Source organism: Sceloporus occidentalis, unplaced genomic scaffold (genome assembly GCF_023333645.1).
Source record: "Sceloporus occidentalis isolate IW3139 unplaced genomic scaffold, rSceOcc1.0.p SCAF_1, whole genome shotgun sequence".
NCBI lineage: Eukaryota > Metazoa > Chordata > Lepidosauria > Squamata > Phrynosomatidae > Sceloporus > Sceloporus occidentalis.
Genome location: NW_028316981.1, coordinates 169,620,474 through 169,764,652, shown reverse-complemented (window position 1 = coordinate 169,764,652; position 144,179 = coordinate 169,620,474). Strand labels below are relative to the sequence as shown.

Here is a 144,179-nt window from a genome sequence, read left to right as displayed (position 1 = left end):
ACATGTGAGCTCTTATAACACTGTGCATTAGGGCAAGGCTAGCCTTATTTCTAACGTGGGATAGTGATGTGTGGGTGTTAAGAATCCTCCAGAACAACTGCTACCAGCACTAATGCAGGCTGAGCAATCAGGTTTGTCAAGTATTACTGCTCTCACAGCTTTCTCCATGTTACAGACATACTGAACAGACATACTTCCAACACAGGCAGTAGAATTTAGCTGCCTGCTACTGCAAAAACACAAAGCTACCCCAGATTTTGTTCTGAAGCTGTGGTTGGAGTGAGGGAGCATATTTTGAAGAGACAGGCCTGAATCTTCTGCTTTGGTCAGGCCCCACCTGGAATACTGTGTCCAGTTCTGGGCACCACAATTCAAAAAGGATGTTGAGAAACTGGAGCGTGTCCAAAGGAGGGTGACTAAAATTGTGAAGGGTCTGGAAACCATGCCCTATGAGGAACAACTTAGGGAGCTGGGGATATTTAGCCTGGAGAAGAGAAAGCTAAATGGTGATATGATAGCCTTGTTTAAATATTTGAAGGGATGTCATATTGAGGAGGGAGCAAGCTTGTTTTCTGCTGCTCCAGAGAACAGGACCCAGAACAATGGATGCAAGCTACACGAAAGAGATTCCACCTCAACATTAGGAGGAACTTCCTGACAGTAAGGGCTGTTCAACAGTGGAACAAACTCCCTCAGAAAGTGGTAGAGTCTCCTTCCTTAGAGGTCTTTAAACAGAGGCTGGATGACGATCTGTCGGGGATTCTTTGATTTAATTTCCTGCATGGCAGGGGGGGTTGGCCTGGATGGCCCTTGTGGTCTTTTCTAACTCCTTGATTCTATGTTACGGCAAGCACCATTTTGGAAAATGTATTTCCCTCCTATGTATGAAAGGACAATGAGGCCAGCATACTTATGGTTTTTAATAAGTAACTCCCTCCCCCTCAGTTAAACTGCCCAATTAATTCTTGGTACATCTTTAACAGATCAAACTATATCTGTTTCTCAAAAATGTAACCCCCCCCCCCCAGATGTTACCATATTGTGTGGGATCATTGTTATGCTCAGCTTGGGAATTCTGCAGCAACAGTTAGCTGACCATTGTTGAAAACAAAATTCTGGCTTAGAAAAAACTTTGATCCAATACCATTATGCATAAAGAACCTGTCTTATTCTATAGTGGTGTGAGCAACATGTAATCCCAAAGTGCATTTTCACAGCCCTCCCAAAACTACACCATTGAAATTTGGCAACAAATCACTGTATGTCATTGAAGCTGGCAGAATACGTCCTCATTCTCATAAGTCTTCCTGGTTTGACACAGAATTTCAGTGGCAGGCCAGTATTAGAGAAGGTGTGGCCAAGAGCAGTGCAGTGTGAAATTAGCTTCTTCTGGCCCACTGAAGTTTCCCAACCTTCAGTGTTGCAGTTGTGGATTTCCTGAATCAGCAGAGTTCAATTAGATGAACTTTGAGGTCCCTTCCAAATCTATCGTTCCTGTAAGCAGACGCTATGTTATAAACTCAGTTGTACTATGAGGGGATAATGTGCCTTATGCTCTTCACTAAAAACTCCTTGTATCTCTAGCTTTTCTAGTTTCAGTGTATACTTAGAACATTTTATCCTGCCTTTCCAAGTATTCAAAGTGATTAACAAATCCAGCACTAAAAGGAGACATTCTTCCTTTCCTCTTCTATGCAAATCAGAGGGTGGGCAACTTGTGGTCTTCCAAATATTGCTGGAACTACAATCCTATCACCCCTCACCACTGGTTATGCTGGTAAAACCTGATAGGATGTGAAGTTTAATATTTGGAGGGTGACAAATCCCTATTCCTGCTGTACCTGGAATCAGATATTCTAGAGGGAATTCTGGTGAATGTCTGTTTTTTCTGATTCCATGTTTCCAAGGTGTTCCCCCTTCCCTCTATTTGTATAGAATTGCATAGAAGAGGAAAAGAAGAAAGTGTCCCTTTGGTCTTGGATTTGTTAACCATTTTGAAAACAGATGCCAATCGTTATTGTAAAAAGTTAAAATATAAGTCATAAAATCCTGACACCTGACATTCCAGTAGAGTAACATACTGATGTTTGCATCTTAGAATCAAAATATTACAGCAATGACATACTTGCCAAGATCATACATCTCCAGAATTAATGCTGAGTCAGGAGAGAAGTGTTACATGTATATTTTTATTGTAAAAGAGCAGGAGGTTCAACAACATAGAATTTGGCTGACAAGGTGATATAGTTCAATACTGACAGTGGATGATCAATTAAACAACCTTCCTGTTCATTTTTTTAAAAAGAGGGCTGTGTCCTTTCAACCCATTACCTGCCACCATCTATCCAGGATGAAGTGGTAGAAAGCAGCCCCCTACTTCCCAAGTTCTGCTATTAGAGGTCAAGATGTCTCAAAAAGTCAGTCAGCTCCAAGTTGCAGAAAAGAAAAATATGCTTGCCACAGACTGAATCAAACTGATGTGGGCTGTCTTTATTCTGCATCCCCATTCTTGTGCCAAAAAGACATACAGGGCTCAGCAGGGTTCTCTTTGCAGAGTCCTTGACTATATACAGTTCCAGTGCTATGATGTGTATGGATAGCTGGATAGAGCCAGAGCATCACTCCCCAACACATCCCATCAGAGCTCAGGAGAAGGGCTCTCAGTCTGACCTGATGGACTGGGCAACCGGAGCTCTGTGTTGTTACGGACCACAGTGAAGAGGCTTACAACTGCCAAGAGGGCCATTACCATCATGACGGAGCAGATGGTGAACATGTTCCTGGTGCCTGTCTTGTAGTCACTGTCATGGAGAATGAGCAGGCCCAGGCAGGCCAGCAGGTTCAGTGGAACACGGAACCAGTGCATGACGCCTGCCTGGTCCTTCTCAGGGATCACCTTCTGCCGAAGGAAACCCATCGAAGGGAAGTAGAGCCCACAGGAGAGTTCAATGAGCAGGAAGGCCAAGAAGGATTCAGAAGGGTTCTCTTGCCCAGGGTTGGTAGAGAAAGTCAACATAAAGAGGGAGAAGAAAACCATCAGGACTGAAAGGGAAAGGATGTGCATGGGCTGGAGGTGATACCTCTTGGAGGTTGCAACACGATAGAGTGATGAACCCACCATGCTAGCTGCCATGAAACTGGAGAAGACAATGCCCAGAGGTGGGTTGTAGGGATCCAGGACAGGAGTCCAGAGGAAGATGAAGATGTAGATGACACTTTCAAACAAGGCCTGGATGGTACCCAGGAGTAGAACACGGCGGTCAGAGAGGAGGCACTTCAAGCCATCTGTACAAGTCCTCGACAGGGCCCTCTTCTTGCCATAATTTTCATCCCAGTTCTTCATAGCCAGAACACCAGCCAGCATGAGGAAGGGAATGGAGACCATGAAGGGGGCCACAGGGCCCAAGCCTAGCCATTCGGCAAAGACATTGGCTACCACTCCAGCTCCAATAGCGATGATGCTGTTCCAGAAAGCTGCCTTGGAAAAGGTGGCTGGGATCCACTCGGCTGGGAAGTCATGGTGCTCCACATGCTCATGCATGTACCATGCCTCAAAGGCAGAGAACAAAAGGGCAGTGGAGAGGCCACCTAATATCCTTCCTACAATGAGCACAAAATAATCCCAGGAGAGTTTAGTGAGGCAACAGATGGAGTAGGTCAAAGAGAAGAGGATGCAAGATTTCTTACGACCCAAGCGATCCACCAAGGAAGTGGAGACTAGCCCAAACAGCACACTTGAGGCAAAGCCACAGACATAGATGATGGCAATCTGGGCTTCCAAGAAGTGATAGTGCTGGTAGAGTTTGTAAAGATATGGCCCTTGTAACCAATCAGCTGCAAGAGCCAAGAAGTAGACCTGGTAATAGTCTAGCTGGAACCGCAAGAAGGCTGGGTTGGAGCAAGACCTGCCAGTGAGCTTGGAGCGGCAGGCAGAAAACTCTAAGCTGATGCATATCACCAGGAGGAAAGCAAAAGCGACATAGGCAGCAATCAGCATGGTGCTTCAAATCATCATGCGCATCTCCTGAGATCAACTCCCAACGTACCTGAAAGAGATGAGTATGTGAGACATAGAGTAGACTTTCCCAAATGTCATGCACTCCCCCCCAAGGTTTTCCCCTGGCCACTTAATGGCTTGTGCATGCTTGCTTTTGTTACCCTCATATAGACACCCCAATTCTGAAAATAAGAACCTATCCACATTCAATAATTGTTTATTACAGGCTTTCTGCCTGATTACCTGCAAAAATAAAGAACCACATCTAGAAAGGAAATATTTTAAAAATTGGGAATGAGCAGAATCACTCTTCTTTAACAGCATGGTGTTCTACATATTTATGCTGCATTTGTAGTGAGTTGTTTTATTATACTTTTTATTTTATTTTAATTGTTCTTAGCCACCCTAAATAGTATGTATATATCAGAACAGCTACATGCAGAAATAAATATTTATGTTTATAATAAGCAGTTGTGAAAGCTATCATTTACCTGCAACTGCTAAGCAGAACCTCTTATACAAAACAATAAAGCTCTGAGCACCAAGTGCTGAAGGCATAACTTAATGAGAGAGTACACACTTAGCATGCAGAAGGTCCCACATTCAATCTGGTGTCCCTAAACAAAGGTGGAAAGTGCTTGAAACCCTAAAGGGTTGCAACCAGAGTTGATAGTATTGGCCTAAATGGATAAAAGTTCTAACTCTGTATAACAGCTTCTATTCTATATTCTCTTCTTTTCTAAAGCTCTGTTTATGAGCTTCTCATAGGGACCTGGCTGGTTGTGCTTAGAAAGAGAAGGCTGGAGTGGATAACCTTTGGCAGTCCTTATTTTTACAAGTGATTAACAGTATGTATGGACATATAATACCAGTTTTAAAAAGCCACTCAACTACTACCACCAGCTAGTTAACATACATGGGTTCATTTAAAAGGATATTTTACCTTCAGTGTCATCTTGAAAGGTTTTTAAGTGTGATAGTCCTCTTCCTTTGCTCCACAGAGCAAAACATTGGGTAACTGCTTTCATTGCATTGCTTACTATCATCTGGTATTCTCCTGTAGCCATTTACAGTACATTTACTTTCCATCTTAACCTTCCTGGAGCAGACTAGTGTTCATGATGATAAAGGAAAGTTTTCTGAAATGTTTTTACAGATTGCTGTAGAATAAGCAGACTGTAAAAACATTTAAGATAATAATAATAATAATAATAATAATAATAATAATAATAATAATGCCCACCCAATCACAGGTTACAGCAATAAAAATATAGAGAATAAAATAAAATAAAATAAAATAAGAGTGATGTGAGTTACAGAAATTCACAGTTAGGCCTAATGGAATTGGGCCTGTCTGTTTCACTCCCTCCCAGGTCTGATGATGACAGTTGGGACGGAGGGAGGGCTCTTCTTCTTGAGGCAAGAATATAATTTTTATTAATTTTAATTTATTTCTTCTCATTAATTTAAAGGCCTTTCCTTCATCAGGAAAACTAAGGCCTGTTACAGACTGCCAAAATAAAGCTGCTTCAGGTCTCTTTGGAGGTATGCTGTTTAAATGATGCATGCATCCTAAGAATCCGGAAGCTGCACCAAAGCTGCACTCCAGTGCTTAGGAATGGAGTGTGGCTTTGGCGCGACCTCCGGACTCTTAAGACCCATGCATCATTTAAATAGCATACCTCCAAAGAGACCCAAAGCAGCTTTATTTTGGCAGTCTGTAACAGGCCTAAGATTTTTCAGGCCATCCAACTTCATTCATACAACACACTCTAATGTCAGATAGAAAAACATTCACTCCCTTCTCCCCAATCAGTGTTTCTATCAGTACAACCACAGTAAGGCCTAATGAAATGTGCTGTACTTCTTGAAATACAACATCTGTCTTTTGGAGGCTGCAAGGTGACGTTTCAGGAGAATCAAATGTATAGGAATCTTTTCAATTGTGCGGATGTTAAACTGCTGTGTAAAATTGACCACTGTGACAATTTAGCCCAGGCTATGTTGTTTTTGTTGCATGCCTTCAAGTAATTTCTGACTTATGATGGCCCTAAGGTGAACTTATCATGGAGTTTTCTTGGCAAGATTTGTTCGGAGGTTTGTCACTGCTTTCCCCTAAGGTTGAGAGTGTAAAACTTGCCTAAGGTTACCCAGTGGGTTTCCTTTGCTGGGTAGGGATTTGAACCGTGGTGTCCCAGAATCTTAGTCCAAAACTCACATCTCTACACCACCCTGGCTCTCTTGGAAATCTGAGAGAAAATCTGGAAAGAAGCAGAAAAGAAAAGTCAAGGTTATTGTGGAGAAATGTTGTGTGATCTAGAGGTTACTAGAGGATGTTAGGTTTAAATGCTTCTTATGCTGCCTTATCACATGAGCAGTGAAAAACAAGATCTACAAGTTGAACTAGCCCCGCTTCTTCCACCACCAGCTTGGGGGGAATCAATAGCAATATTTTTCTGGACAGCAATCTCTCTTTAGGACACTTTCTGAGCCTACAGTTAGCATGTCTCAAAACCCAGGAAGAAGAAGCCATTAACAAAAATTCACACAGTCAACGTGATATTGCACTAATCCTGAATTACATTTCCACACAACCCTCTTTACAACCTGAACGCTCAGTGTTTGGCTCTTACATGCACCTGAGTCAGACCCCTTACCTAGTCAACAAACCAGCTTAATAATATACAAGTTTTTATAAGGAAAACCAGCAAGGGCTGTTTAAACTCAGAGTTAAGAACAGGATTGGAAATATTATTCCCACATACAATCCTGTTGTTCAACACCATTCACATTTCAAAGTCATAATCAGTTATCACTGACATCCAAAAATGATATCTTTACAGATCCAATACCTATTATATCCAGGTTTTAAAGTTACATTAAACTGTTTATCGGCTTCATGAACTCTCTAGCCCACTGTACATTAGGAGATAAGTGCTGAAACATATGTTAGTGTCAAATCTGTTGGCTTTGAACAGATCGTATTTTTGCTTCACTTCAATTTTAAAACAGGAACAGTCACCTAATTTATATGAATTTTAAGAAGGTGGAGGAGACAAAGGCATTTTCCTATTGTGACCAGCTGGTTACTCCCATATAGACTCATTAAAACAGTTGCTGCATAGTAAACCAACATGTAAGTAAATCCCACTGAGTCGCTCTACTTTGGTTATGACTAACAATATCCAGGAACCCAGTATGTCCTTTCCACCTCTGTGCCCCATTTCTCAAAGACTCTGTCCCCTCAGCTCCCTCACCCTTGCCCTAAAAACTCATTTGGCTGCGCCCGGTTTCTACCAAGCTAGAACCTGAAATACCCTAAAAGGCACCAGATCCCATCTGATCTTTGAAGCTGAGCAGCATCAGCCTTGGTTAGAACTTGGATGAGAAACCACCAGTGAATACCAAGCACTGTAGGCTACACCTCAGAGGAAGGAAGTGGCAATAGCACCCCTGAGGATTTCTTGCGTAAGAAAACCCTGTTAAATTCATGAGGTTGCCACTCTCTCTCACACACTGCTAAATTGACTTTGACTTAAATACCCTAAAGGCACAATGGATATTAGAAGTTAAGCAGGATCAGCCCTGGTTAGAATTTGGGATGGGAGACTACCAAGTAATAGCATGATCCTGTAGACACCCTTCACTTGGGAGTAAACTTTCTTGAGAACTAAATAGCCCAAAGGTACTAGATCCTGTCTGATCACAGAAGCTAAGCAGAGTCAACCCTGGTTAGTACTTGGATGGGAGACCGCCAACAATGTTATTTATGCAATCTATATGAAAGTGTGATTTGTAATTAACGTAATTTTTACTGTCTTGTACTGTGACATGTGTCACATAACTGTTGTATTGTAAACCGCTTTGATCTACAGGAAAGGCGGTATATAAATAAAGTTTTTTTATTATTATTATTTATTATTATTATTAACAAATAACAGGCGCTGCACGCTGTATTTCAGAGGCAGGAACTGGTAGAACCACTTGAGTATTCCTTGCCTGAGAAAACCCTACGAAATTCAAGGAGGTGCCTTAAGGGGACTTGAAGGCACATTCCCTCACACACATCTAAGCCAGCCTAAATGCCCTAAAACAGCCCAGATCCTGTCTAAACCTGAAAGCTAAACAATGTCAGCCCTGCTTAGTATGTAAAGAGACCTTGTCGCACCTTTGAGACTAACTGAAAGACAGGAGTTGGCAGCATGATCCTCCCTAGACTTAAGTCTACTTCCTCAACCAAATGCATCTGAGAAAGTAGACTTGAGTCTACTAAAGCTCAGGATGCCAACTTCTTTCTTTCAGTGAGTCTCAAAGGTGCTACAAGATCTCTCTACATTATTATTATATCCAAATGCACCTGAGGAAGTAGACTGAGGTCTACAAAAGCTCATGCTGCCAACTAAGTATAGTATAGAATGTACTTGCTATAATAGTAGTAATACCAAATGCATCTGAGTAAGCAGACTGACGTCTTTCTTTCAGTGGGTCTCAAAGGTGCTACAAGACCTCTCTCCATGCCGACTCTATATCTCTGAATCCGACCAGCCCTGGTTAGTTCTTGGATGTAGGCCACATCTCAGAGGAAGGAACTGGGGCAAAAGCCACCTCTGGGGAGTCCTTGCCACATAAGAAAACCCTGTGGAATCATGAGGCCTGGGTGTCTGCTGCACTAGTCTCTGGAGAGACCAGGGTTGGGTTCCTTGCTCAGCCATGGGAACCCACTGGGAGACCTTGGGCAATAAGTCACACTCTCTCAGCCTCAGAGGAAGGCAAAGGCAAAACCCTCTCTGAAGAAACGTGCCAAGAAACCCCCATGATAGGCTTGCCTTAGGGTCAGCCTAAGTCAGGAAGGCACGCAACAAGAAGGCATAAGTCAACAAGGGAAGACACACAGACACAACCCTGAGTGTGCTTTCGCAAGAGCTCCCTAAACCCAGGCACAGCCCTCCCTGGCCGCCGCCGCCGCCGCCGCCGCCGCCGCCGCCTCCCTCCCGCTTCTGCAGCCCATCCTCTCCTCTCCTCTCGGGACCAACCTTCTCAGGACCACTCTCTCTGCCCTCCTCCCACTCACGCTCCACATCCAGCACTGCCGCCTCGCTTCCGGTTCCGCCTGGCTAGGTTTCCCAGCCTGAGAGAGGAACGCCACCATGCCGCCCGTCACGTGACGCCGAGGTTCCCTCCTTCTGCCGCCGTCACGTGACGCACGCCGGGGCTCTGACAGACACAAGCGCTCACTATGACCGCTCTGGCTGCCTGCCTCCTTCCCGTTGCATTCTGGGTTTCGTAGTTCAGCGAGGCCTGAGGCCTCTCTGGCTGAGCATTCTAAACGCATCTCCTTTAAAACTGCAAATCCCAAAATGCAACAAGAGGAGGCAGCCAAAGCAATAAAATAAAATGTATTTAAAACATAGCAATCTATTTTAATATTAATATTAAAACTATTGCCCTTGAGATCCAGTATGTCTCCCAACTCGACTCCTCCTACTTGTCTTCCTACACACAGCATCAAAATGCTTGAGGTTAATAGATTAAGAAGACATGAATGGAGTGGGGAAGACACTAGAGGGGAATGCTGTGCATGTGTCAAAGAGGCCACTTCAGTTCTGGTACTGAAAAATACATGGACTAAATGTGTGCCCAGAGGCACCTTCTGCGGCATTATGTCTGCCTGCTTGACTATATACCCCCAATATTTTGCAGGTGAAAGCCGGGAAACAAGCTGTGACCAAGCCACATCAGAGTGTGGTCAAGATGGCAAACCTTTTTAGCGAGGGAACAACACAAACTAGGAGAAGCTGCAGCAGTTTGCTTTTCTCTCAGCCTGTTGGGAATGGCAAGGTTTTGCCCCCTCCTTTCAGTCAATGGAGTGTGAACTACTTGCGCCCTTTGAATTCACTTTGCACCAATTGAAGCAAGCGAAGGACAAGGAAGGAAAGTGGGAGAAGGAGAGAGACACTGAGACATGGACAGCAGAGGATTAATCGGGGCTGTCCCTGTCAAATCAGGGCATTTGGGGGGTATGTTGGAGTCACTATTTTCCACCCGTTTTCAGCTGATGGTTCTCAGTGTTCAAAACACAGCTTAGACCCCACAGGCCTGCAATCTCTAGTACACTTCTGGCGGTATGGTCAAGTAGGCAGGCATAACACATGGAAGAGATTATCCTTCAGTTCCACATGCCCTCCAACCAGTGGTGTCATTAGGGGAGTGCAGGGAGTTCAGACCGCACCAGGTGACACTCTCAAATAGGGTGACACCACTGCTCCTCAAACGTCTGCCTTTGGGCAGAAATCAGCTGTTGCATTCACCTGTGTCCCTTTAAAATGCTGAAGAGATAGTGTGACTGGGGTGAGACTCTGGGAGGAGAAAGGAGAGAAAGAACAACTTTCTTTAAAAACATCACATTTTACCAAATGTTCACTTCAACCACATGGGAGTATGTATACGTAAATGCATTTAGGCTGTGCATATGATACTGTAATTTGAAGTTATAATTTTTATATACATACCCAACTCCTTTCCAGGCAAGCATTATCTGAAGATGCCAGCCACAGATGCTGGGGAAACGTCAGGAAGAAACTCTTCTAGAACATGGCCACAGAGCCCAAAAAACCCACCAAAAAACCCTATGGATACCAGCTATGAAAGCCTTCGACTCCACATTATAATTTTAATTTTGCTAGTTGTTTATGTAAGATCTACTGTATTACCATTACATTCAGTATTATACAGGAATTCCAATTAATTAGTAACATTAGTACACAAATCATTACTAAAAATTCTGTATGGTGTTGTATGAGAGGAGGTCAGTGGTGGTGGGGTGACACTATGAGTTACTACACTGCAGGATCTCAAACTTAGTGTGCCTACACTGCCTCCAGCTGTCCTGATTTGTCAGGGACAGTCCAGATTAAGCCTTTGTTACTCTGCTTTCCAGCTGCTTTTAAAATAACCCAGTTCCTCTCTCATCCTACTTTCCCCTTTTTGTCCTTTGCTTATTTCAGTTGCTGCAAACTCAGCTCCAAGTGCAAAAGCAGTTTGCACTCAACTAACTCAGCAGGGGGAGAGAAGAGGAGGTGAAGGAATTTTGCACTTTTCATTACATTCAGGCAAAAGCAAACTGTTACATTTTCTCCTAGCTTGTCTGTTCTTCCTCAGTAGTAAGTTTTCCCCATCTTGACCATACACTGATGTTGCTTGGCCACATGTGCCCCAGTTTTCATCTGTAAAATGTTATGGGGTATGTAACTTTGCCCCAAGATGACTGGAAGATTTACAACATAGCCATTTAGTGTTAGAAAAATTATTTTAAATATGCAGATGCTTCCATACTTTTATGTACATTTGATATTCCTGTCACTTGGAGTTCGGTTGAAGGTCAATGTGTTTTGATCCTAGGTGCCGTTCTACCAAAGACCTGAAAGATCAGCATGCACCATCTATATTCAGTACTCTGAAGGTAGCACTGCTTTTTCTACAGTTGAATGTGAGTCATACAGGCACTAACATTGATTAAGCATCCTTTTTGGACATACGCTTACATATGAATATCTATGTCTAAACCATGAGTATGTCATCTGTTCATCCTCTTCAACCCCCCCTCCCTGCTCCAAACCTGTATATGTAATTAAAATTAAATCCCCTTCACCACCACCACTTCCTCCTCACTGCCTATAAGCCACTTAAGGCTTTGAGAATTAATACCAGCACTTTGAATTGAGCCCAGGAAACAAATTGAAAACTGGTGCAGGTTATGAAACATTGTCTTAATTTTGCACATAGCACTGGCAGGTCACAGTTTCCAGTCTCACTGTCCTGTTCTGGATTGGCCGAAGTTTCTAGATATTTTTCAAAGGTAGCAGTAAAAACTAAAATACATCGCAAGAATCCAAAGCATAAGTTGGTATAGTTTTGTGTTTTCTTTATCTTTTCATTGTGTGACATTATTCTAATATAGTTCAATAGAAATATGCAATGGAATAATAGAATATCTTCAATAGTACAAGACTTTTGTATGAAGTCTTTATATGCTCTGATGTCACATTACCTGGTTGTACAATGTACCTGACAAATATGCTAATACAGAGTATTTTAATTGTGAAGTTTTGAATTTATACAAGGAATTTGTACAACCCCTTTTTCAATCTCAATCTCAACCTTCTTTATCTATTTTTATCTGTTTGCTGCAGCCTCTGGATATTTTCCCAGTACAATTCAAAAAAGTTGAAGTAGTCTACTAAAGACTGTTAGTAGAAGCCAACCAAATCTAGTTTGCGTATTTTGGGAAGCAAGAGGTGCCTGATGAAAGCTCTTCAGGCATTTATTCATGTAGGTCTGTGTGACGTTCAGCCTATCCCTCTGCTGCCACCACCTGTGCGGACTTCCATTTATCCCAACCATTACCACCAACTGTGAGGGCTTTTCCTTTGCCACCAATGTGAGGATCTTCTCCTGTCCCACTCCTCCGGCCAGTGCTAAAAACTGTGGGGACTTTCTAGAGTCCCTTGTTGTTCCTCTATGAAATTTTGTTTATTTTCTATTCCTATTGGACACCACTACTCTTTATTAACTGCTGCCAACACAACGTTGTGCCTGTACTCATGCTTTTGAACACGTAGCATTCCTGATGGCAAAGGTAGAGCCTTCTTAGTGGCTGCCTTGAGTTCCTATATTGGGAGAAAGGCGGGATATAAGTAAATATAAAAATAATAATAATAATACATATTGGCGGGTTGGCAATCCACGGCTTTGACCACTTGTGGATTGGCATGGCCCGTATTATTCACTTGCAGCAATGTTTGCGTGGATGCATCAGTATGTCTGTGCACACATTGCCATCATTGAATAATATGAGGCACTATCTTTGAAGGCCCCCAGAACCGAAGCCCTGTAGATGGGAAGGGTCCATTGTATAATACAAAAATAATAATTTATTGAACAGAATTTGAAAATTACATCACAGTTTACTTATTTAGAAGATCTAAATCATCTCTTTCACTCTCTCTCACACTCATGTCCTAACTAACTCTGAACTTGACTCTAACTCTCCTAACTACTCAGACTCCTAAACTCTATTTTCCTAACTCCAAAACTTCTTATTCCTGACCAACAGTCAAACACCAGCCTTTTCAAAATCTCCTCAGACATTCCACCAACTACCATTCACTCCCCACATTTCATTATCTCACATTAGATCTTCCCTCCAGATCCTTGCTTTCTAACATCTAATACATAGTGCAAGCATACATGCATACTTATTACTTTAATATGTACTAAGTGAACATTTCCTCCTGAAAAGTCCAGAATGGAACAGTCTGTTGCACAGTTTGCATATCTGTAAGAATATCTGGTTGCATAATTCTTTTTGGTGTTTCCCCATAAAATCTGAAGACAGGGCCTGTGAAATATCATATTCAAGGGTGCCCCTCTGTCTCCTGTATATAGTCTGACTTGTAGTACTTACTACAGTTCCTCATTTATTGGTCCCTTTTGTCTTGTTAATATTTAAAAAAATAACCAGTGTTATTTTGGAGCCTCTGAATGGCAACATAATGTGTTCAGTAGAGACTGTGAGGTGAATGATGTTTTTTGCAGTACAAAAGGTATGGAGTCTATGAAACAATCCAGTCCAGAGTTATAGCCACCTGGCAAAAGACATGCAGAATTATACCAATGCATTATTTGGATGTGTACTAGGAAAATGATAGTTTTGTGTTGATGCACTAATATCATTGTAAGTATGCTGTGAATTATGGTTGTTGTTATGTGCCTTCAAGTCATTTCCAACTTATGGCTTTTATAGGGCTGAGAAAGACTTGGCCAAGGTCAACCTGCATGTTTCCATGGCTAAGTATGGATTTGAACCCTGATTTCCAGAGTCCTAGCCCTAGTCCTCAAATCACACAGCACTACTGAAAAAGCCTACAGATCACTACAGATCACTAACTCCTAACCCTTGCCCTAGTATAACAAATTTTGTATAATAGATGCCAGGCCATGTTTGGGATAATTTCTATTATTTGGAGAATTTGTGGAAGCCATGACTTATTTAATAAATACATAAATATCACCCTTATTGTTTGTTGTTTTGTGTTAATTTAGTGTACAACTTTATGAGATTGAGCTATGACTTAAGATGCATCTCCACTGTAAAAATAATCCAATTTGACACCACTTTAACTGCCCAGTGCCATGGAATTCTGGTAACTGTACTTTGTTGTGGCACCAGAACACTCTGATAAAGAAGGCTAAACGTCCCACAAAATTACAAGTCCCAGAATTCCATAGCATTGAGCCCTGGCAGTTAAAGTGGCTCATTTATTGGTCCCTTTTGTCTTGTAATCAAAAGGCACACCAGTATTAATTTTTTTAAAAAAAGCATACCATAAAGTTAAAGAATGAAGATAGGAAGAAAATAACTTCATTTGAGATGAGGGTCTGGAGAAGAGTGCCAAGGATTCCATGGACAGCTAAATGGGTCCTAGAGCAGATCAAGCCAGAAATCTCCCTGGAAGCCAATATGACAAAACTTAGGCTGGCGGACTCTGGATACATCATGAGAAGACATGAATCACTGGAAAAAAATACAAAACAATAATGCTAGGAAAGGTGGAGGGAAGCAGAAAGAGAGGAAGGTTGCATGCTAGGTGGATGGAGTCTATGAAAGAGATCACAAGTATGAGTTTGCACGAGTTGAGCAGAGCAGTGGGAGACAGAGGGTCTTGAAGATGTCTCATCAGCAGGGCCACCATGGGTTCAGACTGACGTGAAGGCAGTTACAACAAGAACAACAAAGTTAAAGTGGAGTCACACTGGATTATTTCTGCAGTGCAAATGCAGGCCTAGTGTAATTTCCAGTCACGCAGCAGGCTGTGGGCCTGGAGTTACAGGCCTGCAAAGCAAAAAAGGCAAGGGGGGGCTATCTAAGCAGAAGAGGAGAGTAGCATGGGAGCAAGGGCCTAATTGCTAAACCAGCTGGGCTGTTAATAATAAATAATAAATAAAATAATAATAAAACTTTTATTTATATCCCACTTTTCTGTGACAAGACAATCAAAGCGGATCTCAGGAGATCCTAAACCGGCTGCAACAAGGCAACAACGTACACTACATTTCTGGTAGCTCTTGTGGCCTTAGGACTGGTGTGTGGCTTTGGTGTGGCTTCTGGACTCTTAGGACACACGCATCATTTAAACAACGTATTTCCAAAGAGACCCGAAGCAGCTTTATTTTGGCCTGTCTGTATAGGGCCTTGGTCATCTTGGATTCCAGAAAGATTTCTGGTTTAATCTGTTCTAGCATCCATTTGTTTGACTTCTTGGCTGTCCATGGTATCCTCAGCAATCTTCTCCAGCACCGCATCTCAAATGAATTGATTTTCTTCCTATCCACTTTCTTAACTGACCAGGTCTTGCATCCATACATGGTAATAGGAAATACAATGGCTTTTACAATTCTAACTTTTGTGCTCAGTTGTATATCTTTACATTTTAGGATCTTTTCTAGTTCTTTCATATCTCCCCCCCCCCCCCCTCAAATTCTTAGTTTTCCTATGATTTCTTGACTGTAGTCCCTGCTCCGATCAATGTTTGATCCCGGGTACGTGAACTCTTTTACTTTTTACTACCAAAGTTGGCAGTATTGTACTAGACTAAGCAGTGGTCTGGTTCAGTTTAAAACAGCTTCTTGTGTTCCTGTATTTCTAATTAGTGACACAATCAGAACAGAGAGATCAGAGAGCAGTATGTTCTGAGTACTCTAGCATTCAATAAAGATAAAAGTATTACTATTTCTGCTGGGACTTAGCATAAGACAACATTATAATTATAATGTGCAACATTATAATCAGTGACTATGCCAAAATGCTTTCTCTTTGGCAATTTTGTAACAGAAGCGAGGCAGTACTCACTAGTCATTACCAGAGCAGGAAAAGGGTGGATTGAATTGAGACTATTTAAAGTTCAACTTCTGCTTTTGTTCACTAGGTGGCAGAAAATACACAATCAAGTTAGCTAGGTCAACTTCTTTAGTGTTTTGTTAATATGAGGTGAAAAGTGTACTGGGACAGAGGCTATGTAACTGTCTTGGCCTTGGCTGTACAATTGGACTTATGAACTGGTATTGATCTGAAGCATGTGTAACACACATCTGACTTTTACCTTTCTGAATCAATATGGGAATTTATTCTGGTTTACTTCATTTAGTTCCCCTCTTTCTATTCTTTTTTCTTGACTGCAGTAAAATTCATCTATTAAAGATTTTGACAATTATTTTGCCTGGCAAATGTGTTTCTAATTGCTTAGCTGCCTAACATATGAAGGAAAAACAAAATGGCAACCCCAATTCTTAGCTGCGGCTCTGGGATCTCCCTTTCTGAGTTGGGGTATTTTCTCCCTTTTTTAGTGCATATATGTAGGATTGCAACCTTTCTCTTCCTATCAATAATATATGCCATCAACATGCCACCAGACAAGCAGAAATTCAACAGGGGATGCCCTTATGTTTTTCCACAGAGAAGCAATGATTATTGCAATACCTAAAGACACATCTATGGACAGTTTTATCATCAAGAAAAAACTGGCAAAGTGGCTCTGTGTGTGTTTGCGTGTGTGTACGTGTGCACCCTCCTTTGGGACATGGCATGAATAAAATAAATAAGAGATATTGTTTTTCTCCATTTTGCTTCTGGATAAACCAAGGTGTCAACCCAAAGCATAGTTCTACCCAAATGAAGAGGAAGATCTTCTGCCTGACTTTATGACACATGCAGGGAAAAGCTTAAACAAGCCATCAAAAACATTAACATGAAACAGCAAATGAAAAAAATATATATGAAGAAGAATTCTTTGAAACCTTAAGGTCTGCTTGTTAAATTCTGATCCTAATGGGGCATTAGAGGTAATCCTTATGGATTTCCTTTAACAAGATGTTGGTCCCTCCTCCTCCTGATCTCCCTTTTATGACCTAATCTAATGCTTCCTCTTCCAGTTTACAGAGATTATCTCATGCTTGGGTGTACATCTAATGCTGCCGCCCCGATCTCGTGCCCTGCAGATGTAGTGGACTACAACTCCCATCCTTCTCACTGCAGATGACGTGACTTGTAGTCAGAGATGTCTGAAGGACAATGGCTTGGGGATGTCTGATCTATAACACATATTACCTCCCAGTCCAGGAGTCTGTATATTTTTTTACATTCCATACATCCCGTACTTTGGGGCTTGGTATTAAAGAAATGCACTCTCAAACAGGCAACAAGGAGGAGGCTTTGGCAGGAGCCCAGGCACAACGTGTACTGGGTCTTTGGAAGCCACTTGGAGCCAGCAAAGGAAGGAAGGGGTTAGGTAAGGTTGCTCAGTTCCACAACCACTGCAGCAGCCTCCAGCATTCATGCCTGACCCAGTTTTACACTGTGTGGCCCAGATATATTTAGAATCCTCCTGTAGAGTGTGACATGACAGGCATGCTCAAGGCTTGGATCCTGCAGTATCCGCAGTGGAGGGTGGAGGCAGGGAGTGGGATGCCCCCACCTTCTTTACATCAAGTTCACTGGTAAAGGAGAGATGCTGTACAGACACGGTATGAGAGCAGGCTTGCGTTCTACCACTGCTCAAAAAGAAAAGTCAGGGTACATGCAGCAGTTGTGGAAAAATGAGTCCAAAGGGAGTGGAGGGGAGACAAGAAGGACCATTTGCTCCACGTGCAAATTCTCCTGGGTTCATCTCTGCTAGGGTGCATCTACACTGTATAAATAATGCAGTTTGATGCCACTTTAACTTTTAGGGGGCTAAACCTGCCAGAATTCCACAGGGCATGGCACATGTTTTGAATGCCAGAACCTGTGCATCAAGAGGTAATGCTCAAGACATTAATACCTGTATTCATTAATACCTGTGTTCATTGGCACATCTTGGGCACAGAGCAGATTAAGAAAAGCACATTGGTAGGGAGATGCCAATATCCTGAATGGTTATGACTGGTTATTCATCCCTCCCTCTCTTCGTACATCTATGAAGGCAACTTGTAGCTTTTCAGAGGTTTCTGAACTGCAGCTCCCATCAGCCCAAGCCAGTATAGTCAGTTGCAAGAGGTGTTAGGAGCTGCAGTAAAAAAAACATCTGGGAGGACTACACATTCCTCAACCTGAGCATATGTATAGATGTTCTGTATGTTCCCATCAATCCTTGCCATTGCTTAGGCTGGCTGGGGCTGATGAGAGTTGCAGTCCAGCAGCATTTGAACTCCACAGGTTAGCAGTCTCTGACATATTAGATTTATATATATATATGTATCCTTCCTCTTCTGCAATTCTTAAGCCATCTGATCCTATTAAATGTGGCCCTTTGTTGTATTCCCTACCCTGCATACTCAGCCCTCAAGGAAAGAAATGGTGAACAATAAACTGGTTTATTGTGTTATGTGCTGGGGCTACCTTTGAAGAGCTATCAAAAACTTAATCTGATTTTAAAGAACACACTGCCCAAATGTTAACAGGTAGCTCCTTGTCTTGGCATAGTTTGTAGCTGTTTTTTCAAATGTCATTTTGACTACTAGTTTGTTTTATGGAGAAGTTCAAATTGTTCATCTCAACCTGTAACTCTCTTCATGGGCTGGAACCAGGGTATATGAAAGAGCATCTTACCCATATAAACTACAGTAGTTCAGACTGTTTCTTAAGAGAATCCTCTAAAGTCCTACTGTGCCTTCAAAGGGCAGTTGGGTATCTTTTCTGAAGTGACCCAATTTGTGTAATGGAGATTCCTTCTTAGAGACATTTGGTTAGTCCTCACCCTTCTTATTTTTAAAGAACCAAGCTAAAATTATTTTTGTGTTCCTCATCATTCATGGATCTTGTTTCTTTAAATATTACATAATGCTTTGGTTGTTTGATTTGTACTTTGTTATTAATTGTTATATTCTGATTTTGTTAGCCAGGAATAGGGAGCCTGCATCTTCCAGTTGAGGTTAGACTCCATCTCCCGTTAGTCTCAGACAGTATGGTCAATGATCAATGATAATGGGAGTTGTAATCCAGCAACATCTGAAGGACTACAGGTTTCCCACTTTTGTTGAAAATCGTCTTGAAATTTTGTTAGATGAAAGAGTGTGTGTGTGTGTGTGTGTGTGTGTGTGTGAGAGAGAGAGAGAGAGAGAGAGAGAGAGAGAGAGAGAATTTTTCTAATTATGAGCATCATCTGTCACCTAACCAGGCTCAAAATGCATGGGTTGGAAACTCATGGGATGCTGCTTTTCCCTTAGTGCAGGGCATTCCAGATGTAGCGCCTGTCATCCTAAATCACTGAGACTAAGGATGATGGGGTATGGAATCCAGCCTTAATGATATAGTGGTCAAGAGTGTCAGAATGAAATGTTTGTTCCTTGAATTTCTAACACTGGAGTAAAAAATACAGTCTTAGGCATCCAAAATGAAACAGGCAGGTATAGTCACCAAAGAAATGTGAACACAGAGAATATAAGAATTATAGATATGAATGATTTTCAGCGTCTTGCTCTTTGCAGTGACAAAAATATGGGGACTGGATTAAAATTTCATGAGTGATATAGAATTCTTATTTGGAAAGGCAATGCCCTACACTCCCATCTGAATACCAGTTGTTGGGGTATATTGGGGTATATTTGGAGGAAGGTGCTCATTTACTCATTCTTTGTGTACACAATGATGGACCAGTTTGATGGGCTGTTGCTTTGATCAGCCAGGACTCATGTTTTTGTGAAAGTGGATCCCAAACAATTATTTGTCAACAGCAAAACAACAAACATTGTCCAACCATCTGGCTCAAGATGAAGTTGAGAAAGGATGTGAGAAATTTTAGAGATGTTTTATTTTATTTTATGCTAAATGGGTGCTGTTCATTGCTCTGCTTAAGTATCTGGTGGAGAGAGCCAAAGTGGTGGAGTGGTTTGAGCTTTTGAACTATGCCTCTAGAGAACAGGGTTCAAATCCTTGCTTAGCCATGAAACCCACTGGGTGACCCTGGGCAAGTCACACTCTCTCAGCCTCAGAGGATGGCAATGGTTTCTGAAGAAACTTGCCAAGAAAACCCCGTGAAAGATTTGCCTTAGGGTTGCCATAAGTCAGAAACAACTCAAAGGCACACAACAACAACAACAAGTCCTTGGGATGCAACAGGCCATGAATGAATCAATGAATATCTAACTGCAACCATCTTTCTCTGTCTTGCTCAATTCTTGTCTTTATTATTTGTTACAAATATATCCTTCCTTTCATCCACTGACCTTAAAGTGATATGCATAGTTTTCTTCCTCCCTTCTTTATCCTCACAACATCCCTCGGGGTAGCGCAAGCTGAAATGGAGGGACTTGCCCACAATAAGTGGTTTTGTTTTTGCTAAGGAGTTTATCAGACTCAAGTTTTGGACCCTGCAATTGCGCTAAGGAAGTGTAAAGAACGTTGCGAAATGACTGTTTCGCGCGATGTTTTACCACATTGCTTGCCTTTCCGTCATTCCCCCGTAACGTTATGTTAGCGCTACAATTGCGCAAAAGTTATGCGAAAGTTGCGATTTCCGTGATGCGAAATCACACATTGCGGAACTATTTACTACACCCGTGCCTTCCTTTTGTCTTTCACATTTCGCAACAACATATTTGTGCATGCGCCTTGGAGGTTTTGGTGGCATTCTGACCTTTTTGCTTCCGGGGGGGGGGGGGGGAGATGGGAAAGGGGCCCCTTTCATTTACAGCCTCCTAGGTGTCCATGCAGGACTGAGGAATGGGGCTGGGATGGATGACCCCCAGGGGCCCCTATCAATTGCAGCCTCCTAGGAGTCCATACAGGACAGAGGAATGGGGCTGGGATGGATGACCCCTAGGGGACCCTATCATTTGCAGCCTCCTAGGTGTCAATGCAGGACAGAGGAATGGGGCTGGGATGGATGACCACCAGGGGACCCTTTCATTTACAGCCTCCTAGGTGTCCATGCAGGACTGAGGAATGGGGATGGAATGGATGATCCCCAGGGGTACCTTTCATTTACAGCCTACTAGGTGTGCATGCAGGACAGAGGAATGGGGCAGCCTCCTTGGTGTCCATGCTGGAAAGAGGAATGGGGCTGGAATTGATGACCCCTGGGGGTTCCTTACATTGCAAGCCTCCTAGGTGTTCATGCAAGACAGAGCCACCCCCCCTCCCCGGGGGTTGTCCTGAAAGGAAGGCCACCGGAAGGGAATGGGGTCAAAAAGCAGCCCAGCATCATGGGAACTTTGCAATCAGTAACTTTACCGTTGTGTCGTGCTGCTGCCTACCACACCAAACCATTTCACAACACATTTCGCAAGATAACGGGAGACCATGGCCTGGCTTCCACTTTTGCCCGCAATGCCCCAAAAGGGGAGGAATGACGCTTAAACTACGGGAGTGTTGCGCAATGGGCTCCCATAGAAATGAATGGCGTCTGGAAGAACATCGCACTATCACGTTATTGCGCAACGTTGATGACGCTAACATTGCGCAATAGGCAGGAAAAATCGCCAAAAACTTGTGTCTGATAAACTCCTAAGTAGAGACCATTGTGGATCTTCCAAGTCCCAGTCCAACACATTTAACTGCTGCACCACACTACCTCCCTGTTCAGAGATGCGGAACCTCTCTCCATTTGGAAAGAAAAAGTAGCAAGCAAGGCTCATTGATCTCTGGTCTACAGAAGGGAAAGAAAAGGTAATGAGTTTGTTCTTCTTGGCTGAGAGAAATGGATTTGAATCAAACACATAAGATTTAAAAAGAGTTAGAAACACATGAATAGAGTAGAAATCGTGTTAGACTATATAAACGTATACTATAATTAAATTACATATATAGATAATATGAAACTACATATATACATGTATATTATTATAATCAATATATCTATTCTAATAGGATTGAGTAAAGCTCAGCTGAGGCCCTTTAACTGAAAGGGAATTTTATAAAAATATATATAAGTTAGTAAAAGAAAGAGTTTTTAGATAAGCTTTTTATAACACTGTTATTTATTAAATATTAAATATATTATTTTATAAGAATAAAGGGGGGTTATATTGTTGATAATAAATAAGATACACTTATAAAATATGCTGGACTTAGTTATTTTAAATAGTATTTTTGTCTCTGTTAAGATTATCAAAATGGCTAAGTGTTCTATTTAATAAATAAATAAACAAACAAATAAATAAATAAGACTGCACCTGGAAGTCAAGGACAACTTTGCAAAGAAGGAGGCAAAACAGTTTTTGGAGCCAACTGATAAGAGAGCTCCATCCTCATTAAATGCCAAGAACACTATTTTTTTGGTGGGGTTACTAAAAGTCAAGAGATATCCCCTTTTGAGCATGCGTAATGGGGGGTGATGAATATTAGAACACACCTATGAATCTGTAATGGCTAATTTAAATGGTCATGAGACGTATGATGAGATATGTTATGGGTGGAGTTTTTACATACTTAAAAAGGTGGTCTTAAAATTGATCACATGTCTAGATCTGGCCAATAAAAAATGAGATAGAAATATTGTAACAGAAAATGTGTTATAAATACTGTGTGAAACCTCAGACGGTGTGCCTCTTGCCTGAGACACCCCTTCTTGCAAGATTGTAACTAATAAATTGGAAAATGCTGCTTCACTTGTTTTGTCCTGATTCATTTGATTTGGTACTTTGGTACAGTACTTAGAAAAATCTGTATCTCACATTGGCCTCCAATTGCTCTGGCTTGTGTTAAGCAGCCCAGGCCACCTTGTCCGCGTGCTGCTGCTGCTCAAGACGGCTTTAGGAGCGGGTGCTCTTGGCCTTAGAGAGCTATAAATACAGTTAAGGTGTCTGTGTCCCGTGGGCCTGCCGGCCCATGCCTGTCCTAGAATCCTCCCTGAGCAGGGAAGGCTCTCAGGAGGAGCCATGGGGCTTTCTAGCCCAGTGCTTTTCTTTTGCCCCAGCAGCAGAGATACTGTAACTTGCTCTCAGCCCTCCTGCAACTTCCTTTTCTCCTGGAGGGTTTCCCTCTCCACACCTTGCCTTGCTCATGTGTAGTATTGGCTGCTGCCCTCCACCCTGCCCCATGTGCTGCCCTGGCTGCTTTCGGCCCCCATGCCCTGCTTGCTACCCGCCCCCTTGTTGCCCTGTCTGCTGCCGCCCTTCCTGCTGCTTCTGCCCTTCCACCTGTTGCCGCTCGAGCTGTTGTTCTGGTGGCTGCCGGACCCCTACCCCATGTTGCCACCCTCGTCCTTCTTGGGGTGGCTTCAATTGCTGCCCTCCTCCACCTCCTCCCCCTTGCCCAGGCTGCCGCCCTCCATCCCGCCACTGCGCCCCTTCTTGTTCAGCTTGCCGAAGGCCAGGGGTTCGGCTCAACACCAAGTGAGGTGGTGTGACACCCCCAGATGCCTCTTTCCTTCAAATGTCGAAAGCCTTGGCGTGGTGGGACTGGCACAACTCAGCTGCTACGATGCCCAAGCAGCTACAGTAAGTAACCCTCCTTACCACGATGGAATCTGTCAGTACCCAGTGTGGCTTCTTTACCTCCCAGCATGCTTTCCTAGCTTCGCTAATAAAGTAAAAGTGGGAAGTGAATCAAAGAGCATTGTGTTTGGATGCTGGAAGGGTGTGAGGGTGGTCCAGATTAGGTAAGGAAGGTGTTGAATCTGGTGATGTCCCATTGGACGCTTCTTCTTCCTTGATCTCCCTTGTTCTAATCCCCTCAAATAATAATCCCTTGAGTGAGATCTCTCAGAAATTCCTGGTGGAGATTAGATGGTGCAGAAGAAGACCAAAAGTCTACCAAAGGCAAACCCTCTCTGAACAAATCTTGCCAATAAAACCCTGTGACAGGTTTGCCTTAGGTTCCCGATAAGTCAGAAATGACTCGAACATTACAACAACAATGAACTGGGAGCTCTATTCAACCTCCTGAGCCTTTCTCAAAAACTCCTTCATTACAGTCATCCCTCCACATTTGCGGATTTGATTATTCACGGATTTTATTAATAGGCTCTCTCTAGGAATATCTAGCTCCTCCAGCACAACTTTTATGGCCGACTTTAACCAAAAGTTGTACTGAAGGACCTAGAGATTCCTAAAGAGGTGTTCTCTCAGGTAAAGAAAATAGTGTTTTTTAAATTGGCAGTTTTACCACTTTCATGGGGATCCAATGCACCAACCCCAGTGAATGTGGAGGGACCACTGTATATGCCTCCTCATCTTTCTCCCACAAGGCACAAACAAAAATGTCCTTGTACCCTTCTTCTCTCTGATTGAGAAGAACATCCTCTTGATTTTTTCCTGTGCCTTCTGCAGGAGATTGAAGTCTTAAGGTTTACATCAAAAGGAACTGCCTACCAAAGCGTCTATCATAGTTTACACTGGGGAGAATGGAATTAGGAACATAGCTGTGGTTCCTGTGGGACTGAGTAGAGGAGGAGATCCAGCATTGCTAGTTGTCAACCCCTGCAATTTTAAAAAAGATCCTTGACCAGGAGAGAAGCCGCATTTACGGCCATTTGGTGGGAACTCTACTTCAGCAGAGAATTTTGGAGCACAGGCTTGTGAGCTTTCTGATAGCAGTGCCCCCTGTCTTAGAAAGAAAGAGTATTTACTAAATCAGTTACAGAGGACTGTAAGTGGGGAGAGTGGAGTGATATGTTTAAACATAATAGCTGCTTTTAGGTAAACTGTTTTTATCATTAACTTTTTATTTCTGGACACGGGAGCTTCAGGAATAGTCTGGTATGTACATGAGAGCACCGGAAATGAGATTTGCTCAAATGAAAGGAAGTTTCCACAGACTCACGTGGCAAAGACCAAAATTGAATTGTGTTGGAAGCATGCCTTTGGTCAAGGGCAGACAGTTGTAGAAGAGCAGAGAAAGGTACTCATACATTGCCTAAGCTACTGGATAACCGAAAGAGAACGGGGCGGAAAGCTCACTAAGAACTGGGGTGTGAAATTTGTGGGCTTCCGGCTGTTGCTGCATTGCAATTCCCATTAGCCTAGCCTACATATGTAGCTGTAGGGCATTATGGGAGTTGCAGTCCAACAACATCTGCAGCCTATATTACCTATCTCTAGCTCAGAAAATTACTTTGTAAATAGCAGACTTATTATCGTTTTCCCACTATCATTGCATTATATTTTTAAGACATTCATATTATTGGATTTACCCCGGTAGGAGAGACTGTAATTCAGAACTGAAAACTGCTGGTTCATTTCCATTATTTCCCCCCTTCCCACTTGTCTTTGAGAATTTCAATAAAATAAATGTTTTGTGAGAATTTTTAGAAATGTTATGCAGTGTCTAAGGTTGAAATTCTACACAAGAAAGCTCTGAACACACTGATATTTTCAATCAGGTATACACATAGAATCTCTTTCTTGTTTTTGCTTCATCATCTTGTTGTTAACTGTCATTTAGTTGACTTCAACTTGTGGTGACCCTACTACACTATAAATAAGAGACTTTCAAGTCTATGCACAGTCCTACTCAGATTTTCCAAACTCAGGGCTGCGTCTTCTTTGATTGAATCTATCCACTTGTAATGTAGTCTTTTTCTGATTTCTTGAGTGCAGTACCCATTTTGATTAATGACTGAACCAAAGTACAGGAAATATTTTACTATGTCAGTGTCTTCACTGCTTTTAAGTCATCATTTTTGTTTTCTTAGGGGCAGTACAGACGGATGATTTGTGCTGTCCTGCTGGCGAACTAGGGCTAGATGAGGCTGGGCATTTAAATGCCCAGAAGCTCTAGTTTGCTGGCACACCACCATCATGGCTCACCCTTGTCCACATGGGGGGCACAATGATTACATGAATGTGGCACAGCACTCATATGGCACTGGCTGGAAAGGGCACGGTTATGGCACACAAGCACGCCAATCGAACCCCTTCCAGGAAGCTGTTTTCTGCAACTTCATTTTGCTCCCAAGAGGGAGTGGATCATTGCTGCGCTGTTTGGTTGCTGCAGCAATGATCCAGGCTAAACAGGGTGGCGTTTCGCCGCCTGTCTGTCGAGCCCCAAGATGTTCACGTGTAATCTTTTCTTTGCACTTTCTTCCTTAATTTTCTTCAACAGTCATTCTAAGTCTTAGCTATTTCTGTTAGTAGTATGATGCCATCTGCATGTCTTAAATTGTTGATATTCCCCCTTCCAATTTTCACATCTCCTTCCTCTGAGTCTAATCCAGCGTTATGTATGATATCTACAAGTTAAACAGATATGATTATAAAATGCAGTCTTGCTGACCCTTTTGCCAATTGGAAACCATCCAGTTTCTCTATGTTCTGTCTGGATGGTAGCCTCTTGTCCTGAGCACAGATTTTGCATTGTGATAATCAAATGTTGTGGCATGTTGTGGTTGTTTTTGTTTGAGCCACCTTGGGTCCCTCCAGGGAGAAAGGCGGCATACAAATGAAATAAATACCTATTTCTTTTAGGGAGATCAGTTTTTCATGATTTACACAATCAAAGGCTTTGATATAATCTATAAAGCTCAGGCTGATTTTCTTCAGAAATTCATTGATGACTTCTATTATTTAATATGTATATGTTTGCAATATGATCCCTAGTGCCTCTTCTATGACTGAAGATTCTTACCTACTTTTTGTTGGCTTTGTCTATTTGGATTACTGACTTGATCTAAGGACTTCTGGACCAGATTATGATCTTGCTCTTGTTCCTCCCTTCATCTTGTTGGATAACCTGTGACTGACTTGGATTTGATTGACTACTCTACTGGTCTTGGCTTTAAAATCACCTGACTCTTGAGTCACTTGCTGATGTAGCACAGAGCAGAGAAATGCTTTTGTTTTCCATATTTCCATATTTGTGAGTAGATTTTTAATTCTGAGTGGATTCTGTCAATGTAATTTGAAACAGTTTTGTTGGCATGCTGTTTGTTCCTGATGATTTATTTCTCCCATGTGTTTTGAGTGCAGCTTACATTTTACTTTATAAAACAGTGGGTTCATCTTCAAATAGTTCTTCCTTGAATGAATCTGTCATTCTTTTTGATTTGTATAGTTCTTTGGTATATTGTTTCCATTGTCTTTTTACTTGTTCTTGATTATGTAAGATGTTCCCCCGCTGGTCGTATAGCATCCCCACTGTTGTTTAATTTCCATTTGATATCTCAGATCTTGCAGAAGAGGTCTCTCATTCTTCCTTTTTGTCATCTTCTATTTCTCTCCATTGATTGTTATAGTAGTTCTCTTTGTTCCTGTGCACAAGTTGCTTAACAGTTTCATTTAGGATTCTGACCCTATTTCTGTCTGTTTTTATGTTTGCTTCTCATCTGTTCTTAACTGCTTGAAGAGTTTAACCTGTTTTGTTGTGAATCTAAGTGCATGGCCAATGTCCAGCGGAGGACGAGGTAGCAACTGCCTATTACCAGTGGCGTATCATAATTTGATGTCACCTGGTGCAGGGGGGGAGAGCTTCTGGGGTGGGATTTCTGGCACATGTGAGCGTGTGCGCAAAAACACCGTAAAAATGCACTGTAGCAGCCCAGAAAGCCTCGCGGCTGCCGGGACACCAGACCTAAGGCCCCGGGAAGGCCCCATGGAGGGTGGGGGACTGACTTGGTGTCACCCCCTTTTCTGTGGTGTCATCTCCTTCTGGGGTGTCACATGGTGTTGTCCGCATCCCCTGCACCACCCCAGTGATGCTACTGCCTATTACAAAGCTGAAAAAGTGGGTTTCATTCATATTCACCCAAATACAGCGTATATCAAAATTTTGTCTCATTGGAAATCCTTATTTCTGAATATGCCATAAAACAACATATATATATATATATATATATATATATATATATATATGAGAGAGACCAGGCTTTATGAATATAAGCCAGGAAGTCTTTGTCCCAAATTTTACCTCAGCTATGCCCCACTTGGTGATTTTATGCAAGCTGTTAGTATAAACCCCTCATCTTCTATATGTTAAACAGTAACGCTGGCTGGCTTTGCAAGGCTGTTGTAATGATTGCTAAAATAATTCAGAGGGCCCCCATAACTGTTTCTAATGGGTGGGGGGGTCAACATTGGATGGGTTGTTATTAATGTTGCCTACGTGCAGAGGGAGAGCAAATTACGATTTCCTTCCACTGAAATGTGAACTTTTACAAACAAATCTTTCTAACATTAGTGGTTTGTACATTGGACTAGGACACTAGAGGCCAGTGTTCAAATCCCTGCTGAGCCATGACATTGGGCAAGTCACACTCTCTCAGTCTCAGATGATGGCAATGGCAAACTTCCTCTGAACAAATCTTGCCTAGAAAACCCCATGATAGGTTCACTTTAAGGTTGTCATAAACTGGAAATGATTTGAAGGCATACAACACACACTGAGGAGGTGGTAATCCCCATGGCCTAGTTTTGGAGGCGTTTGAGTGCCTCTCTTCACCTCCTCATTCCAGAGTCCAAGATCATGCATACAAAAATGCCTTTGAGAACTTGAGATGCTGCAGTGTGGAACTTTTAAAAATATGGTACTGTTATGCAATAACACTCTTTTGCTAGTGTGCAGTTTTATTCTGAAGAGCATGTGCTGATTTGCATTAACTTACATGAATTTGCTCTTGAGTAGGAAGCTGGGGCACGTGGCAGATTTTTAGTCACCCTGAGGCCAGGAATAGCATGTTGAAATTCCAAGGATCCCTAGACCCTATGAAAATATGTTCTATTTATTATTGGAATGGAAAGATGTTTTCAAATCAGTATTCTTTTAGTCCAATCCTAAACATTTTTAAAGGAAATATTCTAGTGAATCCAATAGTGTTTGCTTCCTGATGAGTGTATCTGGGACTACATCCTCTGTCACATTTAGTTTCATTCTTTGCTGTATAAATAATTGTAATTAATAGCATAAAGTGGTGGGTGGGGAACCTATGGTCCTTTAGATGTTGTTAAGATTCCACATTTTATCAGCTTCATCCAACATGGTCAATGGTCAGGGATGATGGGCGCTATAGGCCAAGAACAGCCAAAGGGTCACTCCAGGTATAAGGTACCCTGTATACTTGTGTGCAAGTTGACATCATGTATAAGTCGAGGGAAGGTCTCAGGTTAAAAATTATGGATTTTGCTAAGACCTGTGGATGAGTCAAGGGTAAAACCTAAGGGGCTACAAGAAAGGATGGAAAGGGGAAAACACCACTTCCCAGGTGCTGGAGGAGAGGCTTGATTTTGGACAAGGTGACCAGAAGTCATAACTGCAAAGGAGGATGAGGCACCGCAAAATGTAAGACATTCAAGAAAAATATAGGACATTACAAAGTCAGAGCTAAAACACTAACATCAATATAAATTCATTTCATATGGTATATTTACAGCTAGATTACACATACTGTCTTTTATTATGTACTCACCCATATTTTTCCGATGATCTTAAGTTCATTAAAATGCCATGTTGGTTTGCAATATACTTATGGAACTCTGAGCATAACAAATGGTTAAAATTATACTGTACTAGCTACGAACCCTTGATGGAATCTGCATTTAAATTATTCCTTTCATTTGTCTTTTGTGCTGAAATGAAGGGGGAAAAAACCCTTTCAACATTTGCTGTCCTTTAGTCCTCCAGGCTCTGGGGGCAATTCTTGTTTGCTGCTGCTACTACTGCTCCTAGGAAAAAGTAAACTGAAGTCAACCCATCTCAGGAAGTAGACTTAAGTGTATGAAAACTCATACTGCCAACTTCTTTCTTTCAGTTAGTCTCAAAGGGGCTACATGATATCTCTACATACTGATTCTACAGACTAACATGGCTATATCTTTGAATTCTACCACTCTTTGTAAGGATGGAGCAAGCTTGTTTTCTGCTGCTCTAGAGAATAGGACCCTAAGCAATGGATTCAAAGTACATGAAAAGAAATTCCACCTCAACATTAGGAAGAACCTCCTGACAGCAAGAGCTGTTTGACAGTGGAATACACTGCCTTAGAGAATGGTGGAGTCTCCTTCTTCCGAGGTTTTGAAACAGAGGCTGGGTGGTCATCTGTTGGGAGGGCTTTGATTGTGTCTTTCTGTAGGACAGAATGGGGTTGGTCTGGATGTCCCATTGGGACTGATCCAACAAAAGGATTCTATGGAATTTATCACATGAAGGAGATTGGGAGTTTATCCTGTGAATATCCTGGAAAAATCGCATAATTATGTGAAATGATTTCACATGATGTTGCACAAAACCCGCCATGAAAGTGGTCACAAAGAAGCATTCATGTGCATCTTTTTACTTCTGGGATTTCAGTGCCAATGCATTTCTGATATCACTTTATTTGCGCAAGTGTGTGTGATAATCATTCGTGCAATTACTTGCCTTGTTCGCTTTATTTGCAGGATACTTTAAATGTGCTTTAATCTCTCTTTAATGCTGAAATTAGCCTCAGTGTGATAAAACTCCATTATGATTCTATGGCCTGTTACAGACAGCCAAAATAAAGCTGCTTCGAGTCACAGTGGAGGTATGGTGTTTCAATGATGCATGCATCCTAAGAGTCCAGAAGTCGCGCCAAAGCCATGCTCCAGCCCTTCAGGACTGGAGTGTGGCTTTGGTGTGGCTTCTGGACTCTTAGGACGCATGCATCATTGGAACACCATACCTCCACTGTGACTCGAAGCAGCTTTATTTTGGCTGTCTGTAACAGGCCTATGATTCTCTGATATAGCTTTGAACTTAGAGACTGGGATGTTTAGCCTGAAATGGAGAAGGGTAAGAGGTCACATGATAGCCCTCTTTAAATATTTGAAGGGATGTCATACTAAGGATGGAGCAAGCTTGTTTTCTGCTCCTCCAGAGAATAGGGCACAGAACAATGGATGCAAATTAGAGGGAAAGAAATTCTGCCCCAAACATCAGGAAGACCTTCCTGACAGTGAGAGCTGTTTGACAGTGGAATATGCTGCCTTAGAGAATGGTGGAGTCTCCTTCTTTGGAGGTCTTGAAGCAGCAGCTGGATGGCCTTCTGTCACAGCAGGTGCTTTGATTTTGTGTTCCTGCATGGCGGAAGGGGACTGGGCTGAATGGCCCTTGGGGTCTTTTCCAGCTCTATGGTTCTATGAGTCTCATCATATTGATTACCAGATTGGAACTTCCTGACAGTAAGAGCAGTTGGACAGTGGAATACGCTGCCTGGAAGAGTGCTGGAGTCTCTTTCTTTGTAGGTTTTTAAACAGAGGCTGGATGACCATTTACTGGGGGTGCTTTGATGGTGAGTTCCTGTGTGGCAGAAGGGGGGCTGGGCTGGATGGCCCTTCTTGGGATCTCTTCTAACTCTATGCTTCTATTTAATATTGATTACCAGATAGGAAGTTCCTGAGAGTAATTGCTGTTGGACAGTGGACTAGGCTGTCCTACTGAGTGAAGCGTGACAAAGTCTCCTTCTTTGGAGCTCTTTACACAGAGGCTGGATGGCCGCCTTGATGGTGCGTTCCTGCATGGCAGAATGGGGTTGGACTGGATGGCCCTTGGGGTCTCTTCCAACTCTATGAGTCTAACACTGATTACCAGATAGGAACTTCCTGGGAGTGTGGTGGGGTCTCCTTCTTTGGAGGTCTTGGAGCAGAGGCTGGGTGGCAGGTGGGGCTTGGGTTGTGTGTTGCTGCATGGCAGAAATGGGGATGGAGGACTGGATGCCCCTTGGGGGGTGGAGGATCCCCCCCCCCTTGTGATGCTATGCTTCCTGCTGCTGCTGCTGCTGGTGGTGTCCTGACATTGCCCCTGGTGGTGCCCATGTGATGGCGGTGCCCCTCCTTGCCCGGCACATGGCTCAGCCTCGTTAATCCCGCGCTGCCCGGGCGGCTCAGTGCCAGCAGCGCCTGCCTGCTGCCCGCCTCCTTCCCTGGCCCACTCTCAGCACCAGCAGCATGGCAGCAGCCTCCTCCTCCTCCTCGGCTGCACGTGTGAACGCACCTAATCCCGCGTTGGGAGGGCGCTTGGCCTCGGGCAGAGGGAAAGAGAGGATTGAGGGCATCTCGGGCATCCCCTTTAAGGTCTCCCTCCCTCTTGGACTGCAGTGAGAGACACAAACAAGCCCCCCGCCCCCCTTGCCATGCCGCTTGGCATCCCCCTTCTCCTTGTGGTGTGCCTGCCACTCGTTTCCAATTTGGGGAACCTGGCATGGGGTCTCCTTGGCAAGATTTGTTCAGAGGGGTTTGCCATTGCCTCCCCCTGAGGCTGAGAGAGTGTGACTTTTACCCAAGGCCCTATCCTCAAAGCACCACACCAGGCTGACTGCAGTGTGTATATATATAGACTAATAGAATAATAGAGTTGGAAATATATACTGTATACATACATACATACATATATATATATATATATATAAACACACATATATACACACATGCTGAAAGCCAGGTTTGTAGGTTCTTGGGGACATCTCTCTGGGGTTGTTGTCGTTGCTGTGTGCCTTCCAGTGGTTCCCCACTTACGGTAGCCCTAAGACTATCCCCTCAAAGGGTTGCCTTGGCAAGTTTCTTCAGAGGAGGTTCTTGCCCCTTGTCTCCCCCTGAGGCTGAGAGAGTGTGACTTGCCCAAGGCCTTACCCTCAAAGCACTATGCCACCTTGATGGGAGTAAAAAAACAAACACACAAAGGCCACCCTTGCCATGTTGAAAGCTGGGGTTGCATCCTCTTCCAGGGCAACATCTCCCTGTCACACACACAAACACACACATATACTGTAAATGTTCAAGTTGTTTCCAACTTATGGCAACTCTGAGGTGAGGGTCTCATGGAGTTGTCTTGGCAAGTTCCTTCACAGCAACTTTGCCCTTGCCTCCACCTTAGAGAGTGTTGACTTGGGTGAGTTTTCATGGCCAAGGCAGGATTCAAACCCTGGTCTCCAGAGTCACACTCCAGCTCTCAAACCACTATGCCACGGTGGCTCTCATTGGTTCATAGGTTTGAGTTTTATTTTAATTAAAAATTTAATTTAAAAAATTAAACCTGGGGCCTCTCCTTTCTCCTCCCAATGAACCTCGCTCCACTCACACTAGCTCTTCAGCGTTTTAAAGGGACTCAGGCAAACATCGGAGCCTATTTCTGCCCAAAGGCAGATGTTTGGGGAGCACTGGTGCAACCCACCTTTCCCCATACCCCTCGTGACACCCTGCGGTAGGCCAGGGGTGGGGGGATTTATGGCTATAGATCTTACTTCAATTCCCATCAGCCCCACCCAGGACATGGACTGTTGCCCAGTATCATCTGGGGCACTACAGGTCTGCACCCTAGAGCTAGGCATTTGACTTCCACAAGGAGTTTATCACACTGGGGCTAATTTCAGCATTAAAGAGAGAGTAAAGCACATTTAAAGCATCTCGCAAATAAAGTGAAAATGGTGAGTAATTGCATGAATGATTATCCCATGCAATTGTGCAAATAAAGTAATATCGAAAATGCATTATCGCTAAAATCCTGAAAGTAAAAAGATGCACATTAATGCTTCTTTGTAACCACTTTGATGGTGGGTTTTGTGTGACATCGTGTGAAATCCTTTCGCATAATTACTCAGTTTTTCTGAGATATTCACAGGATAAACTCCTAATCTCTTTCATTGATTGCGATTTCCTGCATGGCAGGGGGTTGGACTGGATGGCCCTTGTGGTCTCTTCCAACTCTACAGTTCTATGATTCTATGTGATAAACTCCTTAGGGAGAGAGCATGAGTCCTTTCAGGATTAGGATTGGGCTGCTTGATCTCAGCCTAGCAGTGCAAATGAATGTCACGGTAGAGCCCTGTTAGCAAGATCTGTTCCAAAACAATCCCTTGCTTCATTGCAAAGAGGAAGAAGAAGTGATGAAGGGATGCCATGGCACCAGCTATTGACTGTCACCACATCTCATGGCAGCCAGTTTTTCACTGAAGCAAGGGGAAGCTGGCAGGGTATTTTGCTTTTGTTTTTGCTTTTGTTGTGTTTTTGGTGCAACTCCAGATCATGTCAGCTGGGTTCCTGTGGAAAAACCCTCGATGGTGCAATACTTCTTGAGCTATCTGATAGCATGGAATGGCATTCCTTCTGTCCCAACAGGGTAGGGACAAGGACTATACAGTATTTCTATCATTTTGTGCCAAACCACACATTGCTTTTAAATCTGTTTTTTAACAGTTGTGTATTCATGTGATCCAAAAATTGTTTTTATTTCTTGCACACTACCTTGGTGTGCTGTGTATTGATGAATTAATACTTTAAATAAATAATTGTAGATTCCTGGAGACGTATTGTAGATAGCTCACAGACTAGCGATGGTCCCCAGGCCACTGCTTTCAGCACCATTGCCTTAGTGGATTGTGCCTGTGGCTGCATCTGCACTGCAGAAATAATTCACTTTGAGACCACTTTAATTGCCATGGCTCAGTGCTATGGAATTCTGGGATCTGTAGCTTTGTGAGATATTTTGCCTTCTCTGTCAGAGTGCTCTGGTGCCACAACAAACTAAAAATCCCAGGATTCCATAGAATGGAGCTGTGGCAGTTAAACCAGTGTCAAACTGCATTAATTCTGCAGTTTGATCAGGTTCTACAATAGCAGGTGCCTTGCTTTGTTGGATAGTTGGATCTTCTCTGTTTGTACGTGGACCCACAGTTTGGAAACATTTGCTTTTTTTCCTTCCTTCCTTCCTTCCTTCCTTCCTTCCTTCCTTCCTTCCTTTTAAGTACAGCAGCTGGCTAGAAGAATTCTGGGGTTTTTAGTACCAAAACAAACAAACAAACAAACAAGCAAACAAACCTTTTCAAGCTCTGCATGGCTCTGCTCTAACTCCTCCTGGGGCTTGCATGGGATTTTTCTCTAGTAGCACTACTGATTGATGCTTTCCCAGAGTAACTCTTCACCAAATGTTCTCATGCATTCACAAAGTAAGGCCCACTGTGAGGAGGACACAAGCATGCCCTTTGTTTTCCAGTGCAGAACAACTTAAAAGAGAATAGGACTTGAGTAAATTAACAAAATGTTCCGCTTCCAGTGTGCTAACTGGGTAACCATAGATCCCACCTTCTGCCTTTCTCTTTAAACTTTTGTCTTGGCAGTATGTTAATAGTGCGCTGCACTGTCCCAGTTTTGCAAAGTAGGAATGTAGTCCTATTAATAGCTGTTGTCCCACTTTCATATTCAGCAGGGTCTCTCTCTGAGCATTAGTGGATAAAGTCCTGGCTCACACACATCTCTAACTATTTCATCCATGGCGGGGGGGGGGGGGGTGGTGGTGGAAGAAGGATGGACCAACCTCTTTCTTCATGACTCCTTGATTTAAACAAAATAATGTATTTAGGCATTAGAATATTAATGGTGGCACAAAGGTCCCTTCCCAATCAAGTGCTCCTATTGCAACAAATAAAAAAACACTGGAGTGATTCCATCTTTCTCTCCTTAATGGACTTAATGTGGGAAGGAAAAAAGATGAGTAATAGAGTTAGAAGAGGCCCTTTCCTCCACCTCCAAATTTCATGGGCTAGGCCAAGCTAGAATCAATGGAAACATCACTGACTTCAAATGGAGAAACCTCAAGGAGTAGCTGAACTCTCCCCTTGAAACTTATGGGATGTAAAATACCACAGGATCATGCCAACATAATGCCAACTGCTGCAATATATAGGTTGGTCCTTCCTTTCCTTCCACTTCATTGACACAGGCACTTTTGTGTGAGAGAAATTCAGCAGGTAGAGTCAACATGGTTTGACTGTTGGACTATGGCTTTGGAGATGAGGGTCACACACCCTCAGCCCAGAAAACTCCATGACAGGCTCTCTTTGGGGTCACCAAAAACTACCTGAAGGCACACAACAACAACAAATTCAGCAGGGACCACACTGCAAACATAGGATGGTTAATTAAGTGAACAAAGGAATACCGGGGGGGGGGGGGGAATCACCAAGTGCATTATAGATTATAGCAAAACATTTGAATGTATAGATTATGAAAAGCTATGGAACACTCTCAAAGACATGGAAGTGCCACTGCATTTCATAGTTCTGATTGAGAAATCTGTACTCAGGACAAGAGGCTACTGTTAGAACAGAATCTGGAGAAATAGAAGGTTCCCACTTGGCAAGAGGGTCAGGCAAGGCTGCATATTATTACCAGTATTTGTTCAACATATATGCAGAAAATGTAGTAAGAAAAACAGGTTTAGACTCTGAAGAAGGAAGAGTGAAGATAGGAAGAAGAACATCAACAATCTTAGATATGTAGACACCATATTACTAGTGGAAAATGTCACACATCTGGAACAAGTATTAATGAAGTGTAAGGAAGAAAGTGCAAAGACGAGATTGTAGCTGAAGAAAACAAAAATCTTGACCACAAAAGAAATGCATGAATTCAACCTAAATAATGAGGAAATCAAAATAGTTAAAGAGTTTCTGTACCTACGATTAGGGTTGCCATAATTCTCTACTATAAACCGGGACAAAATGTAGGACAAAATTTAGACCACAATGTAGGACAATTGTAGGATAAAATTTAGCCCAAAATGTAGGACATTTAAGAAAAATGGAGGACCTTAAATGTCCTACATTTTGCCTAAATTTTGTCCTACATTTTGTCCCGGTTTATAGTAGAGAATTATGGCAACCCTACCTACGATTGAACATTGATCAGAATGGAGAATACAGTCAAGAAATCAGAAGAAGACTAGGAATGGAAAGGGAAGCTATGAAAGAAGTAGACAAGATTCTAAAGAGTAAAGGTATACAACTGAGCACTAAAGTTAGAATCATCCAAGCCATGGGTTTCCCCATCACCACGTATGGATAGCAAGCAATAGCAATAACATTTCTATACCACTTGTAAGTGCACTTAAGCACTCCCTAAGCAGTTTACAATGTGTAAGCTAATTGCCCTCAAGAAGCTGGGTACTCAGAAAGATGCCAGGCTGAGTCAGCCCTGGAGCCCTGCCTGGGATTGAACTCACAACCTTGTGGCTGTGAATGGCTGCACTACTGGCATTTAACCACTGTGCCACCAGAGATGTGAGAGCTAGACAATGAAAAAAGCAGATAAGATGAAAATCAGCTCATTTGAGATGTAGTGTTGGAGAAGAGTGCCAAGGATACAATGGACATCCAAAAAGACAAACAAATGGGTCCTTGAACAGATCAAGCCCGAAATTTCCTTGGAAGCCAAGATGATCAAACTGAGGCTGTCATACTTTGGCCACATCATGAGAAGGCAGGACACACTAGAAAAGACAATAATGCTGGGAAAGGTAGATGGCAGTAGAAAGAGAGGAAGATGGTTAACCAGATGAATAGACTTAATCAGGGAGGTCACGGGCATGAATGTACAGGACTTAAGTAGAACAGTGGAGGACAAGGGGTCTTGTAGAAATCTCATCCACAGGGTCACCATGAATTGGGGTCAACTCGAAGGCTGTTAACAGCAACAACAAAAAGTGTTTTGGTACAACTCTGTATAGGAAGGGTGGGTAGAGCACAGATACCCTATATTTCTTAGCTAGCCAGCAGGAAACGAGGTGCAAAAGTGGTAACCCCAAAACCTACACAAAGCAAGAAGGTAGAGAGGGGGAGTGCCTTTGAGTATGTTGTGAGTGCTCCACATTTTGCTGGACCCTCCCCAAGTGCTTTGGGCACCCCCTTTTTGCCCAACCAGCATGTTCAGCCGCCTCCTACTGGCCTCACTGCCAGAGATTAGCGGCACAAGCTTGGCTCCTTTCTTTGGCAAAGGAGGATGTATGGCCCCCTTTTCTCTGCTGACAACCCAACTGCCTGAGAATTGCCACTCGCCCATGTCCCAGATGGGACAGTGCCAATGGGCAGCAGGGTAGTGAAAAGAGAGGGGGCAACTCCCCCATTTTCTCTCTCTTTCTCTTTTCTCTCCCTGCCTGCAATCAAAGGGCCGCTGCTCAGTGGCATCACTAGGGTTGGCATCACCCAATGCTGTAACTCATGGTATCACCCCCAATTGACCACCTTACAGAATCCTTAGGCGGGTTACAGACTGTCATTTAGGACGTGCCCTCCCTGTCCAGGAGGAATTCCAAAATCCTCTCCATTTTGAGAATGTCTAAGAAGCCTATTGAGTAACACATCATTTGCTGTTTCCCTTTGAAAAACATCTACTTGGCAGCCTGTCCTTGCTACAAATAGGAGGATAGGATGGATCCTTCTAAAGTTCTTTTTTTCCAGGAGCTGCAGCCAGCGAGATTCACCCCGAGCTCTGGCTGTTTGTTTCCCAAAGGGAAACAGGACAGCAAATGTTTTAGGCAATGTACTGCATCAGGAGCAAATACTGAAAGAGTTTTTTCCCTCCTTTAATTCCAACACAATGGAAAATTAAAGAAATAATTAAAACGTAGATTCAGTCAAGGGTTTGTTCTAGTCAAATACAATTTTAAGCATTTGTTTTGCTCAGAATTCTGTAAGTATATTGCAAGCCAACAAGGCAATTTAACGAAGCTAAGTTCATCAAAAAAATAGGGTTGTTTTACAGTTCAAATACATTACCATGTAAAATATAGCGTATTTTACATGATAAAACATGGTACAGTCAGCCCTCAGTATCCATGGATTCTGCATCCATGGATTCAACCATCCACGGCTTGAAAATATATTATTAAAAAAATAAATCCCCAAAAGCAAATCTTGATTTTGCTATTTTATATAAGGGAAATAATTTTACTAGGTCATTGTATATAATGGGATTTGAGCATTGATGGATTTTGTTATCCATGGGGCATCCTGGAACAAAACACCAGTGGTTACCAAGGGCCAGCTGTATATGCAATATAGCTGTAAAACTGCCACGTGAAATCAATTTCTAGTTATATGAGTCTTTTTAGCTTTCCTTTTGTCATCTTACATTTTTCTTGAATGTCCTACACTTTGAGGTGCCTTGTCCTCCTTTGCAGTTAGGGTATCTGGTCGCTCTGTCCAGAGGCAGACTGGTTGTGTGTGAGAATGTCAATACAAATCCCAAACCTTATGGACATGGAGATGAGGTGGCAAGTTCCTGCATCTGAGGAAGGAGGCTCAAGTCTATGGAAGAAGCTCTTGTTCCCAGCTTCTCTTTTCAGTGAGCTGCAGAAATAATTCAGTTTGACACCACTTTAATTGCCATGGCTCAATGCTATGGAATTTTGGAACTGTAGTTTGTTGTGGCATGGCAGTTATGGTGGTGTCAGACACAGGGTGATCTAACCACAAAGGGGAACAAGGCACCATAAACTGCAGACTATTAAAAAAAAATAGAGGACATGACCAACTGAAAAGCTAAAACCATTCATATAAATATAAATTCATGCTTGTTAAGTCAGGCTCAAAAGGAAAGATCTTTTGGAGTGTTTCCTAAACAAGAAGGCTGAAAAAGGGATGACAGGTCCTGGAAAAGGATGGTCAGGTCTGCTCACTCTATGCCAGATCCCTTTGCAGACTGATTTCCTTAGTCTCCAAATATAAATTTGGAGTTATCCCAGGGTCAATGTGAAGGCAATGCAGGGGTAATCATGGGGTTTCAATCAGGAGCCATCTTAAATGCAACCGGAGGTTATTCCAGGGTCATTCCAGGGTTAGGTAAATCCTCCCCCCCCCCCCCCAATTTACCTAACCCTGGAATGAACCTGGAATGATCCCCAGTTGTGTTTAGGATGGCTCCTGATTGTGTTTGGTTTCATGTGATAAACAAACTTCAAACTTTACCTAACCCTGGAATGACCCTTGATTGTGTTTAGGATGGCTCCTGATTGCGTTTGGCATCATGTGATAAACTTGAAACCCCATGATTGCCCCTGCATTGCCTTCACACTGACCCTGGGTTAACTTCAAATTTTGCTCGTGTGATAAGGGCCTTAGTCCTATGTAAAGTCGAAGGCTTTCATGGCCGGCATCCATAGTTTTTTGTGGGTTTTTGGGGCTATGTGGCCTTAGTCCTGCTCAAAAGGGAAGAGTGTATCTTGGGACTGTCTCCTGGACAGAGGGTTGAAAGGTACGGCAGACCCTGGAAAAGGAGGACCAAGTCTGGTTGCACTGGGTGAATTGTTTGTGCATCTAAGGAAGGAGGCTGGAGTCTCATAAAAGAGGCTCATGCTCCCAGCTTCTCTCCAAAGTGCTGCAAGATCAGAGTCACCCTATGCCCCCCCCCCCGCACAAAGGAGGACAAGGCACTGCCAAGGTGTTGCAGACTCAAGAAAGATGGAGGACAGGGCCAAAGCAAAGCTCAAAAGGCAGGCAGAGAAAGGCCTCCTGCTCAAAAGGGGGGAGGTCTTTTGGAATGCCCTCCTGGTCAGAAGGCTGAAAGGGAGCCTCCAAGGTGCTGCAAGAGCAGGCTGTCCTCCTCCTCCTCCTCCTTTGCGTTGAGGAGCCTGATCTTGCAGCAGCCTGGAGATGGAGGGGCTAAGAGGATGCCCTCCCAGGGGCTGCTGCTGCTGCTGCTGGCAAAGGAGGGCCCTGTCAAGCTCTCTTCTCCCCCTGAAGGAGGCTGCTGCTTCTTGCCCGGCTGCCTCCTCTGCTCCTGCTGCTGCTGCTGCTGCTGCTGGGGCTGATGTCAGCGGCAAGCCCTCCCTCCCTCCCTCCCTCCCTCCCTCCCGAAATGTGTGTCAGTGGGGCAGGCCAGGGCTGTCACATGCCGGCTCCACACGAGCCCATCCGCCACCGCCGCCGCAGGGGGGCTGATCCCCCGGGGGCCCCCGGAGCCAAGGCAGCAGAGGGAGGCAAAGGGAAGCAGCAGCAGCAGCCTCTGCAGCCCCCTCGCTAGAGCCCCCCCCCGGCAAGGAGGAGGCCAGAGGGATGCTCCCGGACTTCTCCTCTGCCTCTCTCTCTGCCCAGATCCCTCCTCTGAAGCCTGGAAGCACGTGGAAGGGGCACTAGGAGGAGGCTGCCAAAGCTGCAGCCCCATCGCCCAAAGAGGCAGGCAGGCAGGCAGGCAGGCAGGCAGGGAAACACCCCCCAGGGTTCCCCTTTGGGCTGGGGCTCTCCTCCTCCTCCTCTTCGCTCCCCTCCCTTTTGCAACAGATTGGTTTCCCTTTTCTTCCTCCCCGGTGGCATTCCCACAAACAGAGAGACACGCGTCGCCCAGATCTTGGCTCTCTCCTTTCCCCAGCTTTCCTCCTCCTCCTCCTCCTCCGAGGCACAGCACCATGGACCACAATTCAGGTAAGGAAGGAGCCCGTCCTCTTGTCCCTGAGGACCCCCCCCCCCCATTCTTGGGGAGAAGGGATGGGGGCCGAAGGAGGGGAAAGCAAAGCAGCTGCAACCTGCGGAGGAAGGGGCTTCTTGCAAGCCTTGGGCTGAGGAGGGATCTGGAGGATTGCATTGTGTGCTCTGCTTCTACAGGGGTCGGGCTGGTATTTTTTGAAGGGGGATATTGCCTTCTTTTTCATTGCCTTCCCTTGACATCCTCCTGCCTTGTTACTACTACAGATCCCCCTCCCAAGGAGGCATGCAGGAGTCCCTGGGATTTCATTCCTTCCCTTTTGGGAAACCAGAAAGAGAGCCCCTTGCCTTCTTTTTAGAGGGCTTGGTCTTGTCCCCCGGCAGCAGAGCTTTCTGGTTTGGGCAATGGGGATTGTAAAGCAGCTTTTATTGTTCTTTTCTATTTTATTGCCTACACCCCCCCCCCACACGTTGTTGTTCCTATGAGGAGAAAAAAAGAATAATAGATGGCTTTGGAAGGATGTTGGAAGGATGGTTGTAAAGTGGGGGACCCACCAGGCTCTAAAGCAATGCATGAGGGTGCAAAGGAAGAAGGATGGGATGCAGGTTGTTGGTGCAGGAATGGATGTAGATGGGAAAAGGATGCAGCTCTTTGGCCGGGGACACTGGGGCTGTTTCCACACTGCAGAAATAATCCAGTTTGACACCACTTTTGGTGCCTCAACAAACTGCACTTCCCAGAATTCCAGAGCATGAAGCCATGGTGTCCAGTTGGATTATTTCTGCAGTCTGGGTTGCATAGGGATGTGCACATGCAATTACTACTTGAGTAGAAATGAACACAGTGTCCTGGGTTTGAATCCCACGGGTGCCATTAGATTTGCACGTCTTGGGAAAAGCAAAGGAAAGCCCAAAAACATTTGACAGATGATTCTGGAAAAGGGCTACTCCTTTTCTGTAATTTCCCCCACTTCACTTAGTGTGGAGAGATGAAAAAGCAATTGCACGTATAGCCAGCTTGCTTGTGTGCGTGTGTGTATATGTGTCCAAGGCAGGGGAGGGGGGTTAAATGGGGCCAGCGAGTCCCAAGTGGTTACATATAGTATTGAGGAAGGTGGCAGAAGATGAGTAAGGACTGGTTTAGTGGGAGGTGGGTTTACAACCAATGGTTAAAAAAAAAAGGCTGATGGGATCAGGTAAGCCCCTGTTCTCAGGTAAGTCCCTGAGGTTGGTCCCCAGCAGGGAACAGCCTTTTGAGATGTGATCTCTGAGCAGTCTTGAAATTACCCAGCCCAGGTACAGTGATTCTGTACAGCAGTCTTCCCCAACCTGGTGCCTTCAGGAGAGGTTGGATTATGATGCCCCCCCCCCATCACCACCCTTTGGCCAAAGGCTGTGGGTGATGGGGGTTTGTGGTCTGATAACATCTGATGCGTGTCAGGTCACGGAAGATTGCTGTAAGTCTCAGGTAAAGGTTATTCCTATCTTGGGTTCCCTTTATTGAAGATGGTTAGGATAAATTGGGGGACTTCCAGCATGGAAATCCTTTGCATTACCTTCCTGTAGGCGGGAAGCTATATTTATTCCACCGCTGCATCACACGCAAGTGCAGAAGCTGTTTATCTGGCTCAGAGTTAAGCATTTTGAGAAAATCTGCTTTCGGCCTGGTGTTTCTTGTTTTGTTTTTTCAGGTTATTAAAAGTTACGTTTCTTTCCCTTAATGAAATAAAGATTGGCTTGACCCAATATGGGCACTGCCACAGTTCTGAGGTTCTGAGCAAGATTCCCCAGGGATCAAGAGGTAGAACTTCAGTGATCGGCATCACTCTTTGCCAGTCTTTATGATTAGCATAAACAGAATAGATTATGCAAAAGCAAATAGATGCAAAAATACTGAATCTATAAAATTTATTCAGCTTGTGCAATTCTTCTTTTGTGTGGTATAGATTTAAGATTACCTCATCTTTCCATAGCATTTTATTCTTATCATTCGTCATTCATTTACTAGTTTATTTTTCCCAATCCATTTGTAATTTTTTGTTTTGTTTTTAAGCACAGGTTGCACCCAAACCTGGCCTTAGCACATTCTTATTTCCAGATAAGGACATCACATCTAATGCCTGGTACCTCAGGTTTTCAATAGACCTCTGCATCATGAAAGAAAACCTACTCAGGAATCACTCAGTTCTGCACAGTCCTTTCGGGGGACACTGTGACCTAGATTATAGAGGGATGTAAACCTGATTTCTTCTTCTTTCTTCTAAATGATCCATAAGAAGCTTTGGGAGTCCAGGATATGGGAAGCATTTCATAGTGTCAGAAGCAACAGATCTTTCATTAACCCCCAGAAATTTCCTGGTGGCTATGAGAACCTATGTGGTGTATTGGCTAGATCAGGGTGTTAGATCAGGGTGATGGAGGTTCAAATCTTGCTCAGGAATGAAACTACCCAGATGGCTTTATGACCCTCACATTCTTTCTCAGACTCTTTTATCATGTAGGGTTGTCACAGGGGAACAGCATTTTGCCTTGAGCACCTGAGAAGACTATATAAATAATACTTCTTGAATTTTCTTGATATAATACCTAATCCAGGTTGTTTTGGCCCAAAGCGAAAGTGTGAGATTTATCGCTATCCTAGGGTCTCTTCATAATGGTACAGTGCCATTAGTAGTGCACTGCATTCAGATATGCCACCACAATGGAGTATGGACACATTCTATGATGTTTCACATGGAAAGTCTAAAATGAAGCTTTACATCCTTCTGGTATCATCTGGAGAGAGACCGCCTGTCTTTCAATAAGAGCTATAGAGTTGTGAGAAATACTGGCTTCACTCATAGTCCGCCATGTTCTCATATCATAGTGGCACTACTGCACTACTGTGGCAATATAATTGTATCATGACTTGCAGTGTCATGCTGCCATGTAGCATGATGCTTGTCTCAAAAGATGTGCAGGCATCACTGTTGTTGTGCATTAACATCCTGTTTGTGTTATTCTGATGATATATCATCTTTACCAAATGCCTATAGTACAGTAGTGTGTGTTGCATGCTTGTTGAAGAAGAATGCAACTTGCCAATGCTGGTACTGTTGAAGATTTTGGTATTCTCTTCTAATAGACTCAGTCTTGGAGTGATTCCTGCCAGGAGCCAAATATGTGCATGACTATGTCTCTTATGGCAGGGACAACAAGCTTCCATGCTGTCAAGGCATTCAGTTTTCCAAATGGCGGTATACGAGCTGACTTTTTGTATGCTAACCACAAAAATCACCTCCTGAGGAAAGGTTATATAGCATAATAAAACTGATACACCTTCCAGTACAGCAGGTACAGGGAACATATGACCCACTAGATGCTATTGGACTGCAGCTCCCCTCACCATAGGTCATGCTGGCTAGGGCCAATGGAAAGTAATATTATCTGAGGGGGTTATGTATTCTACAGTCTTACACTAAGAGTTTTGGAATGCTTTGTTGTGGTGTACCTTCAAGTTATGTCTGACCCATGACAACCCTATCACAGGGTTTTCTTGGCAAGATTTGTTCAGAGGAGGTTTTGTCATTGCCTTTCCCTTTGGCTGAGAGCGTGTGACTTGCCCATGGTCACCCAGTGGCTTTCATAGCCAAATGGGGAATCAAACCCTGGTCTCCAGAGTCGCAGGCCAACACTCAAACCATTACATCACATTGGCTAATGAACCATTTTAGTCTTTCTTTTTCTAATAACGCATAACAACCCCAAAATCTGGCAGTGGACCCTTAAAACTGGGTCAAGAATGCCCACATAGATACGTTTATTTCTGCATCATCGCAATGTGGACTTATACAAAATTACTGATTTTGCTGGTCTCCAGAGTTGTAATCCAATACTCAAACTATTATGTGCTTACTATTATTTTGCTAACCTGTGTTGTCTTTTACATAGTTTTTGTTATCTGGGTTTTCAGTCCTTTAAAACTAAATGCATTTGGAGTAGGCTGGTTGCTGTTACGTACAAAACCCAAACAGAGGGGTACCATTAAAAAGCAGAGGAATTTACAATGTGAGCACATTTGTCTTTTCTTTATAATGGTGGGCAAACATTTCTTCCTTTTAAAAAGTAAATAACTTTTTAAAAAATTATAATTTTGAATTTTCTCAGAGAGCCAGGCATGATCTGTTAGCCACCAGCCAGCTATTTCTCCCTGCTAAAAGGCATTCAAGGTTGCCTTGGAGAGATGTTGGCTCTTGCCTTCTGCTGACCCACATGGACCAGTGTCCATCTACCTAATCCGTCTGATGGGAGTGACAACCCTGTCAGGTCCCTCACTGGGATGATCCTGGGTATGCCTGCATGTGACTTGCTGCTTGCGTGGCGCTAACCTGACTTTGCATTCTCTACACTGAGCCCTGCAGCCCTGAACCACAGCGGCACATGCCCAAGGTTTTCTCCAGCTAATCGCTGCTTGAGGGAGATTGCTGGGTGACTCAGAGGCCACCGAGGAGGAGAGTGCACAAAAGATGCATCTTTGTGCAATGCTCAGATGTGCTATTCAGAATTCAGGCAGGTCAAGATAGAAGTGTCTTGTGTGCTGAAGTTTTCAGAGCTGCATTCAGTTTAAACAGTGGGTCCTCCACATTCGTTGGGGTTAGAAGCACAGTGAAAGGAAAAACCACACACACATACACAAAAACCCACTTTTAACAAAAACTGGGCATACACCCCCTAGAAATCTCTAGTTCCTCCAGTGGAACTCTGTAGTCACCATCAGGTAGAAGCTGACCATAGAATCACACTAGAGGACCTACAAAGCCTAGAGAAGTGTTTTCTCTAGGAGTCGCTAGATCCTCCAGCATGACTCTGCTGGAAGTTGAAAATAGGGTTGTGATGGAAGATCTAGAGATTCCTAGAGACAACATATTAACTACAGCCATGAATAATCCAGTCCATAAAAGTCAAAGCCACAAATGTAGAGGGCCGATGTTAATGCCAAGTCTCCCCATTCCCTGCTCCAAGAAGGCTACATCCCATCTCCTCCAGTGAATATGAAGTTCAAGGTGTGTCACTTGAATCCTATTCTACCTGGGATAGCCAAGGTGTGGCTGTCTCTCATCCTTTTTGGAGTTGCAGCCTGCTGAGCCAGAAACCAGTGAAGTGGGAGGGATTCCTCGTGATGAAACAATGATTGAACTAGTGTGGTAGTTCAGCAGATCTTGGGCTCACATGATATCTCAATTTCGGGTCAATGTCAGAGATGTTAGTGAAATGGGCATAGATCAGTGGGAGAACAGATGCCATAGTAGTTGTAGCCTTGAGCTAGTGGTAGAAAAGTCACAACTGTTATTCCTCTTTGTCCTTGCCTTCTGCTAGTCCCTTTCTTCTTTTCCTTCTTCCTGTACCTATATGATACAGCTCAAGATCTTGCCTCAGCGGATGAGGGAAGAGGGCAGACTATAGGACCTCAGAACGACCTTTTCTCCTGCTTTGGAGCAGAGCCCACTGTTCAGGGTCAAAGAGAGCAGCAGTTCCTTAGTTCCTCAGTTTGTGCAGAGAAAGAGAACACTTGTAAAGGCCTCTTGGAGATCTTGTCACTCTGCTCTTGCAAAATTTGCCTTGATATCCTAACTGGCGGATCCTGACTGTGTTAAGGGAAGAGAGCTTCCCATAATTGACAAAAAAAAGCCACATCAATTACTCTCAGCTCTTGGTTTCTGCATGTTGGGTAGAGTTTCTGCATGTTGTGTTGAAAGTAGAGTCTGTCTATTAAAAAAACAAAGAAAAGTATTCCCTGATGTCTTGCATGCAAAGACCTTTAAACATATACAGTCTGGCATTTTTTTGGTAGTGCTTTACACAGTTCTTCATATAGGGCTGTGTATGCTTAGAAACCTTGTGAAATCGATCAACACCCAGTGCTCTGAAAAGCTGCATGAGGTATGTTAGCACCACTGGAACATTGACTGCTCTGCCCACTAGTGGGCAAAACAAGCAGGTAGCTCATAGAGAACACCCATTCAGGATTGATTACTGCATTGCTATCTTCAGTTTGGATGTACTTTCTTGAGAGAAAACAACATTTGCAGAAGGTAAACAGAGAAGGTCTTGGTGTGATAATCAGCAAATAAATAGTTCGGTTTGCCAACCCAGGAGGGAACTCACAGGAAAGAAGGCACACAAAAATTGTCCTATTACCTTTCCTTTTTGTCACACTTGCTTCTCTTTGAAGCTTAAAGCTGTAATTCTGCAAGATGGCTCCCTTGAAAGAAAGAATAAAGGAAATAGCAGAAAATGTGAATGGTGCAGCACTGCACCTTTCTGGAGGTTTCTGCTTGCCCCTTGAAATTGGGGGATTTTGCAGTGGGCCAAAAGGTTTATTGGAGCCACTCATTACCAGTTGTTGTTCTGGGACCAGATTTTCCTTAGGGAATGCCAATTGCCTCTCTGGGAATTCTGGGCTAGTGGCTGAATGTTCAGGTCTTCAATGCTACTTGTGTGCTTTGGTGTGGCATTACTTTTAATCAGCATGCATTCACTTGTTTTGTCCAGAGTTTGTTTAGAGGAACAGAAGTAATTATTTTAAAACTTGAGATGTGTGTGTGTGTGTATGTAGAGATAATTCTTTTAATCCTCATTTGGAGATTACTTCCTACCAAGGAAGTTTTTCACAAAGCCTAACAATCTGGCATGTTAGTATGAGGATGGAGCATTGGGTTGTCAAGCAAAATACATTTCTAGCCCAGCCTAGGATGAAGAATCTGGTGAATATAGTGGCTCTTGACAACACAGAAGTGGTCACCACAATGTGTTGTAGCCGTTAATGTATATTCAGATGTGTTTCATTGAAGCCTCCTCCAAACACACAGGCACTATTTCCTCTCTTTATATGTTGCCTATAGAGGTTTCTCCTTTGCTATTAACAAAGAAAACTGATCAATTTGCAGGACTGGAATGAGGGTTGACAGAAGTTGCATTGCACAAACACAGCCATTATTCTTCCCTCATGCCAGAGAAATATCTAAATTAAATTGTCTCAATCACTGCCTGGCAGTCATATGCACTAAGGGTTGTGCATGGAAATTTAAATTCTTCTTGAGGTTAATTGATAAACTAATTTGAGTCATGGGGTTCCAAATAGGAGCCCATATGTGGAAGATGTGCCTATATGTCCACAGTTTTGTTTGCTGCATTTTATGAGAGTTTGAAAACCTGTCTCGTTGTCGGTGTTATTTTGGGCAAGCAGCCAAAGGCTGTTTTGTTTTGTTTGCACATCCTTGTCCATTTAAAGATATCTAGGTTGCAATCATCAGTGGTCTCCACACATAACAGTCATGTCATGATCAAAATTAGCTGACGTTTGGCCCTTTGCCCGCAGACATGCGATCACACTGCATGCCTAGATAGCACGTTCACAGGGACCTGGTTAGCCCCTAGCTAGTGAAATGCAGCAGATATCCAGTACATGTGCAATAAATACTTTTGAAAGTAGCAAAGACCATTTTGCTTTTCTTTATTGATATAATTCAGCTTTTGTGTGAATTGCAGGATTATGAATAGACAAGGACATTGAAGAGACCTTATTATTTCACCTTTCCCTTAAATATCTTTTTCTCCTTCTCCTGGTTACAGCTGGCACTACAGTGGTCAGGGTGGTTAAAGGTAATAGCTAATGAAACTCATTCTTTTAGTGGTTGCGTGGGAGAAGGCATTTTGGCAACTGCAGTGCTTCTCATCCCTATTATGGGATATGTAAAGGCATAGGATCCCCATGTGCTTTTGCACTATTATAGATCCAGAGAAAACATTAATATTCGCAAGCTTAAAAATAATGAGGAAAGAAGGGCAATTTATTTTGTGGTCTGTCCGTTTTTTGCTGTCTACACAAGGGCCTCACATGCCTGCACTCCTGGGATTCTGTGAGCCAGATGCCATTTGAGGGAGGATAGGAGTAAAGCCCTTTGCACTTGTGAACTGGAGAGCTGCCATTCAGTCTTTGGACATTGGCAACAGTGGAGGATCATTGATGGCATTAGACAGAGATGGGATAGTGTCTTCCTCTGCAGGAACTGTATCCGATGGCATTTGATAGAGACACTAGCACTGTATAAAGAAGGGATTCAGCAAGTAGCGCTACAGCATCTCTAATAGGGCAATAGGGATAAAAAAAAACCTTTAGTAGTTCCCAAACTTTGGTCCTCCAGAAGGTTTGGAATTCAGCTCCCAGAATGCAAGACTGTTGGCCAAACTGGCCAGAGCTTCTGGGAAATGAAGTCCAAAACACCTGGAGGATCAAAGTTTGGGAACCACTGCTTTAAAGCCTATGTATTGTAATGGCAGGACATAAGAAGAGCCGTGCTGGGTCAAAGGCCTGTCTAATCGAGGATTCTGTGCACATGGTGGGCAACTAGTAGTCCCATCAGGAAGCCCTAAAGCAGGACATGATTACAACGGCACCATCCCTCTTATGCTCTCCGGTAGTTACTGTTGAGGGGACTCGTGAATAGTAGCAACACAGGAAGATTTCCATTGTTGGAAATCTCCCGCAGACATGGTCCAGAGATTTGTGGTCAACCTCTGCCCCTGGGCCTTGGCTTTTTGTATTTAGAAATATATCTCCTAGTTAAACATTCTAACATTCAGCAGGAGACATAAAAAGGAGTATTCAAATACTATGGCCTGTTACAGACTGCCAAAATAAAGCTGCTTCGGGTCTCTTTGGAGGTAGGCTGTTTAAATGATGCATGGGTCCTAAGAATCCAGAAGCTGCACCAAAGCAGCACTCCAGTGCTTAGGAATGGAGTGTGGCTTTGGCGTGACCTCCGGACTCGTAGGACCCATGCATTATTTAAATAGCATACCTCCAAAGAGACCCAAAGCAGCTTTATTTTGGCAGTCTGTAACAGGCTTATATTCTATTTCTTATAGTGTTACTTAACTCCCCAGTAATATTGGTGCTTAATCAGGAGGGTGAGGATGGGAACAAGAGTCTTAAAGATGAACAGGGTGAGATGGTGCAGTTGCAATATTTGTGCCTCTTTTTTGGCTGCAAGAGATGAGTTAGCAGGACCAATGGATGTTTTGATCAGTTTTTTGTGCATGGTAGTATTGCAGACATATACTGGCTGGATACCATCTGACCAACATGACACCCACATATTTGCAGTTTGTTGAGGGCACATAGTATTCAGTAGTAGAGAGCACTCTAGCCCATCTCACTGAACTACACATTCCAGAGTTCATTGGAGGAGAGAAGGAATAATTGTTAAAAATAGGCAAAGCCTAAGGAGGTATAAACATCTTGTTGTTACGTCATAATTTCCAGTTTTTTGCAGGTGAAAATAAGGTTATCTGCGTACTTGTCTCTTCCATAACAAGCCCCTCTACGTTTTTTTTATTTACTGTACATAGTATCCATTGTTCTGTTTTGGAGTGGAAAGGATGTGTTTAGAAGTACTGCAGTACTCATCTATCATTTGGAAAGTTGTATTGTCCAAAGCTTTTCTAAGCTCTGCCCTCAACCTCAAACAAGAATGAGAAACCAAGAAGAAGCTTGTTAATAATAGTCATTCACCTGTGATGAATAAGCAGTAAGTTTGGGTGGCAAGGCTTGGGTGGTTTGTAAAGGGGAAAAAAGTTGCTTTTCTTTGATTATTGAACAACACTCTTCTATCAAAACTACCCTGTCATATTTTTTGGGCTGAATACATTTGCAACAGACTCTGGAAGCCTTGGTTTCCTGTTCTAGTTTGTGACTGTGAGGAGGAGGAGTGTGTGCGTGTGTGTGTGTCCCTGCCATATTCATACTACTGAAGAGTAGGTGTGTTGTTCTGCAGCAATAAGAGCAACAACAAAAAGTTTTTTCTTCCAACTGAAAGCTGTGCTACCTTATCCTGCCCTTTCTCCTGTTGTGGTGACTTTGACCTACTTTGCTATCTGCAGGCATTGATGGCACTTTCTCAGGTGCCAGAGAGACTGAGCTCAAAGCTAAAATGTATTGCAGCAGCAGAATATACTAGGCCAGGAGTGTGAAGGTGAGGCTTAGATAGGATGAGGATCTGCCCTTTTCATTGCAGAGCAGGCAGCCTCTCTTCCTTTGCAGCAGATGCTTTTCCTTCCATGCTCCTTGTTAGGCAGGTATCCAGGGATCAGAAAATAGCCTAGTGGGATGCAGGCTGCAGCAGAGGGGGAAAGGAGTGGAGTCTAAGCAGCCCCCCCTCCCCCAATTGCTTTGATACTTGCCATTTCTTGGACCAAATCCCATCTCTGTAACAAAAGATATTGTCGGGCAAACAGTCAACACAACTGGTTCTCAAACCTGATACAGATTCAGCTGGGTCTATTGCAGGGATCAGAGCTATGTGACTCTGCTGATGCTGCTGAACTACGGTTCCCAGGAGCACTAGCCAGCATAGCCAGTGGCGAAGCATGATGAAAACTGCAGTCTAACGTCTGAACAGCTACCTATGATCCATCGCTGGTCTCTTTTCCACTGCTAGGATTTAGAGATGGAAAAGTTAAGACAGTTCTCAGAACCCTCCAGCCAATGTGACTACTTATTGGAAGCTGTCATCCAAAAAAAGTATTTTTTCCAAGTTCACAACCCAAATTAGAAGACAGTGATGTGAGGCATGTTTCTTAGGGCCTAAACTACACATTACTACATACAGGCATACATAATGTAGCTCTGAGGTCTGTGAGTTTTATGCAGAGTTGTTTCGGGAGAAGTCAGCTTGCCACAAAGTACAATGTATGTGGGTCTCTAACCATTCTCCCACTTCTTGTTCTTCTGCAGCTTCTCCTGATTTTCCTTGCCTTGCTAATGGCAGCATGGGTTAAAATAGATTAGGAAGAATTTTATCACAAATGAGTAGCAGGAGAAAGGTTACTTATCTCTGCCATTTCTCCACTGTACATCACCCTCTGCTGAATCTGCCTTGCCAAGCTCAAGGGTGAGGAAAGTGTGTCACTTTGGATGTTGTTGGATTGCAGTTTCTGTCATCCCTCACCATTGACTATGCTGGCAAGGCTGATGGGAGCTACAGCCCAACAGTATCTGGATGGCCACACAATTCCCCATCTCTGGCCTCAATGGAACAGCAGGATGTTATTACACATTTTTACATATGACAGCATTTAACAACTCTGTTCACTTGTAAGGGCTTTGTTTGTCATATGCAGTTTGACCCCCACCCACGTGACATGGACCACAAATTTGTCTCTCATGTTCCACATCTCACCCTTAGTGTGGATGGCACTGTGAACTAATTCATGTGGCCCATTTCTGAACTTCTTTCGAAACCAGGTTAATGGAAACAATAACGACAGCTGCAAAACAGTCATGCTGATTTAAATGTACTTGTTGCTTAGGTGGGTCATTGCAAGCTTAGTTTGCCAACAAACTTGCAACGTGCAGTTTGTGAAACTGCCACCTGGTGCATTATGGACTAGTCAGAAAACATGTGAATCAGAATCCAGTTTAAACCAGATTGAATTCCCATGGTCCCAACAATCAGTTTGGTTTTAAAACTAATCCAAATTCATGTATGTGAAAGAGATTTTTTTCCTTATGATTTCACATCATGGTTATAGCTCAGTAGCACAGCAAACAACTTATCCCTTATAATCTTTGACATTTTTAGGTAGATCTAAGGAATACTCCTGTTGGAAACCCTGGAGAATCATTGCCTGTCAATGTATAACAGCCAATAGAATCCCAAAGCGAAACTTCTGTGTGGGCCACCTCACCAATGTCTCACCCATTTGAGAAAATCTTTTGATTTGGCTGGAGAGGGGAGGATAAATATTGGGGTAGCAAAGGAAAAATGGGATATATGGCAGAGGAAAGTTCAGAAAATTTGCAGAGTGGCTTAGCAGAGCTTGGAAAAAATTACTTTCATAGAGGACGTCTCCAGACTTTCCTCAGTCAGGATGGCCAGTGGCAAAACTGGTTTAAGGATTCTGGGAGTTGAAGTAAGAACACCACCACATTTTTCAGGGCTGTGGTTGGGGGCCTGGAAGGAGCGACTCTTCTTTTTGCAGTGTTGACCTAGTATTTAGAATAAAGCAATCAATCAATCCCTGGATCTCTAGATACTTCTAAATATGTCACTTGGGTGGGATGTTTGGCTCTGTTAATGTTCTGTACCCATATCCACCTCCTTTCATTTGCCCAGCTCCCCCTGGCTCTCAGCAAAGCAAACAAATATCTTTGAAAAGGCATTCGGCATCTTGATTTCCCAGGCTTTTTGCCTATTCTGGGAGCGCTGCTGCTGCAGTTCTAGCCAGCCCACGGATGCACTCTGATTTGTTTAACCTACTTAAAGCCAAAAAACTGAGCCACTCTTTCCTCTCCTGCCCCTCCCAGCCCTGTTCCACTGATGAAGGAACGTGCGAGCAGATTAAAGCCTGCACGAGTAGCTAGTGTCTCCTGGCAGACTTCAGCTAAGACCCTAGCTAGACTCATGTTCCATTTCGGCTAAGCTTATTTATTGACACATTCCTATTTTGCAGGGAAAACATCAGCATCCCTGCTCCCCACGAGGTAGCCATCTCTCTTTCTGAAGATGTGCAGTTTCTAAATCAGAGACAGATCTCCCTCTCTCTCTCTCTCTCTCTCTCTCTCTGTGTGTGTGTGTGTGTGTGTGTGTGTAGGGTAAAAGCAGGGCCACCTAGGTTTGCCTTCTCTTTAGTCCCAATTTCTCCAGGCTGCTTTTATTCCAGGCTGCTGGCTCCCAATTGAATGATGAGTAACAAGGCTGAGAGCCGGCATGGTCCTAATGGTATGAGTGTTGGGCTATGAGTCATGACTCTGGAGACCAGGGTTCAAATCCCAGCTCAAGCAAAAAAACCCACTGGGTGACCTTGCGGAAGCCACACTCTTTCAGAAGATAGCAATGCAAACCCCATCTGAAGAAACCTGCCAGGAAAACTCTATGAACCTCAGGGTTCCATAAATCAAAAATGTCTTGGAGGCATGCAACAACAACAGTGAATGGAATGCCATCCTGAGGTTTTGCCTTCCAGATGGAAAGGTGCAAGTTGTGTGCTTAGCCCAAACAGATGTTGGGGAATTTACTTTCTTTGACTACACCTCCCAGAATACTCCAGCCACCATGAACATGCCTGGGGGATACTGGCAGTTGTATTCCAGAAAAGTAACTAGTCCACATTTGAGATCCGACACTGAGGCATTTGCCCGATGACTGCAAAACCTTATTACATATCCAAGTTGTATGGATCAGTTCTATGAAAGTGGCTTCTTTCCCCTATCAGATTAATAGTGTCCCTTAGGAGGGTGTTTTGTTTTGGGCAGGAACCACTTTCAAGGATAGCACAAGAGTGCTTTAGGGGCTTAGAGAAGTTGTAGCAAGGAGGGACAATAGTAGTAACTCATGTCCTCCTATGCTTCATCAGCAATCCAGAGGTTTTGTCTTAGCTGGAAAACACGAAGCCCATAACTTAAAATGATGTTTGGGGTGTGGTAGGTTTTGTGCTGTTTGTGTCCAGTGCTCTTCTCTGTGTGTCAAGGAATATGCAAAGAAAAGTATGCTTGACAGAGAGCAGTAAGCAGACATCTGCAGAGGGTCCCTATCCCAGTATCCAGAGGGTGTTGTTATGTTTGATCTTTGTAGTAGGGCACTATCTCATGGAGGTGTCCATTGTTTTCTTGTCTTGTGCAACAGAACAAAAATTGCCATTTGCCCTACTTTTGACAGACAAAGTTTTAATTTGATTGATTAGTTTCTTTACTGGTTTTCCCCCCTGACTGTCATCAAAGTAAACCTATCATGGTTTGTTGTTGTTGTGTGCCTTCAAAGTAATTTCTGACTTATGATGACCCTAAGGCCCTATCCTGGGGCTTTCTTAGCAAGATTTGTTCAGAGATGGTTCTCCCTGAAGTTGAGAGCCTTTCCATAAAGCTGAGAGCATGTGATTTGCCCAAATCACCCAGCAGGTTCCATGGCTGAGCTGGGAATTGAACCGTAGCCTCTAGAGTTGTAGTCCAACTCAAATCAATATGTCACGCTCTCCAGTAGTTATAACAATTCCCATTTTACAGACAGGGAAAAATGAGCTTGAGAAATAGTGGCCAAATATACTCTGCTAAGCTAAGATCAATTTATTGCTTGATCCTTCCGGTGGCATTCTGGAGCAACATTAGCATCCATTTGGGGGTCTTACACTCAGAACCAGAAATTTCCTGTTAGGAATTTGCTGGGGCTGCCTTTCCTATTGTCCTATTGATTGGCTTTGCAAGCAAAACTTGAGTCTTTTTTTTTTGGTCTTTTCCTATTTAGCTGCAATCTTTAGACACAGGACGGAGAGTAGGAATATATATATATATGGGGAAAGGATATATATGATATGATACATACACCCAAAATAAGGTCACTGCTTGCATCTGCAGAGGGAGGAGAAAAATTGGGTTTCACCAGTGTAAAAAAAGTAAGTAAGAAAGAAAGAAAAGCAGAAGTCTTGCAGGGGAGCGGGGGCAAAGAGAGCGGCTTCCTGGCCTAGATTCTGAAATATACCAGGACTCCCCCCAGCTGTTGGCTGCTTCAAAGGCAGTACAATGCCTAGCAGGGAAGAGTTGCTAAATTCGCCTTTGTTAGGTGAATCCAGGTCACCAGGTACAAGCAACTGCTGCGGCTGTCTTCAGCACAGCGGTTCAGGAGAGAGCCCTGGATTGATTTCTGGAGCGCCTGGGAAATGCAGACTGCAGCAGTTCCTTTTTTTGCTACAAACGTGTCAAGTGGCACAGAGGAAGCCCCGTGCTCTGTTTGCCAGAGGTTCAAAAGGATTGCCAGTGTGGGCTGTGATCACCTTTCCGTTACCAATCACCCACCCCCAATTCTCTCTGCAGAGAGAAGCCCACTGCAGTGTCAGCAGCAGTAGCATGGATGCTGGTGACAGTGCTGATGGATGATGCAGTGTACAACAGTCACCACAATAATGCCTCTTGAAGGAGTGGGCTGGGTTGGGCCCCTGTGTTGGGGTTACCACAGCTCTTGGTGGTGGTGCTGTTTCTAATTGTGCTAACTGGGGCTGCATACAGCTGCCCTGAAACAAGCTTCCAATTTCAAAATCTTGCAGAGGGTGGCAGGGGATTTGAAGCTGTTGAAGCACTGGAGATGTGATTTTGGTTCCCATTTGCCTGTCATTGTCCTCATGCAAGGAATTTCAACCCCATGGTCCTCAGATCCCATCCCCACACTGTATGCAGGGAGTTGCAAATATGGTTCCACAATATAGGAAACCTCCTTCTTTTGCATTTTTCAGATCTGCAATTTGAATGGAAACATTGGGGGTTAGAATGTACATTAAGCACTGTTACACCTTTATAAACAGTGCTCACACAGATGGCACAAGAGATGGAGTTCAGAGCTGTTTCAATGCCATAGACCAGGGGTAGGCAACCGTTTTGAGCTGGGGGCCGGGTTGCTGTTCCTCAGACAACTGGGGGGCCGAAGCAAAAAAATAAATAATTAATTTTTAAAAAAAAAATTAAATAAATAAATAAATAAACTGGGACAAATGTAGGACAACATTTTCCAATGGTGGACACTTTTTTTAAAAAAGTGGAGGACACGCAAAAAAAATTTGCTGATTTTTTAAAAAATGTTAATATAAATGCATGTTTCTGAGGCGTCTATAGACAATTGCCCCCCTTGCCCCTGCGCGCGAGAGGCCAAAGGCCCCGGCGGCAATCGGCGGCAGGACCGGCCTGGGGCTGGTCCCAAGGCCTCGCTGGGCCGCATCCGGCCCGTGGACCGCAGGTTGCCTACCCTTGCCATAGACTGAAATGCCTTTAAAAGCAGGGTTGGGGAATGTGAGCCCCCCTCAAGTTTGTTGAACTGCAACTCCCTTTAATTGTAGTCAGCACAGACTGTGGTTAGGTATGATAGGAATTATAATTCAGCAACCTCTGAAGGACAACACATTCCCCACCTTTGCATTACAGCACGTACTCTCTCTACACTGCACACATTCAGTACTGATTTCTCATAGCTCCCACCAAAAGGCATCCTATAAATTTAACATTTTGTAAGGCTCTTGAGGAATCCTTGTTAAGGCGCAACTTTTGCAGTACAACCTAAAGAGCTTTAAAATTGGGCAAGGATTGCTATGCTAGTAACTGAGATTGTAATCTAGCAAAAATTGTTATCCAGTACTCCCAGGCTGTCTTATAATAGCTCTGATTTATATATATATATAGCCTATATCTTCTATTCTGACTGGCTTGTCTTCCCAGGATTCCAGACAAAAATATATTTTTCCATTACCAGTGGTTTGAGTGTTGGATGTTTCTGGAGAGCAGAGTTCGAATCCCTACTCGAGCATACAAACCCACTGGGTGACCTCGGGCAAGTCCCACTCTCTCAGCCTCAGAAGATGGCCATGGCAAAAAACCCTCTGTAGAAACGTGCCAAGAAAACCTTGTGATAGGTTTACCTTAGAGTAGCTGTAGGTCAAAAATGACTTGAAGGCACACAACTACTACAACTATTGGATCTGTTTTAAAACCAGAGATACCAGCGATTGAACCAAGATCCATATAACTGTCACTGAAGCCATTAAGAATCCTTAATGTGTGAAGCAATTGCAGTCTGTTACTAAGATATTAAAACAGATGGACCACCTGGCACCCATCTAAGGGAATTCAAGGTGAAGTTGTACATTTGTACCACAGAGGCAGAGTTTTCATAAATACTAGTATGCTGGATTTTCATCATGGGGGTTGTTTAGTCCCCTTTCTTGTACAGGGACACAGCTGCAGGCTAGCACTTGATCAGATAGCATGTTCACTTGAACAGAAGCATGAATATAGGTGCTCAGCCATGGTGGGTCTTTTCTGTAGGGCTTGTGCTTCGGGGCAGGCATTGCATATGCACTCCTGGGAAGGTTGTAAACCTCCAAAGCTCTCAGCTATCTAGACCAGCCTTGATGATGTAAGATTCCACAAGTCACACTGTACTGACAGTTAACTTAGTATTTATCACAGCTGTGGTTCCCCCTATTGTGCTCTCTGCCTGCATTGTAATTTATTTTTGTATGCTTTGCCTTTTCTGTGGCTATCTTTCGATGGCATCCCTCTGCTGATCTTTGCATGCTTCCTGCCCATATGTGCTTCCTCCTTTTTGGCCTGGAGGATCATTAAACAATAATGCTATGTTTGCAAACTGCCAGCTTTATATCCCTGCAATAATTTTTCTGAGTTGCAAAACAGCAGAGGGATGTGGGAGAGGCCTTTGTAACGATTGTGTGGGAACTCAAAAGTTGCTGGCTCCCCTTCTGTGGGATGTGGACATCACTGAGGCTGTACAATGCCAAGAGTTTAGAGCGGAGAGGATCCCACAAGCATGGAGGTGTCTATGTTCTGATCTGCACTGCAAAAATAACCCCGTTTGACACCGCTTTAACTGCCAAGGCTCAGTGCTATGGAATGCTGGGATTTATAGTTTTGTGAGGTAGTTAGCCTTCTCTGTCAGAGAGCTCTGGTGTCACAGCAAACTACAAATGCCAGAATTCTATAGCATGGAGCTACAACAGGGGTAGGCAACCTGCGGCCCGCGGGCCGGATGCGGCCCAGCGAGGCCTTGGGACCGGCCCCAGCCTGGTCCTGCCGCCGATTGCCGCCGGGGCCTTTGGCGTCTCGTGCGAGGGGCACGGTGGGGCAATTGTCTATAGAAGCCTCAGAAACATGCATTTATCTTAACTTTTTAAAAAAATCAGCAAATTTTTTCGCGTGTCCTCCATTTTTCATTTTAAAAGTGCCCTCCATTTGAAAATTTTGTCCTACATTTGTCCCGGTTTATTTATTTATTTAATTTTTAAAAAATTATTGAATTATTTATTTTTTGGCTTCGGCCCCCCAGTTGTCTGAGGGACAGCAGCCCGGCCCCCGGCTCAAAAGGGTTGCCTACCCCTGAGCTACAATGTCAAACAACATGATTTCTGCAGGGCAGATTAGATCCCAGAGCAAGGTTGGTTGAATAAGTATAGAGGAGTATGTTCAATATTATTCTAAGCTCTATTATTTTGGGGAAGAGACTTATGAAAGTTTGAATGATGGGTAGTCTATAGAACACAGTAAATATCCTCCCCCAACTGTATAAATACACCACAAGTTAAATTCAAAGTGAGCCAGTGTGGTGTAGTGGTTGGAGCCTATGACTCTGGAGACCAGGGTTCAAATTGCTGCTTGACCATGGGAACCCACTGGGTGAACTTGGGCAAGTCCCACAGTCTCAGCCTCAGAAAACCCTGCAATAGGGTTGCCGTAAGTTGGAAATGACTTGAAGGCACACAACAAATTCAAACTAGGAGATCATACCACTTAATTCTGCATTGTGCTTGTGCATGAATACCCCTGTGGCTCTGGTGTGGTTTTGTGTTGTGCGACTGCTGAGACAACAGCACACCACAGCATGGGCAGACAGGCCCAACTGAAGGCCTATTTGTTTGACCTATTTTGTGCTGCATCTGTCAAGGTGCACCACAAACCCCTCTTGCTGTTTTCACTTGAGGCACCCTTGCTGCCCAGTTTGATCAACCATGTTTGCAACCAGAGGTTTTCAGGATTATTTCTTTACGAAACACTTTTGGCATCAGCTCATCCTCTGAGGAATCTTTCTTTGCCACAGAATGTTGTTGTGAAAAAAGCATTACTGAGAGCTATGCTGACAACATAAAGGCTGCAAATATTTACGTATATTCCAAAGTGTGCACACCTGATTCCCAAAGAGCACAACTCTTCTGAACCTCCAAAGTTCAGTATCTGCAACCAAAACGTGTAGGTGATTTAAAAGAGCAGCAAAACAAGGCTTGGGAGGTATGCTCCAAAGCTTGGTACACAGAAACAACTTGTATTTATGTACAAAAAAATCCTGGGCTTATTGAATATATTTGGAAGACGGGCACAGCTAGAAATTGGATAGAACACCTTAAGCAGGTATAGCTATAGCCCAGAGAAGAGCCAACTTTGGGTAAAGTTTGGGCAAGTTATTTTTTGGATGGTAACACCAGAATCCTCCAGCTAGCACTGTAGTAGCTAGGCCGGCTGGGGGATTCTGGGAGGTGTTGTCAAAATAGAGGGAGGGAAGGAGGGAGGAAAGGTTTCCCAAATTTTGACCAGAAACGCTGAGAAAGTGGGAGAGTATGCTCCAGGCATTCAGAGCCTGTTTCCTTCTCTGAGGGGGGAGAATGGTGAGTGTGAGCGAAGGAGTGTTTGGAGACAGGATTCCTGGATCCTTCCTGGGCCGAGTTTTGTCCTGCAGTTGTCCTACAGCTTGGTCTAGAATTTGTCCTACATTTTGTCCCTGGTAATAGTGGACAATTATGGCAACCCATACACCAAACTACAAATCCCGGGAGCCATGGCAGTTGAATTGGTGTCAAATGGGATTCGTTCTCCTCCTTTCCCTCTTTCTCCTCCTCTTCATCCCTTCCTCCTCTCCCTCCTTCTCATCCTCTTTCTCCCCCTCCCCTCCTTTCTCCCCCTCTTCTTTCTCCTCCTCCTTCTCCTCCCTCCTCTTCTTCTTGGCCTTCCTCTTCTTCCTAAGCCTCCTTCCCTTCTTCCTCCTCGTTCCCCCTTCTTCTCCTTCCTCCCCTCCCCTCCCCTCCTTTCTTCTTCTCCTCTTCCTCTTTCTCCTCCCTCCCTCCCTCCCTGGGTAAGGACGGCGTCTCCTGCTTTGGCTTGGGTGCTGCAGTGGGCTCCTGCTCCTGCTCTCCTTTCTTTCCATGTGAGCCGGGAGTCAGGTGTCCTCCTGCTCCTCCTGGGCTGGGCTCCGCACGTGGCTCCTTCCTGGCCCTGGCTCAGCGCCCAGCTGCAGGCGGACACGTGAAGGAGGAGGAGGAGCAGCAGATAGAGGAGGAGGACGAGCTGCTGCTGCTGCTGCTGCTGCTGCTCCCGTTGGAAGCAGGGGAGGGAGGGAGCCCAGGCACTGTCCTCCAGCCTCCTCAGGACTCCCCTGCCTTCTTCCACCGCCGCCACCAAGCAGAACAAGGCACCACCACCAAAGGGGGAATCAGAGCCACAATCCAAACATGGAACCCAACCTTATACTGTACATAGAATTAAAGCAGTCTGAGGCCAAAGCTTTGTTTTTGGTGCCAGAACCAAAGAGAATAGCAATCGTAATAGCAAGTACATTTCTGTACCGCTTATCAGTGCACTTAAATGCTCCCTAAGTGGTTGACAATGTGTAAGCTAGTTGCACCCCAACAGGCTGGGTACTCATTTTAGCAACCTCCTCGGAAGGATGCAAGCCTGAGTCGAGCTTGAGCCCCCTTGGCTGGGATTGAACTCACAACCTTATGGTTTGTGAGTGAGTGGCTGTACTACAGGCATTTAACCACTGCGCAAGTCAGTCCTCCCCTGCACAAATCCACAAGCTGGAGCATATCCACAGGGGGGCAACCAAAATGGTGAAAGGTCTGGAAACTATGCCCTATGAGGAGCGCTGGGTACACTTAGCTTGGAGAAGAGAAGGTTAAGAGATGATATGATAGCCAAGGACGTAGCCAGGATTTTAGGAAGGGGGGGTCCAGACTAAGTGCCACCATTATAATGGGGCTTGGGTGCGGTGGCGCAGCAGCACGCACCATTCATTTTTCTAATGGAGAGGGGGGGGTCCAGACCCCAAGAACCCCCCCCCCCCCCGGCTACGTCCCTGTGATAGCCATGTTTGAATATTTGAAGGGATGGCATATTGAGGATGGAGCAAGCTTGTTTTCTGCTGTTCCAGAGACTAGGACATGGAGCAGTGGATTCAAATTACAGGAAAAGAGAGTCCGCCTAAACATTAGAAGGAACCTCTGAGTCCTGACTGTCAGAGCTGTTGGACAGTGGAATATGCTGCCTTTTAAACAGTCTGGATGGCATCTGTGGAGAGTGTTTTCATTGTGAATTCCTGCATGGCAGAGGGTTGAACTGGATGGCCTTTGGGATCTCTTCCAGCTCTAGGATTCTGTGATTCTATGATTCTAGTAATCCTCAGCTGTTGCCAGTTCAGAAATAGAAATTGGGGAGGGAGTCATTTTACTATTGTTGGACAATCAGAACTTTTGGAAAACTACTACAAGTCGCCCACAGATCTTCTTATAAGGGGTTTTCTTGGCAAGATTTGGTTCAGAAGGGGTTTGTTCACAAAGTGTCTGAGACTGAGTGTGACTTGCTCTAGGTCACCCAGTGGGTTTCACTGGCCAAGTAGCGATTTGAACCCTGATCTCCCAAAGTCCTAGTCCAGCAATCAAACCACTACACCATGCTGGCTCTATTGTCAACCTTGCTGTCCTTAAATCAGGCATGGTCAGGGATCAAACCTGGAATCTGCTGCATGCAGAGTATCTGCTATTGCACTGATTTATATCATCTACAAATGGTGAGATTCATTCTGATAGAAAAGGAGAAAACGCATCCTCTCTCCTTCAAAGGATGCCTAGAAATACAAGGAGAGGAAAAATGATTTGCCTCAGCCTCTTATCTTGTAGCAGCATTTTGAATATCTAAAGTAATCCTAAGGCACTGGGCAGAGAGGGAGGAAGTTATAGCTCATTGATCAGTACAGTATTGGCACTTCTTTCCAAAGGGAGCCCCTGCTGAACTGCTTGCTGAGTACATGAGTGAACATGTGCAAATTGAATTGGGTGGGGGTGTTGATCTCATTTGGGTAATTGCTTTCTCAGTTTAGAAAGGCCAACAGTGTAAAGGTTTGTGATCCCTTGATTCTGGGGGCAAAGATCAAATGTGGATCTAGATCGAGAATTGACACAATATTCCTCAAGTTGGATCTTCCATTGGCAAAGGGCACAGAGTGTGCTGGGTACAGGCTGCTTTCACAGAGGCCAGAAGTGGTTTTAAGGCTGGCAGTGCCTGCAGCGTGAATAAGCTTTTGTTGCCCTTATAAGCTTCACAATGCCCACAAATATTTATATATATGAGAGGCAGTTTATATTTGGCACATGTTTTTGAAGGCAGGGGGTTTTGCAGGACAGAGTTGAGTGATGATGATTGGTCCTTGCGGCAAATTAAACTCATTCTGTCACCGAAAGAGAGAGAATAAGAGTGTGGAGATGTTTGCTTGGAAAGAACATCTCCATTCCTGATGTAGGTCACATGTGTATGTGTATGTGGTGTGCAAGTTCAAGCAGACAAAGCAAAGAGCAGTGCATAAGCAGGAGTGTGACTTCCATTAGGCTACTGTGTGGTCCACACACGGTTGAGTATATCCCACATTTGTGTGTGCATGGGTAAGTTGTGCTGGGGTGAGAAGATGATGGGGCAGCAAAGGAAAGTGATGACACACAACTGGATGAGGGAAGATCAGAAAAATCAGGAAGGAGTGTAGGGCTGGGTTATGAAGAGGGCCCTCTACTGGAGAGGGAAGTTACTTTACTTGGTTGCACTATCACTCCCAGAATCCCCTGGGAGTTATAGTCCAACAAAATAACTTTTGCTGAGTGGTTTGGCATCAGACACTACACCTTCAACACCCCAGGTTCAATCTCTGGTATTTCCAATTAAGAAAAGCATAAGTAACAGGTGGTGTGGTCGAGGACTATTTTCTGTCCGAGACCTTGGAGAGTTGCCCCTATCCAGAGCCAAAAAATACTCTACTAGAAGGACAAACAGCCTGAGCCTCTCCCATTATTATAGCCTACACAGGGTAGGATTTTAGTTTCCCAGTCCGGCAAACAAGCCTGACCCAGCAGCCTTTGTTACCTGATCCTAACCTGGCCTAATTTTGTTAAGAGAGCTTTGCTGTAATTTTTGCTTTAGCTACTAGACCTGAGTGCATAGGCTGAACACCATCCTGAAGCTTCTCTGATTCCAGATTCAGGACCTGCTACAGATTTGAGATCTGACAACACAGAGGAATGCTTATCAAGCTGGTTCCCCCCTCCACCCCTCTAGATTAATCCTTAGGGAGACCTGCCCTGAATGAGCCTGAGAAGCCCTGTCCTGTGACCCCAAAGGATCTCTTATTTTGCATCTGCAGTGACATATTTTGGAGGTGGTGGGGGAGGACAGCTTGGTGATGCTGCCTTTGCCTCCCAGAACGGCTTTCAGATGGCCGCTTGGGCTTTGTGCCTGCGGTATATGTGCCATCCGTTTGCCCTACTTTTCTACAGCACGTGCCTCTTGGGCCACATTCCCTGCTGTTTCCCTGGTTTCATCCTGGAGCCACATGGAGACTATGTGTTTTCAGTCTGTCACAGGCTTCACACATACAGGCACGGCTGCCAGCTGTACCACAGATCAATGCCATGGCAAAGGAGAGGTTTTTCAGGGAGGCGTGTGGGAAGGGGGTGGGTGGGAGGTAGGAGTGTTTCCAATAGCAGGGACTCTTTTCAAGGCCAGCTTCCCCATTTCTTCCTCTCTGACCTCCACATGCTGAGTTTGGCAGGTCACACAGTTGGCACACAAAAGCCTTCCGGAAAAGAGAGAGCATTTGTGGTGTCTGCTCAGGACAGGATGAGGAATGGTGGCTTTAAGACATCACAGGAAGGTTAGATGTTGGATAAATGCTGGAGGTGGAATTTTAGCCTTGTTAAAATCACTAGGAGTTTTTAAACAGTGGCTTTCAGGGTGAGATAGCACTTCTTCTTGTTAAGAGAAACATGCAGATCACATCTACAGAATTAACTTTCCTTGAAGATTTTCCAGGGTATATTGGGCAGGTTGGTGGCACATGGCTTGGACTAGAGATCATTGTTCCTTCCAGACTCATGAGCCTCTTCCTAGCTGTGATTGGCGATGGGATACCCTAAAGGCACCAGATTCCATCTGATCTTGAAAGCTAGGCAGGGGTCACCGTGGTAAATACTTGGATGGGAAACTGCCAACGAATACCAAGTGTTGCAGGCTGTATTTCAGAGGAAGAAGCTGGCAAAACCACCTCTGAGTATTGCTTGCCTAAGGAAACGCTATGAAACTCATGGGTGAGGCACACACACACATGCATTTCCAACATTTTACTTCATTGTGAAGTCAGAGGCTTTCATGGCTGGCATCCATAGTTTTTTCTGCTTTTTTGGGGCTATGTGGCCATGACCTAGAAGAGTTTATTCCTGATGTTTCACTAGCACCTGTGGCTGGCATCTTTATCTTCTCTGAAGATGCCAGCCACAGATCCTTGCAAAGCGTCAGGAATAAACTCTTCTAGAATATGGCCACATAGCCTGAAAAATCCACAAAAACTATTTTACTTCATTCTCTCTCATTCCCACACTACCTCACTTTTTTACCCTTCCCACATTTTTGGCTAATTCCAAGTGGGAGCCAGGGAATTGGAACAGCTTGTTCACAGTATAGGCTGCCAATGCCTATAGGCATGATGTTGGGATAAGAGGCACAACAGTGTCCATGTATCTGAGTGATTTGCTCCCCCATGGTTCATAAACTTCTTGCTTCACCTGCATACCTGGCACTGCAGTAAGTATGAGCATCTCCCTTGTGGGCTGCCCAGGGCTTGGTGGATCAGAGGCCATGGAAGCCTGGCCAAGAGGAGTGATTAGTCTGGCAGTGGGGTTGTGTGTGGCTTTCTTTCCTTGCAGTACAGGTTGAGTCTCCCTAATCCAAAATACCTGGGACCAGAAGTGTTCTGGATTTTGGATCCCCTCCCCCAGATTCTGGAATATTTATACACATAGCCTGAAGGTAATTTTATATGTAATATTGATAATAATGTTGTGCATAAAGAAATGTTTGTGTACATGAAATTGTCAGAAAGCAAAGGTGTCACTGTCTCAGTCTCCATGATGGAAAATTTTGGATTTTGGAGTATTTTGGATTTCAGAATTCTGGGTAAGGGAGATTCAACCAGAATATGGCTTGATTTCTTTGTGTCAGTTGTTAGTAATCACTGTTTGCTCAAGTCGTCTTTGTGGAATATGCAGTCTCTTTCTCACGACACATTTGGGCTTGAATTCTGGAGTGCAGGTTCATTTGTCTATATGTCTTTTTAGAAATCACAAGTTGATTTCTTTCTGCTGCTAGCTGGCTGGCTCAACACTCATAATGCTGAGTGAAAATGAGAACACAACTTTGGCTGGGGAATTTTCAGAAGACTTGGATCATTTAGATTGACCCTCTAGCGCTTTATCTACAGTTCCTGCATTTATCTTCTCCCCTCCTCTTTGTTTATTCTTGCCCTCCAGGTGGTGTGATACTGTATGTGGGCTCAACGGCTGGCTCAAGCCCCACACCAGGCAGCCCTCCCAATGGATATCTGGTGCCTTCACCCCAACATTCGCTGCCCTCCTCCTTGGAAGAGCTGACCCTTACTGAGATTGGGGCCATCAAACCTCAGCAGGCCAGCTCCCCTTCCTCGCCCAAGGTCGCCTTCCAGTTCCCTGAAGGGATTCGCTACCCCGCCAAGGGCCAGTCACCCCCAACACAAAGCAGGGTGCCTGCTGCCAAACAGAATGGAGCCACTGGCACCTTTACTAGTAAGTAGCTTGCAGGGATGTAGCCAAGGGGGGGGTTCTTGGGGTCTGGACCCCCCCTTCCATTAGAAAAATGAATGGTGTGTGCTGCTGTACCGCCGCCGCACCCAAGCCCCATTATAATGGTGGCACTTAGTCTGGACCCCCCCTTCCTAAAATCCTAGCTACGTCCCTGTAGCTTGGAGTCCTGCCACCTTGTCTGTTTAATGGAACTGGAGTGAGGGTGGGGAACAAAGGTAAAGGGAGATCAGTGATGGAGTGAAAGACAAACACCTAGGACTCTTCCCCCCTGATCCTCCATTCTTTGCTTTCAAGACAACAGAATGCATAAGGAAAAGCTTCCCAGGCCCTGAGACCTGATGATGTTACAAGCGCATTGTCACCAGGAGAAGTTCTAGTGACTTCGTTATATTATTATTATTATTGTATTTATTTGTATCCTGCTCTTTTCCTGGGAACCAGAGTAGCTCGCAATATTAAAAGAACAGAACAATTAAAAACAGAGAAAAGTGACTGTAGCTTACACCTGCTTGTAGTCAACATAGCCAAAGGTGAAGGTGCTGTTGAGAGCTGTAATCCAACAGCATCTGGCAGAGACCTAAGTTGCCTGTCCAGATTTAAGTTACCTTTACAGCTACTGCATGCATAAATATATTGCCCTGATGTTGCCCTCATTTTAAAGATGAGAAGAAATGCTTTTGATTCAGCTAAAACTCCACCTCTAGCAATTCTTATCCTTCCCTTGAAATATGGATTGCAGCTTCTCTGGAGCTGAAACTTTTACACTGGCCACTGCTATGCTGGCTAAAGATGATGGAAATTGTAGTTCACCAAAAGGCTGTTGTAAGCATTTGGGAAGTTAGGAAGAGGAGAAGGGAGGATTCCTGGGCTGGTGGAGCTCTTACCAGAATGCTTTTCTCCCCAAACAGAGACAGGTGGGATGGTGTTGCTCTGCAAAGTCTGCGGTGACATTGCCTCAGGTTTCCACTATGGTGTCCATGCTTGTGAAGGTTGCAAGGTAAGGTTGATCTTTCTTCTCCTAACCGGCCCCCCCTCTTTATTTTATATCAGTATGTCGACTAGAAACTATTGGGATTTTTTAAAACACTGAAGCTAAGATTCTCAGGATAAAGAATTTAGTACTTACAGTATTATTAAATTCTCCTTTCATACAGTAGAATTGCAGGGATGTAGAGTACACACAGCTCTTGGTCTTGGGGGTGTTTTCTTATGTTTCTGGGTCATGTTGTAATAAATCTAGTTCTCTGCAAATTCTGCATGAACTGATTTGCTTCTTCAAGCCATGGTAGAAATAATTAATCTTCAATCTTCTTTTGCTCTTCTTGAAAGGCATACTGAAATATGCCACCTGGCAAAGTATTTGCAGGGTTATGACAGTAATAAAAATAGTCTGGGAACATAAGATATGCTTTAGTTATTTTCCTTCTGACAATTTGTGCTTATTGTGTAAATCAGCTATCCAACTAGCTCCCAGGGATTTAGAGAGAATAAAATCACTGTAGGCTTTCTAGAATTAATTATGACTCCTTTGGCCAAATTGTAGCCAAATCTGACCAAACACGCACTGCTTCAAGACAAAGAGCATTTCCCGGTTTTACATACAACTTCACTAGAACAAAAACTCCAGAATCAGTATGAACTCTGACAGGGTAAGACTAATAACACCATTGTTAAGTAATTTTCTAGGAAGGACCCTGCATTGGTATTTGAGATATCTGCTAAAGTATGCTGTAAAAAGAGTAACAGAAAAGGTTGCATATAAAATCAAAAATTGTAGGGCTATATTACAAAATTGACAGTATTATTGTGAGCAGATAAGGATTAAAAATCTCTAAACAAGGGATTTTATTTGAAGAATAAAAGGAGCACCTTAGCAGCTGGTTTAGATAGTGCTGTTTTTGGTACTATTAAGATGATATTCATGCTTTTAAAATATATATCTTGATCGTATGAAAAATATATATTGATTGTATGAACTCTTGGAGCCTTATTACATGTCAAAAGCAAGCCAAGATGCAGCAAGAGAGAAGTGGGTTTCTGCTTATCTCTCCGCATGCTATCATAGCACTTCTCTTTCCAGAGGGAGGCAGTTGTAAAAGCGTGTCTTTTATCAAACGGATTGTTCCAGCCCAACAAAAGGCATAGTTTTATGACCATCACCCTTGGGAAGAGAATGGAAGTGCTTTGAGGGAACATGGAGAGGTAAACAGAAAGCCATTTCTCTTTGGCTGCATGTTGGCTCACTTTCGATATGCAATAAGGTTCTTAGTCTTGTATGCGTTGGTTCTTCCTGTTCACTGACCTAGTTCTAATCTGATTCTGTTCACCAGGGGTTCTTTCGCCGGAGTATACAGCAGAATATCAACTACAAGATGTGTGTGAAGAATGAAAACTGCATGATCATGCGGATGAATCGAAACCGCTGCCAGCATTGCCGGTTCAAGAAGTGCCTGGCAGTGGGCATGTCAAGAGATGGTGAGCATCTTTGGAAAACCAGACCCTGCTTTAGGTGGATGAGAGAGGCCTCAGGGACAACTCTAATGAATATCTTTAAGTTGACAGTCCAGAGCTACAGATCTCTCTTGATAACAGACCTTCCTTTGGCTTTCATTCAGGTGCAGTAGAATTAATTGAGCAATGTTAAAGTACACTGAAGTGTGCTTTCCCTCAACAGCTAGTAGGCAGAGTGGTTTGTTGATTATATTGATGGATTGATCACATTTTTAAATTGCCCAATTACCAAAGTACTCTGGGGCCTCTGTACAAATCACAACCTATGTATAGAGTTGAAGTCAGGCTACAATAAAAAAAAATCAGACAAAAGTAAAATAATACCAGCACCATCAGGGTACAATATAAGCAAAAGGAAAACTGGTTTGCTAGCCTGTACTATAAAAGACATTCTCCTAAGAAATGGCCAGTGGAATGGCTGAGAAATAAGGGGAAGGGGATGAGTGAAATTGGAGTGGGATAGTACCTAGGGATGCTCTATCATTCATGTGTGTACATAGTGAGGCAAACCTTAAGGCAGAAACAGTCAGCAGCAGCTGCTGCCTCTTGAGGGTACAGTGTCAGCAAATCCTTAGTTGATAAATGGAACCCTGGGCTGATTTATGCTTCTGAGCCAAGATTTCCAGAGCAACAGAGATGTGTGTGGGAGGAGACACCCATTCCTGTAGAGCAAGCCATATCCTTTGATTAATGGTCACAGCAGCTCTCCTGAGAACATGATCGATGTTCTCAGAAGCCCAAGAAGCTAGTTGCTAATTTTGGCTTTGGGAGAGCATTGTGAATTTTGGAGCAGGTTTTGATCTGACTTCCCTCGCTTTTCGGGGGAGGAATTGTGCCAACAAACAAACAAGCAACCCACCCAGAAATCATTACCATCTTCTAGGTAGCAAAAGCAGCACTGTACACTTGTATGTAAGATAAGGTCCCTGATTCTTTTCCTTGAACTTGAACTGATGTGGAAGGAGGATGCAGTTGTTCTTGTCTCTCCACCTCACTCCATCACTTTTAACAACACTGCAACAGTGGCAGGGAGAATCTGAGGGACTTTCAGTGTCTCCCACAACAATATAGGAGCAATGAGAAAAGCTGACCCTGATGAAATCTCCCATTACTATTGATTAATTGGCTACTGAGTTGACCCTGCTGAAATCCTGCATTGCTATTTTTAAATGGTTCTTTTAAGCAGCCCCTCCCTGTGGCACTCAGATTTTCCTGCCATTTTCCTCCTGCTGCAGCTGTGCGCTTTGGACGCATCCCTAAGCGGGAGAAGCAGCGCCTGCTTGATGAGATGCAGAGCTACATGAACAGCCTGAATGAGGCCCCCATGGATGTTGGTCTGAGCCCAGAGACAGATAATGCCCCACCACCCAGCCCAAACGCCCAGGAGGAGGAGGCCATCAGTGCCATCTCAAGAGCTTACCGTGACATCTTTGTGAGTGGCCAGGACCGCCTTGGCAAGCACGGTGGATCCCCTGGGAGTGAGGCCTGCCCCTTGACCAACTACAATGAACAGCAGCAACTTAACAACTCTTACAGCTATGGGCAGCAGTATGAGTCGGCCACCCTGCGTCTGTCCAACTACAGCCCTCAGGAGCCATCAAGTTACGTGGACAACAATCCCCGGTGCTTTGGCAATGAGATCTTCCAGGCTCAGCAGGCTGGCTATCTGCACAATGCTGGACGTTACCCAGCTTTTGAGTACAACTATCCTGAAGCCAATACTCCAAGGGGCTGCCCCTGGCGGGGAACAACCAGCAGAGGCATTGTAAGTACCCAGTATAGTTTATATATATTCCAGTGAGAGCCAGTGTGGCGGTAGTGCTTTCAATGCTGAACTAAGACTCTGAGAGACCAGGACTTGACCAGGGAAACCCATGGGGTGACCTTGAGCAAGACCCATGCTCTCAGTTTTGGAGGAATGGCAAATCCTCTTTGAACAAATCTTTTTAAGAAAAACCCATGATAGATTAGCCTTGGGGTCTTCTGAAGTAGGAAACGATGTGAAGGCACAGAGTAGCAACAACAATATATTCCGGCCTGTTATTGTTATTGTTGTGTGCCTTCAAGTCATTTACTACTTATGGCAACCCTAAGGTGGGGTTTTCTTGGCAAGATTTGTTCAGAGATGGTTTGCCATTGCCATCCTCGGAGGCTGAGAGAGTGTGACCTCCCCACAGTCACCCAGTCAGTTTCCATGGCAGAGCTGGGATTTACATCCTGGTTTCCAGAGTTCAACACTCAAACCACCATGCTGGCTCTTATTGTGATGGCTGTGACACCTCATTGCTGGGCAGAAAACCTATGTGTTTGGGGGCAAAATACCTGTTTCCTACAAAAGTTCAGGACAAGTCTAAGAGTTTGGTTTAAAAATTGATCATTTACTGAATTGTGGCTGAGGAAAGCCTGCAGCTTGTAATTTTGGTACCAGGCAGCTACCTTGATAATTTTGCTGCAGAATTTCCGAAACTTCAGGTTTCTAAACCCTTGAGTTCCCTCTAGTGTAAAAATGGTAGTATGGCAATGAAAATAAACTACATTGCCTGATAATGTTATCTAAAAATATTTAAATCTGTGAACTGATTTGGGAAGCAACAGGACAGGTTAACCAGATGTCCTCATTTTTCAGGACATGTCCTACAGTTCAGCCTTCTGTCCAGTAGAAATTCGAAAATGTTCTCCATTTTGAGCATGCTGAGAAGTATGAATTTATATTAGTCTTTTTAGCTTTTATTTTACAATGTCCTACATTTTTCTTGAATTCCCTACATTTTATGGTGCCTTGTCCTCCTTTGCAATTATGACTCCCTTCCACAGCATGACTAGTAAATGAAGCACATAAATGTTAGGCTTCCAGGCAACCAAGATCCAAAACACACTGCAGAAGTAATCCACTTTGAGACTGCTTTAACTGCCCTGGCTCAATGTTAGGGAATCCTGGGAACTGTAGTTTTGTGAGACACTTAGTCTTCTTTGAGAGAGAGCTCTGGTGCCACAGCAAACAACAAATCCCAGGATTCCCTACCACTGAGCCAGGGCAGTTAATGCGGTCTGAAACTGGATTATTTCTGCAGTGTGTTTTGGATCCAAGAGTCTTAGTAATTTTCTTTTAGATATTACCCATTTGAATTGAACCAGTAATATTCAGGGGTATCCTATGTATTTTCCCAGCCACAAACCAATATTCTGTACAGCCCCCTCTGAGGTCTCATAACACCAGATTATATCAATTCAGATTGAAGGTGGAGGAACACACATTCTGAAAACTTCGTAGGCACTGGACTCAGGAGAGGGCAGAAAGGGGGCCCTTTCATTCTTCAACCAGTATCCTGGAGCATTGGGCTGAGGAGCTATAGCTCCCCAAAGTAACTTTCCCAAGCTTAGTCCCAGTGAATCCTGGCTCGGCCATGAAACCAACTGGCTGAACGTGGGCAAGTTGCACTCTGTCAGCTGCAGAGGAAGGCAGTGGCAAACCTCCTCTGAACAAACCTTGCCAAGAAAAACCTGTGATAAGTTTGCCTTAGGGTCCCCATAAGTCACTCATGACATGAAGGCACACAACAACAATAAAAGTCGCAGCCCATCCTTCAAACCACTTGTAAAAAGTTGTGTTCCTTCTCAGTAGGGTTCTTGGAAGTAGAAAACAACAACAACAGATAACCAGGGTTGTGTATCCAGAATGGGCAGACAGAAATAATGATTTTATTAAACACCTTCCTGCCCATAACCCATACTTTCTTTATACCACCCCATCGTATATACCTTATTATTGACAACTACTTACAACCTACTTGGACTGTGTTTTGATCATGTAGACCACACATCATGCAAGTGGTGGTGACAGGATGTTCTAGAAAACAAGTGACTGTCTTGTTAGATCAGGTCTATTGTCTGGGGTTCTGGTTTGACCCAACTTTCCTTCCTTGTTGCAATGCAGGCCTGTCCTCTGAATGCCACCCCCTACTGTAGCAATGGCAAGAGCAGTCAGCAAGTGTGGGAGGAGTTTTCTCAGTGCTTCACGCCAGCTGTCAAGGAGGTGGTGGAGTTTGCCAAGAGCATCCCAGGCTTCCAGTCGCTCTGCCAGCAGGACCAAGTTATGCTGCTCAAAGCAGGCACTTTCCAGGTCAGTTGCTCTTGCTGCGTGTTCCTCACAGATACAGCCAGAGTACATTCTTTACTTGGGCAGCCTAAATTCTGTGCAGAGAATAAATTATGCAGATTGAGCCAAGCTGTGTATCTGCTCTTAGGTCAAGGTTGAATTTTATCTGGAACTTTTCAGTTTTGGGGCAGAGCTGGGATGTTAGATGGCAAGGCCGCAGAGAGCAAAAGGAATGGTACTTGTGGGTAGCCTTACTCCCACAGTTACCAGTGCTAGACACAGATGTGTAGCTACACGTGTGGCAAAATGTGGCATTGCATCTCAAATAAGAATTTCAATTAAATTTTCCTTCAATCTCCAAATTTCTAGCATTACAGTAACATTATACCTGGGTCGTTCATTTATAGATGCAGTTTAGGCATTCAAAGAATGGGGACAGGAAGAATTACTAGGGAATCCAAACACAACAAATGCAAGAGTTCTAGGTGTGAACGGTTTTCAGTGTTTCACTCTCTGCTATGCTAAAAATTTGGAGATTAAAGGAAAATGTCATTTGGGGGGAAGAATTCTAATCCTTACTGGCAAAGTCCTTTTTTTTTGTCCCTTGCCCACTGTATCTACAGGCCTGGAAAGATTTGCTTTTTCTCTTTTCTCCCACAAATGAAAATGTGCAATATAGTCAGCCCTCTGTATCCATGGATTCTTTATGCATGGATTCAAGCATCTATGGCTTGAAAATATTCAAAAAATGTATGAATTCCAAAAAGCAAACCTTGATTTTGCCATTTTATATAAGGGAGACCATTTTACTATGCCATTATATTTAATGAGACTTGAGCATTGATGGATTTTGGTATCCATGGGGGTCCAAAAACCATACCCCAGTGGATACCAAGGGCCCACTGTATCATTTGATGTGTGTTACACTCAGACTCAAGAAGCACACTTGCCTTTAACTCAGCAGAGGAGTAAATTTTGCCATAACTAAGCCATGAATTACTTCAGGTGGAGGGCTTTTATTTTATTTCCTGAGCAATTTGCCCAAATATTGCCTGAGCTTGAAGTAGTAGCAGTGCCTCATCTCTTTCCTTTTTTTTCTGTCTCCAGGTGTTGATGGTGCGTTTCTCTTCCCTGTTTAGTCCCAAGGAGAAGGTGGTGACCTTCTTGAGTGGAGAGACCTATTCACTCTGCAGCTTACGTACCATGGGCATGGGCTCTCTGCTGGATGCTATGTTTGAGTTCAGTGAGAAACTCAGCTCCCTAGGCTTAGATGCACAGGAAATGGCACTCTTCATGGCTGTGGTCCTTGTCTCAGCAGGTGAGAATTGTGGGCTCTACCATAGTAGTATAACTGGGATTGGGTTTTGTAGGGATAGGAAATGATGCATCCCAGCTTTGATAAGAGTTTCTTAAAGTTTAGTTAAAACATAGATAAGTTAAAAGGCAAGGGATGCGGTGGCTCAAGTGGTTAAGATGCCAATTCTGATGATCAGAAGATCTGAAGGTTGGCTGTTCGAGGCCTGAGTGCTGCATGGTGAGGTGAGCTCCTGTCACTAGTCCCAGCTTCTGCCAACCTAGAAGTTCAAAAGCAGGCAAATGCAAATAGATAAATAGGTACCACTCCAGTGGGAAGGTAAACAGTGTTCTATGCAGTCATGCTGGCCACATGATCACAGAGTAGTCTCTGACAATGCTGGCTTTTCTCAGACATGACTTGACAACCTTGTAAATGGGGAATACCTTTATCTTTACCTTTAAGTTAAAAGGCAGCCCATGTGCCTTTTATGGTGCCCTTGCCTTCCAATTTTTAGCCAAGATAGAGTTCTTGCATTTGTAGTGTTGGACTCCCAGCTCGGTCATAAAACCTGCTAGGTTACCTTGAGCAAGTTACACTTTCTCAGCTTCAAGGGAAGGCAATGGGAAATCCCCTCTGAACAAACCTTGCCAAGAAAAAAACATGATAAGCTCACTTTAGGGTTGTCATAAGTTGGAAAAGACTTGAAGGCACACAACAACAACAGAGTTCGGCTGTTCCTCCACAATACTCTAGAGGTGTGACTGGCAGGAGAAGTGGGTAAAGGGCAGGCTTCGTTTAGGCCTAAGAAAGGCTTGCTGAAAAGTGTTTTATTTATTTATTTATTTAAAGGATTTAAATCTGCCTTTCTCCCACAATGGGATTCAAGGCGGGTTTATGTAAATTTAAATAAATGTAACTTCTGATTTTTGGGGAGGAGGGAGGCCTCCTTGGGTCTAAAAAAGGGCCAGGAGGACCTGGAAATGGCCAATCTGGCGTCCTGAAGTTTAAGGGGGGGGGAGTTCAGTTGGCCATTAAAACACACACACACACACACGATAATTTGGAGTATTTAGTGTTTTGTCTTGTTTTTAACTGTGGGTAGGGAAAATTAAATAGATAACCTGTGACAACAAATCTTGCTAAGAAACCCTGGTGATAGGGTTTCCATAAGTCAGAAAGGACTTGAAGGTACACAGCAATAACAATTTAGGACAGTCGCTGAATTTGTACAGAGAGAATTTCCCTCAGCCCTGTGTAATGCAGCCAACCTGTCTTTCACACACCTAGGATTAAAAAGCAGGGCTTCCAGGCAGGAGACAGTGGGTTTCTTGCTCTTTCCTTCTTACACATGGAATCAATCATGCAAATTTAAAAGAAATTATGTAGATCTACTTAACTTACATTCTGTGTACAGCTTCCACATTCCACCTTTTCTTGCTTTGAAATTTTGGACTAAGTATGGAACCAAATTTTCTTATTTTTAAAAATGTTTAATTGTATTTTATGTCTGCATTATAATGTCATGATGTCTCTTGCAACTGAGTATGACATCGACAATCAAATAAAAATTGTGTCTATTTTAATCCATCCCTCCCCATACTTTTCCTGAGGAAATAAACCCTCAGAAAAGCCTTCTATTCTCGGTGTCCTGCTTCTGTCAGTTTTAACATCTTTGCTTTGGTCCTCAGATCGCTCTGGCATCTCTGACGTAGATGCTGTTGAAATCCTGCAGGAGACTTTAATCCGGGCGTTGAGAACTCTAGTAACAAAGAAGCATCCAGATGACTCCACACTTTTCCCCAAGCTGCTTCTTCGTCTCCCCGACCTAAGAACCCTCAACAATCAGCATTCGGAGAAACTCCTTGCCTTCCGGATCAACCCTTAAGCACACTGTTTCTTAAGCCCTAAGAAGTTTAGGGGAAGAGAGGAGAAAATCAACCATCAAGAAAATTTAATGCATTGGGACTAAATTTTCTCTTGCAAAAAATAGCGATGATGAGAGAAGAGGAGCAGAAGGGATCTGGCAAGGCGGGGAGCCCATAGCCCATCGCAGCTGGGATCTGCTAGAGCAGATCCCTCCCTGGTGAGGAGATCAGATGCAGAAAGAAGGGCCTGCGTTTCCCAGATAGCGCTCTCCGTGGCGCTGTGTGGATTGAAGATCATTTATTTGCTAGAGGAGATCAAGCAAATGAACTGGACATAGGGACTGTGTTGTTTCTAAGTGTGTGTGTATATACAATCTCTTTCTTTCCACATGATCTTGTCTTGATGTTGTATTCTGTATATAAGGACACCAGGTGTATTGTACATAATAATTAACATTGGTAGCTCTTCAGGACAGGAAAATGCAGGCCATCTTGAAAAGGCAATTATTGAAACGTAGTTTCCTTCCTTAATCTGCATGCTACCATTAGCACCAAGTCTCCAAGTTTTCTTTTTCTTTTTAGCCTCTGATCCCTTTGCTGCTTTTTCCTGAAGAAGGGATAAGTGCACATGGGCTAGGTGCTAACACTGTATCTTAAGACATTCTATATATACTGCAAATTTTACTGGGTAGGTGTTATATTCAGATGTGAAGTAGAACTACTTGGGCCAGTTTTCCACCTCAGTCTCATCCCTACAACTGAGCAAGTGGGGCCACAATTCTCTTTTTGTCTTGTCTGATGTGAGTGTCTATATCTATAGAGTATATAGAGTATATGTATATATATTTTGTAAATGTTTAAAACAAACAAACACACAAAGGGGCTTCCATCAGTTTGTAGGTAGAGTTGCACTCTCTGAGATGGCTGTGACATGCTGTTCAGGCCGAAAGTAGAGAAAGGATGTGGAGATACTTAGTTGGATTGGAGGGCAGTTTCTCAGAAAGAGTACATGGAAGGAGTGTGAGAATCCTTGGAAGTTTGCATCCAGACTTTGAATCATCTAGGCTCCTTACATGTCAGGGAAGTTTTAAGAGAAACCAGCAACTGTTAGTTCAGCCATTAGGAAGAAAGGGCTAAGTAAAGTAAACACTCCTAATGCCATCCTGCCCAACCGTACCGGTTTCTTCCGGGCAATGGTGCTTTTTTATTTTCCGTGAAGGATGAAGCTATGAGTACTCTCTCTCCCAGGGTTCTAGGACCCAGCATCCCATCCTGACCTCTAAATCAAAACCCCTTCTAGGACAGGGCATAAAATTCCCTTAGTCCTGGCTGTTTCCAAGCTGCCTTCTATTACATTCAACCCCATCTTTATTCCAGAGTTTCAAATATAATCCCGGACTTTTTGCTAATTACTCTTTCCTAATAATCCCAGAAAGGGATAGAGATTGACCTGGAAGGACTCATTCCAGCTTCTTCTTGCTCGTTCATAATCTTTGGGGCTGTGTGTTCTGCGCACTTTATAATAAAATAATAATGATAATATTTTTTTGAAAAAGAAACCCAGATTTCTGTGCCATGAAATGCCTAAATCTGTGTGACCTGGATAAATAATGCAAATTTAGACAAACATATTGTTTGTTTACTCTGCACAATTTATTCTGCTTCCAGTTGTCTTGAAAGGAGTAGGGAAGCACAGAAGCTACACAGAACACTGGAACACCCTCCGTGGATCTCTAGAAGTTTATCTGAGCCCTCATGTGGACTTCCCAACTCCCAAACTGCATGTGATGGTGGCAGCCCCATGTGTAAAGTGTATGCATGTGATTTAGAGCACCACCAGGCCAGATGGGAAAGTGGTATAGAATACCAATCCCTTCTCACTTGCTGCTCTTGGCCCCACAGTTCATTTCCCCCAACCTCTGGGCTCCTCCAGTACCAGCTGAGAAAAAAAGTGCCTGTGGGAAAGAGCTGTGCAGAGGAAAATGGCAGGAGGTGGGGTGGGATGGGAAGTTCCTCACCTCTCATGGTGTGCCCTTGTAGCACTTTATACCCTTCTTTTTTCTGCTCTGCGTGTGAGCTGTGTGGCACACTTTTGAGAGGGGACGGACAGGGGATGGCGCTATCATCATCCCATACACTAGTTTGGGACCTGGGATTTTACTTGGCAAAGACTAGCTTTAAAAAAAATTGTTGGCCATAAAGGCTATAAATTTGCTTTTAAAAAAATAAATAAAATGAAAAGCTGAGATTTGCAGAATGCTGAATTGTGTGACAGATTCCAAATTCTGTACAGGGAGAATGGAGGATTTGTAGAAACATGGATTGTACAAAGCTTTAACTCTGTCGATCCAAAAATATTAAGAACCGGTTTTCTCAGCTGTCATTTGTAAAACATTCATATATGTATATATGAGAGTTCTTACAAATGACACACACATACACACATATGTATGAATGATGCCAAACATGGGGTAGAGGGAGAGGTTTGTAAAGTAGATGACCAAAAAGGGGGCCAGGCTCTCCTTTCTCTCCCCAGTAGGATCCCCCAAGTTTCCCATTTTGGCTGTGATCAGCCCTGTCCTGTTCTCCACATTGATACATATCAGGGTTTTTTCATCCCAGTTACAGGAGCTCTCATAGCACGTTTCGATCACCCTCCTGTGTTGCATGATGTGGGGCGTATTTGTGTTCTTTGCAGGGTGGGAGGGACACTGTTGCTACTGTTGCTGCTGCTGTTCAACACTGCTTTTAAATAAAACCAAACATTGCACTTTTCTTAGAAATCTAGAGAGAGAGAAAATTTATGTATGTTTATAACAAAGAGTTCCCTCCCTAAACCGGAGTATATTTGCTGCAAAGGGAAAATAGAGAGGATTTTACTTGCTGCTGCTGCTGCTGCTGTTGCTGTTGCTGCTGCTGGGAGTCCAAAGGACTCACAAAAGATACCGACAAGGAAAGAAGGAATAGAGAGAGAGAGAGAGAGAGTTTATTTTTTTGTCTAATATTGAAGTGCAATAAATTAAAAATAAAATAAAATACTCAACAGTGAGACAAGTGTCTGTCATTCTTGTTGTTGGTATTGCACATCCAGGTCCATGATGAGCCTTGGTTCAGGCTTTCATGGGAATGTCAATTCTTGTATTTCAGATAATACAAGAGCCCAACTCGACCAGGTCAAAAGCTAATATCCTATTTCCTAGAGGCCAGGCCTACACAATGCATCTGAGAAACTACAACCAAGACATGAATGCAGTAGCTTTTCTGCACTGCCACTACCCAGCTGATGGTACTCAGGGACATACTGTCTCATCCTGAAGGCTGAATACAGCCCATTGTGGCTAGTGACCATTGCTCAGTTGATCATGAATGCATCTAATCTCAAGGGCTGAGAAAGACCGTTCTCCGACTGAAAGAGCTCTGGGGAGGTGCTGCCTATGGTAAGTAGAGCATTCTAGGCTACATTAGCCAGTCCAATATAAAATGTATTACCCTGGATCCTTAACAGCATGAACGTGGGCACCACCTCCTGAACTTTTAATCATGCTGGGTGTTCCCTTTGGCTTTTGCCAACAACTGAAATCAAGTAATAAATTAGCACTGATTTTAGAGGCTCTTAAAACATGATCTAGTTAACTCACCATAAGTCACTATATCACACCACTATTTGATTTAGGTTTCTGGCTTCATCAGCACAAACAAAAGCACATAGTAGACTTCTTAAGTATTCAGGATAGTTTATTTCTGCTGTCCACATGTTGCCTCTATGTATGCATTACCCAAAGAACAGGTGGGGAGGATTGAGGGGGGGGGGGGTCCCCATCAACTGTTATCAATACTTTAAATGTTTGGGAAAACTTTGCAAGAGACTTGAGTAACCTTTGGACCATGTTCACCAATGTATGCCAATACTAATTGAGAAGACTCCAGGTCTTGGGTGAATCAAGGAGGTTTTATAGTGGTCCTTTATTATCTACTGAAGTTTGGTTCCAGGACCCCTCGTGGATACCAAAATCCAAGGATGCTCAAGTCCCATTAAATACATTGGCATAGTGAAATGGTGTCCCTTATATAAAATTGCAAAAAACAAGGTTTACTTTTGGAATTTATATTATTTTTAAATATTTCAAAGTGCAGATGGTTGAATCCATGGATAAAACATTTGTTGATAAAGAGGGCTGACTGTTTAGAAAAATACAGAGTGCAATCACACACACAAGATAGCAATTCAAACAAACAGCATACAGAGCTAACTGAAATGGAAATATGAAAAGGGGATAATTAAGTTTTTAGGAGTTTGCAGTGGGTTATAATTACTTGTCTGATAAGAAGATCATGGCAAGTAGAGTGGCTCAGACTGGAAAGTTTGAGGGTGAAACGGAACACGGGTATATATGATGACAGTGTGTGCAGAAGTTAGGTTTTAAAACCATATTTATACCTTACAACTAGCCTTAGGCAATGGGCTGTCTGACAAGGTAACAGGACAATGGATTCATGTTTTTGCACCGGAAACATTTTGATAGGTGTTGAGGTAAAACATGCCAATCCAGTCCAAATTTGAGAAGAAAAAAATGTTTTATTTTGGTTGAAGGTCCCAGTCCACTGGCTCACTCTTCAGAGTTCCCCTGTTGCAGCTACAATGTGCTATCTCACAATCCAGAAAACATGCAGGGGTAGCTGTGTTGGCCATTTAATAAAGCTAAGTCTTGCCAAGAAAACTCTATGACAGCCTTAGGATCACCATAAGTCGGAAAAAACTTGAAGGCATACAACACAAGGCTTAACTGTACAATTAACATTATGTCCATGACCCCAAGAAATGATCTCATATTACTATATGAAAAGAGCCATATTAATATATGAAGGGCTCTTCCGTAGAAGATGGAATAAGCTTGTTTTCTGCACTTCAAGAGAATAGCATTTTTACCAATGCATTCAAACTGCATCAACCAAGATTCTGACTATCTATTAGGTAGATAATAAAAGCCATTTGAGAATAGATCAGGCTACCTTGGAAGGTGGTGGGCTCTCCTTCACTGAGGTGTTTTTTTTTTTAACGTTTCAATAATCTTTATTGAATTTTATTACATAATGCACAATAAATACAAAGATTCAACCAATAAACTTTTACCCAGTTGTTCTTCATTATCTTTACTTCCTGTCTTCAAAATGTTTCTTTGATTTGCCTTTTATTCCTTTCTTTTTTTTTTGCTTCTTGCAAATAAATCTATATACAACCTCTTTCCTGAGAAAATTAAAACTATAGCATTTTACTTTTTTACACAGTTGTATATCCATATGTATTCTCCAAATTCTCTCTTATATTTACCTATAACCTTGTTCTCCCTCCCGCAGATATTTCTATTTCTGGTCCACACATTTTTTTCCTTCTTATCCTATAAATCATTGGTATACCAGATTTTGTCCAGACACCATCTTTTTTCCAAAAATGTCACTATTTGCCTCCATTCTTTTTCAATGTTATCTTTCTTTTTGTCTTGTAATACACATGAGAGTATATCTAATTGTCTAATTTTATTCAATTTCCATAACCATTCATCTATTTGCAGTTTCTCCTTTGATTTCCAGTATTTAGCTATAACCATTCTAGCTAGTGTTACCATATACAAAATAACTCTCCATAATCTCCTCTCATCCTCTTCTTTTAAGAAATAAGTCATATTTAGTAAATATAATTCTGGTTTTTTCTTATATTTTATATTAAATATTTGCGGTATTATTTTATGTATCTCATCCCAAAATTCTTTTACCTTTTTGCATTTCCACCACATGTGGATCATTGTTCCTTTTTCCTTTTGACAGTTCCAGCAACTATCTGAATCTATTTTGAACATCTTTTTCAATCTGTCAGGTGTATAATACCATCTATTACTAATCTTTAAAATTTTTTCCTTTAGATCTTGGCTTTTGGTGAGTGAGTTCGTCCTTTTCCATGATTTTTCCGATGCTTCTAATTGTATCACATGCCCAAGATCCTTTGCCCAGTCTATCATATATTGTTTTATTGGTTCTTTTTCCGTTTCTCTTTCTCTAAACAATTTATAGAACTTTGATATTTTCTTTTCTTCCTCTTTCATTATTACTTGTCTAGTTCTGATAAATTTAATTCAATTCCCGTTGTTTTTATATCTTCCTTAAATCTGTATCTCATTTGATAGTAACTGTACCAATTAATTTCTTTTTTTTTTCTTTAGCTAATTCCTCCCTAGATTTCATAATTATTTCTTGTTTTTCATTTGTCTTTACTATATCACTATATTTCAACCAATATTTTTCTGAGTCCCATCTGTTAGTAAAGGTTTCCTGGATTGATACCCTTCCTGGTATTTTATAATAGAATTTTGTTTTGATTACATTCCAAGTTTCTATTAGTGCTTTTCGAATTGGATTATTATAGAAATCTTTATGCACCATCGCTTTATTGTACCAAAGGTACGCATGCCACCCGTAATGAAGATCTGCTCCTTCCAAATTTAATATATCTTTTTCTTATAGTTTAATCCAATCCTGTATCCAGATCATATTGCAAGCCCATCTGTATATTTTAATATCTGGCATGCCACATCCCCCATTCTCTTTCTTTTCTTTTATATTGCTCCATCTAATTCTCGCCTTACCCCCTTTCCAAATAAATCTCTTAAATTCCTGATTCCACTGATCTATAATTTTATAGTTGATACTAATTGGCAAGTTAATAAAGAGGAATAGGATTTTTGGTAATATAGTCATTTTTATTGCATATATTTTGCCAAGAATGGATAGGTTTAAATTAGACCACTGTACAGTTCCTTTTTAATATTTTTCCAAGTTATTTTATAATTATTGTCAAAAAGATTCATATTATTATTTGAGATCCAAATTCCTAAATTTTTCACTTTATTTGTCACTTCACATCCTGTTTTTTGCTTCAAAATTTCTTTTTCTTTTCTATTCATATTCTTTGTTATTATCATAGATTTCCCTTTATTGATTTTAAATCCTGATAACTTTCCATACCAATTTAATTCGTACATCACATGTTCAATATTATTTATTGGGTTTTCAAGGATCACCACCACATTATCAGCATAAGCTTGTACCTTTACTTCCTTTCCTTTTATTTTGATTCCTCTTATCTTTTGGTTTTGTTGTTGAAGTTTTTTAACAGGGGTGAGATAGCCATTTGTTAGGGATGCTTTAACTGTGGATTTCTTCATTGGCAGGCCTTGGGATTCCTTTCTTCTCTATAAGCCTATTTTGTAAAAAGTCTTCACAGTAATTCCTCCTCACTCACACCTGGGATTGAAGTCTCCTTGAAAAAATAATTTTTAAAAGCTGTAATAACCATCTTCATCACTAGAGGCCAGTGAAGGCCACAATAATACCAGTTTAGGATGTCTTGAAAGGCCAGAATGGTTAATTGTACAGTTAAGCCTTGTGTTGTATACCTTCAAGTAGTTTCCAATTTATGGTGATCCTAAGGAAAACCTATCATAGGGTTTTCTTTGCAAGATTTTTTCAGAGGGAGGAGTTTATCACACAGGAGGAATTTCTCTTAATTTTGAATGAAAAGAAAGTGGGGCCAGAACGCATTCATGTGAATTCGCTAGTTCAGCAAATTTACTTGAATGCAAACTGCGTTTGAACTGACTTCCCATTGCCTGAAAATAGCTTGCCATTGCCCAAAATTGCGTGTGGTAGTCTATCACGCAATAACGTGAAACCCCATGATTGCGTTCGGATTGCCATTGGATTATAATTCTAACTTCCCTTGCCTGATAAACTCCGAAGTTTGCTATTGGACTCCTCTGTGACTTGCTGCAGGTCACCCAATGGGCTTCATGGTTGAAACTGGGATTTGAACCCTCATCTCCAGAGTTGCAGTCCAACACTCAAACCAGTATGCCACTGCTGCTGTCAGTTTTTTGTCAATATGTTTTGGTAGGGTTTATGTTTTTTTATATATATTTTTTGCAAGCCACATTAACATAAAACAGTTAAGTCTTATACAATTTTACTTAGAAGCTAGCCCCCTTTGCATTCAATGGAACTTATTCTCAAGAATGCGTGCACCATAATGCAGGTTTTAATAAGACTACCAAAGAGATGTGCCTTGTATATACGTGGAATGGGATGCAATTTGGTATTCCAAATCTGGCAACAAAATGTCAAGCATCAGCCCTAATCCTGTACACACTAACTCTCAGCTCCTGGCTAGCTTGCTGTGTGTCTCTGTCACTCAGCTATGGCGTGCCACCACAAATGGTAAGAAAATGAAATTGGTGGTGGTGGTCAGGCACTGCTAAGTTGAACCTTTGTGACTGATGTCAGAAATGTATGACCTAGTGGTCATAAGAGCTTAAAGTTTGACATGGGTCAGACAAAAGGTCAATCTAATCCAGCATCCCATTTCCTAGAATCACCAACTGGATGCTATCAAGAAATGCACAGGGATTTTCGAACACATTCCCTGCACTGACCTGCCCTCCAAGAGTCACACCTTTTATAACAGAGAGGAACAAATTGACCTTTTTCTTCTTGTTGTTGCTGCTGTTAACTGCCCTCAAGTTGACTTCAACTCATGGTGACTCTGTGAGTGGGACACCTTCAAGCTCCTCTGTCGCCAACTGCTTTGCTCAGGTCCTGTAGGCTCAGTGCTATGGCGTCCTTGGTTGAATCTATCTATCTAATATGCAGTCTTCCTCACTTTCTACCACCCTCCACCTTTCCTAACCCTTTATCTAACTAAACCCTAATCCTAACCCTAACTAAACCCTAAACGTAAAACTAACCCTAACCCTAAAATAACCCTAACCCTTATCATAAACCTAATTAAACACTAACCATAACCCTAACCCTAACCTTAACTAAACCCTAACCCTAACCCTAACTCTAACCTTAACCCTAACCCTAACTAAGCCCTAACCTTAATGAAACCCTAAGCCTAAGCCTAACCCAAACCCTAACACTAACTAAACCCTAACACTAACACGAAGCTTGACCTAACTCTAACCCTTATCCTAACCCTAACTAAACCCTAACCCTAACCCTAACTAAACACGAACCCGAACCCTAATCTTAACCCTAACTAAACCCTAACCATAACACTAACCCTAACCCTAACCTAACCCTATTGCATATCCTTACCCTAACTAAACCCTAACCCTAACCCTAACTGAACCCTAATCCTAAAACTACCCCTAACTAAACCCTAACCCCAACCTAACCCTAACCCTCACCTAACCTTAACCCTAACCCTAACTAAACCCTATCACCATCCCTAACCCTAACCGTATCCATAACTAAACACTAACCCTAACACTAACCCTAACTAAACCTTAACCCTCACCCAAACCCTAACTATACCCTAACCCTAACCCTAATTAAACCCTAACCCTTACCTTAACCCGAACCCTAAGCTTACCCTTAACCCTTACCCAAACCCTAACTTTAACCCTAACTGTAACTAAACCCTAACCCTAAGGCTAACCCTAACCACAACTAAACACTAAGCCTAACCCTAACTAAACCCTAACACTAACTCTGACCCTAACCCTAACCATAACCCTATCCCTAACTAAACTCTAACCCTAACAATAATCCTAATTAAACCCTAACCCTAACCTTAAACAGAACTCTAACCTTAACTCTATCCCTAACTAAACCCTAACCCTAACTTTAACCCCAACACTAACCCTAACTAAACCCTAACCGTAACCCTAAGCCTATCAGTAACCTTAACCCTAATCCTAACTAAACGCTAACCATAACCCTAACCCTAACTAAATCTTAACCCCAACTCTAACCCTAACCAAACCCTAACCTTAACCCTAAAACCAACTAAACCTTAACCCTAACCCTAACTAAATCCTAACTAACTCTAACCCTAATCCTAACCCTTATTCTAACCCCAACTAAACCCTAACCCTAACCCTAACTAAACTCTAACACTAACCCTGACCCTAACCCTAACCCTAACCCTAACCATAATCCTGTCCCTAACTAAACTCTAACCCTAACCCTAACCCTAACTAAACCCTAACCCTATCTCTATCCGTAACTAAACCCTAAACCTAACCCTCCACCTTTCCTAACCCTTTACCTAACTAAACCCTAATCCTAACCCTAACTAAACCCTAACCCTAACCCTAACCTTAATGATAACCATCACTGTAACCCTAACTAAACCCTAACCCTATCCCTAACTAAACCTTAACCCTAACCCTAACTAAACCCTAACCCTAATCTTAAACCTATCCCTAACTCTAACCCTCACCCTAACCCTAACGTTAACCCCAACCTTCACCCTAACCCTAACTAAACCACAACCCTAACCCTAACTAAACCCTAACCCTAACCCTAAGTAAACCCTAACCCTAACCCTAACCCTAACTGAACCCTAACCCTAAAATATCCCTAACTAAACCCTAACCCTAACCCTCACCCTAACCATAACTAAACCCTAACCCTAACACTAACTAAACTCAGGACAATCAAATGAATTGGCACCCCATTTCTTTAAGAATACTCCATAGGTTTTCATGGTCTATGCAGTCAAAGGCTTTACCTATAAAGCACATACTGATTTTCTTCAGAATTTTCGTGTAGCACTCTATTAGCCATCACATGTTTACACTGTGGTTCCTAGTGCCTCTTCCTTTCCTGAACCCTGCTTGCACTTCTGGGATTTCCTGCTCCATATATTGTAGGACTCTCTGCTGGAGAATTTTGAGCATAATTTTGCTTGCATGGGAGATCATTTCCATGGTCCTGTAGGTACTGCAGTCTTTTTTGTCACTTTTTTTGTGTGTGTGGATGGGAATGCACATTGATAATTTCTAATCTGTTGGCCATTGTACTGTTTTCCATATTTTTTGGCAGATTTTAGTTAGAACTAGACTTGATTCTATATGTGAGGACTGTAGCAATTCGGTTCCTGGTGATGTGTTTCATGTCTAAATTCCTGGATCTTGTGGAAGAAGTCTCTTGTTCTTACTCTTTTGTTGTTATTTTCTATTCCTTGCAGTGATTTTTATAGTGATTCTCTTTATCTTTGTGCACTAGTTGTTGAACAATTGCATTCGTTCTGTTCCTGTCTGCCTTTTCGTTTGCTTTACTTCTTTCCTTAACCGTTTGAAGTGTTTCATCTATTATCCATTGCTACGTCTCTTTATTTTTGCCACAGATAGTAATAATAATAATAGTCTTTATTTCAGCCAACAGGCCATTAGACCAGGGGTAGGCAACCTTTTTGAGCCGGGGGCCGGGTTGGTGTCCCTCAGGCGACTGGGGGGCCGAAGCCGGGGGTGGAGCTTCAACCCTCCGGGGCGGGGCCACATGCGGGGGGTGGAGCTTCCACCCTACAGGGCGGGGCCGCGTGCCGGGGGTGGAGCTTCCACCCTACGGGGCGGGGCCGCATGCCGGGGGCGGAGCTTCCACCCTCCGGGGACCAGGCCTCCCCATCTTTGCTGGCCCCTGACGGGGCCCCAGGCCCCGTCAGAGATCGGCAAAATAGCTGGTGGGGGCCGCCAGCGCTGGAGGGACCCCTGGAGGGCCCCAGCGACGGCACCGGGCCTCCCAGAGGCCCCCTGCCGCCGCCGGAGCCCTCCTGGAGGGCCCCAGGGATGGCAAAGGGCCCCCCAGAGGCCCCCTGCCACCCTCGGAGCCCTACTGGAGGGCCCCAGGGATGGCAGCAGGCCCCCCAGAGGCCCCCTGCCGCCCTCGGAGCCCTCCGGGAGGGCCCCAGGGACTGCAAAGGGTCCCCCAGAGGCCCCCTGCCGCCCTCGGAGCCCTCCTGGAGGGCCCCAGGGAGGGAAAAGGGCCCCCAAGAGGCCCCCTGCCGCCCTCGGAGCCCTCCTGGAGGGCCCCAGGGACTGCAAAGGGTCCCCCAGAGGCCCCCTGCTGCCCTCGGAGCCCTCCTGGAGGGCCCCAGGGAGGGCAAAGGGCCCCCCAGAGACCCCCTGCCGCCCTCGGAGCCCTCCTGGAGGGCCCCAGGGATGGCAAAGGGCCCCCCAGAGGCCCCAGCCGCCCTCGGAGCCCTCCTGGAGGGCCCCAGGGATGGCAGCAGGCCCCCCAGAGGTCCCCCTGCCGCCCTTGGAGCCCTCCTGGAGGGGCCAGGGACTGCAGCAGGCCCCCCCAGAGGCCCCCTGCCGCCCTCGGAGCCCTCCTGGAGGGCCCCAGGGACGGCAGCAGGCCCCCCAGAGGCTCCCTGCCGCTCTCAGAGCCCTCCTGGAGGGCCCCAGGGACGGCAGCGGGGCCCCCAGAGGCCCCCTGCTGCCCTCGGAGCCCTGCTGGAGGGCCCCAGGGACGGCAGCGGGCCCCCCAGAGGCCCCCTGCCGCCCTCGGAGCCCTCCTGGAGGGCCCCAGGTACGGCAGCGGGCCCCCAGAGGCCCCCTGCCGCCCTCAGAGCCCTGCTGGAGGGCCCCAGGGACAGCAGCGGGCCCCCCAGAGGCCCCCTGCCGCCCTCGGAGCCCTCCTGGAGGGCCCCAGGGATGGCAGCAGGCCTCCTAGAGGCCCCCTGCCGCCCTCGGAGCCCTGCTGGAGGGCCCCAGGGACGGCAGCGGGCCTCCTAAAGGCCCGCCGCCGCTGCCGCCGCCGCTGCCCATCGCGGCTTTTCGCCGCTGTGGGCGCCGCCATTTTGGGCGGCAAAATGGCGGCGAAGGCTCGCGCGACCTCCCCCGAGGTCGCGCAAGATTTCGCCACCATTTTGGGCGAAAAAATGGCGGCGCCCATAGCGGCCTCTGGGTCTATGGGCGCCGCCATTTTTTTGCCCAAAATGGCAGCGCCCAGAGCGGCGAAAACCCGTGACGGGCGGGTGCCGTGGCAGCGGCAGCAACCGCAGCCAGGGGCCAGGCGGCCGGCCTCCGCGGGCCGCATCCGGCCCGCAGGCCGGAGGTTGCCAACCCCTGCATTAGACAATAAAGTGTGTATAAAACACATAAAACATTTAAAACATATAAAACTTGTTAAAATGGGATTATAAAGCAAATATTCAGAACATACTCATGAGATGTACATATATATATATATATATATATATATATAAGCACTCTCAAGTATATTGAATAATACTAAACCATAAAACACAAGACCAAGATGGGTATTTGTTTGGATATTCAAGATGCAAAGGACAAAACCTGTTCATTTAATTTGAATCATAATCTTACGTGTTTTGACAGCAGAGAAAAGGAACTTTGCCACTACTTCCGTTTTGCTTTTCTTAGAATCATTTAACAGGTACTCCAAGTACCAGTTGTTAGGTCTACCAGGAAACTTAAGCAGGAGGGGAGAAATTAATCTTAGCCTCTCATCCTTGTAAAAGATACGAGAAAATAGGAACCACAGATAGTAGTTTTTCACATTCCTTCTTTATTATTATGGCTTCTGACCATAGTTCTTCTGATTCTTGGTCGATCATGCTTAATAATGCAAATCTATTATTCACTTTGCCTGTTAATTCTGCTGAAATGTTCTTCAGGTTGTATTTCGGGATGATGATTGATTTTGTATTCTACCTCAGCTTTATTCTAATTTTTATATAAGTAGTTCATGATCTGTGCCACATTCAGCACCTGGCCTTGTTTTGGCTGTGAGAATAGAGGTTTTCCATCTTCCGCTTCCAATTGTATAGCCTATGTGATTTTTGTATTGGCCCTCTGGTGATGCCTATGTGTACAGCCTCCTTTTAAGTTGTATGAGGAAGGTATTTGCTGTGAAAAGCTTGTTGGCCTCACAAAATTCTTTCAGTAGCTCTCCTGCTTTCTTGATTTTCCTACAGTTTTTGGTTCTTTTCTGTTTCCTACTTTAGCATTCCAGTCTCCTATAATTAGACTGAAATCCTGTGCTGGTGTGTTGTCACTTTCCTACCAGATCCTTCATAGAATCTCTCAATTTGTTCTTCCTCTGCCTTTGTGGTTGGCACATATACTTGGATTATGATGAATGCTTATTGGTTTTCCCTGAAATTTTATTGACATTATTCAATCTGACTCCCCCCCCTTTATCTGCTACTAAAATGTCTTAAAATAGGCTGATTGATCTGGAGCATCTTTTAAAAGCACTCCACCAGGTCATGTTAATCAATTAATTGGTCCTTGGCACACTTTGTCGGGAGTAAGTCTTGTTGAACTCAGTGATGCTTGTCTGTGTGTATGCCTTAAAGTTGCCTGTTGACTTAGAGGGACCCTATGAATTTCATAAGGTTTTCTTAGACAAAGAAGACTCAGAGGCGGTTTTGTCAGTTCCTTTCTCTGAAATATAGCCTGTAACATTTGGTATTCATTGGCAGTCTCCCATCTAAGTACTATCCAGAGCTGACCTTGCTTATATTCCAAGATCAGACAGGATCTGATACCTTTTCTAGGATATTTAGGCAGTACATAATGGGGCTTACTTCAGAGTAATTATATTACCCTGCTTGTACTTTAAGACCAACTATTGTCCCTCTCCTGCATGTGCCCTGGCTTCCAGACACATTGCTGGTGGCAAAGAGTGCGAGGAATTTTTTCACTGGTGGTACTCCGATCTCCCTGCCCCATCATCCTCTTTGTCCTGCATTCCTCTGGCAGTTGTAAAAATATTTTTAAATGAGACTTTGAATTTGCTTATTTTTATTGACTGTTATCTTGAGCCGCTGCTCTTAATTTTTTGTAAATTTGTTTTAGTAGATTTTATGGAGGGTTTTTTTTTATGTTTTACAAGCTAATTTTTAGGTATTTTTTGTGGTGGTGGCAGGAGGGGAGAGTGTAGTATATAAGTTCCTTGAACAAATTATAATCACACATTTTGGGGGGTTGTAAGGATACAGTCCTAACCACACTTAATAGGGACACAATGGCATTACAACAGAATGGGATTACAAGAAAATCTATGTATGATTGCACTGCAAATATAGATGCTGTGAACACCACTGTGCTAGGAGTGAAGAGAGATGGTTTTGAGAAACTCCCTTGTCTCTTAAAGAGTGAACAAGTTTCCCTCTCTGTTCTTTTGTTACATTCCTCCAGGGCTATCAATGTGTAGTCCACATTTTTGTGTTTCCCCCCTCCAATCTCAAAATATGGTGCCCTTTTCTGCACATGTGTCTCACTGCTCATCAATACCCTCTCCCCACTCTCCTAGTTGTTACTGCAATCTGGCAAGATTCAGAGACGTATGTTTCTTCCTCACCCATGGAGGTATGGCCCCGTTCCCTCAATAGACCCGTTGTTTGTAGGCCGCCTGCCTTGGCCCTGCAGCCCCTGGAATCACCTCAGCTTGCAGTAACCAGCCATCTACTTTGTTTGACTTGAGACTGGGCCAGGAGGCCTGGACAAGGCAAGAATTGTTGAGTGATCTGGAGCTTAGAGACGAGAGAAAGAGACAAGTCTCATGAATCTCGACTACTGAAGTTTACCATCTCTTCCCTCCTCTGGGTTCTTTTCTACTACCCCAAGACTGGAGGGGCAGGAAGAGTGTGAATAACAGGGCAACAGATTCTTAGGTCCAAAACGCACTGCAGAAATAATCCAGTTTGAGACTGCTTTAACTGCCCTGGTTCAGTGCCAAGGAATCCTGGGAAGTGTGGCACCAGAGCTCTCTAACAGAAGAGGCTAAATATCTCACAAAAGTACAGTTTGCAGAATTTCCTAGCAATGAGTCAGGGCAATTAAAGCAGTCTCAAACTGGACTGCAGTATGTTTTGGTCATTTGTGAAAAACTTGCTAGCATATGAGATACTCCCAATATGAGAGTCATATAATCTCCTCTGTCACAATTTGGCAGGGGCAGTCACATTTAATCCTCTGTTATTCCACCTTTTCCAGCTGATTTTAAACTATCGTAGGAGATTATTGTACCATCTCCGGTGCCCGACTCACCTTTTCCGAATTTGGCTCAAATTTGCAAGTTAGTCTGATTTTATCGCACGACCTTCTGAATTGGAAAAAACTGCCACCGAAGCAACTTATAAGGCTCAAATTTAGCAGTGGAGGCAATGGGAAGCCATTTTGACAGAAAAGCCCATGTGATAAAATCAGCCTAACTTCCAAATTTGAGCCACCCTCACCCTTTTCCCCTTTGCACATGAGATAAACAAGGAATCTTTAGCCCCTTTTCTGTCTCTCACATGCGCGCTACTGATGGGAACTTTGAAAAAGCCCTTGAATTTATTATGTGCCTCAGCTGCTCAGTCTTGGCTTGCACAGAGCAGTCATCAGATGTGGCACATAAGGGTTCTTCTGTTGCTGTTAACATGATTGGAGAGAAAATGGGTTAAAGCACTTTGTACATTGTGATCTGTATAGTATTTCAAGAAAGGAGTTGATATCCAAGAAAGCTCATGCTAAAATGAAAAACTAGTTAGTCTTAATGGTGCTGCCACATTTCCTCTTCCGCCTTTCCTCCTGCAGTGGAGTGTCAATGGCTGGCCTGACTTATAATATGTAGATGAATTCATTGAAATGTTTGCCCATTAAAATTTCCTTGTTGCCTTAGCATGGTAACCAAACATTTTTAAAGCCAGCCAGGTGGGATCCCTTTGCTTCCCCTGAGATGTTTGCTTATTTTACTGACAGGGAAAGTTGCTAGCAAGCCAAAGCTGTGCCCGTTTACCTCAGCGACCTTACATGTTGGAGTATATTTTGGTCCCCAGCCTAGAACGTTGTGAATATTTCTCCAGGCTTTACTCCAGGATTGTAGCGTGCTCCAAGTAATATGCCCCTCGAAGGCTTTGCCCCAGTGCCACTGCAAAAGCTCTGTACAGCTCTGTACATATGTGCACACAATCTATTAGAGAAAAGTTAGACTTAAGATTTGATTCCTGATATTTCCAACTGAAGGTAGATCAGTTGTGGAAAATCTGTGGTCTATTTATGGCTATATCGAATCTCTGGTATATCCAGTTAAGACAATCTCAAAGGAGCAGTCTGCATGTAATGAGAGTTGTCACTGCTCCTCAGGACTGGTCCTACCATTAAAGTCTAGGCAGCTATCTCAAGCAGCTGATTTTGGAAAGCGACAAAAGACAGCAATTTAAAGCTATTTAATATTGTCATATTTTTACTGTCAGGAAGAGAGAAAAGTGAAACTTGGATTTTCTTCTTTGGGGGTCAAAATAAATTGGGTGGCTGATAGAGGGAGACCAACAAGATTATATATCACTTAGAGCCAAATTGGGTGCAATATGAATGCAATTAACATGCAGGGTTTTTTAAAAAAGTAAATTAATGGGATTATATGAGAAATTTAGTGGATCTCTCTAGCAGAAGTTCTAGTGTACTGGTAGAGGTTAGAAACAGTAACTAGCCCACCTCCTTTCCCCACAGTATCTAGCAGAGAAATAAATAAAACTTAGTCTTCTTCATGAAATATATAAAAAAGTAGTTTTACTGACAATTCTTGTGCATAATCACACAGGTTCACCTTCTTCAGGAAAAGTGTAGAAAAATTCAGTTCTACCTCAGTGTGGAAAGATTGTTATCCTTAATCAAGGAGATTCCCTCGTCTCATGAACAGAACAGCCTGGCAGTCTGTATCAGGCACAAGGAAGAACAACTTTATTAGCACAAACCAGAAATGTATAAGCTCACATTGTATTGATGCAGAAAGCTGTAAACCCACATGTACAGTAGAGAGGTTCTCATGATTTCCTTAGGTGAAAGGGATCAGTTCAGAATTAGTTCTAACAATCAACAATAGGGTATTCACTTCATCAGCACTGGTCAGTCTAAGTTGCACAAATGTAACAGTAAATGACACAATGAGTGGAGAGAGCCATGGTTCCTAGCAGCTTCCCAACAGCTGCCACAGTATCTGTAACATGTCAGGCTGGCCAAGATCAGTTCCTTCTCTGACTATCCTCATCCCACCATCAATACGGCTGAACTCTAGTTTGTTAATAGTCATTGACTTTGGACTGTGAAATGTGAATATTTCTTCATCTATAGAAAACCACATCTTGAGAATATGTAGTCTAACCCCACTAAAAGCAAATTTAGTAATAGCAATAGCATTTACATTTGTATATGGCTTAATAGTGAACTCAGAACACTCTAAGCTAATTGCTCCCAACAAGCTGGGTACTTATTTTACCAACGTATGAAAGGATGGAAGGCTGAGGCAGCCTTGGAGCCCTTGGACTGAACTCACAACATTGTAGCTGCAGTCCACCTCAATATTAGGAGGAACTTCCTGACAATAAGGGCTGTTCGACAGTGGAACAAACTCCCCCGGAGTGTAGTGGAGTTTCCTTCCTTAGAGGTCTTTAAACAGAAGCTGGATGGCCATCTGTCGGGAATGCTTTGATTGAGACTTCCTGCATGGCAGAATGGGGTTGGACTGGATGGCCCTTGCGGTCTCTTCCAACTCTATGATTCTATGATTCTACCAGCATTTAACCACTGTTCCACCAGGACTCCATTTGGAGATCTTGGTTTGAACTTTTAGATAAATTATTGAATTATCCATATGGTCTCAGGATTCTGCTTGCAGTATCAGGAAATTTGGTGCATATCCCTCTCAATTATGTTCCTATCACACATGTATCATGGGCCCAGTCTGCAGTGGTATGGGGCAGCCCAGAGTATCCCGGCTCTGAAGCTGCCATGATCCCCCCCCCCCCCCCCCCAAATTGCAAAGCCTTCTGCTCTGATACCAGGTGGCTGGCTGCACACGTGACTGGCTGAGTTGTCCATCATGTCCCATGCCACAGATTGCTTCACGCTGAAGTCAGAGCAAGGAGCCCAGCACAGTCACAAGAGTGGGCAACCCATTCTCAGAGTGAATGACTGGCATTGATGGAGGATGCGATGAGTGTCTCAGCGGGATGCCCATGTGGTCAGCCACCCCATGTCAAAATGGAGGGCTCCAGATTTTCTGGGACTTTTGAAAACCCATGATAAGAGGGGTAAAACCCAGTTCTGGTGCTGAACTGGCAAGCCATCCTCTGGTCTCCCTGCTGAGGGAATGGGGAGGCCGTTGTATTTGGCCCATGAAGACAGGACATTGGAAGCAAGCAGGGGGAGGAAGAAGAGAGAGTGACCACCTGCGGCCGCAGAGAAACAAAGGAATGCCTACATGACCGAGGCAGAGAGTGAGTGTGGATATGCAAACAAACAGCAAGTAACCATAGGCATATCTTGGCCTAAACTCCTAGAGTGACATGCAAATCTAACTACCACTGAGTCTAGGCATGCAAAGGTTGCTAATCTCCACACAAATTGCAGCTGCAGGAGGACTGAGCAACAGTGTAGCTACAGGAGTGGGGACAGAGAATTTAAAAATATAATAATTACCATTCATTTGTTGTTGTTGTGTTGTTGTGCCTTCAAGTCTCTTCCGACTTATGGTGACCCCAAGATGAGGCTATCATGGCGTTTTTTTGGCAAGATTTGTTCAGAGGAGGTTTGTCATTGTCTTCCCCTGAGGCTGAGAGCATCATCATCATCATCATCATCATCATCATCATCATCATCATCATCATCATCATGTATATGCCGCCCAAACACTGGGAATCCGGGCGGCTTACAACAGAGGGGATAATAATTAGACGGTTCCCTGCCCTCAGGCTTACAATCTAAAAGACACGACACAAAAGGAGAAGGGAATGGGGGGGAGGAGATCAGGTCCAGCATTCTTCTCTCCCTCTGAGGCCTGGACCAAGGCATATGGACTGGAGGGAGGGCTCTTCTCCTTCAGGTTAGCCTTGATGGAGCTGGGCCTGCCTGGTCAACTCCCTCGCAGGCTGGAGGATGGCAGTTATGGAGGGAGGAGTCTCTTCTTCCAGGCTAGCTCATCTGATGGAGCTGGGCCTGCCTGGTCAACTCCCTCATAGGCCGGAAGATGGCAGTTATGGAGGGACTTGCCCAAGGTCACCTAGTGGGTTTAATGGCCAAGCTGGGAATCGAACCCTGGTCTCCAAAGTTGTAGTCCAACGCATCATACTCCTGACCAAACAAAACAAAACAAAAAAAAAAACACAACATTCCTGAATCTGTTGTTTGATTATGAATAGTAGCCACCATTGTGATTGGCATACCCTCCAAAATTTAACCAATAAAAATGGGAACATATGTGACCAAGCAATATCAGAGTGTGATCAAGATGTCAAATGTTATTAGTGAGGAAGAGCAGCCAAGCTTGAAGAGGTTTTTGCCTGAGCCTATTGGAAAAGGCAAAATTCCTCCCTCTCTTTTCCTCTCCCTCTTTTGCTGAGTTAATTGAGTACAAACTACTTTTGCATTTTGAACTTGGTTGTATCAGCTGAAGTAAACCAAAAGGGGAAGGTGGAAAAGGAGAGATGGACAGGTGTTTTAAAAATAGCTGAAAAAATAGGATGAGAAAGGATTAACTGGGACAGTCACTAGCAAATTGGAACAGTTGGATGATATGTGCCAGTTGCTGCTGCTGCCCAAAGCCAGTTCTGCCTTTAAAACAATTTCATTTATATACTGCTTCATACTGAACCAGCAGTGTCTAAGTGGTTTACAACTGTAAGCTAATTGCCCCCAACAATCTGGGTACTCATTTTAGTGACCTCGGAAGGATGCAAGCCCGAGTCAAGCTTGAGCCCTTTTGCTGGTATTGATCTCGCAACCTTATGGCTTTGAGTGAGTGGCTGCAGTACAGGCATTTAACTACTGCACCACCAGGCCATCTTTAGGCAGCATAGGGTGAATGCCTCAGGCAGCAAATGCCGGGGGTGGGCAATGCCAGCCTTCTAGTTTCTCCTGAACTCTCATTCTGGGATTTCTAGGGCACATGGGTTTGATGCGAAACCCACACATGTTCCGAGCCACATAAATTAACTGGCTGCCTCATACATAATGAAAAACAGCATCCCATTTTTAGTGGTAAAGTAAATCAGCTTTGAATTCAGTCAGTTCCTGTATGTCATCTCAAGGGTGACTGGGAAAACCCAATCATCCTGCCTTTGCTTAAGACAGGAAAGTGTCTAGAGATAGTCCTGAAGTGGCAAAAGCAGCTCACACGTGTATATCTCTGTTCTACTTCAGAGAAGACACATTTGCAGAAGGAGAGGAAGTGCTGGGCTATTGCCCTTCCTGTTTTTTGCAATGTCAAAAGCCCTCCAAGGCTGTGGCTGAGTTTATAAGGTGCTATGAGTGATTTACACTTATAGGAGAGGGAAGAGGCACTAGAATGGGGTTGTTGCTTTTTTCCAGTGAGCTATGGCTGCAGTCCAAATTATGTAATGTACAGGTTTGTGTGCCCATCCAAAATTAAAACAACTTTACAGTTTGTGAACTGGAAGAGTAGAGATCATTAACGTCTGCTACGTCCATAAGAGGAGCCAGTCCTTCATGCACTCTGCTGGTCCCTTCCCTAAATTTTTCCAGACGCTTAGTTTCTCCCTCATCATATTCCCTCTCCAAGTCACATCTGCAAGTGGTTGAACGGAAAAGCTCAACTGTGTGGAGTGGTGAATGGGCATCAAATTTCCCCCTTCTTTTTTCTTTCTCCCTACTCCCTGGCACACAGATGAGTCCAAAATGTTAAGAAAATCCTGGCACTGCAGGGAGGCTGGCTTCCATCTTCATGTTTTGTGTCAGCACCTGGCTGATGAAGCTGTATCGACACAGGCAATGTGCCTCACTGTTTGCTTTATCATGCCTTGCCAGCTTGCCCTGGGTTTCAGATCTTGTCAAGTATGCAGAATTATTATTATTATTATTTATTATTTAAGTATCCTTGCCTGGACCCTGGTTAAATGCAGGAGGTACCCAAACCTAGGTGTGCAAAGAGATCTTATAGCATCTTTGAGACTAAAGAGTATCAGACCTGGGGAAAAAAAAGCCGGCAGTAAAAGGCATACTCCCCGCGAAGTTGTGTGATCGTGCTGAAGAATTTCAGACACATCACACTTATCCAGGACTTCTCCCATGAAGATCCAGGAATGCCCCAGCAAAAAACTATTCACAGGGAAGTCCCAGAAATGGTTTGTTGCTGGAGCATTCCTGGTTCTTCCCAGGATAAGTCCTGGATAAGCGCAACATTAGTGAGTGTAATGGTTTCAGCATTGGAACTGGACATTGGGACACTAGGGCTTGAATCCTGTCTTGGTGCTCTTGGAACTCTCAGTGGCCTTCAATACCATTGACCATGGTATCCGTTTGGAATGTCTGGGAGAGTTGGGGATTGGAGGCACTGTCCTACAGTGGTTCCATTCCTACTTCTCGGGTAGATTCCAGATGGTGGCGCTGGGAGACAGTTGCCATCCTGTATCTCATGCTGTTTAACATTTACATGAAGCTGCTAGGCGAGATCATCTGGAGACATGGGGCAGGGTGTTATGAGTACGCTGATGACACCCAAATATATTTCTCTATGTCTCAGACTGATGCAGTGACTAAGGATTTCATGTCTCCTCTGAATGCCTGTCTTGGGGTGGTAATGGAGTGGATGAAGGAAAACTGACTCAAGCTGAATCCAGGTAAGATGGAGGTACTTGTTATAGGAACCCCAAATCTGGGATTGGAATTATGTCAGCCAGTTCTGGATGGGGTCACACTTCCCCTGAAGGACTCTGTCAGCAGCTTGAGGGTGCTCCTTGACTTGTCACTTCACCTGACAGCTCAGGTGGATGCGACAGTCAGGAGTGCCTGCAGTCAGCTTCAGCTGATACTCCAGCTGTGCCCCTTTCTAGAACTGGAAGATCTTGAAACATAATAATAATAATAATAATAATAATAATAATAATAATAATAGTTTGTATGCCGCCTCTCTACAAAATGCAATTGGGATGGCTTACAAGGTTAAAATATACACGCATGCACTGGTAACCTCTAGATTAGACTTCTGTAATACCCTCTACATGGGGCTATCCTTGGGCCAAGTTCAGAAACTTCAGTTGGTACAAAACATGGCAGCCAGACTAATTACAGGTACTTCTCAGAACGATCATATAGTACTTGTTCTGAAGTCCCTTCACTGGCTGCCAATTAGTTTCTGGGCAAGGTACAAGGTGTTGGTGACTACCTTTAAAGCCCTACATGGCTTGGGTCCAGAATACTTAAGGGAATGCCTTCTTCTGTACTGTCCGTCCCGCACATTAAGGTCCTCTGGGAAGAATCTACTTCAGGCAAAAAAATCTAGGCTAAATTCAGTTACCCAGAGGGCCTTTTCCACTGCTGCTCCAAAGTTATGGAATGACCTGCAGGAGGAGATCTGCCACATTTCTACTCTCACAGCCTTTAAGAAGGCTCTTAAGATGGATCTCTTCTGGCAGGTTTTCCCAACCTTGTTCCTTCTCCCCAGCGTGAACACGAATACAATTATGACTTGATTGTGATCCATGCCTTTCTGTCCACCCAATTTTCCCCAATCTTTTATCCTATTGCATTTATTTTTTTAAAAAATTGTGACTGTTTAATTATTGTAGTATTAGAATTGGGACGGTGGGTTGGGTAAGGGATTAATTTTGAATTTTTACTGTATTTTTGATGTATTTTCTGCTGTAACCTGCACAGATTCTCCCTGATTGGGTGGTCTATAAACAAACAAACAAACAAATAAATAATAATTATCCTGGGAGTATGCCTTTTTCTTCCTTGATTTCGCCTCATCTGCTTATCTCCTAACTGAGTGAAAGACATTGTGGCATAAGTTTTTGTAGACTTGGTCTCCATGCATCTGAGGAAGATGTCTGTGACAGCTTATTCTACAACATCATTCACTTAGGACAATCCTGCAGTACGGTGGGCCTTTGGCATCTGCTGTGGGTACCAAAATCTGTGGATGCTCAAGTCCCATTAAATATAATGGCATGGTAAAACAGTGCCCATTCTATAAAATAGCAAAATCAAGTTTTTTCTTTTTTTGGAATTTATTTATTTTAAAAACATTTTCAAGCCATGGATGTTTGAATCTATGAATAAAAAAATTCATGGATATGGAGGATTGACTGTACAGTGTTATAGCACTATTGTTCTACGTTTACTGCTATGGCTGCCTCCTGTGGAATCCTGTGATTTGCAGTTTAGGGAAGGCCATTTAGAATTCTCACCCAGAGAGCTCTTTGTTGTTGTGTGCCTTCAAGTCATTTCTGACTTTTGTTGACTCTAAGGCAGCCCTCTCATAGAGTTTTCTTGGCAAGTTTCTTCAGAGGTTTTTGCAATTGCCATTCTTTGAGGCTGAGAGAGTGTGAAGTCAAGTGGGTTTCCATGGCCAAGCCAGGATTCAAGCCCTAGTCTCCCAATGTCCAGGTCCAATGCTCAAACCATTACACTCACTTTTAGACAGTCTCAAAGGGGCTACAAAATCTCTTTGCATACTTTGCCAGACTAACAGTCTAATTGTCTTTTCTATTGAGTAATTTCTTCTCATGATACGTTCAAAGTATGACAGTCTCATTTTAGTTATCTTGGCTTGTAGGGAGAGTTTAGGCCTGATTTGTTCTAGGACTCATTTACAGTCACCCCTCCACATTCGCAGGGGTTAGGGGCCAAGGACTCCCATGAAAGTGGAAAAACAGTGAATATATGTGGTTCAATGGTTAATGTACATGGTTGACAACCAACTGTGCAACTGTAATGCACAGAGGCAATACATAATGACAATGAGCATTTCCATGCTATTTGGTGTATTTTAATGCCTATGTACAATAGTCCCATATGCACACTTTTGCTTATGTTGACATCAGCTGCATACAAGCACTGTGCTTTGTCCTCAAAAAGCCATTCCTTGTGCGCAGCACAACATTTATTTTAGACAATCTCAAAGGTGTTACAAGATCTCTTTACTTACTTTACCAAACTAACTATGGTTTTTTGTTGGTTTTTTGGGCTATGAGGCCATGTTCTAGAAGTTTATTCCTGATGTTTTGCTAGCAACTGTGGCTGGCATCTTCAGAGATTGCTGGCATGGAAGAGAGTGGGATATATATACTGTTGGTTGAGAGGAAGTGATTTACATGTTGATCTGTGTATTGTTCTCTTGTTGAATGGAAAGGCATACAGGGTGTCTATTTAATTAATGATCCATTGTATCCTGGGAAACCCCCTTGAACCTGGGTGGTTTTCATTTGCATTTGCTGCATCTTGATTTTGGTGTTTTTCAGGACTGGTAGCCAAACTTTGGGGCTCTCCAGACTGCCTCAAAGGGGTGGGCTGGAGGCGCCCAGTTTTCCTCCGGAGGGATGTTGCAGCACTCAAACTGCGTGGTGTCCCTCCGGACCAAAAAGAACCCGGAAAAATCGGGTTCTTTTTGGCGCACAGGGATGCCATCATCAGTGCACCATTGGAACACTATGACACACCCAGGATGCAAGTGCAGCACCTGGAGGTGCAGATGTGGCACCACACTTGCGTCATGCATGTGCACCCTGTATGGACGGCACCACATAAAGATGGGTTTCGGAGTGTGCGGATGCTGTGCACTCCAGAACCCTAGAAATGGCCCCAGGCCGCTGCAAACTGGCTGTCTGTAGTGGGCCTTTGTTTACTTTAAGAGTTTCTTCTTTCCTGTTGAAGTTGTCCAGGTGTTTATGGATTTCAATGGATTCCCTAGAATCATAGGCGCGTGACAAACGCCCCAAAGGGGCTTGCTAAGGGCTGAGAAGTGGCGTGTTTGGTTGAGAAGGGGCGTCAGGAACTCAACCCTAGTATGGACCGAGTCCGTATAAAATGGTGGCGCCCGTCCACACGGGGGCCGCCATTTTGACGTTGTGGACGTGTAGCGTCCGGACGTCGCACGACAGAAGTGATAGAATCATAGAATCATAGAATCGTAGAGTTGGAAGAGACCACTAGGGCCATCCAGTCCAACCCCCTGCCATGCAGGAAATCTAAATCAAAGCATCCCTGACAGATGGCCATCCAGCCTCTGTTTAAAGACCTCCAAGGAAGGAGACTCTATCACCCTCCGAGGGAGTGCATTCCACTGTCGAACAGCCTTTACTGTCAGGAGGTTCCTCCTAATGTTGAGGTGGAATCTCTTCTCCTGTAGCTTGCATCCATTGTTCCGGGTGCTGTTCTCTGGAGCAGCAGAAAACAAGTTTGCTCCCTCCTCAATATGACATCCCTGCAAGTATTTAAACAGGGCTATCATATCACCCTTTAACCTTCTTTTCTCCAGGCTAAACATCCCCAGCTCCCTAAGTCATTCCCCATAGGGCATGGTTTCCAGACCCTTCACCATTTTAGTCCCCCTCTTTGCCCAGGATGGTTGTTCTGCTACTGCTGATTTTTCTGGCTGACCCAGTCTGCAGTGTATCTCATGTTCCATGATTCATGGTTGAACACTGCGTTTGGTGGACCCTATGGAGACTTGTCCATAGCTGCACGAATCAAGGAACACGAAAAACACTGCAGACTGGATCAGCCAGAAAAATCAGCATTAGCAGAACATGTTGTAAGGCATCCTGGGCATAAAATGCTGTTTGAAAATCCTGAAATTCTGGATCATGCCAACAACTATCAGGTCAGAATGCATAGAGAAGCCATTGAAATCCATTAACATCTGGACAATTTCAACAGGAAAGAAGAAACCCTTAAAGTAAACAAAATTTAGCCACCAGTCCTGAAAAACATCCAAATCAAGATCCAGCAAATGCAAATGAAAACCACCCAGGATGAGCGTCTTTTCCCAGCAGACAATGGATCATCAATTAAATAGATTAATCCCTAAGACCTTGCCATTCAACAAGAAAACAATACACGAATTAATATGTAAATCATTTCCTCTCAACCAACAGTATATATACCCCACTCTCTCCCATGCAGCATTCTCTGAAGTTGCTAACCACAGCTGCTGGCGAAACATCAGGAATAAACTCTTCTGGAATACAGCCTCATAGCCCAAAAAACCCACAAAAAACTATGGATGCCAGCCATGAAAGCCTTCGACTTCACATTTAACATGACTAAGGGGCAAAGTGGGCTGCCCCTTTGGAGTGGCGTTCTGCCAGCGCTTTCCTCACTGGATCAGGGCCGTGGCAACCACACGCTGTGGCCCTGATCTGGCACTTTGCTGGCACTAAAAAGAACTGCAAAATGCCATTTTAGCACCAGAAAAAAGCCACCCTTGCAGGTTTTTTAGGGTTTCTTTGGCACAGTATGTCTAAACATTGCGCCAAAGAAATGGCATGATGCCGCCTGCAATCTGGTTGGGTGGGCAGCGTGACGCTGGCATTGGGATGAGTCGGGGAGTTCAGCATGCAGTCATCATGCTCCCCTCCATCCCAATGCCAGCATCTATCGCCAGTCTGTTTATCCCCTATGTCTCTGAATGTTACCTCCAAGCCTAGGTAAGGAAATGCTTCACAACAAAACCTTTCAAGTTACTCTGCCTCATTCATGGAAGTCATCCACAGAACTTGGGAATTTTCTTTTTGGATAATAGCTCCCAGATTCCTCTGAACCAACATGGTTAGGAGGAAAAAATATCCATCAATGTGGGAAAAAGAGAATAGTTGCACAGTACATTTGGTCCATGGTACTATGAATCTTCCAGCTACCTAAAAAATGGAGAGAGGAGGGCATGACTTTCAGGTAAAAGAGAAATCAAGGCTGGAGATAGGCAAGCCATTTTTCCATCTGTGAGCTCAAAAAGGATTTTGAAGGGGTATGGTTGCTCATTTACACTTTATGTGAACTTTTGTCTTTTAAAAAACAGGGTTGACAGGATTTGCATTATTGTTTCAAAAACCCGCCTAACCTGTTTAATCAGAAGTAAAGTTATAACTTCAATCTCTTAAACCACTTTCCTCTCAAATCTCTTAAAAACTGTCTGCACCATGACCAAAAGCTAACAATGTTTTAATTGTAGAATTGCTCTGCTTCATTCATTGCACTTAAGGAAGTTAGGGTGGTGTGGGAGTTCAGACAACGTTTTACCACTACCTCTTCCATCTGTTTCCTTAACATCTTTACCAAAAAGCCATTAAGGAGGGAAAGATGGAATAGCTACACAATGCATTTTAACTGAAAGCCTCAGAAGATGTCTGTCTGGAATGGCCCCAACTGTATTTTTAGAAGTGACACTTTGCATACTCGGAATTTAAACATCTACCCTAAATAGAAAGGGTGCGTGAATGTTAAAATGGTGTTCTTCTGCATTCCATACAGGACTGTCAGTGACATTTTGTGGCTTGTGGTGGAACAGTGAATGGTGCTCCCACCCATGGTGTGTAGAACCAGTAAAAACGCAACAATAACAAATAATGTAAAAATATACTACCCATTCATGTCATCTGAAATCTTCTGCCTAAGGTGGATGTCTTATCCTGCCTAATGGTAGGGCCAGCCCTGATTCCTTATCTTATTAATGCTATTCATCTATATGTACAAATATGGCATTGAGAAGATTAAAGGTGGCATCAGAATTCTATGAATACGGCCAAAGGTACAATCAGACCTTTGTATTGATAGGGAATCCAATCCAGACCCCCTCCCCATGAATACGTAAAATGTGGGACTTGACTTCACAAAGTGACTTTCAGACTGCAAAGGGTACTAATAGTGCATTTTTAATTTCCCCCCTGAAAATATCAATTTTTTCCTGAAAAAATACCATCTTTCCCCTTTATATTTCTGGAAATTTCACACCTCTGACAGAGCCCTAGCTCTATCACACTACTGCTTACCATGTTGCAAGGACACTGCTGTCTAGGAATCCTCCAAACCAGCCCTCCTCCAGTTGCTTTCTTCAGCTCAGTCTCTAATTCAGGCAGGGACGTAGCCAAGGGGGGGGGTTCTTGGGGTCCTGACCCCCCTTCCGTTAAATAAAATGAATGGTGTGTGCCGCCGCGCCGCTGCACCCAAGCCCCATTATAATGATGGCACTTAGTCTGAACCCCCCCTTCCCAAAATCCTGGCTACGTCCCTGATTCAGGGGTGGACAATTACATCAGAGGTCAGAGCCACTTTTCACCCTGGACTACACTGGTTGAGGTTTCTGCCAAATATTATCTGAAAATCAGAAAAGCAGTGACTGGGAATCTACTTCTGGTTTCTACATCCTTGATGTTCTGTCAGTTTTTGGTGGCATTTTTACATTTTACATTGTTTGTTTCTGGTGTGTATATGTATGGGACTTGAAATGCAGCTTAAGCAGTGAAAACATCAGTCAGGTGGTATTTATGCACAATTTTTCATTGAAAGTTGTTTTTAATTCATATTGGGGGAGGTCAGGGAGGAGTTTGGGTCACAACAAAGCATTTGGGTACATGAGACTCACAAGAGTGCACATTCTCCATCCTTGCTCTGTCTTCTCTTTATAGGCTTCTTACTTTATTCATTTTTGTGACAAAGGCCTCATCAGCAAGCCTATCGTTAAACACCTTGGCCTTCCTTAGCGCAGTATAAACATCCACATGTGGACATATGACTGAGTGCCATTGCACAATACACAACCACAAGGCATAATCACAATGCAAAGTACAAAATGCACAACTAAAATGCAATGTACAGGATATGCAACCACAATGCACAATGTGCAACTCGCTAAAACAAGGAATAGATGAACATGCAATGGCGTCACTGATGTTGCTATCACCTGCTGCAATGGGGGTAGGTTGCCTTGCCCTCCCCCTTGACTGAGTGACCACCTGCCTAGATCGCATGCTACCCCCTGGAAAAGCCTTCAGAGTTTGGCACCCCCTCAGCCACTGCTACAGAGGGGGACAGCATTACGGCCTCTGGAAGGCCCATTTAGGATGTGGGCAGGAAAGGGAGGGAATGCCCTTTCTTGTGCGCCCAGTAGCTTGCCCAATTCTTCCAAGGTTTACCACCCCATGTGGTGACTCCCCCCTCTGGGGTGTCACCCAGTAGTCTGAACCCCCCACACTCCCCTTGTGATGCCTCTGTGAACATGCTATCTGTGCAACTTTGCTTCCTCTGCTATCACTAGAATAACATCTATTATGCAATTGTGACTTTTAAACTCCACATGTGTAGCGTGACTGCAAGGTGTAGTGGTTTGAGCATTGGATTATGACTCTGCAGACCATGATGTGAAGTCCTGCTTGGCGATGGAAACCCCTTGGGTGGGGTGGTAAACCTTGGAGGGACTGAGACAGCTCCTGGGCAAACAAGAAAGGGCATTCTTTCCCTTTCCCACTTGCACTGCAGTTACACTGGATCCTAAATAGGACCTCCAGAGGCAATAGTGAACCTCCTCTGAACAAATCTTGCCAAGAAAAACCCATGATAGAGTCAGCATAAGTCAGAATTGATTTGGAATCACACAACAGCAAAGCTGGAAAAGATGGGGAAAAGGGCAACAAAATCGATTCAAAGTCCTTTAGCATAAGGATAGGCTGTTGGGGTTGTTTAGCTTGGGAGGAAAAGACACACAAAACAACAGCAACAGCAACAACCAATGCCCCTTAGTGAATCCTGGCCATTTATGCTATGCAGAAGGAAGGTAGGATCTCAACCAAAATATATAACTTGGGAGTTTATCGCATTGTCAAAAAACGCAAGTTACCTCCTCTGAATTGAAGTTCTCTTCCAGGATGCAGCCGGGTTCTATCACACACATTTTGTCACAGATATTGCCTCTCAGCTGCATCCTGCCTAAAATCCAGCTAGCATCCACTCTCAGCTGGCCGATTTGCAAAGTTGTGAAGCTCCTGGCTTTACAAATCAGCCATCTGAGTGTGGATTCTAGCCAGGTTGTAGGCGGGATACAGCTGGGAGGAGGAATCGGCAGCAAACAGGGACGTAGCCAAGGGGGGGCGGTCTTGAGGTCCGGACCCCCCCCTTCCATTAGAAAAATGAATGGTGCGTGCTGCTGCGCCGCCGCACCCAAGCCCCATTATAATGGTGGCACTTAGTCTGGACCCCCCCTTCCTAAAATCCTAGCTACGTCCCTGCAGCAAAATGCTTGTGATAGAACCCAGCTGCATCCCAGGAGAGACTTCAGTTTGGAGGAGGTAAGTAATGTTTTTTTACAATGCGATAAACTCCTTGATTTGGCATAAAATTATCATATTGGATATATTAAAACTACAGTTTATTCAGAAAATCTTTACAAATTGAATTTGCTTTTTAAAAGACTACCAGTAATTTTTGTTACTAAAAGAGCTACACCTTCCTCAAGTGTAAGGAACACATAAACTACAAGGAAGGTCTTTAGTTTTGTCAAACAATGAACAGCAAATAACAACTGAATACAGACAGAAGAAACCATCAATATTAATAGAGCAAAGGAAATTATTTTATCTCCTCTTGTCCTCCATAGTGCCAAGAAGACATAAAGTACTCATTCCCATAAAAAAGAATTGAGAAAAGAAATCCAAGACCAGGAATTGCAATTATGGGAGATATTGTACATAGTCTTACGTAAAAGTTTACTTGCTACATTGTTTTCAGCAATAATGCCCTGAGAATATAGAAACACTTTGTCTTATAATATGCTTGTCTTCTGTGAAAAATGCATTTGGAATAAAATATTACCCCCCTGCCCCTAATTGTTCTATTTTTCCCCCCTGAGTCTTCATCTCTTTTGGCTTCACAGGGTCAAAGTGCCAAGACCTTTTGACTAGCAGAGATCACAACATCATCCACAGTCATCCAACCCCTTCAGGCAAAGCGGATTTCCCCAGAAATAGTATATTGTGAGCTAACCTGCTTATAGTGCAAGCCATTGTGGGCCATGTGTGCGAGAAAGAGAATGAGAGAGTGAGAGAGAGAGAGAAAGAGAGAGATTTGTGTGTATGTGTGTGTGTGAGAGAGAGAGAGAGAGAGGGAGAGGGAGAGAGAGAGGGAGAGAGAGAGAATGAGAGATATACGGTAGTCTTTACCACTAGCCGGATAAAAGGTGTGGTCTTGGTGGAGATGAAGCTTGCTACTACTGGTTCTGCTATTGTTGATATGGATCAACAGAGCCACCTGAATTTTTGGATTCTCTCTGGTAGCTTAGTTAAAGTCTGCACATCATAATTTTAGCAGCTGCACTTCACAATTTACACCATCACTACTTATGATCAGGAGGATAAGCAAGGGAGCAAGATAGTGATGAGCCTTCACTCCCGCTGCTCTCCATAGTGGCTTTATGATTTCTTGGTGGCTTTATGATCCCTTAGGACTGCTATAGCATTTTATGTGGCCTTCTTTTTTTGGAAGACAAGGGGCTGGCTGGCAGCCTCAATAAGCAGCCCAGGCTTCAAAAGTTTGCTTAGAACCACAACTATTTCCAGCTCCTTCCCAAGCCCATCTCTGATGTGTGGTGGTGTGAGGATTTATATGTTAATCCATCACACATAACGTAGAAGCCAGGAGTAGATTGTCCCCTACGTAATCTCTCTGCTGGGAACCTGCCTTTATGGCTCTTTGGACCGATATTGGACAATAGATCTCCATCGAGCCGACAGGCCTTTCCACCCTGCAGGCCTTGGGCTCAGATAATGAAATCACGAGCTGGCACAATGACTTCAAATGTGCGTGAAATAAATTCGATTTGGAAAAATGAAGAAAGTCTGAAGTGAGCTGTTTATAGAAGAGGATTGAACAAAATGGGTTGGCTTCTGGGAAGGATCTAATTCAGTTAGTGCTCACAAAGGTGGCTCTGATGTGTTTGGAGGGAAAGAAGACAGGGCATCTTGACTCCAAGTCACACGCAGGAGGCAGGTGGTCAGGCAGGTTCAGGCTGTGGGCACAAGCCCCATCTCAGGGCTATCAGTGGTGGCTCTGCTTGCTGCTGAAATGGGTTGCCAACGGGCAACTTCAGATTATCAACAGTGGCGGTTTTTATAATTGGAAGCAGAGCTTGGAAGAGGGTCCTTTTTTTTTTTTGGATTACTGCTTGCAGAATCCCAGTTGGGTCACTGGGAGCATTTTGCCACCTCCCTGCCCATTAAAAAATATTCAGTTTTGTACCCAGCACCCCACCCCTCACTCTGGGTTGCCCTATTACCTGGCTAGACAGTTCTCCCTCTGATTCTGGGCCCATCGCCCTCATACATTCCCCACCCCCCAAGTTAGCAATTATGACCTATCTCACAGTCCTTGCCTACTCTCTGTAACATCACAAGGATCTACCCCATTTGACGTCACAAGGTCTCACCTCTGTGGCATCAAAGGACTTACCTGGTGGGCTCTGATATCTCAAGAAAAGAGATGCTACTGATCTGGCAACTGTATTTACATCTTTATGGTGTTGGCTATCTATTCCTTATGTTGCAGCATTTCTGTTTGTGACAAGTCCACAACACTGGAGCCCAGTTTATGTGCATCGTCTTTTAAAATTTCATGCAGAGTTGATTTTTATAATGAGGTTTCAACCAGATTATACAGTTATAGCGCTATGAGTCGCTTTAACTGCCACAGCTACATCCTATGGGATCCTGAGGGGTTTGTATTTTGGGCAGAGGAATAGGAAGAGCTTCCTGGCTGAGGTTTCTAAATATCTCATGAAACTAGAAAGCTCAGGATTCCACAGGCTAGAACCATAGAAGTTAAAATGGAATCATAACGTACTATTATTATTATTATTATTATTATTATTATTATTATTTCTTTCTGATCTCTGCTCATGGATTGAAGTGGGAAACAATAACAATTAAAGACAAACAGCATCAGTTAAAAAGACTTCAGTTAAAGTTTATCAGTTTAAAAGGACAAACAAGGTGTATACATATTAAAACAATCTACATTTAAAATTCATCATTTAAAATTCATCATTTAAAAATCATCTGGATAAGCCTGCTGAAAGAGACTGGTCTTTAATGCTCTTTTAAATCCGGACAGCATATTCAGCTGTTGGATCTCTTCCAGCAGGTCATTCCACAATCTAGGGACGGCTGAAGAAAAAGTCCTCTGGATGACAGTTGCCAACCTAGTCCTGGCTGACTGGAGTAAACAGTTATGTAGTGTGAAAAGGCCCAGGGTTATCTGGCAAGTAAGAGACAGCACTGGGCGGGGGGGGGGGGGGACACAACAACAATGATGCCACTAGAGCTAGACCACTAATGGCTGGTCCTGGAGACAGGAGAGATCACAAGAGCAGTCACCACACTTTCAGAAAAAAATGTATCAGGTTTTTAAAAACTCCAACTTGTTTCAGGTTTGATGTACTACACCAAGAAGTTCAGGGTTTCTTATGGAGACAGGCAACCTGCTAGCCCTCAGTGAAGAATATTAGATATTTTATCCTTATAAACAAACACACTTCTAAATCACCAAAATACTAGGGTTACTGACTCAGTATATATCTTGGATGAGCAACTCAATTGTCTTCAAGACCATGATGTAGGGTTACTTTTTTCAGAATGCTCCCCACATCATATTTGCACAACATGTTATAATTTTAGGCCACTGGCATGAGAGACTCTTGCACACACCCCTTCCTGATATGCTGTATTTCTACTTGCAGTAAGTTGTTGTTATTTCAAATGTGGAGGTAGTATTTGGAAATATACATGCAATTGCCTTCAAATCACCTATTGACTTATGGTAACCCCATGAATTTCAAAGAATTTTTCTAAGCAAGGAATCCTCAGAGGTGGTTTTGTCCGTTCCTTCCTCTGAAATGTAGTCTACAGCACCCCGTATTCATTGGTAGTCTCCTATCCAAATAGTAACCCGGACTTCTTCTCATTAGTAACTTTTGCCATATTTCCTACATTGGGAAGTTGCTTGGCCACACTTATGCTGATTGTCATCTGTGAAATGTTGGGGGGTATGTGAAAAGCTCAAGTCAACGTTATTCTACTATCTTTAAGGGTAAATTATTGTTCTTTGGTAGCTGTGGTCATTCATCTTTGCCTCATCATCATCTCTCCCTCCCTCCAAACACACCCCAAATGCAGCTCAGTGATGTGGGCAGGGACTCCAGGCCATTAAACCATGTCTGTAAATGAAGCCCTCTCCTCATATGTCAACCTTTGATTGGGTCATGGACCTCCCAATGACCTCGGTCCTGTCAGGACAGTAAGACTTAACTCATACAAATGGACAGAGCTTCTGCGGGTGGCAGCATCCCTTGGGATCTTCCAGGCAATCCTATTATCCATTCATTACCTGGGAGGCTCCCGGCAATAGACCCATCTTGTCCGCAATATCTGCTGCCATAAAAAAGACAATCCATCCCACTGTTTGCTCATCACCACAGCCAAGAACTGGAATGCTGCAAGACTGGACTTCAAGCTTCTTGAACTGGAGCAGGAGGTCTCTATAATATGGGTGCTAAGCTCCATCAGTTCATGTCTCAAGCAGTTATTTCTAGTGCATAATAATAAAAAGGATTTTAGAAACCATGTTGCCTTTTCCAAGTTGGGATGAAGGCATAGTTTAGCAACAGAGCATGCACTTTGTATGCAGAAGATTCCAGGTTCAATACTTGGCATCTTCACTTGAATGGATCAGGTAACCGGTGATAGGAATGATATCTATTTTAAGAGCAAAGAGTGGTGTGCTTGATCACAGAGAGAGAACTCCAGTCCTCCAGATATTTTCCCTTTCAGCTTCAAGAAGTCTCAGATAGCATGGCCAGTGGCAAAGGATAGTGAGAATTACAATCCAATTCATCCAGAAAGCCAAAGTTACATCACACCCAAGGCCAAGATGGACAATAGCCTTACCTGATCTAGAAAAAAACTAGTCTGCTGATAATAGCTTCCCTTTCCTCCATTTCCAGAAAATCAGTGATAGAAAGATAGTGTGGGTTTTTATCTCCCTATAGGGATTTTTAAAAGGAGTCATTAATTTTGCATTGAGAGCAAGCAGGAATGCCTTTTTAAAGACTGAAGGAAAATTTCAATGATTGGCAGAATTCTAATTTGGGAGGCAAGGTCCTCGTTTTCCCCCTCCTATAGCTACACACCTGGGTTTGGGGGGGGGGGGGTTCATGCAAAGAGCAAAAGAATAAACAGAAATGGGGAGTTAAATCCTTCCCTTCTTACCTCTGCACAGTGGGTTACCTCTACACAGTCTGCCGCCTTATGGATTTTTCTCCCAACTGTCTCTAGGTATGGGGAAGAAATTTATAGGATTCACATTTTAGTGTAGAAAGACCCATCCCAAGTGGAACAGAACACACTTCACCTTGAAAGCTCATACATTGTTAAGACTTAGGACTTCATCACATGAGACTAGAAAAGCAGAATTTTAATAGGATAAAAGCATCTTTGGCCAGTACTTATCATATGACTTTGTGTCTATTTGTTACTGTACTGCACCTTTTAATTGATAGGCAAAACCTGTCAATGGCTCTCAATCTCATTTGCTATACTATTACTGCCTTCATACGATAGGTCCCTTCCCCTGCAATTCTGCTTCTCAGGCAGTCCCATGGTGTGAGTGGGCCTGATTTTGCTCTTCTTCCCCTCTCTCTGGCAGTGATTGTGCCATCAACAGCTTCCTAAAGCCAGCTGCTGTATGCATATTCACACAGCAACTGATTTGGGAGGCAGCTGGCAACCACAATAGCTTGTGTGTGGCTCTTGTGTGAATGTGGAGGGGCAAAATGCAGATTAAGCTCAAAGCATACATGATTAGAATATGGAGTATGAGGGAGAGGGAAAAAAGCATGTTTACACAATGAAAAATATGTAAAATTAGATAAGGCCTAATGAAAATGCATATGTTGAAAATATGCAGCAAATCAAACAAGAATTTTTGTGTTTTTAAAAAAAGTTAAATAGAGTGATTCAGACTGAAGACAGAATGAGAATACCAATGTAAAAACTAGAAACAGAGATAAAATGACACTGATACATAGGAGGAGGCATGTTGAATCAAACCAAAGTCCAGCATTTTGTTCACACAGTGTCTACATAGTTGCCCATGTGTAGCCTGCCAGCAGGACATGACTGCAATGGTACCCTCCATTTCACATTCCCCACTTATCAGTATATATAGAGGCATGCTGTTTCAGAAACTAGAGGTGACGTACTGATATCCTGGCTATTAATCATTAATGGCTCGATTATCCATGAAATTATTCAAATCCCTTGTAAACCCAATCATGCGGTCACTCATAACTACTTCTTGTGGCAGTGAGTTCCACAGTTTAAATGTGTGTTATACTCCTTTATATCTGTCTTGACTCTCCAACCTTTTAACTTCAGCAGGTCAGTACAGATTCTAGTATTATGAGGTAGAAGCAAATCTTCTCCCTGTTTTCTTTTTCCACGTCACAAATAGTAATATATATTTCTATCATGTCTCCCCTCTATTTTCTAAATTAAACACTCTCAGACATTGTAATCTTTCTTCATAGGGCAGTGGCTTCATTCCCTTGATAGTTTTGGTTGCCCTTTTCTGAATCCTTTTGAACTCTAAGGTATCCTTTTTTAAGATAAGAAAAGTAATTCTACACAGTATTCCAGATGTGCTTGCACCATGGGTTTGCATAAGGGTCGCATGATACTGGCATTTATTTTCAGTTTCCTTAGAAATTATGTCCAACATGGAATTCCCCTTTCTTCCAGTAGACCTTCCACAAACACAAGATCCCTTCCTTGGTCAGTCATTTCCAGCTCAAGACCTTATCAATTTATATGTGAAGTTTGGATATTTTGCTCCACTGTGCATAATTTTGCTGCAATATCCATAACTTTACACTTGGTTATGGTTAATCTCTTTTGCCCCTTCATTGCCATTCTTCCAATTTGGTGAAATCTCTTTATTTTCCCCTTATGTTTTTATACTGTACTGTTGTAGAGTGTTTGACTGGGATTTGGAAAATCCATTTTCAGGTCATCACAGAGCCATGAAGCTCACTGGTCCAGACAATTTCTAAGGAGTTTTATCAGACAAGGGGAATTGGAAGTATAATCCGATGGCAATCTGAAAGCAATCATGGGGTTTAATGTTATTGCGTGATAACCCACTACACACAACTTCAGGCAATGGGAAGTCAGTCCGAGCGCAATCATGTGGTTTCACGTTATTGCGTGATAGACTGCTACATGCAAATTCAGGCAATCGCATGCTATTTTCGGGCAATGGGGAGCCAGTTCGAATGCAATGCATATTCACGTAATTGCGCGAAACTAGCAACTTTAAGTGAATGCATTCTGGCCCCACTTTCTTTTCATTTGAATTTAAGAGAAATTCCTCCCATTTGATAAACTCCAAAGTCTAATCTACCTCACAGGGCTGTTATGAAGATAAAGAGGGGAGCCATACACATTCATTTATAGTATAGTAGTAAATCTATAGCTAATAAATAACTAATAATTAATAAGGCCACCAAGTTAAGTGGTTGAAGTTTTAAGGACTCTGGAGACTAGGGTTCAAATCCTTGCTCACCCATGGAAACCCACTAGGTGACCATGTGCTAGTCACATTCTCTCAGACCCAGAGGAAAGCAATGGCAGACCCTTTTGAACAAAACTTGCCAAGAAATCCCTGTGATTCATTCTCCTTGAGGGTCACCATAAACTGGAAGTGACTTGAAGCCAACAAAGACCACCAATTTAGGTCATGCCAGAGAGTTGAACAAGGGACTTTCTGGCATGCAACTCCCACGTAGCATCACTGCCACTAAAAAAAAAGACTCTCTCACTAAAAAAGAATCTACTGTCTCTGATCTTACAATTGAGCAACTGGAGGTAAAGTGGGAAACATAAACCTCTACTTTTCTTTTAGCAGCAAGGGAATCCTGAAACAAGCCTTATTCAAGCTGACTGTTGCATCTTGACAGGCAATCTTTAGGACAGCTAGATTTTTCTTAACCCTGAAAGGTTTGAAAAATTTCATGCCATTTATTTATTCAGGATTTTTGCGCTGCTTCAAAGGAAGCACAGGACATGCCTCCACACCTATGAATTGATTTCTGTTACATGTTTTCCACAGCTGCTGCTTTGGGACTTCGTTGGTAGCAACAGAATCCCGGAGTTGATGGAACATTATTACTAGCTTGATTTTGTCTGCCATCTTTTCTTTTATGATGTGAAGCTAGGATAGGGTTATCTTTCCCCTGATGCCAGCCTCTGTGGTTTCTTTGCAACGCCCACTTGGCCCAAAAAGGGAAACTGTGGTCAAATTTCAAACGTCACAAGTATTTGTGAGCGTCAAAGGCCCATTACAAAAGACAATACAGCCAAACAGATGTTGTCTTAACTCCACTGTCCTGAATTGGCCCTTGAGGAAGCACTCTGTGCCCCCTTGTGGTTGGTAAAAGGACTGTGCCAATTCATTATAGAACCTTTTTCTGGACTCTGGCAGACCTTCTAGTTTATCCTGGCTTTGTAGCTTCTTGTCTGAGCTGCCGGGAAAATTTTCCAAAATGCCTGGCCCAGAGCCTGCAAGCAGAGATTTCAGAACACATCAGCAGACAATCAAAGCCTTTTTTTGGGACTGTTTGTCTCTGTAACCTGATAATGGTTGCACTTGGCTACATTCAGGTTGGGAATACTCTTCTTGCTATATGTCTTTTGCAGGCCTAAATACCTTAAAGGCACCAGATCCTGTCTGATCTTAGAACCTAAGCAGGGTCAGCTCTCTTTAGTACTTGGATGGGGGACCAACAGCAAATACCCGGTGCTGTAAGCTATATTTCAGAGGAATGAACTGGCAAAATCACTTCTGAGTATTCCTTGCCTCAGAAAACTGTATGAAATTCAGATGTTTGTCATAAATGGAGTCACTGGCCCACTGAAGTGGAAATCACCAGCTAATCACTGGATGGGTCAAGATATTATTTTAAGCAATTTGTTTCTAGTATTTATGCTCTCCATTTTACCCTATTCTACTTTCCTAAATTCAAAAGCAGAAAAACAGACATTCATACACACAGAGAGAACAAAGTCACACTGGATTTAGAGTGAATGTCCAAGAGAGGAGAAAGACCTTGAGCTTCCAGAAGACACTTCTCTGTTTTAACCACAATATTCATCATCCCATGAGTACAAAGCCACAGTCTTGATCACTGGCCCAGCAGCTGAAGAAGGAAATCCCTGGCATGCATTTTAGTTTGGATCATATGGAACAAAGCATTGCAGTAAGACAAAGTGGTATAAGCTATGCTAGAGAAGTAAAACAGAGGGGATCTCTGAAAAGGTACCTCCCAGGTTCCCAGGAATATGTCTGTGAAGATTCCTACATGTCACGTGGTTTTTAAACCACAATTAGACCTGGAAAAAAATGGCTTTGCCAATACTTATTCCATGCCGCTGCCGCCACCAACCCATAGCTGCTTTGTCAGTGAAGTGTCATTCTGCTGTCATTTGCTGTCATTTTGTATTAATAGAAGAATCCGTTAATGCCATGATGGCTGAATGATAGGAAAAGCACGCTTTCATGTGAAAGTGTTAGTGTGAACACTTTCACTTGGGGGTCACAGACAGATGATGGATGGGATAAGGATGGGGGAGTGATCCTATCCTGTCCCTGTGTGATAAACACCAGTGTTTCCTCATCTCTCTTTGTTCACCTTCCTCCTCACTATTTTCTTTTATTTATTTTACCTCTCTCTCTCTTTCCGAAAAACATATATCATAATAGCAAAGCTCTGGACATCTGAGAAGATGTGTGATAATGGCTGCTCTGAAACAGTTATGTTTCCATTTACAAATAACTGATATGATTACTGCAAGAACAGGGTTCATGTGGTAATGTCCTGCATCTCATGCTTCCAGATCAGAAAGGGGTCTATCAAGTTGAGGTACTTGACAACCAGCTGTTGCAGGAGGAAGATTTTGGGCACCACCAAAGCCAGTAGATGAGAAACAAGGTGCTTCCACATGAAAGAGTTACAAATTGACCATGATGTTGCCTAGAGCTCCTGTAAAATTCTGTGAATAAGCCAAGGGGCTTCCACAATAAAGACAAGAAGCATCATTTAGGGATTATTCAGATGGTGAAAATAATCCAGGTAGAATATGGGTTGAATCTTTGTTGTTCACATGCATTTTGAATGCACCCAATTAAGCTTATTTGTGAGGGGCTGCCAAAAAAACCACTTACCCAAGGATAATTGATGTCGGATTTGTTACTGAGTTTTTCTAAAAGATTTTAACTCTTGGATGTGTGAATAACCGATGTGAATAGACCCAGGATAAAATTCTGCATGCTTTGAATGTGCTTCAAATACATTAGCATTGACTCCATCTTTATTTGAGTGCTGACATGTGTGAGCAAACACAACTCACAGAGGTGCACATAGATGTGGTTCCATAGTATGAATAACAAACCCGGAATGTGTGAATGAGATTATTCTCATAGTTGTGTTAAAAAAAAAACAACAATGTACGAATGACTCCTAAAATAGTTCTGAGCCTTAGGGTGCAATCCGCACAGCTCCCATTTATTTAAATTAGGTTCTGAAGGAGACTGTACTGGTATACTGTGTGTCTTGGGTCAGTCAAAACACACAGCGAGTCCAGGGCATGCAACTTATGACATGGAGGTCATGTTACACCCTGTGTGGTCCCTGAAGCTGGTGGGACCTCTTCCATTTTTAGTTGGGCTGCAGGGTTAAACAAAATGGCTTGGGCCCAGGGTACTTGGAGGACCGCCTCTCCCCATACAATCCGCCCTGCACTCTCAGATCGGTCGGGAAGCAATAGCTAAGGGTTCCCAAGACAAGATACACCTTGTCTTCTCAAAGGGCCTTTTCGGTCTCAGCCCTGCACATCTGGAATTCTCTTCCTGACGAGCTCTGCTCTGTTACCTCCCTTGACCTGTTTAGGAAGAAGCTGAAGACCTACCTCTTTCAACAGGCTTTCGCCCATGCGTTGTGACATCTGTTCTCTCCCCATCACATTGCACTTTCAAGCTAGTTTTTGTTGTTGGTTTTTAATGTTTGTAATTTTATCCTGTTTTTATCATGGTGTATTTTTATGATATTTTATGATGTTGATACTGTTGTAAATTGTACAATGTTTTTGTACCCTTGTTGTAACCCGCTTTGATCTCTTTTGGAAAAGCGGGCTATAAATAAACAGTATTATTATTATTATTAAAAAATGTCCCAATGAAACCGAGTCACAAAGAAACAGAAATCTCAGCAACAAAACCCCTCACTCAGCGATGAGTGATCTTCCTTCTAAGACTACTGTTTTCTCGCCGCTAATAGTGGTGAAAAAATCGGTAGCAACTTGTTTGTGTACATATGGTGGCGGTGCTTCTCTTGTGTGTATGTGTCTGTCTGTCTGTCTGTCTGACCATCCATCTATCCATGTACCTATCCCACATCTAATGCAACCCTTGAGGCTGAAAACATTGCACACTTCTGTCTTAAATCATCCTCAATCTCTCTCCTTAAAAAAAAATAAAAATTGGTCGCTGTTTCCACTAAGCATATATTTGAAAAGGTTTCTTTCAGCCCTAGCCCCCATTATATTGAACTCCAGCCTCCAGAAGACTGAAGGATGCAGATTCTTGGAAAGCATAGATTTCATCAGCTGCCGGTGGAAAACAGTAGAGAATAATCTCTCCTCCTTCCACCCTCACTGCTTGTTCCACAAATCAGCCTCTAATTTTCTCCTGCTGACAGCCATGAAGAATTCTTCCACTAAAGAAAGAAACAAAATAAACATGACCCTTGTTTGAAGAGTAGGCTTGATAGCATTAATCAGTTAAGTGGCCTCACGGCTTGAGGAATCCATCAAGCACAGGACACAAATGGGGAATTTTAAGCAGAACTGGCCCCTCTCTGTACTTCTTGATCCCTGTACTGCTGTGGCAGGGCTATAAACCATCTTTATATGACTTTATGAGATACAGGCAATGCCTTTATGATGATGTTTCCAAAGTGATACAGGATTTGCCTGTATTGTTTTGGGAAGAAAAACAGTTTATACTTACTGGGGACAGGAAGGAGGTTTTAAAATCTCCCTTTATAGGCTTCTAGGGTGATTTTCTCCTGTGGGTATTGGCAAGACAGGCAGCTCAAAGGAGAGTGCTGGGAGACATGGCACTAGTTAAAAAATATTCTCTATTGTAATGATATAAACCTAGACTGATGCTACCATTAGTCACAACGAACAACAGATTTTCGGTATCACGAATAGGAAAATTGTTAATTTTTAAATGGTTCTTAGTTTACTTTATTTCCCCCCCGTTTTAAATACAGGAAGAAGCTGTTGCAGGATTTTTTTGCCTCTTGTGCCATGAGAATTTGGCTGACTTAACTTGGGTGACTGGTCCATTTGCTACTCAGGCAGCAACATTTTTAGACAGGCTTTGGCTTTGATAGTGAATTTCAAACTTAAGTGGATGGATGAACTTGCATGGATGGCGTCAGCTCTGCAAGTCCATCCATCCACTGATCTGCATGAATTGAAATTCTGGCCTGGGAAAGGCAAAAGATAGATTGGGATCTATTGTACATCTACAGGCTTCATAAATAAATAAATAAATAAATAAATAAATAAATAAATAATTAATAATAATAATACTGATAGGTCTATGGATGATTTTCAATAGAGATGAAGATCTTTTGATTCTGGATTAAGAAGATTAACAACAAAAAGTTACAACCGTCTCTTAAAAATCCTAAACACACTCATTAGGAATGGGACAGGACAATCCTAACTCAAATATATACCAGCTTTATGGAGTTAGTGTTAAGCCCAAGTGTCTTCTGCTAATAGAAATATACTTCTGCTGGCCAGTCTGTCTGATCTGTCAACAGAATGATCTTTTATCAGAGTTGTTGGTGAAAAGTCCTGGCAAAAGAACCAAGAAAAGCAACATGAGAAAAGAGCTGTTATATCAGACCCAAACTTCCTCCAGAAAGCATAAAGTTAGCCCAGGTTAACTATAGTCCTAAATAATTCCCAACATTCCTAGGCTCAGAGAGGTTTGGGTTCAACTCACCCTTAGCTGTTTTACTGTGGATTCAGCTGGTCCTTGCCATTTTTCTGGCTAGTGCATACCCTCCAACATTTCACACATGAAAACTGGGACATGTGTGACCAAACAAGATCAGAGTGTGCTCAAGGATGCAAAAGTTATAATGAGGAAAACATGCAATGTAGGAGAGGCTGTAGCAGTTTGCTTTTGGCTGAATATATTGGGAAGGGCAAGATTCCATCTTCTACCTTCCTCTCCCCTTTGTTGAGTTTACTGACGAAAATTACTTTTGTACCTACTTTTAAATCAACATGCTTACAATTGCACTGCAAACAGAGCTGCTAAAGCAAGAATAAAATAAAATAAACGGAAATCCAGAAGTAGATTTTGAGGTGAAAGGACTGTAGTATTGGATATATAACATATATTACATATCAGGAAAGTAGGAGCCGTTCTATAGCTTGGAATGGTTGTGTGAGTGGGAAAAGAGAAATTGTTAGGGTGCCTCTAGACCAGTGGTTTTCAAACTTTGGTCCCCCAGTTGTTTACAAACTTTGGTCCCCCAACTTTCAGAGGCCTTAGCCAGTTTGGCCCACAGTCAGGATTTCTGGGAGCAGAAATACAAAAGATCTTAAGGACCAAAGTTTGGAAACCATTTCTTTAGACAAGCATTTGACTATACCAACATCCCCTCTCATTCATGGAACCAGAGCATGGAAATATTAGAAGTTTATCGCATCAGTGCCTGAAACGTTTCTATTCTGTTCCCAAAACGTTTCAAGAGATAACGTTATGGGAACGGATATTATCGCATTCGAAAATGTAAAACGTTCCGAGAACGTTACGGGAATACAATTTACTGCATTTGTCCTTATAGGAAGCGTGATAAGTATGAGAACGTTTCAATATTTGCGCATGCGTATTTGTAACAGTGTATTCTTGTTCATGAGTACCACATACACAGAACAAAAGGGTTTTACAGAGAGATATTTGTGCAAACACAACCTAAATTTTTTATATACACACATACATATAGACACACACACACACACACGTCAGCAATCTATGCTGCTTGGAATTGCGGCGATCGCTGCGGTTCCAAGCATCCTCCTCCTCCTCCCGGCTTGGGAGGAAGCCTAGGCTTGCTCCCAGGCCGGGAAGAGGCGCGGGGGCTGCTTGGAATCGCGGCGATCGCTGCGGTTCCAAGCAGCATCCTCCTCCCCCCGGCTTAGGAGGAAGCCTAGGCTTGCTCCCAGGCCGGGAAGAGGCGCGGGGGCTGCTTGGAATCGCGGCGATCGCTGCGGTTCCAAGCAGCATCCTCCTCCCCCCCGGCTTAGGAGGAAGCCTAGGCTTGTTCCCAGGCAGAACATAGGAACCGAAGTAAGAACAGATTACTTTACCGCTCTGACATTTCTTGGACCGTTTTAAAAACGTTTCCACAAGCTTGGATCACTTTCTCATCTGTTCCCTCCGAGGAACACATATGGAACACTTTGAGGGGTATGTAGAACGCGATGGGAACCTGATGGGGACAGAAACGTGCGGTAAAGCTGAAAGTGTTCCGTTCCAATCGGGTTCCAAAAATGTTCTCGGAACGCGATGCGATAAACTCCTTAGTTTGGAACTAGAACTCCCAGAATCCCTATCTAGCTTAGACATACTGGCTGAGGGACTTGGTACCCAAAAAAGTAACTTTCTTAACTCTGTCCAGCAATCATTGTCTACTATTCATAGCACCCTTGTGTTTCCCAACTGCTTCTTTCATCTTTTTTTCTGAATGCAGAACAACCATTTCAGGACTAGAGGGGAGAGGGGAGGGTTTGTGTTGAACTATCTATTTATTAATTCAAATATTTATATCCCACTCTATGCCCAGAGATCTCAGGGTGATTTACAATAAGATAAAATGACAAATTTATAACAAAATAAACAGTTAAAAAAAAAAAAGGGGGGGGGTGGAAAGAAAAAAAGATGTGCAATTCTGTTTATTTGTCAGCACAATACGCCCTCTGTCTGGGAAGTACACTTAGATTTGTGTATTACAATTACTGCAACGCACCTGGCCATCCCAAAGCCTTCTCCCTTCATAAGACAATTTACTCTAAAGTCTAAAACTACCAGGCTATATAATGGCCTCCAGGTAGGGCTGAAAAAGCCTCAAGTTTAAAAATCATGAATTATATAAGACAATATACGCCAGAGGTGAACAATGTGCGGCTTTTGGGCCACATGTACCCCACTAAAATTTGTTTTGGAAAGGCACAGTCCTTTTGGCCCATCTGTTTTGGTCCTGAGTTAGGTATTTGGGATGGACTTACTATGAGGCCCTTTCCTATGTTCCTTGATCTGCCCAGCCATGTGTCCTCAAAACAAATGGGATCAAATGAGTCTCTATTATCTGAAATGCTTGGGACCAGAACTGTTTTCAATTTTGGTTTTTTTCATATTTTGGAATATTTGCATGAGTGTGATTGGATATGGGCCCCAAGTCTAAACATAAAATTCATTTTATGTACTGTATACACCTTGATAGTAATTTTTATACATAACATTTTTAATAATTTTGTGCATGAAGCCAAGTTTGTGTATCTCAGCCACCCAGGGGGACAATTTTAGATTTTGCAATATTTCACAATTCTGGATAAGTGATACTCGACCTGTATTCTCCTCTGTTGCTGCACCTAGGAGGAGAGATTGATAGTGGCCTTCTTTACCAAATCTTATTTGCTAAAGAATCTGCTGCCTATATTCAACTTTGATGGACCTTTGATAAGCTTCCAAAGAAGTTATAGGTTCCCCAGAATACAGCTTGGGAGAAAAACCTCAGAGCACCGAGTGGTTTGTGGTAGCAGTGATGGTGTTTGTAGCGATGGCTGAGCTAACCTGGTACTGCAATGAGAGATGGAAGGCATAACAAGATCTAGCTGCATGCTGGCTGATAAAACAATGTGAACAGGATTTCCTTGATTCATTTGCTGATTAAATGATGAAGCTCTGCTGAGAACATCTGAGATTGGGATGGAAGGAAGGCAGTACTTTTGTCTCTTAATACTCTTCATATTACATTCAGGAAGTGGCTCTGCAGGTGGTCCCTCTCCCCTCCTGAGTTTAACAAATGCACTCACAATACATTTTCGTGACTTCTCAAACTGTCTGAAAGTAGTTTTTTGGTAGGGTTTTCAGGCTATGTGGTTCTCAAGATTCTCTGAAGATGCCAGCCACAGATGCTGGTGAAACATCAGAAATAAACTCCTCCAGAATACGGCCAAATAACCTGAACCCCCACCCCCCCAAAAGATGGATTCTGGCCACAAAAGCCTTTGATTTCACAATGTCTGAAAGTAGTTTAAAAGCAGGGTTGCAAAACATAACTGCTTTTTGTTTTAAACAGTATGTTTTGTTTTGTTTGCAAGCAAATGCATCTGTACTACAAATGTAATCCAATTTGAAAACAGAATCATTAATAGGACTTTGCACAAGCAAACTTGAGAAAGGTAATTTTGTGGGGAGCTTGGGAATTATTTGATATATTTTGCCTAGCTCTCCATGGAATACCGAAACTCCTGGATAACGGGTCAAGCAACGTCAGAGTGCATTCAAGATGACTGAAATTATTGATGAAGAACAGATAAGATAAGGAAGACTGCAGTAGTTTGCTCTTGCCTGTGCCTCTTGGAAGGCCATGATTCCTCTGCCTCCGCTCCTCTCTGCCAGAGGAATTAATTGAGAACATACTAGAGTCGGCCTTTCTTATACGCGGATTTTTTGTACACAGATTCATGCATCCACGGTTTGAAAATGTTCCAAAAAAGTATAAATTTCAAATATCAAACCTTGATTTTCCATTTTTTTAGAAGGGACACCATTTTCCTATGTCATTATATTTAATGGGACTTGAGCATCCACGGATTTTGTTATACACGGGGGATCTTGGAACCAAACCCCAGCATATAACAAGGGTCCACTGTACTTTGGCACCTTGCAGCAATTGAAGTAAACTGAGGACAAAAGGGAAAGAATGTGAACAGACAAACTGGGACAGTTTAAAAACAGCTGAAAAAGAGGAACAACAGAGGGTTAATCAGGACTTCCCTATCAAATCAGGACAATTGGAGGGTATGGCCTGGGCCTTCATCTCTAGCCCCTCTACCAGATCTTCTGCTGCTGCAAAGTACTGTCTCACTAAAGGCAGCAAATGAGTAACCAAGCCATTGCTTGAGGCAGGTTGTTGTTGATGACGACTGAAGATCAGAATGTACATTCTGTGCCACAGTGCCTTTGGCTCCAGAAATGTGGCATGAAATATTTACACTCAAAAACAGGAACCTATTGGTATGACATCCCTATTTTCCTACTACAAATAACTTCATGAGCTGTTCTCTTTCTGGTAGGAGAGGCTTTCAGCAGTATGTTTGTGGAAACTCTTCGAATAGTCAGTTGCATCCATTTACTCCGCATTAGAACAACAATTTATTTCTCTTTTTCCCTTTTAAAGCTCTATTCTATTCTACTGGCAAACCTTTTAGGAGCCTCAAGAGCTGAGATTGCCACAACATGGGAAAATGCCCAAGGACTTTCATTACATAAATACCTTTATAGAATATGGTCAGTGACATTTGCTGGAAAATCAGTTGGCTGTTTTCCATAGGGCAAGAGGAGAAATGAAGGAGAACTCTGAAGCAACCTGGTAACCATTTTAAATATATTTTTAAGAACTGGATGTTGAATACTGAATGTGGAATATTAATTAATTAGATTTTGGTGTGGTAGATATTAATATATTAAAGAAACAGAACAACTAATAATAGATATTATAGGGCTTGATAGATAGCAGACATGCTATTTATGGATGATTTGATAAAGTATGACCATATTTGGCATATTGTTATAATTTTATGGTTAATTTCAGGAGACGTGATAGGGATTCATTTGCCTCCTAATCGTAAAAAGAATCTAAACAATAACTTGTCTCCTCCACTGCTTGTCTGGACCTAGGCATTTCGCTGCATAAGGTAAAGAACAAGATGGGCCCTTGGCCCGTCTTTAGCAAAGGAATAAAAGCTAACTAAACTCCATTTTAAACACTCTAGGGCTGGGACAGTTGAAGGCTGCAGGGCAGATTAGGGGACATTGTAGGTCAGACCACTTTGCACTGAACTCTCTCCTTCAATATCTTGCAGCCCACAGCATCTGCTGCTTGAGCCACTTTCCCTATTAGTGGGACTAGCTCTGCAGAACAAATGTTTTTTTAAAAAAATAAAATTATTGCTGATTTTCTTTGATAACAGATATAAGGAACAAGAAAAGAAAAGATACAAAAGATTATACAATAACATAAAGACACCAGTATAGCTGACATAAAATAAATGAATGTTATCTCTGTATGATAGTTTTTATGTGATGTGTGACTGGGGATGTACTTCAGAGTGTCAAAAGGATGATTTCTTAAATCTAAACAGGAATTATGAAGAGGCCATAAGCAGAGTCCCTGGAGATTACCGCATATCGTTCTCAGAACGTTCTGCACGTAACGTGATGAGAACGTTCCTGGAACGGATATTACCGCATTGAGTAAACTGGAACATGATCAGAACGTGATTGGAACGCATTTTACCACACAGCGCTTCCTTTTTCTTGAAACTGTTCTCAGAACGGTTTGCTGTATTACGTTTTGTGGGCTGTGTACTGATGACGTCGCCACTCAGTGGTTGGACGGCTCGGGAGAGGCGCTGCTCCCAGGAAAGAGGAAAAAGGGAGGCTTGGGCCATGGAGCTCGCCTCTCCTGAGTCCCTCGGCTTACTGAAATCCCTTACCTCCCTTCCCCATAGGAATCAATCCAAAAACAGAGTTTAAAAGGAGCAGCGAGCCCTATGGGTCTTCATCTGGGGAGGCAGAGGTTGCTTGGCTATGGGGATGTCCTGCCATCTCTCTCTCTCCCCTCTTTCCCCATAGAAATCAATCCAAAAATGGAGTTTAAAAAGAGCAGCGAGCCCTGTGGGTCTTCATCTGGGGAGGCAGAGGTTGCTTGGCTATGGGGATGTCCTGCCATCTCTCTCTCTCCCCTCTTTCCCCATAGAAATCAATCCAAAAACGGAGTTTAAAAAGAGCAGTGAGCCCTATGGGTCTTCATCTGGGGAGACAGAGGTTGCTTGGCTATGGGGATGTCCTGCCATCTCTCTCTCTCCCCTCTTTCCCCATAGGAATCAATCCAAAAACGGAGTTTAAAATCTCTCCCAGATGCAGACCCAAAGGGCTCGCCTCTGCTCCTTTTAAACTCAGTTTTTGGATTGATTTCTATGGGGAAGGGAGGTGGGGGATTTCAGTAAGCCTAGGGACTCTGGCCAGGAGAGTGCTTCTCAGACTCACTGAGAAGTCTTCCCTCCAAAGATTCCCTTAGGAGGGAAGGAAGGCAAGCGCCCCCCCCCAGCTTGTCTTCCCTCCGAAGGGAGTCCGAGGATTCTCTTGGGAGGGAAGGAAGGCAAGCCCCTATAAAACGTTGGGGCTTCATATGCTGGCATATGTTTGAAGAAAATAGGATAAAACCTATGTAACTTGATGGGCCAAGGGCAGAGTCTCCTCCTTGGCAGCCTGGGCTTTAAGGGAGCTCCACGGAGGTCCCTTCAAGCGGAGGGAAAGGGAGGGGACTGGACCAAGGGCAGAGCCCCGGCAGCCATTGCAGCTCTTTAAACCGGTTAGAAAAGAAGAGTCCTCTGCTGTCATCCCATTTCCCCTTTCTGGCAGCTTGACACCCTTTTGCTCCTGTGTGTGTGCATGTAATGTGTGCCTTCAGGTTGTGAGCTTCCCTCCCCACTTTAACTCTTGTCTGGCTCTTTGCTATGGAATTCTGGGAGTTGTTTGCTTGCTTTTGTGTGGTGCTCCAAACAGAGGAGCTTTTGTGGGTTCCCTCCTGGAGGGAAGGAGGAGAAGGTCCTGGGCATCCCTGCCTCCTGCATTGTGACAGCACAGGAGCCCCACTGGACATGACACTAGAGGCCCCCACAGAAGCAGCCAGACCCTCTCCCTCTTGCTCTCTGCTCTGGTCTCCTCTTTCCCTCTCTCTTTCTCTCTCTTTCCTTGCTTTCCTCTTCTCTTCCTTGTCCCACCTTTCCTCCCTTTTTCCTTCCTTCCTTCCTTCCCTCCCTCTTCCCCCCCTCTCTCACTCTCTCTCTCACACACACACACACACACACACACCTTCCCTCACTGCAGTCGCTCGCCTCCCTGCCTCCCTGCCTGTCATTCTTTCAGCCAATCAGGAGACGGAGGAATGAGAGAACGGATATGAGAACGGATAAGAATACCACACAGACTTCTGTTGGAACGTTCTCATCACGTTACAGCTCTCTGGGAACACATTCAATCTGTACCCTCCTGGAACACATGTAGAACACATTTAGAACGTTCTCAGAACCCGATTGGAACACATACGTGCGGTATTCTTAAATGTGTTCCGTTCTCATCACGTTCTCAGAACGTGATGAGAACGCAGTGCGGTAATCTCCCCTGTCTGTGATTTAAGTATGCAAAAAATAATACCATGATTCTTCAAATGTGTTGCCCTTCCTGAGTCCTTTGGCCAAGTCCATTTGATTTGTCAGTTTCTCAAAAAGAGAGGTATCCACACTCTTTTTCTAATCATGAAATAAGCAACAGACCTTTTAATGCTCTCAGTTGTTTTGCTATCCCCATCTAAGCACACCAAACATTGTGGATGTTATTGTTCAGTTTAGCATTAAGTCCTTGCTAGTGACAGAAGTACTTCATGACAAATATAAAATCCAATAGGGTGTTTCTCTGTTTGCACTTTGAGCTGAAAATATATGATCAAAGCATGGTTTTTGTTGTTTTCCTTCAAATCATTTCCGACTTATGCAACTATCATAGAGTTTTCTTGGCAGAATTGGTTCAGAGGGGTTTGTTCTTGTCTTCCTCTGAGGCTGAGTGAGTGTGACTTGCCCAAAGTCACCCAGTGAGTTTCTATGGCCAAGCAGTGATTTGAACCCTTGCTTCCCAGTGTTGAGCATTGAGTCCAACACTCAAACCACTACACCATACTGTTACTCTCATCCAAGCATAATTATCCTAAATCATATTATCAGCAGTTAAGAACATTGCTCAACTGCTGGAGTGTGAGGACTGGCAGCCATGCAGTGCAATCACAAATACCTTCAGCCAGGAGCAAGTCATAGTGTGTTCCTGGTTGTCTGCAGTCCATGTCATAAATTTCAACTTCCTCTTATTGCTGTTATGAAAATCTGGCAACACTAAGGTTATGGTTGGGGCCTTGAGAAGCCTCTTTACTTCTTTAGTCTTCTTGATGGGAAGGAAGGAGCTCTACCTTTGCTCCAGCGAATACTGATGTATGAATGAGAAGCAGCTGTGCTTTTGCCCAGAGAAGATCTGCACTAATCAACCTGTTCGGAGGTAATTTGAGAAGTGATCCCAAGAGGGCTGAAAAGTTAGAGGCAGAAGCTAGGTATCTCCAGCTGTGCCCTGGATGAGCCTAAGTCTTGCTCACCCGCTGTTTTTCTGCAGGGGAAGGGGATGATCTCCTTGACTTTAATGGGGTCTCATAAATCCTGCTGGTGTCACAGGCACATGGCTACACCTCATGCAAAGACAAACACGGCATGTCACCTTTAACCCTGCTGCTCATGGGAGGAAGAAGGGCTGCCTGCAGCATTTGTACCATGGCACCATGGAGACATGCCTCTGTCTCGGGTAGGAGAAAAAGAGTGGTACCATTCCAAGGACACTTCTACAAGATTTAAAGTTTTTTAAAAAAAATATGCATTTAATGTTTCCATCCCACCATTTCTGGTTTGTAATATATGGTATGGTATATGATATGATAAAAGCCGGATTATGATCTGTAGCCACACAGTATATCGCTCTTGGTGATGTTAAGAATGTGCTCCAGGGATTGGAAACTTGTGGCCCTGGAGCTGTTGGACAGCAAATTTTATCAGGCAGCAGCCAGAGAGGCAATAGTGAAGTGAAAGGGGATTGCAGTTCAACACTACCTGGAGGGCCACATTTTTTCTGTCTTTGATCTTCTCAGTATATGGATGGGAGGCCATCTGGTACACCATATTAAATGCCATGATGGAAGAAAGGTGGGATACAAATGTAAAAAATAAAAAATAAAAATAGTAGTACATGGTTTTCTTCACCTATATATCTTTCATTTAGTGTGTGCATTGTTTTGTGATAAATCATCAGAAGGTGAATGTAGGATAAACTTGCATGTCTGTCTGCTGAGGCATATGTCTCTTAGGAAATTGCATTGGAGGAGGGAAGGAAAATTAATGGTAGAAAACAAGTATTCTCTAACATCTCCTGTAGTTTAGCCATAAAGTTGAACTGAATGCAGAGTATCCTCAAATGATGACAATGCATGAGAAAGATCAGCTAGGACAAGGTATATTTGTAATGATTACACATTGGGTATTCTTTGTTAATTGCTCCATAGAAAATAATACTCTCTGGTTTTACATGAATGGGAATATGTGGAATACAGTTTCCATTACACATGGGAACTGACATAATAGATTAAAGGCCAAATTGCTAATTAACTTACTTGCTGTTCACTGCTATGATCTTTGGAATAGCGGTATATAAAAAAAAATGTTTCTTCTTCCTGACCCAGAAAGTACAAACCAGTTTCTGAGCCCAGATTGGTTGGACAGAGAGAAGGTTGGACCACAAGGAGGCAATATTAAGCAGCTGCAAGAACAGGCACACACACACACAAACAATTAAGAGATACCTGTTGCCCATTGTTTTGGAAGTTTTCTTTGAGAAAATATACCTATTTTTAGGTAGTAAGGTTGAATTATGCATTCAGTTTTTATACAAACCTTTGGAGACTGAAGTGATGTTTAAAGTCACTATTTTACTTTTTGGGACTGTGAATGACAGACAGCAAAAACCTATGCCTTGTTCAGAACATGGAGCATTTAAACAATTATTATTATTATTATTATTATTATTATTATTATTATTATACTTTATTTATATAGTGCTGTAGATTTACACTGCGCTGTACATACAAACAATACAATCGATAAAAATGAAACCTGCCAATGGCGTACATTCTACAAAATACATATAAAACAATAGATAATAATACAAGACAGAATTAAATAAAAAAGCAGACAACAAATTAAAAAGATCAAATATCAAATCATCATTTGTTTTATTATTTTAATTCATTTAATTCATTGCCATAACTAGTTACAGTGTTATAAAGACATTTTATTGCCTTACTTAAGGCAACCACCAAACCAGGTTCTTTTGTGCTGCAGGGCGGACGTCATGAGTGCGCCAATGGGGCACTCACGACATAAGTGATGTGTGCCACTGTGCGGACTCCGCACAATGCTTATGTCACAATGGCAGCACCTGTTTACACGGGATGCCACCATTTTTACGCCGCCACTCCGTACTAGGGTTAGAGACCATGCGGTTGCTGCGTGGTCCTTAACCCTAGTATCGCCGCTGCCACGCCAGAAAGGGCCTGTCTGTATTGGGCCTTTGTTTCACCCTAGTTCAGCAAAGAATTAGTTATTACAGCCATAGGTTGAGTCTCCCTTATCTGAAATGCGTGGGACCAGAAGAGTTTTGGATTTTGGAATACCTTTATTTGCATATATGTACACAATGAGCTATTTTGGAGATGGAATCCAAGTCTAAACACAAAATTCATTTATGTTTCATATATACTTTATACACATAGCCTGAAGGTAATTTTATAAAATATTTTAATGTATTTGTGTATGAAGCAAAGTTTGTATGCTGTACATTGAATCATCAGAAAGTAAAGATGTCACTGTCTCAGCTACCCATGAAAAATGTTTTGTGTTTTAGCATATTTTGGATTTTGGAATTTCCAAATAAGGGAGACTGAACCTGTAATGGTTTCTTTATTTGTATCTTGTTTTTTTCAAATCCTTACTAATCTTGATTACAAAGCCAAACAGAGAAAGAACAGATGTGGTTCTATGGGGTGATGATTTGCTGTAGACTGGCAAGAACTCCTGATTCCCAGTTGTTGAATGGCAACATGGCTTTCCCCCACATAAATTAGCCTATTCTAATGAAGTCTTTTCCATCTGACCTTCTGGGGTGGCCAACTCCACCAGATCCGGGGGCCTACTTTTCAGTCCCTTGGTCCCTATGGGGCCACATGAACAGCCCAAAATGGGGGGGGGGGACCAACCAACCAACCAACCAAGCAATCCAATAACCTGGCAGTAGCTAAATTTGAAAAACTGACGTGAAAAAAGCCAAAATATTGAACTGTGTAGAGAGTGCCTGTAACATATTTGAAAGATGTATTACTGTTTCTAGAGTTTTCTAGGACAATTAATTTAAGATTTGGGATTGAGTGAGAAAAAAGGCATCAGTGAGTGATGGTTAAAGCAGGGTTAAGGGTCACAAAAAGAGCCTTGGGCTGCATCTACACTGTAGAATTTATGCAGTATGAGACAATTTTAAGGCAACATTAATGCAGTTTCACACTGCTTTAACTGCCAGGGTTCCATCCTGTGGAATTCTGAGATTTGTAATTTGTAATTTTTGGAGATATTTCACTTTCTCTGTCAGAGGGGTCTGGTGCCACAACAAATTACAAATCCCAGGATTCCACAGGATGGAGAAATGGCAGTTAAAGCAGTGTCAAACTACATTAATGTTGCCTTGTGGCAGCAGCCTAAGTAAATGACATACAATAATCCCCTCATTTTCCTTTGATCTGGGGACAGCCCTTCAGCTGAGATTTCTGTCTTAACTCAAACAGGAAAATAGTCGCTCTCTCTCTGATTCTATCTCTGTGTGTTTGAATGACAAGCTGAGAGCAATTGTGGTCGGTAATTAATAATATAATAGGATTTATTTATATGCCGCCCAATCACTGGGAATCCGGGCGGCTTACAACAGAGCGGATAATAGACGGTTCCCTCAGGCTTACAATCTAAAAGGACATGACACAAAAGGAGAAGGGAATGGTGAGGAGGGGGAGGGTATCAGGTCCAGCATTCTTCTCTCCCTCTGAGGCCTGGACCAAGGCAGATGGACTGGAGGGAGGGCTCTTCTTCTTCAGGCTAGCCCTGGTGGAGCTGGGCCTGCCTGGTCAACTTCCTCATAGGCCGGAAGATGACAGTTATGGAGGGAGGGGCCTCTTCTTCCAGGCTGGCCCTGATGGAGCTGGGCCTGCCTGGTCAACTCCCTCGCATGCTGGAAGATGACAGTTATGGAGGGAGGAGTCTCTTCTTCCAGGGTAGCCCTGATGTTGCTGGGCCTGCCTGATCAACTCCCTCGCAGGCCAGAAGATGACAGTTATGGAGGGAGGAGTCTCTTGTTCCAGGCTAGCTCCGTTGGAGCTGGGCCTGCCTCGTCAACTCCCTCATAGGCCAGAAGATGACAGTTATGGAGGGAGGACTCTCTTCTTCCAGGCTAGCCTTGATGGAGCTGGGCCTGCCTGGTCAACTCCCTCGCGGGCCGGAAGATGACAGTTATGGAGGGAGGAGTCTCTTCTTCCAGGCTAGCCCCGATGGAGCTGGGCCTGCCTGGTCAACTCCCTCGCGGGCCGGAAGATGACAGTTATGGAGGGAGGAGTCTCTTCTTCCAGGCTAGCCCCGATGGAGCTGGGCCTGCCTAGTCAATTCCCTCATAGGCCGGAAGATGACAGTTATGGAGGGAGGAGTCTCTTCTTCCAGGCTAGCCCTGATGGAGTTGGGTCTGCCTGGTCAACTCCCTCACAGGCCGGAAGATGACAGTTATGGAGGGAGGAGTCTCTTCTTCCAGGCTAGCCCTGATGGAGATGGGCCTGCCTGGTCATCTCCCTCGCAGGATGGATTAATTAATGCAAAAGACTTAATAACCTCACCAGGGGCCACATCTAGATCTTTAGTTTTGGGCCAGAAACATCCAAGTCTGGGACAATTCTGAAGTGGCAACTCCATTACCGAATTTATGATCTACTTGACCAACATGGCTCTATGCAACGTCTTCTCAGTATCAATATTGTCATCCTTAGTGCAGTTACAGCCAAATCAAGGGAATGTCTATCTTGTAGGCCTGTGTCAAGAAGAGTTGGGGAAGTCCTCCTTGCTGTTCTCTGACGAAAGCACGAGGCCACCCCAGCAGCATCTGCAACACTTTCCAAAGGGTGTGTGTGAGAGAGTATTTTCGCTTCTTACGCAGTTTCTGCCCTCAGTTTGTCTGCCTTGATTTTGCTTACGCTACAGCTAGAACTACAACCCCTTCTTTCCTCTTTCCTTGATGATATATAGATTAGCGTATGAATGTGTGAGTGTAGCATGATTCTGCAAAATAACAAAAAAAAAAAAAAATCTTCCTCGCATTCACCCAGCCTGTGACGTACTTTGAGGAACCTTCTCAGCTGTTTCTCTTTCTGGGGAAGTCTAATAGGAAATGCTTTTAGATCTGCACCCTCCACCCACCTCTGTAAGCAACGGGTGATTTTGAAATCGGGGGGGGGGGGATGCTGTGGTGTTTTTTCAGCTCTTCTCCAACATCTGTGCCAAGGTGATGGCTAAGATGGCAATGTTGACCAGCAAGTGCCACAATAGTCTAGTCTACCTATGCAGCAGCGCATGGCAGAATAGGATTCTGCAGTGACAAAATGGATTCTGTCACTCCAGGCTGGATGTGGAAAGATAGCATTTTAAAACATCAACTTAGAATACTCTCTCCCAGTGAAAAGAACTTGCATACGAGGAACAAAATGCCAAACAGAGCAATTTTCTTCCATTTGTTCACTGGCTCTGCCTTCTCATAGGACTTTATCACATAGAGGAGAATCGGGGGTTTAAACAGGCATTTTCCAGTGACAGTTGTGCGATCGTGGCAAAGATTTTCACACACACACTGCGGTTAGAGAAGACTTATCCCAGGAATAACCAGGAATGCTCCAGCAACAAATTATTCATGGGATTTCCTTGTGAATAATTTGTTGCTAGAGCATTCCTGGATATTTCCGGGATAAACCCTGTCTAATCTCAATGTTGTGTAAAAATCGTAGCTGTGATCGCTCTACTATTGCTGGAAAATGCAGTGTAGTGGAGTCTCCTTCCTTAGAAATCTTTAAACAGAGGTTGGATGGCCATCTGTTGGGGATGCTTTGATTTAGATTTCATACATATCAGCGGGTTGGACTGGATGGCCCTTGTGGTCTCTTCCAACTTGATGATTCTATGATTCTCTGTTTAAACCCCTGATTTTCCCCTGTGTGATAAAGTCCATAGAGCAGGGGTGGGCAACTGTGAAAGCACTCCAGGATATGAAAAGGACTTTACATGCCAGGGGAAGGAAAGCAGAAAGGGAACCAGTCTAGCTTCCTGTGGAAGGGAATTGCACAGCCTATGAGCAGCCAACATGAAGGTCTTGAGCCCTCCCCTGCAGATCCTAAAACTGAAACAGGTTCAAACAGGGATGCTATTTTGGTACATCCAGATCAGAATTTTTGTCAGCATTTGGAAAAATGCAGGACAGGCTCTTAGTGGAAAACTATATGGGGCCCCAAATAAAATGGAAGCTGAATACTGGCTTCCAACTAATTTCTAGCAGTGATGTAGATTTGAGTCAATTGATTCGGACTTAAATCACTTCAGTGGCTCAACCTGGACATGACTTAGCAATAAATGACACACTGACTCGACTTGACTCACAAGTTGTATATTTTTAGTAACTAACTTTCTGGCATCATTCATTTCATTCACTTTGACCAGCAGGCACCTCCAAAGTGCGGGGTGCATTTCTTGGAGGGGAACAACGAATGCATTAGGCAAGGAGCTTGAGCTAGCTTTTGAAGGATCCTTCCACCTCAAGCTCTTTGCTAATGCATTTGTTGTTCCCCTTGAAGAAACGTACCCCATGCTCTGGGGGAATGTCTTGCCTGTTGAGTTAAGTTGGGCCGGAAGCTTTTGAAAAGCTTTAGAAAGTTTCTCTGATGTTCAGTGCAGACAGGCTGCCAATCAGATGTCAATCCCCATCTCAAACTCATTGCCAACATGTTTGCTGTTACTCTGAGTAATGCACCCCTCCTCCGTTTTTTCTCTGTTAAAAGTGGGCTCCCAGACTTGAAACTCAACTTGAGACTTGACTTGAAAGTATCTTGCAAGTTGAGACTCAACTTGAGACTATAAGGCAGAGGCTTGAAACTTGACCTGAGACTTGGACTAAAAGACGAATATAACTGATTTCTGATCACAAAATACTGTTTTTGGTGTCTAAATGGTCTTGATGCAGACTAAATAAAGGACTCCGCTGTCACTTATTTGTCTTCCTGCAGGTTCTGCTTCACTGAGGAAGGCATTATTTCTGCTGTTCCACTCTAAGGTAAGTTTAGCTGTAGTGAACCAGACTATCTTTGGTAGCAACATTCTTCATGTGAAGCTATGTATGAGCTAAAAGATGATTTATGAGTTTTAAGCAAAAGTATGAACAAACTTATAAATGGTGATGAGAAGATGCAGCTTGTTTGAGATATGTAATGATGCACATCTCCATCAACATGAGAACTTGTTATCTCTAAGGCAGTTTGGTCAGTTGCTAGGAGAAGGCAAGTCCCTTCCTGGTTTCTATCACAACTTGCTTTTTTCTGTGTTTTAGCAACAACTTCTGATGTGAGGAAATTTGTGTGTCTCAATGGAGTTTGACCAGGCTGTTGACTGTTCACATTCCTGTTGGTCCTAAAGGTGCTATTTAGCAAGGTTTTGCCATGCAGCCTAATATAAGTTGCTGCCACAATGTAGAAGTTTGACACTGGTTTTGCTGTGATACAGAATCCTGGGATTTGTAGTTTGTTGAGGTACCAGAACTATCTGACAGAGAAAGCTAAATATCTCACAGGACTACAAATATCAGAATTCCATAGCATTGAGCCATAGCAGTGAAAACAGTGTGAAACTGGATTAATTCAGCAGTGTAGTTGCAGACAGTCTCTCACAGGCTTCTTTCTAACTTTAAAGGTTTAAATACTTTACCCTTCCTCTCAGGTGTTGCAACCTTTGCAATTCCAGTTGCTTAAAAAAAAAGGCCAACCAACAAAATTGTTCACACTATTCAAAACAGGTGTCTGCACCATTGGTTTATGTAAAGGCCATATGATACTAGCTATTCTGTCTTCACTCTCTTTCCCCAGTAATCTCTACAATGTGATTTCCTTTATCATGCTGCTATGTACAGAGGTGTGTCTAGACACAATAACAGTCGTAGCACTCTGATACTACTTTAATGTCAAGAGTCTCAAAGGAATCTTGAGATTTGTAGTTGGAGAGTTCTCTGCTAGAGAGTTCAAGTCTACTCCCCAGAGCAACAACAACAGAGCTTCTGTCTGGACATATAGTTTCCCACTGAGTTTTCGTTGATGTTTGTCTGGCTTTAACATAGCATTCATTTTTAAAAACATGCAGTAGTAGCAGAGCTTGGAAATATCTAGTGACATACATTAGGTTGCTTGTAATCAATTCACTCTCCACTTATTAAGTATAAATGCATTTCATTATGCTCCTAACTTAACAAGAGATGAATTGACTCCTTTCTCAGTGATTTTTTTTAGTGATTTTCACAGTTACAGGAATATGGCCTCATAAAATGGTGGTGGGGGGATAGTACATCACTCAAGTAAGTGTGTTGTGTTGTGGTGGTGCTGAGGCAACAGCAAGCCAGAAGCTGGGGGCATGGATGTGCTTTGAACCAGATGATGGCGGCTTGTAGCACTACAGGTTTTTCCCCTCTACAACTCAGAAAGAAATTGTGAAATACACAAAATGAGAAATGGAAAATACTGTAAAGGTAACAAAAATGGTTTCAGGGGTCTTGGTTCTATAATTGTTATCTTCAAATTACCTTTGAAGGTCTGAGCAGGAGGAGATAGAAGATGGAGAATAATAATAATAAAGAGGAGAACTGCTATTGCATTTTTGTACATCTTTAGCACAGCAATGTCTGCTCATGAGTGCTAGCGACCCACTTGGAGGTCTCAGGCTGAGAGAGGTCCTTCCTATCTCCTGTTATCTGATCCTTTTTTACTGGAGACTTTGATTGCAGAAGACATTAATTTTATCACTGTTAAGCTGTGGTGATAAGATTTCTGCATTCACAGTTGTCTTCACAGTTTTCCTGACCTGTCTTCCCCACTGTAGCCTTTGAAAAACTCTGAGAATATTAATATTAATAATATTTATTTGCATCCTGTGTTTCCCCTAAAATTGGGACCCAAAGCGGCTTACAGTCTAATAGCACAGTACAATTAAAAACTTACAAATGTGACAATTAAAATAGAATTAAACTATTACAATATTAAAACAATTCATTTGTTTAAAAATAGAATACAATTAAAAAAAATAAAAGCACTTAAAAACCTTACACTTTAGGAGGATATAAATGAAGCGAAGGAAGATATAAATGTAGCAAATGTTTTAAAATGCACGACAGCTTTTGAAGAGCCCCTTCTTTTTGACAGTAATACATATTATTGTGCTGGCTTCAAAATGTGGTATGCAGTTGAGGGCATGTGGGGCCCTTCCTGCTCATTTTTGCTGAGTGGGCTCTGGACGTTTGCCCCAGATTCCTGCCTGAATAGTACCATTGGTTTCACACATAACATGCAAGCCTATTATTAGTGAAGGATCACTCTGTCTCTCTTTCTCTGCTTCTGCTTTTAGTTTTATATGTTAAGGAACGTTTTCAGCATTGCTATATAAGACAGGGGTGGGTGACCCATTTGAGTATGGCTCTGAGCCATCCTCTTAGACTGTCTGCAGACTCAGGAAGGAAACATTGCATCGTTTCACCCTCCACTTGCATCTGGAAGAACTTGGGGTGGTGGTGGGGGGAAGCAGGAGTGAGGAGTTATGCTGTCAAGTTGGAATGATGAGTTTAACAACTTCTTCACAGTGCTCAGAACTTTACAGCTTTCCAATGGAAATTTGTGAGAGCTTTCAGTTCCAAAATGCCACTGTGAACCCAAAATGTGGAATGCAATTGATGAATTTGGAAGATCCTAGTCAGGGTTGGCTCTACTATTAGGCACAGTGAGGCAGCTGCCTCAGACAGCAGATCCTGGGGGACATGGAAGGGAAGGAAATTGTTAGTTGCTTAATATTTTGTTGTTTGTGCATTTTTAGTGCTGGAGATGAGGAGACGTACTCGTGAGGTTTTCTACCTCCGCTGCCAAAATATCTTGGCTAGGTTTACAAACTACTGTGCTCCTTTATTTGGATGATTGTGTGATGTCCATGTAGCCGTTCCATCTCATACAGTAAAATCTCTTCAAATAACCCTGGTCAGAGGTGAGGATGGTGGCTTGTCATTGGCCTGTTACAGACTGCCAAAATAAAGCTGCTTCAGGTCTCTTTGGAAGTATGCTGTTTAAATGATGCATGCACCCTAAGAATCTGGAAGCTGCACCAAAGCTGCACTCCAGTGCTTAGGAATGGAGTGTGGCTTTGGCGCGACCTCCGGACTCTTAGGACCCATGCATCATTTAAATAGCATACCTCCAAAGAGACCCGAAGCAACTTTATTTTGGCAGTCTGTAACAGGCCATTGTTGGAGTTCCAGAAAGTCAGCAGCACAACTAGTGCAGCAGCGTCTATCCCAGACACTTTCCCAAGGTAGCTGTTTATAATCTCTGCTGTAGTTTTTGTTCACACATTGTTTAGGGTTGTCAATTTGCCCCTAATTTGAAGTCCAGAAATCTTGTGTTCTATTGTAAGGGATGGCCTCTATTTCAGGTTTGGAAAGCTTTTTCTTTTGTATTGAATGAAGATTGAAGATGCCAAAAATCCTGTATGTGAGGTAGGGGTGAGAGTGGGCTCTTTATAAAGACATAAAAAGTGTGCAACATGTAATGGATGAACGTGGACAATTTGTTCATTGGATGAAAAAATACATGGCTAGATTAACTGGAATCAATATTTTAATTTCGTATTTACACAGAGCACAAATGTTTTAAAAATCTACTTCCTGGTTGTCAGCTTTGCATTGCATGAATCTTGCCTGTACTGCAGCCACTTACTCACAAACCATAAGGTTGCGAGTTCAATACCAGCCCAGGGGCTCAGGCTTGGTTCAGGCTTGCATTAATCTGAGATTGCTAAAAGGAGTACTCAGATTGTTGGAGGAATTAGCTTCCACTTTGTAAACCACTTAGGGCAGGGGTAGGCAACCTGCGGCCCGCGGGCCGGATGCGGCCCGGTGAGGCCTTGGGACCGGCCCCAGCCCAGTCCTGCCGCCGATTGCCGCCGGGGCCTTTGGGGGCAATTGTCTATAGAAGCCTCAGAAACATGCATTTATCTTAACATTTTTTTAAAAACCAGCAAATTTTTTCACATGTCCTCCATTTTTTATTTAAAAAGTGCCCTCCATTTGAAAATTTTGTCCTACATTTGTCCCGGTTTATTTATTTATTTAATTTTAAAAAAATTATTTAATTGTTTATTTTTTGGCTTCGGCCCCCCAGTTGTCTGAGGGACAGCTACCTGGCCCCCGGCTCAAAAGGGTTGCCTACCCCTGCCTTAGGGAATGCTTAAATGTGCTGATAAGCAGTATAGAAATCTACTTGCTATTGCTATTGACTGTCCCTTATTGTCACTTTGAAAACCTGGCAATGCTACACCTGTATTATCTTTCACCTAAAGAAGGCATCTGATCTGTGTGTGTGTGTATCTTCAAGTTGCCTCTACTTATGGTGACCCCATGAATTTAATAGGGTTTTCGTAGGCAAGGAATATTCAGAATTGTTTTTGCCATTTCCTTCTCCTGAAATACAGCCTGAAGCACATGACATTCGTTGACAGCCTCCCATCCAGGTACTAACCAGTGCTGCCCCTACTTAGCTTCCAAGATCTGCTACCTTTAGGGAGTTTAGGCCCTCTTACATCTACTCTTCTTTGTCTCTCCCTCACACACAGCCTATTCCAGTTTACTGTTTCTTTTCCTGTCTTCTTCTCTTTCTTTTCCTTCCTTAAATAGCTGTATATTAAATAATAGCAGCACCTATTATTCTTTGGTGGTCTCCCATGCAACTAGAAACCTTACTGATTAGGGTGGCCAGACTGAAAAGTAGAGAAAGTTCCTCTCCATTTAATGGTTGCGTAGATGAGGAAACTTCAGCAGGTGCTGCTTGTCATGGAGCCAGGTAACCATGTGTGTTGTTTTGCATAGCTTTTGGTTCTTAAAACTGAGGTGAGGAGACTGGTCTGACTTTAAAAACCAACAACTCTCTGTGGTTTTAAAATCATTTACAGAGACATTTTAGTCTGGTTTTATTTGTGTATTTAATGTTTTGAGTGTTTTATGTGTTGTACATCACCTCTGTATGTGTGTGTGGGTGGAGAGGCAATAGATACATATTTAGAATGAATAAAGAAGTGTTTACTTTTTACCAAGCAATTGAGAATAGAGCTGGGGAATATCCAGATGTAATTAGTATCCAGTTCCTATCAGCCTCTGTCAGCACTGCCAATGGTGAAGGTCATAGATGATGGGAATAGTAGTCAATTTTTGGAGTGCCAGAGGATCCCCACCTGAAGTAGCAGAACACATGGCATGCATCTTTGTATATAAAAAGAAAATGTATTCTTGGGACTGAAATGTTTGAGAAAACAGCGCACACACCCCTTCCCCCCAGCTGTGTGCTTTGTTTGGTATGTGAAGGGAAGGGGGAAGGGATTTAGGTAGTAGGATGCCAGAGTTGTGGTTTCAGATGCCGCTTATGCCAGACACACCGTCTGCATAGTGAACTGAAACAACTTTCCTATTCAGTTCTTCGTTGGCCCATAATTCTCCCCTACTCCTGCAACTCTAAGCTGTTTTGATTAATAGCTTTTGGGGGGCTTCCCCTAAACCTTTAGCAAGAGGTGGAGGGAGTAAAATAAGTTTGGAATGTGGAGTGAAGGAATTGCATAAAGCCTGGCCATTGGACGTTTTCTTTCAAATGTCAAAGTACTGTCAGCTGAAAGTCAGGGGAAATCCTGCTAGACCACAGCCTGGGTGGCAGCATGCCTTCTAAATCTCTCTCTCTCTCTCTTTCTTTCTTCTGCCCTTTCTTTTTGCAACTGAAGCGGCCTGTGCACTAAAGGCAGCCAGGAGCAACACAGATGAGTGTATTGCTCAGATTCTCTGTCCCCCAGGACTTGCGTATGTGCCTTCAAGCCTCCTATTGACTTACTGTAACCCTATGAATTTCATCATGTTTGCTTAGGTAAGAATTACTCAGAGGTGGTTTTACTAGTTCCTTCTTCTGAAATATTGTCATTGCTTCCAATGAGGAGAGGTTGGGGCAGCTATTTTGGGCTGCCCTCTGAGTATCTTGACCCATGTAGACATTGCTTAGGTGACCAAAAGTGGAAAGCCACTACACTGAGTTATGTACAATCCAACCACCCCATCTGTGGGCTTGCCATCCGTGGATTTGAGGCCCATTGTCCCTAATGGTGATGTGTGCATGAGGCTGTGGTTCTGTGGCTGCATGCATGGTGTACCGCCATTAAAAACAATGGGACTTGAGGTCCCATAGTTTTTGGCATCCATGGAGTGGGGTCCAGAACGGAATTTCCACAGATATAAAAGGCCGACTGTACAGTATGTATGGCAACTTAGCATGGGCTTGATAGGCTCTTTCTCACATCAGTGCTTGCCTAGGCCTGCGCAAACAAGAGGGAAATTAAGCACATGGCAGACCACCATTCATGGCTGGCGTCTGCCTGCATTGGGCTTCATGGGTCACAAGACTCAGAAAGACATGCTGCCAACTGAAAGGCTAGCTGCAACTACAAAAGCTCCTGTCAATAGTAAACATTCACTCTTGGGGCCTTTTGTGTGGGATTTCATGCCAGTAGGCATACCCAGATTCTGTGCGTTCTCAGACCTGAGCAAACCACCTACTCTTACCACTTCCTCTTGCCTGCTGCCAGCTTGCCACAGGCTGGAGCTTGTAAGCACTCTAGGAGTGACAGTGCCATCTCAAAGAGATGCGCAGATCTGCCTGGAGTTGGTCATAGCAAGAGTCTCTGTTTGACACACATGTGTTTGTTCCCATCCAACTGCCAGTTAGAGTCTGTTAGGAGTGCATCAAGAGACAGAGAGTGAGAGATGCAGAACTAATAATCCTATGGCTGATTCAGCCTTAAATCAAAATCATTGACCCAGTTCAGCACCTGTTGAAGTTGTCCCTATAACTGTTGACAGGGATGGAGATGGGTGGGTAACTATTTTTCTGGGATGCATTCCCTATACAACCCTGGTGCATTTGGTACTGAATTCTGGGGTGGTGGAGAGAGTTCCATTTCAGGAAAGTGAGTCACTTATTTACATCCATGTACTGTTCCATATAATGACTGTCAGAGAAATCACAGCAAGGTTGGATCAATTGATTGGGAAGAACTCCCTGTTGGTGGATCTGTTTTTGAGCAACTATCTTGGATTTCTTTGGGAAGTACCAGTCAGAGGGTTGTTCGTTTTTCCTCCTGAGAGCTCAGAACTGAGCTCCGGTCATTCCAGCTATATTTTTGAATGGTAGGGGAGTGCTGTTCCCAGAAAGCAATTCTGTCCCTGAGGAATGACTCCAACCATAGATGAAAACCCTTTGGTGTTGGTAGGTTATTAATTCATAGACTTAGGAACATTTTATTCATTATTTATGTATTAATTAAAATGTTTCTGTTTACTCTATGTCTGATACCAGGTTACGGTACAATCAGTAAAGCAGGCAATAACAGCCAGCAGAGTTACTACATTGTCTCTTGACATTTGTGGTAGCTGGGGCAAAAGACCCCCTCAAATGTGGAAAAACTACAAATATCTCTGCCCCTCCCCCAACCTTAATTCTATATTCCTATCTCTATGGGCTAAAGAATCAAAGTGAAGTGTCGCTTCTGTCCTGCCATCATGGTTATGCCAGGCCTTATAGTTCCTGATGTGGTGAGAGAGGAGGGAGGTGGCCACAGCAGGGTAACTAGAACCAGATGATGCTCCAGGAGTGGAAGGGGAAGCAGGGATACACTGTGTTATTTTATGCATGTATGACTTACTAAACTTTTTTTTAAAGTTTTCTTTACATTTTCTAATGTGTTCATCATCTGTGCTTTTCTGCAGTGGGTTGCAAATCTAAAATTAAAACTAAAAATCCCATTTAATTATTGATAGCAAATTCATGAATAACCAGATCTGAGGAAGTTAAACCAGTGAATGTGGAGGGTCAACTGTTGTAGGGGATTCTAGGAGCTGAAGTTCAAAACTATTGGAGGTTCAAAGTTCATAAACTACTGCTTTACAGTTCTTGTTGTTTTTTAAATCCTTCAAAAATCCAGAAAGAACAAAGCAAGGAAGGTTTTGGAAGTATTTGGAGGACAATTTTGAACAAAGGAACAGGCGTGCGAATAGTATGGGATGCCAGTAAGGCCTTTATGAGGGGGTTTTTAATATAGAAAAGTGCAGAAATAAAGACGAGGAGATTGGAAAGAACACAAAAGGATCTCAGATGCAATTAAAAGGAAGGAAGAAGAAACTAAAAAGAGCCCATCTAAAAGAGCTTTGGTGAAAGAAATCAAAATTTTACAAAAGCAGCTGTCTATTAATATGGTTTAAAAACTGAGAAAAAATGAGACGTACAAAGCAGAAACAGTTTGAATTTTCTTATAAACCAGGTAGATGGTGTGCATATCAATTAAGGAAAGACAGAAAGAAGATGTTGATTTTATAGATCTGATATGGTAAAACAACAACTTCAGATAATGGAAGGATTAAGAAGATTTTTTTTTACATAAATATAACTATTTCCTGAATAAAGTGCAACAAATTTCATTAGAAAAGATTGACAAATACTTAAATAATCAGAATATACCAGGAATTACAAATTCTCAAAAATTACAGATGTAAAAATTATTATTAAGAATGGAAATGGAAGACGAACAGGTTAAAGACTGCATGGCTAAATAGGCTCAGAATATTGCTCACAACATACAGTTGTAACAGTAGAAAAGGGTCAAGATTTCACTTTAAATTATGATCTCAAGGACATTTTTTACAACACTATATACCAATGGCATTTCATGCAGAAGATTTCATAGATGTATAAAGATTCCACCAATATATGTTGGAAGTGTATTAAAAACAAAGGGACTTTTTATCACATGTGGTGG

The 144,179-nt window shown here is 43.2% G+C and overlaps 2 protein-coding genes across 5 annotated transcripts; one reads left to right on the top strand and one right to left on the bottom strand.

Moving 5' to 3' along the window:
• Positions 1-2,169: 2,169 nt before the first annotated feature.
• SLC61A1 (solute carrier family 61 member 1) lies at positions 2,170-9,130 on the bottom strand. Of its 3 annotated transcripts, none has more exons than XM_089509123.1 (3): positions 9,031-9,130; positions 6,138-6,258; positions 2,170-4,046 (listed from the first exon to the last, which is right to left on the bottom strand). In XM_089509123.1, the coding sequence occupies exon 3, from the start codon at positions 3,995-3,997 to the stop codon at positions 2,639-2,641; it is 1,359 nt and encodes a 452-aa protein (XP_089365249.1). In that variant the 5' UTR covers positions 3,998-4,046; positions 6,138-6,258; positions 9,031-9,130; the 3' UTR covers positions 2,170-2,638. The 3 variants fall into 3 exon arrangements, with proteins under 3 accessions (XP_089365249.1, XP_089365258.1, XP_089365267.1); XM_089509132.1 differs by having other exon boundaries at positions 9,069-9,091; XM_089509141.1 differs by lacking the exon at positions 6,138-6,258.
• Positions 9,131-23,249: 14,119 nt separating this feature from the next.
• On the top strand, positions 23,250-79,369 carry LOC149322706 (nuclear receptor subfamily 1 group D member 1-like). Of its 2 annotated transcripts, none has more exons than XM_089481807.1 (8): positions 23,250-23,467; positions 66,250-66,540; positions 67,467-67,555; positions 68,889-69,033; positions 70,305-70,834; positions 73,004-73,189; positions 74,273-74,483; positions 76,151-79,369. In XM_089481807.1, exons 1-8 carry the CDS (start codon positions 23,386-23,388, stop codon positions 76,345-76,347), a joined length of 1,731 nt encoding a protein of 576 aa, XP_089337933.1. In that variant the 5' UTR covers positions 23,250-23,385; the 3' UTR covers positions 76,348-79,369. The 2 variants fall into 2 exon arrangements, with proteins under 2 accessions (XP_089337933.1, XP_089337939.1); XM_089481813.1 differs by lacking the exon at positions 23,250-23,467 and adding an exon at positions 40,604-41,106.
• The last annotated feature ends 64,810 nt before the right edge of the window (positions 79,370-144,179 follow it).

What these genes read in the sequence shown, in the direction of transcription:
- SLC61A1 (XM_089509123.1), bottom strand. Translation starts at nt 3,997, where the DNA reads ATGCTGATTGCTGCCTATGTCGCTTTTGCTTTCCTCCTGGTGATATGC.
- LOC149322706 (XM_089481807.1), top strand. Translation starts at nt 23,386, where the DNA reads ATGCCTCTTTCCTTCAAATGTCGAAAGCCTTGGCGTGGTGGGACTGGC. An exon ending in AGCCACTGGCACCTTTACTA is followed by an intron (nt 66,541 to 67,466) that starts GTAAGTAGCTTG and finishes CTCCCCAAACAG; the next exon opens with AGACAGGTGGGATGGTGTTG. An exon ending in GAACAACCAGCAGAGGCATT is followed by an intron (nt 70,835 to 73,003) that starts GTAAGTACCCAG and finishes GTTGCAATGCAG; the next exon opens with GCCTGTCCTCTGAATGCCAC.